We start from the raw sequence: 144,179 nt of genomic DNA, 5'->3' as shown, positions 1-144,179 counted from the left end.
TTTTCCATCCGTCACCCCTACAAGTGTCCTCCTTTAATGCCCTTTCATAGCAAGACATCCGATGTTATATCATTAGAATCGTGTTCAGAAGTCAGTAGGATTGCCTGTGCATAGCGCTAAGTATAGGTATGAACCACATTGCCTCAGTGATCACACCGCTTGGACAGATTCCAAGACTCACTTGCTGCCTACTGAGCAGTCATGGATGTTTGCAGTGACCAAGGATTGGGTTTTACCCAGGACATATGCAACCTCTGACTGCAGGAAACCTCTTGCACTGCTGCTATTATGGACTTCTGAAACAGGTCTCAGTTCATTTGATATTTAACTTTTGATGTATACCTGAAAGAGGAAAGGATTAGCAGGCTTCAACGGATATAGATCTCTGTGTAAAGCTTTGATCCAAGACATAGACGTGAACATAATCTACGATTTGCAGATTCAACACAAAGATATGTTATCTGCCCTTTATGAGTCATTTGGAATGATTTGGACGTTCTCACTGGTACCTCATGTTCGAAGTCACCATTGGTTGGATCTCAGGTATCTCCACTAGAAGTGCACTTGTATACCATCTTAACCAGCAGGGAGGATAGACATGTTTGCAGGATCTCTGCACTAATTACACAAAGCCTGCATGTTGCATGCAGATATCCAGATGTCTTTATCTCCTCTCCATCAGAGCCTGAATGGAGTTATAAAATGCAGAGGAGCCAGTGCGGGGTCAGTGACAGCAAGTGCAGCTGCACATGTGTCATGAAGTTAATGGAGCCGCCACTGTAACAGATTACAGCAGCTCTGTCAGAGGAAGAGGGGAGGCAAGGCCTGCGGCACATCCATCACTGGGCCCTGTCTATGTGCAGCCTCAGTCTCCCTAAGCCGTGTGATAAAGGTGCATGTCAGCTCCCCTCTGCTGCTCAACTGCATCCAATCCCTGCAGAATCCACACAGAGGCTCAACACTGGATAGGCTGGTACTGTACTGTACCTGCAGCCTGCTATGTGCACAACAGGACAGTAACATATAGGCTTGAGCTCTCACCAGTGCTATTTCCTTCTTTCTTTGGTCCTTAGGATACCTCAGACTCAGACCCTCTGTCCAGATTCATTCCTGCATATTACACGGTTCTCACTGTTACCAAAGGCAATTATAAAGGGTTGAGCTTATTGTGTGGCAAATCCCCATTCGGCTTGTCTGCACAGGGGACTCTAGAATTAATCCTGTCTGAGGGAGAGAGGGAGAGTAGAGAGAGAAGAGAGAGAATAGCAATAGTAGAGAGAGTAAAGAGAGTGAGAGAGATAGAAGGCACACCGTGTTTTCATGTCATTAGTGTCATGCTAGCAATGTGTTAAGAATACTTTGTTCAGGTTGTCTCTCTCTGCTCAAGATTACAACATCAAACATTCTTTAGTCCATTAGCGGCACAAGCTTATGTTTCTTTTAGACATGCTTGTGTAGGCCGCTGAGAAGTTGATTCATTTCTCAATCATATCGTTTCATTTTATCGAGGAGGATAGTATGGAGTTGAAAAACACCAACAATACATTTTTGCTAATATTCCTTATGACACTACACTGTCTGGACCCTAATGACAGTCATTACCAGCTCAGATGTATGTTTATAGCACAAATACCAATAATGCTAGGGAATTCCGCTGGTAATATTTCATACCTACTGTAGAGGCTAATGATGATACTCTGTGTTATGTAGATTGGTACAGTGGGCAGGCTTATAGACTCATCTGCACTGAACTCAGATGCCTCTGTAACACACCTCTGTATCACCATTCATTGTAAATGCACCAATGCAATAAGCATTTTGTACAGCTCACAACTCCTAACATTGTAGCAGCTTTTACAGTTCAACACATGATTACCAATACATTCACAATGCATTACAGGTGGTTTCTCTATGCCGTTACTTACCGATGCATTGAAAACACTCTCAAAAACAGATGACTTATTTCTCTCAAACTCTGCTTGTCAGGTATCACTAGTCTTCCTTGACTCCGGGAATACTACATTTATTTTCGCTTGCCTGGCATGGGTTTTTCTGAGAGAGGAGCACATGTTATTTTCTGAAATTCTCAAAGCAAATTGTTTAGTTCAGTGTGTAGGGGCGTAGATGGCACGCACTCTGTTTTAAGGAGTTAAGATCAATCATATTAAAAATCTGGCCTTCAAAAGTTTGTGTTCCTTCCACAATTAACAAAAAATATATATATTTCCTTTTTACATGAAATGGGAGGGACAGCTGGAGCTCTACCAAAGCTGTGTGCTGGGAAACGGACAGCAAACTTCACCAGTTCAATTAGACCTTGTCGCCGCCAATATCTATTGATAATGTGATGTGAACATGTATCACAAGGCATACCTTTGATCATCAGAAATGAAGGAGATAGCACATCTGCCAGTTACCATCAAACACGGCGTATCTTTAAAGAATAAAAGTTCCAACTGGGTCAGAGAGAAGCCTTTAGTATTCAGTAAGCCAACTACTCAGATGTTCGATGTGGACAGAACAAAGATGACAACTGCCAGGGCTGAATGTCAGCTACAAACATAAGAGCAGTCATAGATTTGAGCTTTTGTTGAATGAACTGCACCGACTTTACTGGGAAGCCTGATGGAAATCTCATAATCGGAAATAAACTGTGTTGCACATTCAAAATGGTGGTATTTGTACAGGAGGTTATAATATTGATATCGATCCATGTTTTATGATGGAATAATATTTTTTTTATGATGGTGAAATAGAAGAGGTTGTTTTGATTGACATTACTGTGGACGTGTGTCCAGCGGAGTTATTTATTTTCAGAGGGAATGTCGTACTGGACGTGTATGCATCTCAGTATCAGTCGGTCTGAATTTATATTCCGCGGATGTGTTTTATAAACAGCTTTATTGCGTTAGGAAAAGTGTGGTTATAGGCAACAGATGTATGGTCATAAACAACATGGCGTCTGTATACTTTTTGGTGAATATGGATTTTATGTGGCCTCAACCTTATGGTTTTGTCTCTCTCAATAATCCCCAAATGATACATCTGAAGACTACAGCATTGCCACGAGGATATTAACATCCATCCATCCACTATCACGTACCTTCCCATGTATATTTACCTTCCTGACTGACTTAAAAGCCACAATAATTCAAGAATATGAGATGTACTGCAATTATCCATTTCCCCTGACAATTTGAATTCTATTCTGTTTTGATTAAATACGTAGAACACTAACCAATACAGTCATGATTTTCTGACTAAAAATGTAGTACTCTCAAATCTGAAGCATAATTTCCTCCGAGGTTTACAACAACCCGGGCCTCAATATAATACGAGATGACCAATGTGCTGCAAACCTTTTTCAGATAGCTTTTTAAATGCACCTATTTGTTTTAATCTCCAATCTCTGCCCTACCATTAGGGTTTCCCATTAAGCCCTGAAAGACAGGCAGGAACCTGGCACATCACAGGAGCAAGAGTCCTAAACAAACATCTGTGTGCCACTCAGCCATGCCTTAAATACAGCAAGGCCGTAAATACATGGAATTGAATTAGGTAACATAAAGAATGAAACTTTCCCTCGAATTGGATTAAGTGATGGATGCCCCACTAGCATAGGGACAGATGTATAAGAACATCACTGATTGTTTCCATGGATTTTAGCTGATGATAAGAGGAAGGCTGGGATATGGATTGGCTTTGTCTCATAATGCAACCTGGTCTCAGAGCATTTCTTATTATTCTATAGGTAAATTTGAGATACTCCATTTAGTATGATATCTAATGTTCGTATGATATGTATTCATTTGTGGATGTCCATCACCCGTTTTGTATGATATGTGAAAAATTACAATGCGTATGTGTTACAAATTTACAAATGCACAATATGTTACGAATTTGATAAACTTATGACGTGTACGAATTCTAGCTAAGTGGCTAACGTTAGCTAGGCCAGGGGTTAGGGTTAAGGTTAGGGTTAAGTTTAAATTCAGGAGTTGGGTTAAAGGGTTAAGGTTAGTGTTAGGGGAATGGTTAGTTAAATGGGTTAAGGCTAGGGTTAGAGGAAGGGTTAGCTAACATGCTAAGTAGCTGAAAAGTAGCTAAAAAGTAGTAAGTAGTTGAAAAGTTGCTAAATAGCTAACATGCTCAAGATGTCCATGATGAGATTTGAACTCACAACCTTTGATTTTCGTTCTACAATCCATTTCGCTTCAATTCTTTGTCCTGGATCATCTGACCTTGAGGGTGTGTTAAGGGAAATGTTCCCTCAGAGCACCTAGGTGTTATGAAGTGAACCATGGTCAGGGCCTGGGCTCATTCTGCTAAGGCAGATCCCTCCTGAGCTCAATGACTTCACACAAGGAGGGTGCTCTCGGTAATAACACTGCTAGATGATATCTAATCCAGGTACTTGAAGTCTATCTGCACTCGCAATTGGTGTGTTTTTTTTCTCCATTTCCCATCTCCCAACAACACATGGGTCTACGAACTGCAGTACATATCAATGATAGCAAGGGCAATAGAAACATTATTAATGTGTTCATTTACAGGACAGGCGAGGTGTGCAGGGCTCAGGAGACTGCAGTTTTTGGGACCGAAGGGGATAAAGCTGGAGGAAACAATTTCTATGATGATGGGGATCAAATAGGAAATATGAATTATTAATCACAAGCGTTTTGTCCCTAATGCCCCCGAGGAAAGAGACTGCTGCTAACACAATCCCCCATGCCATTTATTTTTATGGAAAAGTTATTAAAGTATGTACTTGAGATCAAATGGTTAGCACAAGAGGAAACGATGAAAATAATGAATGTCATCGCCCGGGTCCGAACATTTGGAGGCTTTTAACAAGCAATCAGACATTTGCTGCCGTCCAGCAATAAATTATGACCTAGAGAAAACTTAAAACCTACCTAAGTATTTAGCTAAGAGTTCCTTTTCAGAAGACAACGGTTGGCTGCCAAGTGACCGGGACCTCTCTGAGGGATTAGGAGAGTACATACAAAATGATCCAGTCTATTTGGCCCTCATTAAACCAACCTGCCTCAGCTCAGCCATATTTTCCAGATAAACCTGGCCACACCCCGTTCGTCTCAATGTAACCAAATGTACAGTATTACAATATTCTGCTGCAAAGCATACACACCATAATGCATTATTTAAAACTCCCTAGCATAGAATTCCATTACAGAAAAATGATCGCTCTGCAGTGCCAAATGATAATTAACCTGCTTGAGTGCAACTTTGTCGACTCAGGGTTGTGCTTACAATGGTAATCACAGTAATCTTATGTGAAATATTAAGCAGCAGTAGAGAAATTCAATCAGTGTTGCCTATATAGCAAAAAAAAAAAAAGCATGTGTCACATTGCATGGTTCAGAATACATCTCAAATCAAATACAATTTCCTTAATCACATGCGCCAATTACAACTGGTGTAGACTTTACAGTGAAATTGCTTATGAACCTTTCCCAACGATGCAGAGTTTAAACATAATAATACAAATAAAATAGGAACTAAGACAAAATACACGAGAATGGAGCTATACTCCATATAGGGAGTACCAGTACCAGATCAATGTGCGGAGGAGGTATGAGGTACTTGAAGTAGATTTGTACATGAATGCAGGGCAAAGTGACTAGGCATTCAGGTAGATAATAAGAGTCAAATAAAGAATACAGTAGTACCAGCAAATGATGATTGTAAAAGTGTGTGAGTGTGCGTCTGTGTATGTATGTGTGTTTGTCTTGTGTCGATATATGTATGTGCGTATATAGGGCTTGTGAATTTACGAGGGTTTTGTGTCAGTGTAACAGTGTAGTGTGTGTGAGTGAGTGAGTGTGTATAAGGTGTGTATATAAAGTCTAGTGAGTGTGTATATGGTGTGTATATAAATTCTAGTGTGCGTAGGGTCAGTGCAAATAGTTTGTGTACCATTAATTGACTATTTAGCAGTCTGGCTATTTAGCAGTCTTATGGCTTTGGGGACAAAGCTGTCTCGGAGCCTGTTGGTCCAAGAGCTGATGCTCTGGTACCATTTGCCGGACGGTAGCAGAGTGAGCATATTTGAGGGGGGACATTTTTCGGGCCTTCCTCTGACACCGCCTGATATAGAGGTCCTGAATGGAAGGGAGCTTGGCCCCAGTGATATACTGGGCTGTCCACACCACTCTTTGTAACACTTTGCGGTCAAGGGCGGTGCAATTGCCATATGATGCAGCCAGTCAAGTTGCTCTCCATGGTGCAGCTGTAGAACTTTTTGAGGATCTTAGGGCCCATGTCAAATCTTTTCAGCCTCCTGAGGGGGAAGAGGCGCTGCCGTGCCCTCTTCACGACTGCACGGTTGTGTGTGGACCATGTTAAGTCCTTAGTGGGCACCAAGGAACTTGAAGCTCTGGCCCCGTCCAGAACAGCTCCGTCAAGCTACCAGACAAAGTAAGTAACTTTTAGTTAATGTGTCTCTTGTAATTTTTCCCCCTAATTTCATAGCATACACTGAGTGTATGAAACATTAGGAACACCTGCTCTTTCCACAACATAGACTGACCAGGTGAAAGCTTTGATCCCTTATTGATGTCACCCGTTATGTTTTTCTAAAACTTTGTTTAACTAGGCAAGTCAGTTAAGAACATATTCTTATTTTCAATGACGGCCTAGGAACAGTGCCTTGTTCAGGGGCAGAATAACAGATGTTTACCTTGTCAGCTCGGGGATTCGATCTTGCAACCTTTCAGTTACCAGTCCAACGCTCTAACCACTAGGCTACGCTGCCACCCCTGTTAAACCCACTTCAATCAGTGTAGGTTGAAGGAGAGGAGAAAGGTTAAAGAATCATTTTTAAGCCTTGAGGCAATTGATACATGGATTGAATATATCTGTCATCCAGAGGGTGAATGGGCAAAATATTTAAGTGCCTTTGAACGAGGTATGGTAGTAGGTGCAAGGCCCACTGTTACGCACGCCTCTGTGAAGAGGGAACGCAACACCCTGCTGCAACTCAACTCTCCGTGAAAGGAAAGAGGTATGGACTGTAGGTGTGAGTAAGGATGACAAAAGGCAGAATGTGGTACCGTTTACAAGGACTTCATTCCTTTACACGGTAATATGGAAAAAGGGCTGGACGGAACCAAAGCAAAGAAAGTAAATATCAAAGCCCCCTCTCCTATCTTACCTGCCTAACCACTACTTACCTAATTTAGCACCACCTGGTGCCCTAACCAAAATACAGGGGGTTGTCCACCCAGGTCTTACCTAGTGGGCCTAGACAGTGAATATACTACAAGATCGCATAGCAGTTCAGACGTCTTTTGTCCTCGTCTTGTCGTGTCCTGTATATTTATATATTTACAACTTTTTTTCACATACATTTTATTTTTATTTTCCATCAACTCATCTTCAAAACACTCTCCTGCAACCAGCCTCACCAATTTATATTTATAAAAAAGTATTATTTACCTCAGATCTGTAATCCTCCAAGAAGCTAGCCAGAAACTCCAAGAAGCTAGCCAGAAGCTAGCCAGAAGCTAGCCAGGAGCTAGCCCAGAAGCTAATCCAGAAGCTAATCAGAAGCTAGTTAGCTTATTTACTGGCAAATCGTTAGTATTCAGCTAACCACGGTTTGTGGTCATCAGCTATCCTTTAGCTCGAAAATCTATCGAAAATCTATCGCCAGTTTTGTACGGCGCAGCGCGGCTCGGAACGGAACATACCGGACCAATTTTTCTCTCCATGTCCCTGGATTTCAACTGCTCTCTGGACATTCATACCCGGATCTCACAGCTAGCTAGCTGCTATCCGTGTGACAGTCGGCTTTCGTCGATTCCGGAGCAAACATCGATTGTTCCGGTGCTAGCCAGCTCCGTCAATCACTCCGGAGTTCCATCATTCACTCCTGGGCTGCAGTCACCTATCCGGACCCGTTTTACTGCCTACGCGGAGCCCCACCGGGCCTTCACAACTGGACTGCCGACGTTATCTACCTGAAGGAGATCCGGCTGGCTCCTCCGTCGCGACGTTACCTGAACGCCCATCTGCGGCCCGCTAACCGTTAGCTGTCTTACCGGCTGCTATCTGAATAGACAATCGGACAATTTATTTATTTTTATTATTATTATTATGTTTTCTTCTCGGACCTCTATAACTATATCTATTGTTCTTATTTTTGTTGTTGTTGTGTGATTTGGATTAATCCCCTCTACCACACGGAACCCCACTAATCTACTGACCGAACGCAAGAGGTGGCTAACAACAGACCTCCATTCTATGCTAGCTTGCTACCGATGGCCTGGCTAGCTGTCTAAATCGCCGTGACCCTCAACCAACCTCTCCACTCACTGGACCCTTTTGATCACTCGACTAAGCATGCCTCTCCTTAATGTCAATATGTCTTGTCCATTGCTGTTCTGGTTAGTGTTTATTGGCTTATTTCACTATAGAGCCTCTAGTCCTGCTCACTATACCTTATCCAACCTATTCGTTCCACCACCCACACATGCAATGACATCTCCTGGTTTCAATGATGTTTTTAGAGACAATATCTCTCTCTTCATCACTCAATACCTAGGTTTACCTCCACTGTATTCACATCCTACCTTACCTTTGTCTGTACATTATACCTTGATGCTATTTTATCGCCCCCAGAAACCTCCTTTTACTCTCTGTTCCAGACGTTCTAGACGACCAATTCTTATTGCTTTTAGCCGCACCCTTATTCTACTCCTCCTATGTTCCTCTGGCGATGTAGAGGTGAATCCAGGCCCTGCAGTGCCTAGCTCCACTCCTATTCCCCAGGCGCTCTCTTTTGACGACTTCTGTAACCGTAATAGCCTTGGTTTCATGCATGTTAACATTAGAAGCCTCCTCCCTAAGTTTGTTCTATTCACTGCTTTAGCACACTCTGCCAACCCGGATGTTCTAGCTGTGTCTGAATCCTGGCTTAGGAAGACCACCAAAAATTCAGACATTTTAATTCCAAACTACAAAATTTTCAGACAAGATAGAACTGCCAAAGGGGGCGGTGTTGCAATCTACTGCAAAGATAGCCTGCAGAGTTCTGTCTTACCATCCAGGTCTGTACCCAAACAATTTGAACTTCTACTTTTAATAATCCACCTCTCTAAAAACAAGTTTCTCACCGTTGCCGCCTGCTATAGACCACCCTCTGCCCCCAGCTGTGCTCTGGACACCATATGTGAACTGATTGCCCCCCATCTATCTTCAGAGCTCGTGCTGCTAGGCGACCTAAACTGGAACATGCTTAACACCCCAGCCATCCTACAATCTAAACTTGATGCCCTCAATCTCACACAAATTATCAATGAACCTACCAGGTACCTCCCCAAAGCCTTAAACACGGGCACCCTCATAGATATCATACTAACCAACTTCCCCTCTAAATACACCTCTGCTGTCTTCAACCAAGATCTCAGCGATCACTGCCTCATTGCCTGCATCCGTAATGGGTCAGCAGTCAAACGACCTCCTCTCATCACTGTAAAACGCTCCCTGAAACACTTCAGCGAGCAGGCCTTTCTAATCGACCTGGCCGGGGTATCCTGGAAGGATATTGACCTCATCCCGTCAGTAGAGGATGCCTGGATATTTTTTAAAAATGCCTTCCTAACCATCTTAAATAAACATGCCCCATTCAAGAAATTTAGAACCAGGAACAGATATAGCCCTTGGTTCTCCCCAGACCTGACTGCCCTTAACCAACACAAAAACATCCTATGGCGTTCTGCATTAGCATCAAACAGCCCCCGTGATATGCAGCTGTTCAGGGAAGCTAGAAACCATTATACACAGGCAGTTAGAAAAGCCAAGGCTAGCTTTTTCAAGCAGAAATTTGCTTCTTGCAACACTAACTCAAAAAAGTTCTGGGACACTGTAAAGTCCATGGAGAATAAGAACACCTCCTCCCAGCTGCCCACTGCACTGAAGATAGGAAACACTGCCACCACTGATAAATCCACCATAATTGAAAATTTCAATAAGCATTTTTCTACTGCTGGCCATGCTTTCCACCTGGCTACTCCTACCCCTGTCAACAGCACTGCACCCCCAACAGCAACTCGCCCAAGCCTTCCCCATTTCTCCTTCTCCCAAATCCATTCAGCTGATGTTCTGAAAGAGCTGCAAAATCTGGACCCCTACAAATCAGCCGGGCTAGACAATCTGGACCCTTTCTTTCTAAAATTATCTGCCGAAATTGTTGCCACCCCTATTACTAGCCTGTTCAACCTCTCTTTCGTGTCGTCTGAGATTCCCAAAGATTGGAAAGCAGCTGCGGTCATCCCCCTCTTCAAAGGGGGGGACACTCTTGACCCAAACTGCTACAGACCTATATCTATCCTACCATGCCTTTCTAAGGTCTTCGAAAGCCAAGTCAACAAACAGATTACCGACCATTTCGAATCTCACCATACCTTCTCTGCTATGCAATCTGGTTTCAGAGCTGGTCATGGGTGCACCTCAGCCACGCTCAAGGTCCTAAACAATATCTTAACCGCCATCGATAAGAAACATTACTGTGCAGCCGTATTCATTGATCTGGCCAAGGCTTTCGACTCTGTCAATCACCACATCCTCATCGGCAGACTCAACAGCCTTGGTTTCTCAAATGATTGCCTCGCCTGGTTCACCAACTACTTCTCTGATAGAGTTCAGTGTGTCAAATCGGAGGGTCTGTTGTCCGGACCTCTGGCAGTCTCTATGGGGGTGCCACAGGGTTCAATTCTTGGACCGACTCTCTTCTCTGTATACATCAATGAGGTCGCTCTTGCTGCTGGTGAGTCTCTGATCCACCTCTACGCAGACGACACCATTCTGTATACTTCCGGCCCTTCTTTGGACACTGTGTTAACAACCCTCCAGGCAAGCTTCAATGCCATACAACTCTCCTTCCGTGGCCTCCAATTGCTCTTAAATACAAGTAAAACTAAATGCATGCTCTTCAACCGATCGCTACCTGCACCTACCCGCCTGTCCAACATCACTACTCTGGACGGCTCTGACTTAGAATACGTGGACAACTACAAATACTTAGGTGTCTGGTTAGACTGTAAACTCTCCTTCCAGACCATATCAAACATCTCCAATCCAAAGTTAAATCTAGAATTGGCTTCCTATTTCGCAACAAAGCATCCTTCACTCATGCTGCCAAACATACCCTTGTAAAACTGACCATCCTACCAATCCTCGACTTTGGCGATGTCATTTACAAAATAGCCTCCAATACCCTACTCAACAAATTGGATGCAGTCTATCACAGTGCAATCCGTTTTGTCACCAAAGCCCCATATACTACCCACCATTGCGACCTGTACGCTCTCGTTGGCTGGCCCTCGCTTCATACTCGTCGCCAAACCCACTGGCTCCATGTCATCTACAAGACCCTGCTAGGTAAAGTCCCTCCTTATCTCAGCTCGCTGGTCACCATAGCATCTCCCACCTGTAGCACACGCTCCAGCAGGTATATCTCTCTAGTCACCCCCAAAACCAATTCTTTCTTTGGCCGCCTCTCTTTCCAGTTCTCTGCTGCCAATGACTGGAACGAGCTACAAAAATCTCTGAAACTGGAAACACTTATCTCCCTCATTAGCTTTAAGCACCAACTGTCAGAGCAGCTCACAGATTACTGCACCTGTACATAGCCCACCTATAATTTAGCCCAAACAACTACCTCTTTCCCAACTGTATTTAATTAATTAATTTATTTTGCTCCTTTGCACCCCATTATTTTTATTTCTACTTTGCACATTCTTCCATTGCAAAACTACCATTCCAGTGTTTTACTTGCTATATTGTATTTACCTTGCCACCATGGCCTTTTTTGCCTTTACCTCCCTTCTCACCTCATTTGCTCACATTGTATATAGACTTGTTGATACTGTATTATTGACTGTATGTTTGTTTTACTCCATGTGTAACTCTGTGTCGTTGTATCTGTTGAACTGCTTTGCTTTATCTTGGCCAGGTCGCAATTGTAAATGAGAACTTGTTCTCAACTTGCCTACCTGGTTAAATAAAGGTAAAATAAAAAAAATAAAAAATAAATATGTATGCCCGCGGGCCTCTTGCCTAAGCACTCCCTAGGTGCCTTCCCCTTCCCCCCTGGGAACAAATAGTACAGGAGAACAAACAATTTCTCAAACAAACTAAGAAACAAAGGACATCAAATAAGCTATCTGAGCAACAAACTCACACAGAACATACCAACTGCTCCCAGCAACAACTAACACAATACATACCAACGACCAACATGCTATAACCCTCAGCCATCAACCTCCTCTCTCAGCAATGATCTATATCACAATCAATCTCTCCCCTGAACAACAGAACACTGGCTTTTATAGCTTCAGAAGGCATTGGAAATTGGAGACAGCTGCGCCCTGACAAGGGGGAGGGTTCAGCTCTCCAATTAATCGTGGAGTCGGCCAATCAGCAGCTGGGGGATTTCAAGAAGCCATCTCCTGAAACACACTCAAATACACAAACTACAACACGGAAACTGGGGAACGTAACACGCCCACCACAAAATTGCAAACATACAGTTTGTAATAACAAAAACCATATCGCATCCCCAGTTACTAAACTCGTGATAGAGCGTTGGCAACCACATTTGCAGAGCCCTTCACATAGGCTATCTTTACATTATATCCTTGTACAATCAGAGCCCACCGCATAAGGCGGCGGTTCTGGTTGTACATTTGCTTCAAGAACACCAATGGATTATGATCCGTGAAGACCATTACAGGCAAGGCACTGGAGCCCACATATACCTCAAAGAACTGTAAGGCTAGCAATAAAGCCAGCGTCTCTTGTTCAATTGTAGAGTACCTTGACTGACACGAGTTGAACTTACGGGAAACTGACAGACCGATCCACTCTGTCTTCATCTTCCTGTAAGAGAACCGCACCCACCCCCACTATACTAGCATCTACCTCCAACGTAAAAGGCTTGTCAAAGTTGGGGGCGGCAAGCACTGGGGCACTACAAAGTAGCGCTTTAGCGGACTCAAAAGCATAGTTACAGTCCTTGGACCACTTAAATGGTACCTTGGGACTAAGCAGAGATGAAAGGCGAGCTACTACCGTCAAGAAATTCTTACAGAATGTACGATAGTACCCTACCATCCCTAGGACTCTGCGCAACTGGCGGCGAGTCGTGGGAGCAGGAAAAGCAACAATTGCTTCAACTTTGCCAGATACTGGGCGCACTTGACCTTGTCCCACTGGTTTCCCTAAGTAAGTCACAGTAGCCTTCCCAAACTCACACTAGGCCAAATTGAGGGTTAAAGAAGCATTCTCCAACCGCTGAAACACACTTCTCAAAGTGGAGAGATGATCAGACCAAGTAGACGAATGTATAACCACTTCGTCAAGGTAAGCAGTACAATTTGGCACATCTGCCTACACAGTGTATTGTATGAAGTGTGTCAAGAACTGCACCTGATTCCCGTGTGTATCAAGAATGGTCCACCACCCAAAGGACAAAAGAGTCTGACACAAATTGTGCAGAGCAACAGACGGGCTACAGTTAGTCAACTGACAGGTCCAGTACAGCATTAGTGCCCAAAGACCTATAAAAGAATGAACTCGTCGAACCTTGACCTTACAGAGTTCCACTTCTTTCAGGAAGAAACTGCAGTTGCAGTGGGCTAAGGAACGAAAAACACTGGACACTGAAGAATTGGAAAAACATTGCCTGGTCTGGTGAATCCTGGTTCCTGCTGTTTCAAGCTGACAGGAGGACTAGGGTATGGAGAAAACCACATGAGTACATGCATCCATCATGTCACATGTCAACATTGCAGGCTGGTGGTGATGGTGTGATGGTGTGGGGTTTGTTGTCACGACTCACATTGGGCTCCTTGATAAAAGTGGAGCAACGTTTGAATGCCACAGGATATCTGAACATCATTGCCAATCAGGTGCATCCCTTCATGGCAGCAGTGTATCTATCTGTGAATAGATTTTTTCAGCAGGATAAAGCCCCATGCCACAAGGCTAGGATTGTCCAGAATGGTTCCACAAACATTACTGTGAATTCAGCTTACTGCAGTGGCCTGCCTAGTCACCAGATCTCAATCCAATTGAGCATCTGTGGGATGAGATGGAATGAGCTATTTGAAGTAGAGATTCACTACCAGCCAACTTGACAACTGTGAGAAGCATTGGAGTCAACATGGGCCAGCATCCCTGCGGAACACTTTCAACACCTTGTAGAGTCCATGCCCCGACGAATTGAGGCTGTTCTGAGGGGAAAAAGGGGTGCAACTCAATATTAGGAAGGTGTTCCTAATGTTTTGTACACTCAGTGTATATTCATCATACTGCACGAGAACACAGTATTTCTTGAGGCAAAGATCGCTGAAACAAATCAATGTTTATTTGGGTCAGTGGAATCGAATCAATCACGTATAGTACTTTGGGCTGTGTCTGTGTTGACCAGGGTGTGCTCATCTGCAGTACGGATGTGATGTGGAGGACTTCAGCTCTCAGCCTTCCTCTGTGGTTGTCCAGGGGAAGCTAGCTGATGAAGAAGTAGAGAGCCATGGCCACCTGCCAGCAGGGTTTATGACTAGTGTCAACACGCCCGACAGACTTCCCGGTGGATCATTTATACACTCTCACATCGAGCGGCACCTGCCCAGGGGGATGCGGATCGCCTGTGGAGGAACGGCGAATTGTTTCCCATGTTTCCTTCATGCCTAAGGAAGCTTGGCATGTATTATGAATGTGTAGAGAATGATGTTTCTTTCTGAATGTGAAACACATGAAACAACTTTGTACATATATTTTGGACCATGTTACCAGTATCTACTGTTGCTGGATTGTATTTACTGTGCTTTTCACTAAATCTCCATTGAGTTAACTTTCCATCCACCACCAAGGTAAATCTCCCACCAAAATGTGGCTCACCACATATCACAGTGGAGAGGTGAGGAATGATTGCACCAATTGAATTTGGAGATGATTAGATGACCATGAAAATTGGAGGAGCCAGGTTGGGCATTTAGCCAGCACACCAGAGTCAGCACCTTGATTTTTACAATAAGTGCCATGGTATTTTGTCACCACAGAGCCAGAACTGTGGATCAAATGTCCAATCTCATACAATGCCCTAGATCTCAACTCACATGTAATTTAATGGGTTGCCAACTAAACATTGACAGTGGGAATTCCATGGACGTATGAGGATACAGACCACTCTGGCTTAGATAAGGCTTACTTACTTACAATGCATTCGGAAAGTATTATGAGGTATTGTGCGTAGATTGATGAGGATTTATTTGATTGAATCCATGTTAGAATAAGACTGTAACGTAACAAAATGTGGAAAAAGTGAAGGGGTCTGAATACTTTCCGAATGCACAGTACCTACCTACTTACTTACCATGATGATGTCCAAAAATTAACACCGTGCTCTGAGATGGGTCTCTTTGTTTATTCATTAACTTTGCAAACTCACGTATTACCAAGCGTATTGGGGTAGATCTTTGTTTGAAAGTTTGAAGGACAGCACCCTTTTGCAGGGCAGTGTTCCAATCAGTGCCATTGGCCACTATGGCCTCCGATGTATGCTGCTTTCTAATGTATGTTACTTTAGAATGTACACCACTTTTCTTTCCCGATATTGCTGTTAATCATAAAAGGATGGAGGAACACACCTACAGGTCCCTGAGGCTTTGTGACAGAGCAGGATCATTTTCATTCATGAAAGCCATCTTTAATTGAAATCTTCGTTTGTCATTTGGAGTATCTTCCACAGTATAAAACAGTCTCTGACATAAGCAGTGCATTGGAATTATTATATCATTAGGAATTAAATAGGTAAGACACTCTGATCTTGACTCTGGGGACAGTTACATTCTCACATTTCTATCACATTTCTCTTTTGAATGACACATTTTTCTTCTTGCAAAGCACAGATAAGGCTAATTGGACAGTTGAGAGGCTCATGAATTGATGATATGGCTTGTGTTGCTTTCCATTCAGGACGTGGATGGAATGAATGAATGAAAGGTCTTTCTCAGGTTCCTTGAGTTCTGTGTGACCTTGGGGATGTTTGTGGAATATTTCTTAGTTTTTTTTCTTCTCTTTTCCTTTTCTCCTTTTGACAATGACAAAAGGGGCTTTATATGCATACCAATCTGACGCGTGGATGGAATATGGTGACTCTCTGAATGTGAATTCTCTGAACGATTTGAGTCATCGCTAAAGTAGTCATTAGTGGTCAAATCAATGCCAATATAAAGACTGCAGTAAGAGGAAGCAGTACATTGGTCTTTAATAAGTCCCATCCTGTCTCTGCCATAATGATGCTTTCTAAAAGTATCAATCTTTTGTCATCCTTGAAAGCCTTGTCCAGACATGGAATGCAAGTTTTAATACATAGTGGATAAGCATTATGGAGGGTTTATTCTGTCATTAAAGTTGGCTGTTAATAAACTGTGTGTAGAACAGCTTGGCAATGCTGGTTCTATTTATGTTGTTGTGAACCAATGTTTCCATGAATCAATCAGCAGCTCACATTGCCAAAACGCCCAACTTGCTCTCACAGTCTCACGTCTGAATGAGATGTTTATCCATGTTTATCAAATGTCACATTTCTAAGTTGTTGGTTAAGTTTAGGCTTAAAACAAAAATCTCAAAAACAACTTGCATATAACTAGATTCAAACTTGCAACCTTTGGAATCAGAGGCATATGCTGATGCCCATCCACTATCCCAGTACACAATGCCATTGCAAAACCGAAACCTACTTGAAGGTGAAAGCGCTCACTGTTGCCCCTCGTGCCAGTTTCCACGTCATCTCCCAACGTCCTCAGACATGGATGGTCATCTCCCAACGTCCTCAGACATGGATGGTCATCTCCCAACGTCCTCAGACATGGATGGCCATCTCCCAACGTCTTCAGACATGGATGGTCATCTCCCAACGTCTTCAGACATGGATGGTCATCTCCCAACGTCTTCAGACATGGATGGTCATCTCCCAACGTCTTCAGACATGGATGGTCATCTCCCAACGTCCTCAGACATGGATGGTCATCTCCCAACGTCTTCAGACATGGATGGTCATCTCCCAACGTCCTCAGACATGGATGGTCATCTCCCAACGTCTTCAGACATGGATGGTCATCTCCCAACGTCTTCAGACATGGATGGTCATCTCCCAACGTCCTCAGACATGGATGGTCATCTCCCAACGTCCTCAGACATGGATGGTCATCTCCCAACGTCCTCAGACATGGATGGTCATCTCCCAACGTCCTCAGACATGGATGGTCATCTCCCAACGTCTTCAGACATGGATGGTCATCTCCCAACGTCCTCAGACATGGATGGTCATCTCCCAACGTCCTCAGACATGGATGGTCATCTCCCAACGTCCTCAGATATGGATGGTCATCTCCCAACGTCTTCAGACATGGATGGTCATCTCCCAACGTCTTCAGACATGGATGGTCATCTCCCAACGTCCTCAGACATGGATGGTCATCTCCCAACGTCCTCAACCATCTCCCAACGTCCTCAGACATGGATGGTCATCTCCCAACGTCCTCAGACATGGATGGTCATCTCCCAACGTCCTCAGACATGGATGGTCATCTCCCAACGTCCTCAGACATGGATGGTCATCTCCCAACGTCCTCAGACATGGATGGTCATCTCCCAACGTCTTCAGACATGGATGGTCATCTCCCAACGTCCTTAGACATGGATGGTCATCTCCCAACGTCCTCAGACATGGATGGACGTCGAATACTGACTTGTATCACGGGTGACCTGGCTCAAAACGCTATGGTCCAGTATAGTATCACAGTCCCAACACAGTCTCCATTCTTCCATGCCATATCCAATGACCATCAGCAATAGGCTGTAACTCCTAAAGCAGAGCAATCAAAGGGAATCGACAGGCAGTGGAAGCATTATGCCACTTGTTATTGTGTTTCTTCTCAGTAAAGGGATTATGCCTGATGTTGTTGGCTAGAGGGAGGAGTGGGTGTTACCTGAACTGCTCAATAGGAAACTCTAATAATTGCTTATTTTTCAAAACAGAGATGTAGCTTTTTGAGTACTCACAATAGGATCACCAAAAAACATTATTTGAATAATCATAAATATAAAAGGGTTGTTTGGTTCCTGGATGCTGATTGGTAGGCAACAACTCCCACACAATATCATCATGTCCCGCAGCCCAGGCAGGAAATTCATCTCCCTCTGGAAAAAAACATCTACACATGATTTTTCAATGTTAGTATTTGGTTTGCAACAGTTGGGGGTTGTATAAACCTATATGTCTGCCTCTACAACCTGTGCAATAATGTATAAATTGACTAATGCGATCTCTCCCATACCAGCAAAGAAGAGGCAAGCACTGGCTGTCACCAACCAGCTCCAGGACCATGGACAGTTCTTACACTCATGTGCCATCAACGAAAACGTCACTTTTAACATCATGAACTAGCTTGGTTAGCTCTGACTCGCCAACCATTATAGTTGTTGCCTAATTAGGCCGATTAGATATTTATAAAATTATTATTTATTGAGGTTCGTGTCTCTCGTCTTCATTGAATCTCTGCTAGCCAGCGACATAATGATTTGTTTAGCAATGTCGAATGAATAGAAGAATTAAGAATTATAAAAATTAACGACTAGGACAAAAAATGAGAAAGTAGCTAACGGCCAGCCTGTCTGGGTAGCAACATCAGAAGGCAAAAACACATTTACTCATTAAAATCATATTTGTCATTAATATTTGTATAAATATGTTGGCAAGCGTTTTATAAAAGCCCTCAGGCATTATTGCTTAAATAGTCTTTTATCTTTGTGTTTAGAAATAACTGTCTGGTCTTTGGTAAATTGGTTGCTAAAACCGTTTTTTCTTCATCACAAAATGTCACACTTCAACGATAAGAATGCAAAGTATTCTGGGTAGAACTGGAAAAACTAAAGCTTAATCTTTATATATTTTCTCGCAACACAGTGGATAAACTCACCACCTACGTCCATATGTTATCCAACTCCTGTGGGCAAGATCCTATTTCTTAGTTCGCCATCTGAAAATGTGTATCTTCCCACTCGCCTGGTATACAACGGCTCTATATGAAAAGGTACTGTCATGACGTTGGCCGTGGGTAAGGTTTATGACCCCCCCATAAATACCTTTCTCCCTTCCCTCTCTCTCTCTGACTCTACTGAAGGACTCTTGAACATAGAAAGTCTGGGAACATCAAACAAGTGGGGGCAAGGAACCATATTTCGGTAATAGAACCAGTTGAAAATATGCGTTGGTACTTAATGAATATGATGTCAGTTCGGTTGTCATCTGAGACATTATGACTAATGACAGGACGACATAAACTGTATCTGGGAAAGTCTACACATTCTAGTTAACAGATTCACATGGAATTGTTGTGCAATTTAAATGTTTAAATATGTCACTATTTGTGAAAAGATTAAATGTAATTTTAGCTTCCAAATGAGACATTTGGGTTTTCATAAAGTTAGAGCTCTGCTCAATCAGTGGTGCGCCCCTGTGGAAGAGACATGGGTCATATCCCTCCACTATGTATATAAGCCCTTGACGAAAATGTAACCTTCTGTTCCGAGGACGATAGGACGACAGTCCATACATTGAAAAGGACTAACATGTCAACTACAGAACTAAGCCAACCTCAGCGTGAGCTTTGGTTGTGAATGGTATGAACTTTGACCTCTTATTCACTAAATAAGTGAGACATCCTAGCCGTTGAGTTAGCAACAGCAGCTGTAAACGTGGGCTAGGAAAGGACGGACAACGTATTCAGTCTAACACACAAGGACGATACTACAACGTATCCAATTTACCACCAGTGACATTCATCCGAGGATAGGAAGATCTCTGTTGGCCAACATGGCCAGCATCTACGACCAACCTACCAAAGCGACGCTCAGAGTAAATATTTATTGCATTTTCCATTTTCAAATGGGCGGTAATTTGGAATGCATAAGATACTGTATTTACGATAGCAGAGCTTCTCCCTTTGTTTCTCAGTCTTCCCGCTCTTTCACTCAAAACCCCCCCAACCCCCTTTTCTTTGTGTAACCAGCTGTCATATCTGTTCTGTCCCCTAGGGCCGTTTTCCTTTATGACATAATTTGTAATCAAGGTATGATTCATTCTGTGTATATGTAATTATGATAATAATAATTATGTGATTAGTTAGGTATTTAGTAAATAAATAATTAAACCCAATTTTGTATTGCTGATTCAACTTGTTAGCCAGGGTTCGTGAAGATAACCAAGAATTCTACGATGTTCAGATGAGACTGAAATAAGGTGACGATTAATATTGACTGCTATTGATGTAAAATATTACCAGGTCTCTCAGAGTTTATTCGGAAGATAACAGCTCTATAAACACTCTTTCGTGGTGCCCCGACTTTCTAGTTAATTACATTTGCATGATTAGCTCAATCAGGTAATATTAATTACAGAGAAAGGATTTTATAGAATAGCATGTCATATCACTTAATCCGGGCAACCAAAGACACAACAGTACTTTATCTCTGAATGCTTAGTGTTTGATGAAAAGCCCCCTGTACATCACATGTCTTATCCATACTAAATACTTCAACAGGGACCACAATGTTCTGTTTCCCTGGAAGTCAAAGAGAATTACGCTCATGGAATTCTGTAGCATATGATACGTAATGCACTAAATCTGCGCCTGAACGCATCTGCTCTACTGAAGAAATAAAGCGCTCCATGTCTCGTTGTCATCGGGACCCTGCTGATCCCTTTAAGGTCTCAGAGATCATTCGCCTGTAAAAAAAATGGCTTAACACCGACTGCAAATGATCACTGCTAGAGAATGATAAAGCTGATGATCTCTGGTGTCGATTCTCTGGGTGGTTCAGGATGATAAATCTTCCTCACCAAGAACAACTTTTTCACCTTGTAGTTCTAAGATAACATGAGAAATTATAAAAAGGCCAGGTGGAACTCACCATTTTATAGGACTCTTAGCCTGGGGTCCTGAAAGGGCCACAGATGCCCAATGAATCATACAGCTCCATACATTCTGCAGCCCACTACTCCCCCTCTAAAAGAATGCTGTGGCCTACTGAGGCTGTGTAAATGACATAGACTGGAGAACCACATTGGACATGGCTCAGTGCTCCCTATCTGAGGGGAGAAACGAGACTGGCATCGTGTTTCTGATAAATAAGACACATTCAGAGAGGATGGTAGTTGTCAGAGGCCATGCTCTGGAAGTTCAAAGTGAAGCGCTTCATGGAGTTCTGCAAAGGGTCTGTTGGGAATATCGCCCGCAAAAAAAGATATTTCTCAGTGCCCTTATACCACACATACAGTGATGCATAGATATAAAGCATAGCCTCCAGACACTGGTGAATCTTTCAACTTCACACATACAAGCAGTACAAGTTCTGTAACATATGTAAATATGAAATTCTAGACACATGCTGCTCAGTTGCTATTTTTCCTCCTGCTACAAAGAGTCTTTGTAATAACATCACATGCATGAGATGTATACTACACGCATGTGATGGAAGATCATCTTTTTGGTGTATAGCTAATTGTAACAGCCAATTATCCCATGTTGTCATTATACTGGCTCGACAATTTGAGGGTCATATTCCGATTTTCCTGCTGCGTATGGAGAGAGCAAACAAGCTGTGATTTTTTGTTGTTGTGCAGTAGCATGCCAAGTTTTTGATGTGCGTATTTGTTTATGTCTTGGGGAAATATTGTGAGTATGTATATTTTTAATTGGTAGTGGGGGTGGTGGGAGGCAGGCAGGCAGGCAGGGGAAGCTGGTTTTATTCAGTTTTTCTGCTGTATGCTTGTTGTGTGTGGCTGCTGCTTTTCACTCCAGCTTGCTGTATGTTCACCCTGATATGCACCCTCAGGCAGTGTGCCTTTCATTATTTTTTTTGAAACTTTCATCTGAATTCTCAGAGGGATTAGCCCTCTTGATTCCTGACACAGTCAATGAAAAACAAGCCTCGTTCACTGGGAGGCTTACAGCCGGCAAAGCCGTGCTCAACCCTCCCTCCTTGCCTTCCCTGTGCTGTGTGTGTTGGAGCTGGGATGATTCACACAACGAGTGGATGCTCTTTTTCTCTGCTGTTTTGTTTCACGTCAAAACTGGGGTCATCTTCAGATTTCACTGAAATTCGTCAAAGCTTCAGAGCTAGAGGTCAATTCAGTGGAAAATATGAGCCATTTTCCATTTCATATGAAATAATAATCATTTGTACAAATCAGGATTTGTTGCAATAGCAGGTCCAACCCTCACCCTATGTTGTTGGTATATGAATCAACTCTCAATATGAAAATAATGAGGGGTGTTTGAAAGGATGGAATTGATGACGTTGAAGAAATAGATTTGGTGGCACTCACACCAAAATGTGACTAAATTAATGTAAGCCGATTGAATTGATCTTGAGTGAGAATTGAATGCAAGTAATTATCTGGGGGATTTGAATGTGAGTTGTCGGAATCGACCCTTACTTATCCCTCGTGATTAGTATTCAATTCGCATGTAGCTCTGAGCAACACTGTGCAATTGGTCTTTTGAGCACTGCCATGCTCCATTCTTCTTTAATGAGGGGTACCCATACAGGCTGCAGAGCACCTTGGAGATCTGTATGTGAGATACACTGTTCACTTCATGTCTGAGAATAATAATTAGCCTGTCTTACCTCCGGTGCTCCCAAACCAAGCATGTTCATTAAGAATAGACAGGGCGCTATGATCACCTTCTGCGCCTGCAAGAATAATGTTAAGCCTGTTTATGTGATATTCCTGGGAAAATGTTGCAGTCCAGATTCCTACTGCTGTATGGAGAGTCGGTGGATTATTAAATAGTGTCTCTGAATTCTTTGGGGTTTTAAATGTTGTGTGTTGTTGACACCCTCCCTCCTCCAAGTTCTCCTTTGTAACTCATCTTTGTCAGCAGTTTTATTACTTTGCAATGCGCTACTAAGCAGGTGGAGTTAATCTATCTTGTTTGCCCTTCAGTTATGGTTTACTGTCCGGGGGACTGGACACAAGTGTCTCCAATAATCCCTTAATTAGGCGATGATGGACTGTTCATTTAGTATGCAAAGCTGAAGATCTGCCTCTCCACTGATCGGGGAGTGCCTCTGCAGTGGTACGGCAGGCCAGCGCTAATGACCTCAGCAAGTGGCAGCAATCCATTGCAGCGCTGCAGCGAGGACACATTAATCTTGCAGGTGATCTGGTTGATGAATGACCCCGGCCCAGAAGCCCTGGCAGATCCCACCTTAATTATGCTGAGGGAGCCACATCTGGGAGGCACCGGGTCGCACAGCACCGTGGGGACGTCATGCAGATTCAGGGATGGCTGACTGGCTGGGACTCAGGAGGAGTGGAGCCATCGCAGCACCTTACAGGTTGTTCTCGTCTCACCACAGCATAATGCTGGACGAGGAAGTAGAAGCTCCAAAGCGCCCTGGAAGAGATGAGTGTTTCCTGATGCCACCACTCCAGGGAGGAGATGATGTGTGGGACATGATCCCCAGGTGGAACTTAGCGGAAAGGGCAAATAGAAAGTCATCAATCCCAGACGTCACAATGATAGGTCATTAGGAGCAAAGTGATTTCATGGGGTCTTCTCTCTGAATGTGAGACTCTTTGAAGGAGCTTTTTTTTTCTTGTGATGTGGCTTCGAACGGTGTGGTGAGTTTTCATCTGAACATTTCCAGATGAACCTTATTCCTCTGAAAATAATGTCAAGTGACACATGAAGTGGATCAACAGACCAAATGAGTCTAAAGATCTCTGGCCCATTGTCTCTTTCAACATTCTTCTTGATCCTCTCCTGCTGTTTTACCAATGTGCCAGACCCTTAATACTGTAAAGGTATGCTTGTGTTTAGGGATGGTATTATGCTTATGTCTCTCAAAGACAGATTGACCATACAGAATGTATTGCAAATTGCCATGAAGTCTGTCAGGCAGAAACAATATGATAAAGTACAACCCATAGCATAGTCCTTAATGAAGCAAGAGCTGGGATAAAAGTTCTGACCCCCAAGGACCTGCTGATGTTGGCCCTATGGTGATCCAGTGGGAGAGGCCTAATACAGGTAACTGCCAAAATAAAGGAAACACTTGAGGGATACAAAGTATATTGAAAGCAAATGCTTCACACAGGCGTGGTTCCTGAGTTAATTAAGCAATTAAAATCCCATCATGCTTAGGGTCATGTATAAAAAGGCTGGACATTATTTTGGCTACCATTGCTATGCCCCCATAGGATGACATGTATAAAATGACCCAGTTGCCCATTAGTTTGGCTACCACGGCTAGAAGAAGTATTAGGCGGAGTGAAACAGGGGAACCCAAGAGCAGACTTGGATGAAACAGGGATGAATGAACCAAAATATTTATTGTTACACAGGGAGATATGGAGAGCAGATCCGGGGAAACTCGGATGAGTTGCAGAAAAAACTAATGTGGAGACTGAGGTTGGAGTTAGCTGAGTAGAACAGGGTAAACAGGTCCTGAGGGGAATCCAAGGTAGTGGTGGTAAAATCTAGAGCAAGGTAGTTGGGTGATGAGATGTGGAACAGGAGCCAGAGACCGAGTGGTAACTGCAATGAGAGGATAAACGGTGTCAGGCAGAGTAACAGGATCTTGAATAATAATAAATGGCTAGAATCATGAACTGACTGAGCAGAGATTACGATCTGGCATAGTGGAAGTGGCAGGACTGAGTATTTGTAGAGGTCTTGATTATGGAACGAGTTGCAGCTGGTAGGGATCTGCTCCGACTCCAGCACACCTGTCTCCAACCACACAATCACACAGAGAGGGAAAGAGAGAGAGTGTACAGAGGGAGTAACAGCAGGTCAGGAAGACACAGGATGAACACCAGAGGGCGTAGCAGGAGCAGATGTGACAAGAAGAGATCTCAATGACTTTGAAAGAGGGTTCTCAAAGTGTGTGTGTGTGTGTGTGTGTGTGTGTGTGTGTGCGCGCGTGTGTCTCAGTCACCAGATCTCAACTCAATTTAACACTTATGAGAGATTCTGGACACTTGTAGAATCTATACCAAGGTGCATTGAAGCTAGTTCTGGCTCTATTAAGACACTTTATGTTGGTGTTTCCTTTATTTTGGCAGTTACATGTACATCTCAACTCTGGTGCTTCGTGAGTATCAGACCGCCTCCGTCCTCCCTCTTGGTCTCTTGGTCTTCACTGGTTGCTATATCGAACATACAGTATGACCCATTCTGAGGTTATTGGATTATTTTGCCCAACAAACCCCACTGTGGATAATTTGTCCCTTTTCTTGCGGTCCTAGACGGTGACTTTTTTATCAGGGCAAATTTGTGAAACCTCATTATCTTGTGCGTTTGGAATGAGGATCAATAGAGATTTATCCTTTGTTGTATTTATTACAGTGGAATAGAGGAAAATACCCATTGTCCATTTTCCAACTGCTTTCCATGTAGGATGTTGCCTTATATTTACACATTTAATTGTTCTGCTGTCTTCCGTGGGCTTTTCAAGCACAGAGAGGCCACTCTTATCCGGCCACAACCTTGGAGCCAACTGCTGCATTGCAAACATCCAACAAATTGATTTAATTGCATTCACATACAATAAAGTGGGGATTTAAAAGGTCAGCAAGAAATGATGATCCAAAGCCCAAAGGAGGTTGTTTTAATGGGCCAGCTGAATTTAATTCACATCCATCACTTTTTATCATCTAATTAGTTCACAGAATGGCAGGCTGGTCAACATTATCGATCACATAAAGGCCTGATATCTATCACTTCACCTTCGCATTGACAGACTCCAGCCATTTCCTAACCATGGGAGTCTTATGTGGCTTCAGCAAAGTGTTCTGAGCATCTCACTGAAGTGGCGCTTAGCCAGACAGCATGTCTCTACATGCGGACATCCTCTTGTGATAGTTTACAATAAATACTGTGTTTACTGACATTAGCTAATTACTTATATCATCGATTGATTTCAATCAAAGAATGACCTTTGGTCTTGGACATGGCTGCTGTCATTGCATTTCTTTTGCATACTGCATCTGTGACTGTGTGACTATGTGGTGCTTTTGTGGTGCAACACATCAGCTCATTATGTCAGTGTGAGGCTAAAACATGCAGGGAGTTAATTAATGTAAACCACCTGTATCGATGGGAAATGATATAAATTCCAGTAAGCTCATAATGACTTCAAATAAGGATTTGCCACATCGATGAGTTGAGGTTACGACCCTGTACAGCAAGTATTTTTCTCTAATGAATGCATAGATACAATTTGGTAAGACAGGAACTAAAAATGAACTGTTCATTTTGAAATATGGACTCCATTTTATGCCAATTTTGAAGAATGCAATCCAAATGGATTTACTGTAAAAAAATCTCTCCCTAATCTTAAAACACAGACATTCTGAGACAGACTGTCTTCCTCCAGAAAAATAAAAAAACACCCAGGAGACAATGAGTCCTGGATATAGTGATCCCCTTAGGCCAGCTCCAACTACCTCCACATTCCACAACCCACACTGTAACCAAAGAACTTTGGAACGTTTCATGCACATCTCCTGTTGATGCCAATACATGCATTATGCAAAATGGATTATTTCAAGTTAGGTGTTATCAACCAGTTGTTATATATAATGTTGACTTACATTACCAATCAATAATTATTATGTCAACAGTTATTAGAACTTCTAGACAACCAAATGTCTCGTATGTGTGGACTGCAGTATCCCTGATACAGTACTTTAATGGCAGTGGATATACAGATGACAAAATAAAATAAACACCATCAACAGCGTCTCAATAGGGTGTTGGGACACCACAAGCCAGCACCCCTCCTATCTCAGCCTCCAGTATTTATGCTGCAATAGTTTGTGTCGGGGGACTAGGGTTAGTCTGTTATATCTGGAGTATTCCTCCTGTCTTATCCGGTGTCCTGTGTGAATTTAAGTATTCTCTCTCTCTCTCTCTCTCTCTCTCTCTCTCTCTCTCTCTCTCACATTGTGCTTTCCATTTATTACAGTTTTTCTCATTCGCTTTGGTGCATTTCTTAGATCAAAAGTGCAATTCTTGATACTACTTGTACAAATTCCAAATCATCTAGTCACTTGTGCACATCAATAAAGCAATTTCTTATTCCTTTGAACAAATTGCAATTGATAATGTACAAGTGTCAGCTTTTTTCCACATTATCAATTGCTCATGTCATGTTGATCAAAATATAGTAGATGGTTCTCTGTTGAATAGTCTTACCCCTCAAAACATCTAGGCATTAGTTCCTTGCATAAGCCATTACATGCAAAAATGTTGCACTATTTGTCATAAACTGTCAAGCATAGTTTTACACATTTCTATTAGACCTTTTGTACAAAAACGTGAATTGATGAATCGTGCAGGTGAAATTGACCCTCACTCATGATGGAATGTAAAGTGTTAATCAACCAGTTGTCTAAATTGCTCAAAGGTGCATCTCATGAAGAATCAATTGGCAAGCATATATAGACAGACCACAACACAGAGTTGCAATTTTCCAATAATGGATGTACCAGGAAACGAACAGGGTCAACAGCCAAGAGGAGGAAGAAGAGGAGCAAGGATGCGTGGTGGAAGGCAAAACAGAGGAAGAGGCAGAAGAGGACATAGGCGCATATCTGATGACATAAGGGCCACTATTGTAGACCATGTTGTCAATCATGGCCTTACAATGGCTGAGGCGGGTCGAAGGGTGCAGCCGAATATTGGGAGATCAACCGTGTCCTCAATAGTTCAAACGTTTCGAAGAGAGAACAGGTATGTCCACCAATGTACAGTGCACTGTTACTGTATATAAGCAGTATACTGTATACTTCCTACAATGCTTCATATTACAGTAGTCCACTTGTATTTCACAGCATACAGAAATATACTCTATGCACATACATACTGCATCTTACATGCACCCACCTGTATGTTTTACAGTAAAATGTGTGTTCGCATAGTTTTTGTCTATGTGAAAGTGTGCGATGCATCACTGCATTTTTCCACACATAGGACTGCAAGATTACCTCAAACCGGTGGCAGAGGACGCCTTTTCACACCTCAACAGGAGGAGGCTATTTGCACCATGGTCCGAGCAAACAATGCCATGAGACTCAGGGAAATACAAAGGACCATTATAGAAGACAACGATGTCTTTGAAAACATCCATACGGTTAGCATCTCAACCATCGACAGGGTGCTGCATAGAAACCAGATGAGTATGAAACAGCTGTACCGTGTACCATTCCAAAGGAATGAGGACAGAGTTAAGGAGCTACGGTACCCGTATGTACAGGTAAAACATATATCTATGTAACTACTTCACAGCAACATTTTATAGTGATACATAGGACAGTAAGCATAAACTGCACACATTTCCATTGCTGTGGAAGGAACATGCAATATATGTACATTTTATGTCACTCTTCCTTACCAAAACAAATTCAACTGTCTGTTCTGGGATATAGCGTATAATGGAGTTGGAATCAAGTGAACCCTCTCGCAACTTTGTATACGTGGATGAGGCTGGCTTCAACCTGACCAAATGCAGAAGGCGGGGTCGGAATATCATCGTTCACAGCTACTGTGGATTTGCCAGGCCAACGGGGAGGAAATATCACCATGTGTGCTGCTATTTCGGAGCATGGTGTCCTAACCCATATCCCCCTTATAGGGCCATACAACACCCAGCATCTACTCAACTTTTTAGAGACTCTCTACAGGGCTCTCATCCCTGATGATGAGAGGGGTCTGTTTAGAGATAATTTGCCAAAGTATGTGGTCATTTGTGATAATGTGAGTTTCCATCGATCAAACATCATAAGGCAATGGTTTGTGACCCACCCGAGGATGCTCATAGAATTCCTCCCACCTTATTCACCATTCCTTAACCCAATTGAGGAGTTATTTTCAGCATGGAGGTGGAAGGTGTACGATCATCAGCCACACACACAGATGACCCTGCTGGCTGCAATGGATGCAGCATGTGAGGACATCACAGTAGACGCCTGCAGAGGATGGATAAGGCATTCCAAAATATTCTTTCCACGTTGCATTGGAAGGGAAAATATCCGGTGTGATGTGGATGAGAATATGTGGGCCGACAGAAAGGAACGTCTGAATGTGTAGAGACAGCACAACAGTGCTGCGGGCAAAGTTGTGCCTTAGGGGTGGTTTCCTGTGTTTTTTTCTAATTTTTTTTTTTTTCCTTTGTGCCCCTTGGGTTGTCCAGTCTCTTTCAATCAATAACCCACATACAGTAATATGTAAATAGTACTGTTGAAATTGATATATGCCATAGAAGTGCAGCCTTGTGCATTTTCAATACAGTAACTGTCATCCAAACTGCAGCCTAAGTTTACATCAGGTAATACTGTCAAAGTACACAGTTACATTGACAACATGCCTAAACATTTTGAAGACCTTGTTCGTGAACAATGACTCAATGACTTATCATTCTGATGACACTGACATGATCATTGGCATGAATATTCACTTTTGAGAGATGTACTAAGGATTTTTAGTGACTGACTAGCTTTAGAAACATATCTATTGTATATTGCAGTTTGTACAAATTGTTCTGAGAAATGCACTTATTATTTTGCACATGTTAGGGATGATGTGAAAAGTGCACCAAAGCGACTGAGAAAAACTGTAACAGTACTGACTGCTCAATAGATTTTGACTGGTTGCAGGTTCATATCGACAAAGAACAAGAATTACAGTATCACAGAGACAAAGGACAAGTTTGTGAGATGCAGGGTACAGTACTGTAAAAATAGGGGTACAAGGAGGAGGAAAAACAAAACACAAAATTGCAAAGAGCAAAACAGAGTAGTAATTTCTGATAGACTTTGAGCTACTAGGATAGAACATGTTTTCATTCATCAAAGACAATTCCGGAAAAAAATGAATATTTTTTTAGATAAAAAATGTACTTGTCCCTGAGAATTGTATGTTTTGAACAATGTGTTTTCTATTTTACGGTGTATTGTTTACTGACTGCTTGAAAGTGTATATCATTTTGATCACTTTGTTTATGATTTGAGAGCAGTGTTTGACTTTCAACACAGGTAAAGCTGTTTTGAGGCGAATGTTTCATTTTGCGAGAGGAGTCAGAGGTTATGTAAATAGTGCTTGAAGATTAGGTTTTGTGTTGAATGTTTTCAGGAAATGGAGCAATTTTCAGAAATTGTGTTTTAGCAATTGAGAAAAACTGTATTATCTGACCCTGCTGGTCATCTATGAACATTTGAACATCTTGGTCATGTTCTGTTATAATCTCCACCCGGCACAGCCAGAAGAGGACTGGCCACCCCTCATAGCCTGGTTCCTCTCTAGGTTTCCTCCTACGTTTTGACCTTTCTAGGGAGTTTTTCCCTAGCCACCGTGCTTCTAAACCTGCATTGCTTGCTGTTTGGGGTTTATGCTGGGTTTCTGTACAGCACTTTGTGACATCAGCTGATGTAAGAAGGGCTTTATAAATGAATTTGATTGATTGAATGAGAACAGTTTTAATGCTGCACCTTGGCATAGATTTTACATGTTTCTGGAACTTTATTGGAGGGACACCATTCTCTCACAATAAATTCCATAATTTGGTGTTTTGTTGAAAACAGTTTGAAAACGCTGTCCAAGGTGCTGCTCATACTCATCAAACCATTCAGTGGCCACTCGTACCCTGTGGATGGGGGCATTGTCATCCTATGGGGGCATAGCAATGGTAGCCAAAATAATGGCCAGTCCAGCGTTTTTATACATGACCCTAAGCATGATGGGATGTTAATTGCTTAATTAACTCAGGAACCACACCTGTGTGGAAGCACCTGCTTTCAATAGACTTTGTATCCCTCGTTTACTCAAGTGTTTCCATTATTTTTGGCAGTTACCTTTACATAACGATACTATAACAAAACATACTTGTATGCTGAAGTGGCTGTACAGTATGTACTACAGCTGCTAAGAAAAAAAAGGAAGGGTGTGATTTATCTGCCTTTCTCTGTGTAAGAGATGTCCTATTGGATTGTTCAGCATTTCCTGTCCTGTGGGAGGCCATGGGTCTAACACAAAAGAGCCGTACTTTGATTTTTTTGTTCACTACTCCAGGATTATTGCGTTTTTGGCAATAAAATATCTTTAGTCTAACCATTTTTCCTCCTTGCTCAGTAATTTCAGCCACTGTTTGATTTGCCAAACTGCTGGTTACACGATCTTAGAGATGTGATGGGAAGAGAAAATTGGCCAAATAAGCATATTCTCTCATACTTCCAGATGCTGTAAAATGACCCCTGCCATTCTGCTTTGAGAGCGATGAGCCCTCCATTTATTGTTGTCCAGGCATTGCTGTGGTGCAGATATTTCTGGTGTGTTTGAGGAGTATGATGAATGAGACTCTCTAATAAAAGGAGACATATCTCAGTGGCTCACAATCTAGAATCTCTTACTTTACCTCCCAAAGGGGCATAAGTCAAATGTGTCAACATTTTTCAATTCAGAGAACAATACTGACTGTCACCTTGTGTAATAAATGTGGTATAGATATGTTCTCCCTACATAAGTATCTTCAATGCAAAATACCTCAGTAAGGCTACACAGCCTAGTGTCCATTCCAGCTCACTTACATTGCACTCTCTAGCACTGTCATCTAACCCTCCTTTGTATCAGGCCAGCATGCATGAGAAGCAACAACCTCTTTGATGTGAATTGGTGGAGTGAAAGGACGATTTTTATCACACATAATTTCCATCGAAAAAAATATTGATCTATTCTTCAACCACCCCTCCTACCTTCTTGTGTAAAATCTCCCAAGATCACGGTTACAATTATTGCAATGTTCCAGAGAACACCAGTAGGGAGCAGCCATGAGCTGCTTGAAGAATACTTATTTAGTAGTAGTTGTAGTAGTAGTAGTAGTCGTAGAATAATAATAATAATTATTATTATTATTATGACGCATTTTATTCAGTAAATCATTTGAGGCAAGTCAGATGTAGCCTACATTAGTTGGGCAAATTATCTTTAAGATGTATTCTTAAGTGCATACAGGGCACTACTTTTCCCTACTCACCCTTACATTCATCCAGCAATATCTTTGCTAATCATAAAGCATAGAAAAAGGAGGAGGAGGAATAGTCATCCCGCCTTCCCAATGCCATCTCAGTGCTATCTGGCTGTCGTATCTGACGTCTCATTGGGTTTCCTACACTCTGGCACCGATTGCGAAAAGTGGGTGTTCACTTATTGAGCTTGTGGTGCTCCTACTAATACAATAGTGCTTCGGTGCGGGAGAGCTCACACAGTTGATGCGCACATCGTATCTACCAATCAACAGAAGGCATTAGGACAGCAAACAACATTCCTGGCCACTGAGAGAGCGCAGTCAATTAATATTTATGCAAAGGTTGTTCACTTTCTACTTCACAAAGTTAGCAGTGAGAGGTCCAATGTGTGGCAGTTTTTTCACCCTTGTTGGGAAGATCCACCGGATTTGTAATTGGCCGTCAGTGTGTCGGGATGAAGACGTGCTTTGCACACTACTTCAAACACTTTGGCGTTCCCTTTTTTCTTACCAAGACTTCGTCCATCACACTGCCCATTTCAAACCAGGCTGCTGGTTTCAAACCAGGCTGCTCATTTGGAAGGACGCCAGACCGCAGGCTTTCTAATCTGCAAATTCAGTCCAATAAACGGTGACATTGGCTGTCAGCGTTGGAATAAGAAATCAATAGGCTACTCAAAAAAGGGACGCGATATTCTTTCGGAATTTTAACGATCTATTTCCTGTATCCTTATAACCATGCGAATTGGGGGTATGCTGGAGTGGTTCAACTACTCACATTTTCAAATGGAGCAATGCTGATAGTGACAGATTATTGTTGTTGAGTGTCCATGCAAGTATTGGAGTGGAAACATGTCTGGCCACTTCTTTGAGAGGATCACTGCTATCAGAGATGGCATTTTGGTCCAGCACTTCGGTTTTTACCTCTAAAGTGCCCAGGAAAATTTTATTCATGTTCACCCTCTCCCTTTCTGTCACCTACTTGTTCTATAGCTTGATGAGCTGTTACAACTCGTTACAGTTCCCCTTGCAAGAGAACTACGTGTACCAAGGGAGGCTGGTCACGGAGGAGACAACTTTCGTAACATTAAGGGAGAAACTTTATTCCACCTCACCCCAGGGCTATTTGGATGAGGAGCTGATAGAGGTTACTGCCGCCGCCGCCGAGCAAACGGTTGCAATTTCCACTGTCAAAGATAATGTGGAGACCGAGCAAAGAACATTGGATTGGGTTAGGAATCAGGCGGCTCCGACTAAAACTGCCGCGGTGTATCAATCTCCCGCTCTGGAGAGGGAGCACCAGGAATTCAGCACCACGGACAACGAACTCAGGGTGAACTGCACCTCGGATTATGGGGTGAAAAAATTACCCCAAGCCATTATAATTGGGGTGAAGAAAGGAGGCACCAGGGCTCTGCTCGAAGCTTTGAGGGTCCATCCCGATATCAGAGCCGTTGGGAATGAGCCGCATTTCTTCGACAGGAACTACGAGAAAGGGCTGGATTGGTACAGGTGCGCGCATCCACTCTCACTTAATAACCCTATCTGGTTCAGAGGTCTCATTACCCCACATAACATAAACCATGTGTTGGTAGATAGTCTAGATTTGTTCATATTTCAAATCCATTAGATTACCACTAATAATAATACGTCGGCCTATACCACTATCAATGTCATTATTCATTATAATCATAATAATCCTAATCATAATAAAAAAACAACTGCTTAAAAAATTGCCTACCTATTAGATTGGATATCTGCCAAGTAATTCGGCTTAAAAAATGTTTCTAGTCTAGTAAAATATCCCCACTTGTTTTACATCCAACAATAAAAACAGTTGATCAGTGCTTCTGAAGTACGGTGAACCTAGTTTTACAATAATATACAATGTTTTATCACAGTATGCATGTATATGAACATAGCATGCAGCAATAGGCAAACTATTCAGTCGACCAGGTGTTCATGCGAGTGCATTCGTTGGAACAATACTCAGATCCCACCTACAGTTGTGGTATTACCTTTCTATAGTGTTCAGAACTGCCCCTGTGCAACAGGCCTGGTACTTTAGCAGTGTACTCTGGGTTTGGGATGTGATGTCGAGTTAGTATTCATACTGTACCACATGTTCTGATAGTGTCACAAATATAGACAATCTTGTCTCATTTAGACAAAATGTATTTCCAAGTGTATTTCCATCTGATAATCGCTAGTTCCCAACTATGTAATATTGAGTTTATTTAGCAAATGCTTTGTAATATCCACCATTTCCCCCCCCCCACCATTGCAGAAAAAAAGTCCCGTAGCTTGATAACAAAATGAAAACATTCTGCGCTCACCAAGATCCATATCTGATTCAGAATATATTGGAGGAATTGTGAAAAAGAAGTCATTTTAAAGCTATTTAATCTGACACAGAGCTGAAACCAAATGCATGTAGCTAAAGGCCTATTTAAGTCTATCTATCTAAAAGCCATATTGCCAGGCGTTTGCTCTATGACTGCATGGGGGTAGAGAGATCATCATTTTGATCAACTAATCCAGATGTTTTTCTACTGATCCTGAGTGTTGTGCCATCCATGTCTTCTCACATGCAATACATTCAAGGTAAAGATTCCCCCAGTCAGGTTCATCACCCAGTCAGGTTCATCACCCAGTCAGGTTCATCACCCAGTCAGGTTCATCACCCAGTCAGGTTCATCACCCAGTCAGGTTCATCACCCAGTCAGGTTTTTTTCTATTTGTTATCCGACACTGCACATCTCACGGCATCCATTGTGATTTTTTTCTTCCTGTTTTTAAAAGATAAACAATCATGGCATTAAACCACAGTCTGTTTGAGGGTTCGTCCGTCCCTCCGTTTGACAGTGGCACTCGCTCAATAAAGTGCCAGCATCTAGCAAGATGATGGTCTGACCAACCAGGGGGATGCTGGATTTCAAATGGACTCGGTGAGCAGATAATGAAAAGGAAGCCAACCAGTAGTACACAGAGTCCCTGACTCCATGCTTGTGCCCAGAGGGATGAGGTGCTGTGCCGCCTGTGAACCCAGTCTAGTACAGTGGCTTGGGGCTTTGGGTATACAGGGGACCATCTGCCTCAACTCATTGCAGTGTGGATGGGAGCTATGCTCTCCTCTGTCCTCGGCTGTTGGCTGTTCATTTAGCCCGTGTTAATGTGAGACGTTTCATTACGCTTTCGGTGTCAGGCTCATTAGACGACAAGATGACAGGCTTACATAAATAACACCAAAGTGTGCTTGTGTGTTTTAGTGCCCCTGAGCCAACCAAATCCCTTAAGCGCTCTTAACATTTATTTCCGCGTTTCATCCTCTGAGTAATGTTAACCTCAGGATGACGTATGCAGAAATGTAAGTATCGGGTAGCAGTGTTTTTTACACCCATGGGGACGATATAGAAATGTGTCTATTCTGTCTGCCAAATTTGAACAGTGTTGTAGTGTGACAAGGGAGAAAAAAAGTTACACTCAGAGCTATGTGATCTGCCCACGTCCTGATGCTACAGACAAAGCATGTCATTTTTGTGGATTTTTTTCTGTGTGCAGGCCTACTGTGTAGGCTGTGTGCAGGCCTACTGTGTAGGCTGTGTGCCTAATCCTATGACTGAAATCATGATCACAACCATTTAACGTTGGCTTCCGAGGTTGAGTCTGATAATGTCATCACATGCGCTGAATCAATTTGGTTGTGCAGCGGTGGCCAGTTTCATACTTTGTGATGGCTTGAAGAGTTAGACACTGGCAGAGGATGAATGTGGTACCGTTGTAAAAGACTTAAAAGAATCCAGTACAAATGCACAGCCTGAAGAGGTGTGCACTGAGAGAGCTATTCTGTGCTTGCCACAGTTATACGGTGCTCCAGAATCCCGGTACGCATACAGAATTCATCTGGTAGAAAATATCAAGTGAAAACATATTTTTTATACCCCATCCGCTGGGCATATATTTCACAGGGAGTAAGTTCATCTTCTTGTTCATGAAATATGATGCAGCACCTCGGTGACATCTGTTTTTACCTGGGTTACACATCTGGTTACACAATGTTTAAAAGGCTTGCCGGTGGAGGACCTTATGCCTTGTTAAACTCCTTACCGCTTGTGAAGGGAAGCTATAGTCTTTAACCAGCAGGTCATTCTTTCTGTGTGTCGGGTCATAATAGCTATACCATCATTAGAAGAATCACGCCGTTGCCTGGAAGCCTATCTCGGGTTTAAATGGGTGCTGCAAAACAGCAGACGATTCATTGAGCTGGTATTTAGGAACAACTCTATTGCTTGTGATGCAATTGATTTCCCCAGGAAGATTATCTGGGTTGTACTACTATGCTGATCATATTGTGTGAGTTGTCAATGAGATGCATAGCTCTGAAGCGGCTCTGAGGTCTCCGAGCACTTTATCATTGTGTCGGGAGAATGATACTTGGACCTTGTAAGCGATAAAAGCTGAGGCAATGGGACTGTAAATCTTTTCAGCTGTTTTGTACCTTTGCAAGGATATGGCCCTGTGTTGCACAAGATGACAAACAATAATGTGAAATTACAGGGGTGCTTATAACGTGCAGAATGGTGTTTTGAATGTGCTCTCCTTCCCCAAGCTATTTCACCTCAGGCGGAGGTCTTGGTTGCTGCCTGCTGGCTTTTATATGAGGTGGCCTTTAAAAAAGATGCCAAAGAATCAGCCTTGCCATCACCAAGGACTTTCTCTCTTTGTGTGAGTTGTAATGCATTCTGATCAATAGGGACCTACACAGCTCAGAAGCCCACACAGTGCAGGCTCTACGCTCTGCCAAGGCCTTGCAATGAAGTGCTCTCATTCTTTTATCTACTTTTTCATCGAGGCTCTGTTTCCCAATGAATGGTGGACAAAGCTTAACGAAAGAATTTCCAGTTTGCTGCTTCTTCTTTTTCAGTAAATACAAAATGCTAGTAGTGTAGAGACCATGTCAGAGCACCATGTCTTTGCACTGCTGCAGGCCCGGGGGGACTCTGAGGAGAATAGCATGAATTCCAGCCCCAGCTTTATCCGCACCCTTCAGTGTAGTAAGACAGGACCCTCTGACAGGAAGTGTGTGTCGGAGACAGCGATCTACTGCTGAGAGTAGCATCAGAGAGTCTAAATCCTGTGTTTATCCCTTGTTTACCCCTCCGCTCCCACCTCAGCATGCCGCTCCACGGCTCAGCTCCCTGAGTCTTGCCACCAGACTAGGGGCCCGTGACTCCAGTCAGCGGGGAGATGGGATGGAGGGAGGTGGGCCTGATCCCTGAGCAGCAGGCTGGATGCCATCCCTCCATCTTCCAGCTGGGCCTGTGTTGCTGCTCCTGCAGCGCCTTCACGTCCTCCGCTCCTCCCCGGCAAGCCGGAATCTGTCTATGCCTGATAAGATGGCGCCAAGGCTCGCAAGGACGCACCTCTGGGTACTTGGATGCCAACGCGGCAGTCGTGGAATTAAACTTTTTAATTAATAGCATGCCCCAGTGCCTGTCAAGAGAGTGGACCGCTGCAGTCAGGTTGGTCTCAACATCCCCCCTCCCCTTTTCCACTTGATTAAACTCCCAAGCACCACAGAGCGCAGAGATTCCACCAGTGTCCTCAACAGAAACATATTTATTTCCCATTCCAATAACTTTGACTGGATGCAGACATGGCACAGCGCTATGACACAGACGGTACCTTCCCGCCAGAAAGCCTTTGTGTCATCTCTGTCTGGCTGTTAAACATGAGTTTATGAAGGAGAATAATCAGAACCTTCAGATTGCTGCACCACCAATTACTGTCAGTCTGTATAAATATGGATACTGGATGACACTTAAAAAGCCAAATGTAACTCACTCTGTAGCAAGTTCCTACAACTGTGAATGGCAGGTTTGTGTAGCCATTTACTCGTGTATAATCACATGCACGATACAGTTGAAGTCGGAAGTTTACATACACTCATTAAAAGTCATTTTTCAACCACGCCAAAACTATAGTTTGTTAACAAGAAATTTGTGGAAAGTCGGTTAGGACATCTACATCATTTTTCAAAAATGTTTTACAGACAGATTATTTCACTTATAATTAATTCACTGTATCACAATTCCAATGGGCCAGAAGTTTACATACACTAATTTCATTGTGCCTTTAAACAGTTTGGAAAATTCCAGAAAATGATGTCATGGCTTTAGAAGCTTCTAATAGGCTCATTGACATCATTTGAGTCAATTGGAGGTGTACCTGTGGATGTATTTCAAGGCCTACCTTCAAACTCAGTGATCTTTGCTTAACATCATGGGAAAATCAAAAGAAATCAGCCAAGATCTCAGAAAAAAAATGTAGACTTCCACAAGTCTGGTTCATCCTTGGGAACAATTTCCAAACGACTGAAGGTACCACATCTGTAGTACGCAAGTATAAACACCATGGGACCACGCAGCCGTCATACCGCTCAGGAAGGAGACGCATTCTGTCTCCTAGAGATGAACGTACTTTGGTGAGAAAAGTGCTAAATCAATCCCAGAACAATAGCAAAGGACCTTGTGAAGATGCTGGAGGAAACAAGTACAAAAGTATCTATATCCACAGTAAAATGAGTCCTATATCGACATAACCTGAAAGGCTGCTCAGCAAGGAAGAAGCCACTGCTCCAAAACCACCATGAAAAAGCCAGACTAGGGTTAGTAACTGCACATGGGGACAAAGATTGTACTTTTTGGAGAAATATCCTCTGGTGTGATGAAACAAAAATAGAACTGTTCGGCCATAATGACCATCGTTATGTTTGGAGGAGAATGGGGGAGGCTTGCAAGCCGAAGAACACCATCCCAACCTTGAAGCACGGGGTGGCAGCATCATGTTGTGGGGGTGCTTTGCCGCAGGAGGGACTGGTGCACTTCACAAAATAGATGGCATCATGAGGTAGGAAAATTATGTGGATAAATTGAAGCAACATCTCAAGACATCAGTCAGGAAGTTAAAGCCTGGTCACAAAGGGGTCTTCCAAATAGACAATGACCCAAAGCATACTTCCAAAGTTGTGGCAAAATGGCTTAAGGACAGCAAAGACCTCAATCCTATTGAAAATGTGTGGGCAGAACTGAAAAAGCCTGTGTGAGCAAGGAGGCCTACAAACCTGACTCAGTTACACCAGCTCTGTCAGGAGGAATGGGACAAAATTCACCCAACTTATTGTGGGAAGCTTGTGGAAGGCTACACAAAACGTTTGACCAAATTTAAACAATTTAAAGGCAATGCTACCAAGTACTATTTGAATGTATGCAAACTTCTGACCCACTGGGAATGTGATGAAAGAAATAAAAGCTGAAATAAATAATTCTCTCAACTATTATTCTGACATTTCACATTCTTAAAATAAAATGGTGATCCTAACTAACCTAAGACAGGGCATTTTTACTAGGATTAAATGTCAGGAATTGTGAAAAACTGAGTTTAAATGTATTTGGCTAAGGTGTATGTAAACTTCCGACTTCAACTGTACCTGAGGTGTGAGCTAGGTAGCTAGCTAGCTAAATGTCTACTAGCTAGATATTTAGGTGTGTATAGCTATCTTATGTGTATGTCTTTACAGCGGAACTGTGGGAACAATTCACAACACTTTATCTTTCCAGTTAAACAATATCAGCAGGTATTATCAAAATAAGTTTAGTCATGAACTCCATCCACACAGTATTGCACTGCCTGGGATTTTTTATTCTGCAATGGAATCAGTGTTTTCTGTTGGGAGAATGTGGATTAAATTTGTTTTGTGTTACTCTAGGGTCAGCCTTGGGGGGTTATCTGGGTCTATTTCTATTGTGACACTATAATTATGAAAGAAGTAATACTGCTGCATCCTTTGTGGCTTAGAGAGAGGACAAATCACTCTGGCAGTGGGTTGGTGCAGACATTTTCATTCTACCCCAGCTTCTTCTTGCTATTCACATGCAATACCTTACCCTCTCTCTTTGACATTCATTTCCTATTCCGTGTCATGGACAAAGCTACAACCAAACACCTAAAGTGATCATTCTCCAATTCCAGTAAAGTTGACTTTACTTGAGCTTAGAATTTAATTTGCTGATTCAATTTGCCAACACAATGAATTGGCATTGGGGCATGGTTGCCATCAAGGCTCAGCCTCCCTTTAGGTTTGTGTCTGTCAAAACAGAACTGGATGGAATTCTTCCTTGCGTTTTTTTCCATTCCATCGCCAATGGGAAAACAGGGAATTCTTAGACCCCTATTTCAGTTCCATGTCATAGATGGATTGCCTGAAAATGACAGCCCCAGTCTCGCCTGTTAAATGATTTATTTTGGACCAAAAATAAAGTATAAGCACAAATCATTTTAAGCTTGAAAGGATTCCTATCTCCCAGGGATTATTTACTTGCCGCAGAATTGCCGTGATGTGCTTCTAGTCAGAAGGAACAATGATTCCATTCGGCAAGAATGCTGCTTTACAGCCGTCTTTAAATCTCTCTGAATAAGACTTCCTTTTGGGACAAATAAGCATGTCAATCATACTGGTCAAGATTCCAATTTTCCTTTCGCCTCTCCTGGAGCACTTGGTGCTGTGCATACATGCCCCTTATCGGTTGTGAGTGATGCAGTCTCATGACACAAACCCAAAAGCAAGCTGATGCATTGGTTCAGTCAGAGCAGGGTTCTCTCTGACAGGGCTGGCCATGGAGCCAAGACGTCACGCAAGGGCTGTTGGGAGCATGTTTCAAATATGTGGCCGTGACCTGACATGTACTCCAGGAGTGTGTTAAGCTGAGGGATGTGGGGAGAGTGGAAATCATAACTTCTCCCTCCATGCTCCACCAGTAGCATTATTCCGCCTGCATGCCCATGACATGTTACACACAGAGCTTATTCATCGGAAATACAGCAGCTTGGCCGTATCAAGATGTAGGAATTACCTTTGAGATATAGTCTGGGATGACATGGAAAGCAATTGTCATTTTTTTTTCAAGGACTTGCTAAAGAACAGAGCAGAATGAAAAGGCAGTTCTAGCTATAGAAATATACAGGTGTCCTGTGAGCCCACGTGCACCTCGCGCCACTGACGCCATCCACAGCTCACAACAATCTTGACAGGCTTAATTCAATTATGGCAGTGCGATGTGCTGAGACTCCGGAGGTGTGAGCTAATTCCTCTGTTTACACCCCTGAGTCACTGTCACAAACAAAGACAAACACATTCATTGGCTTCCAGGAGCTTGTTTGCTGCGATTGCCCCATTGCCTTTGAAGTTTCTCATCGCTTTATGTTGTTTATTTATTCATGCTCTTTCTTTGCCTGAAATCACCATGGGGTATTCCGCTAGAATATTTTAGCACAGTGTGAAACAATGAAGGAGCTGAGTATTAGACGTGTAAACTACGCACAACACAGTCCTTACATTGAGATGGTATTCTGATTCAGAGGGGATGGGTTAAATGGGGAAGACACATTTCAGTTGAATGCATTCAGTTGTACAACTGACTAGATATCCCCCTTTCCCTTTCCATGTTGATTGGGACTTTCAAGTAGGACATCTTCATTGGGAGTTGTGTTTATAGAAACCCTTTTATAAGTATTTAGGTTTTTCGAGTTTCAACCATCTGTATCAAGAAGACTTTATCAAGCAGACCTCCACCATGAGAATGCTGTCCTCTATTCTCTGTATAGGCTGGTGGAAGTGATTTTAATATAGAGGCTGTGGCATTGTGCCAAGCTCCTTTGAGACTTGGTCTAAGCCGATGAAATGCAAAAGGCTGCTTTTAGGGATTATGCTAATTACTAATTGGTGTATCAGAAGGTGATTGTTTTTCCTGGATAATTTGGATTATTGGGATTAGAGATTTAGTTGCAAGTTAACGTGCTCTTCCTGTTTTAATGGGGCAATTAGCTCCTCCCAACCATGTGAAGCCAACTCTTAGCTAATGTGGCTGAGAGTTTTTCTTTATGCCTGTAACATGCTCAGCCACACACGTGTGCAGGGCAACACACAAGGAAATGTGTTTCAGTGAAATCACGTTTGAAGATGCTTGTGTGTTTAAAAGAAAACGTATCCCATAATCCTTTATGTATGGGGGGTACAAAGGGGTACACAGTCAGATATCACAGGTACAATTACATTTCCCCATGGCCTTGTTTGTCTGTTGAATGTCAGGATTTAGCTTTGTATTTAGCTTTGTATCGTTCCAAAAAAAGATAGATGCCAAACTGTAGTTACAGTATATATTTTTTTTTAAATTTTAATTTCACTTTTATTTAACCAGGTAGGCTAGTTGAGAACAAGTTCTCATTTGCAACTGCGACCTGGCCAAGATAAAGCATAGCAGTGTGAACAGACAACACAGAGTTACACATGGAGTAAACAATTAACAAGTCAATAACACAGTAGAAAAAAAAGAGAGTATATATACATTGTGTGCAAAAGGCATGAGGAGGTAGGCGAATAATTACAATTTTGCAGATTAACACTGGAGTGATAAATGATCAGATGGTCATGTACAGGTAGAGATATTGGTGTGCAAAAGAGCAGAAAAGTAAATAAACAAAAACAGTATGGGGATGAGGTAGGTAAAATTGGGTGGGCTATTTACCGATAGACTATGCACAGCTGCAGCGATCGGTTAGCTATTCACAAGATATGTTTCAGAGCAGGAAGAAAAGATAGGAGTGAAAACATGCCTACCCAGGGCTATAGCAGGATTATACTCTCTTTTTGTCTGAGGTTTATCTTTGGATATGTGAGCTACACTTGGTTATTCATCCCGATCATTTTCAGTATGCCTGGGATGACTCTACTCACGGTCTCCTTCCACTCCCATCGACCTCCAGTTTGTTTCACATCTGCATGACTCGAGGAGGGAGAATGTTAAGTATGAATTGATTTTTAAATAAGCATACATTTACCTTCATATTGGTCTCGTCCTGTATTGCAAAACAGGCTATTTTAATTGATCTTTGTGATGAACATTGAGGACAGACCACCCTGTCTTTGCAGTCAAGGTGACTTTGGCATCACAATCCTATACCGAGTCCCTTGTTTTTTTTCATGATGGGACAACTTACCATGAAAGCGCATCTGGGCAGAGGTGAGAAGGTAACAGTGCTGTAACTAATGGGTTTATTTTATTTAATTTACTGGCTGTGGCCCCCAGGTCATTGGAGGCATGCTGGCCACAGTGAGATTTGAGGTTCCAGTGGGAAAGAAAGAAAGATTAACCCTCTTTTCAAAAGGGCAAATTTCACTCATGTCATGCTGGATTTTCTTGCCGAGATAGCAGGCCAGTATAAATCTGCAGAACTAAATGAATACAGGTTTGCGGTGAAATGGGCCTCTCAAGCTTATTTCGTACAAGCCACCTAATCAACGTCACGCTGGGGCCATGCTCGCTGGGCTGGGGAATCGGTCATAAATGAAAGCTTTGTCAACATGTCCTCAGATGGATGCAAGGGTGCATTTGCAATAACAATTGCTTCTTAATTCGAAACGTTGACGTGCCAACGGAAGGTTAATTGGGCATATCTAACCCGACTGAAGTTTATTTGGGGGGATACTTGTGAGGGCTAGTATTTTCCTAATGATTAAAGGTATATAATTCTGTAGAACAGCATGGTAGGGTTGTTGCTGTCATCACTAACACCGGCTTTTAGCTAAATATTATCTTTGATGCCATTGTTGTAGTCACATGTCTCTCCGTATCTATTTCTGGCCACATTGTCTCCAATTAACAGTCTCACAATTTTCTGATGCAATCAGTGGAATATAAATGAAGCAATCCCAGCAGCCTCTGGCTCTGCGTCGTCTCAGCCTCACGCTGAATCACTCGCTGTTAGATCTGTGCTGTAATAAACCCACTTTTTACAGGGCTAAACACGTACTCACTGCACCTTGGGTAAACTCAACAAACGCTTCAGGGTTTCAAAGTTAATGTTGCATAATAATTAGTTAACCAACAGTGCGATGCAAGAGGAAGGAATTTACACCTTGTGTTTAATAACAGATAGTTAAATTTGTCTTGCTACTAATGTTGCATGTGTTTCTTCATGCTATTTAATAGTTGGGACTCACTTAGCTGGCTCCTTCCCTCCACACAGATGGATCGACACAAACACACCCATTTGATGTTTTTCCTTTCAGTAGATTTTTGGTTTGTGGTGGCAAGACAGTGTAAAACACTGAAAACTGCCTACAAACCACTGATGGTTGCTCATGGCAGAATCCGATCAAAACAAAGACGCTGTGTTTGGTTAGTTCACTCAGCCAGCCATTGGCTGCTTGATGGGTCGATCTGCATTCTAGCGGATGTTATTGAAGTACATTTTTTAGAACTGAGGCATTTTCTCTTATAGGCTACTCCAGGTGTAATATGATCACTCTCCTTCTCGCCTGTCTGTTGGGCTAACCCAATTCTAAAGCTGCGAGAGGGGTGTGTGTTGTTGTGCGTTCGAGACGAGTGAATGTCCAAAGTCAAACTAAAAAGGCGATAGACATCCCACGGTACCACCCATAGATGAAGAGACTAACACTCTTAAAAGCCTAGTGCAGTCAAAAGTGTGATTTTACAGTGTTTTATATACACTGCTCAAAAAAATAAAGGGAACACTTAAACAACACAATGTAACTCCAAGTCAATCACACTTCTGTGGAATCAAACTGTCCACTTAGGAAGCAACACTGATTGACAATAAATTTCACATGCAAATGGAATAGACAACAGGTGGAAATTAGCAAGACACCCCCAATAAAGGAGTGGTTCTGCAGGTGGTAACCACAGGCCACTTCTCAGTTCCTATGCTTCCTGGCTGATGTTTTGGTCACTTTTGAATGCTGGCGGTGCTTTCACTCTAGTGGTAGCATGAGACGGAGTCTACAACCCACACAAGTGGCTCAGGTAGTGCAGCTCATCCAGGATGGCACATCAATGCGAGCTGTGACAAGAAGGTTTGCTGTGTCTGTCAGCATAGTGTCCAGAGCATGGAGACGCTACCAGGAGACAGGCCAGTACATCTGGAGACGTGGAGGAGGCCGTAGGAGGGCAACAACCCAGCAGCAAGACCGCTACCTCCGCCTTTGTGCAAGGAGGAGCAGGAGGAGCACTGCCAGAGCCCTGCAAAATGACCTCCAGCAGGCCACAAATGTGCATGTGTCTGCTCAAACGGTCAGAAACAGACTCCATGAGGGTGGTACGAGGGCCCGACATCCACAGGTGGGGGTTGTGCTTACAGCCCAACACCGTGCAGGACGTTTGGCATTTGCCAGAGAACACCAAGATTGGCAAATTTGCCACTGGCGCCTTGTGCTCTTCACAGATGAAAGCAGGTTCACACTGAGCACATGTGACAGACGTGACAGAGTCTGGAGACGCCGTGGAGAACGTTCTGCTGCCTGCAACATCCTCCAGCATGACTGGTTTGGCGGTGGGTCAGTCATGGTGTGGGGTGGCATTTCTTTGGGGGGGCCGCACAGCCCTCCCTGTGCTCGCCAGAGGTAGCTTGACTGCCATTAGGTGCCGAGATGAGATCCTCAGACCCCTTGTGAGACCATATGCTGGTGCGGTTGGCCCTGGGCTCGCTCCATCCACCAACGCCACGTTACACCACAGACTGTCCAGCAGTTGGCGGATGCTTTAGTCCAGGTCTGGGGGAGATCCCTCAGGAGACCACCCGCCACCTCATCAGGAGCATGCCCAGGCGTTGTAGGGAGGTCATACAGGCACATGGAGGCCACACACACTACTGAGCCTCATTTTGACTTGTTTTAAGGACATTACATCAAAGTTGGATCAGCCTGTAGTGTGGTTTTCCACTTTAATTTTGAGTGTCACTCCAAATCCAAACCTCCATGGGTTGATACATTTGATTTCCATTGATAATTTTTGTGTGATTTTGTTGTCAGCACATTCAACTATGTAAAGAAAAAAGTATTTAATAAGAATATTTCATTCAGATCTAGGATGTGTTATTTTAGTGTTCCCTTTATTTTTTTGAGCAGTGTATATTACCACACTATGAGTGACTTTAAAAAAATTATAACTAATTATTTTCCCTTTCATGCGATATAGACAGTGGTTTGCATCATCTCTTGTTTTGTAGCTTTTTTTGTGCGCTTTCCTATAAATATTGTGAAGCGGAAAATGTCTTTGTAGATCTCATTAAATGTTCCATGAATTTTCCATACAGTATGGCATTTGGTTAAACTTGAATGATAACTGCATTTGTTCCCCAATTGTCTTCATTCTACTACGTTCTAGTTATCCGTATTCAAGTGTTTCATCGTCAGTGCATGATGGGAATTTTTTCGTTTGTAGTTTTAACGTAACTGCTCCGTTGGACTACAGCTCTCACCGGGAGCCTTCACACTCAGATTAGCCGCACCGTGTTTCTAAATTGTTGTGACAGGTGATTTGCCCATAGTCTTTTGATGAGTTGTTCACATTCTGCTATAGCAAAGTTTCTGTGCATAAAAATTCCACCGTAAATGCGATTCACAATTGAATCATAGATGTCTTTCCTTGACTGAGTGCACCAGTTTATTTGTAAATGTCTCAAATGTTGGTATAATCACCTTAGGTGTGGTTGAAATACTGGATGCTGCTTCTTGCTCCCAAACCAGTTCACTCAGGCCACCGTCAGACTGCAGCTGAAGTGTAGGTTGAGTTTAGGTTATTGTAGTGTAAGTCAAAATGATCTGTCCGCCGTATCCTCACGAGTTTGAACAGGAAAAGAGAAGGTAGGTTAATGTAACGTTTTCATATTGCGACAGCGTCTTTAGAAAGGCAAAATTCAAAAACTAGCCCTAGTAATACAGGAGTATGGTAATGAATATCAGTGAAAAACAGTATAGTGTTCAGACAAACCTTGACATTGAAAGGGCATGCCCCCCCCCCCCCCCCCCCCCCCCCCCCACTCAAATAAATGGTGCCCCACAGAGCCAGACATGGCCCTGGCATTTCCCGATTTTAGTTCCTTTTGTTTCACGAGTCAAGGGCCTTTTTCTATCAGACTTGTCCATTATCTGAGTCTGAAAGACACAGCAAAATCCACCACATGGTCTGTCAATGTGTGAACCTCACCAGAGCAGTCCTGGTGTGATAATGAATGTAATTTCTTTTCTCCTATGGCACAGACCCAATTATTTAAAATGCAGTCAGGCCTGTGGACCTGTGCATGTGGGGAAGTGTAAGATACACCAAATAGTCGTCTTCGCCCACTCCTAGATGAAAATAATTGTCAATGATAATATATTTCTTTATTATAAGGAAAGTTAATGTTTTAATACAGAAACACGTTCCAATAGGGCTTCAATAGGGACAGGAATATTTCCTAATAATGTCACGTGGCTAGGAAAACTCCTGGCCCCAGCATCAACCATGCATTTCTTAACATTCTACAATGCTGCCCGCTGTGCTGGTTCATCTATTTGGCTTGCACCCGAACAGAACTGACAACCCACTGGATTGACTGACTGTCACCAAGGCACCCCCTATAAAACCGTATCAGCCCAACCTGAGGTTGTGATCCCAGCCTCGTGTTGTGTCTGGCTAGGGCATGTTTGTTTTGGAGAGAGCACTCTGCCTTCCTTGGCTGTCCTCTTTATTGCAGCGGCCCCTAATAGCTTGATTTAATGCACTCTCAGAGGTCAGATATTGCGCTGGCAGCCACAGACCACTTCCTTCCTCACTGCCCCATTAATAGCAGCAAACAAATCAGAGATGCACTGTAAATTCTCTCCCTGGCATATTGGAGCTGTTTGGATGGGAGACGTGGACAGATTTATTATGGGGAAGAAGGATATCTCTAGAAAAGACTAGCCAGGTTTTTTCCCCCCCTCTCTCTCCAAAACATGGGCTGTGTGAACACTAATTAAATGTATTATTCCCAGTAGGATAGCTTAGCTAGTGTTCTGTCACATATCCTCTGATCCTTATGGTATGTCTGTGCAAGATGCGTACTGTATGTAGAGTCATGTGCAGGGTCACACATCAACTTCTTCAGTGACCTCATGAAGACTTGTAGTAAAGCCTGTTTAACCTGACCTGCTTTTCACAGGACTACTTCCCCCAAAGAAGAAGCTCGCTCTCAAGTGCTTTCGTTCGTCAGTGAGGTTCGATAATTGTGCCTTGTAAAAAGACCAGATGTGACAGTCAGAAGCATATCAGTCCAGAATCTTTGACATTGTGCATCTTGGCTTTGTAAAGTCATGTGTTGTGTTTTCATGGACTATCACCTAAATATTCACTACCGGTCAAAAGTTTTAGAACACCTACTCATTCAAGGGTTTTTCTTTATTTATACTATTTTCTACATTGTGGAATAACAGTGAAGACATCAAAACTATGAATTAACACATATGGAATCATGTAAACTGCCCCTTTTTCAGGACCATGTCTTTCAAAAGTAATTCGTAAAAATCTAAATAACTTCACAGATCTTCATTGTAAAGGGTTTAAACCCTTTTTTCCATGCTTGTTCAATTAACCATAAAAAATTAATGAACATGCACCTGTGGAACGGTCTTTAAGTAGGCAATTGTCACAGTTATGAAAACTTAGGACACTAAAGAGGCCTTTCTACTGACTCTGAAAAACACAAAAAGAAAGATGCCCGGGGTCCCTGCACATCTGCGTGAACCTGCCCCAGGCATGCTGCAAGGAAGCATGAGGACTGCAGATGTGGCCAGGACAATAAATTGCAATGTCCGTACCGTGAGACGCCTAAGACAGCGCTACAGGGAGACAGGACAGACAGCTGATCGTCCTCACAGTGACAGACCATGTGTAACAACACCTGCACAGGATCGGTACATCCGAACATCACACCTGTGGGATAGGTACAGGATGGCAACAACAACTGCCAGGAACGCACAATCCCTCCATAAGTGCTCAGACTGTCCGCAATAGGCTGAGAGAGGCTGGACTGAGGGCTTATAGGCCTGTTGTAAGGCAGGTCCTCACCAGACATCACCGGTACAACGTCGCCTATGGGCACAAACCCACCGTCGCTGGACCAGACAGGACTGGAAAAAAGTGCTCCTCACTGATGAGTCACAGTTTTGTCTCACCGGGGGTGATTGTCGGATTTGCGTTTATCGTCGAAGGAATGAGTATTACACCGAGGCCTGTATTCTGGAGCGGGATCGATTTGGAGGTGGAGGGTCCGTCATGGTCTGGGGCGGTGTGTCACAGCGTCATTGGACTGAGCTTGTTGTCATTGCAGGCAATCTCAATGCTGTGCATTACTGGGGAGACACCCTCCTCCCTCATGTGGTACCCTTCCTGCAGGCTCATCCTGACATAACTCTCCAGCATGACAATGCCACCAGCCATACTGCTTGTTCTGGGCGGGATTTCCTGCAAGACAGGAATGTCAATGTTCTGCCATGGCCAGCGAAGAGCCCGGATCTCAATCCCATTGAGCACGTCTGGAACCTGTTGGATTGGAGGGTGAGGGCTAGGGCCATTCTCCCCAGAAATGGCTGGGAACTTGCAGGTGCCTTGGTGGAAGAGTGGGGTAACATCTAACAGCCTGAACTGACAAATCTGGTGCAGTCCATGAGGAGGAGATGCACTGCAGTACTTAATGCAGCTGGTGGCCACACCAGATACTGACTGTTGTTTTTGATTTTGATCCACCCTTTGTTCAGGGACACATTATTCCATTTCTACTAGTCACATGTCTGTGGAAATCGTTCAGTTTATGTCTCAGTTGTTGTTGAATCTGGTTATGTTCATACAAATATTTACACGTCAAGTTTGCTGAAAATAAACGCAGTTGACAGTGTGAGAACGTTTCTTTTTTTGCTGAGTTTAGTAGCCAAAAAATTATTAAACAAATCAAAATATATTTGAGATTTGAGATAATTCAAATAACCACCCTTTGCCTTGATGACACCTTTGCACACTATTGGCATTCTCTTAACCAGCATTATGAGGTAGTCACCTGGAATGCATTTAAATTAACAGGTGTGCCTTCTTAAGTTAAGTTGTGCGTTTGAACCAGTCAGTTGTTGTGACAAGGTAGGGGTGGTATACAGACGATAGCCCTATTTGGTAAAAGACCAAGTCCATATTAGGCAAGATTAGCTCAAATAAGCAAAGAGAAACGACAGTCCATCTTTACTTTAAGACATGAAGGTCAGTCAAGAACTTTGAAAGTTTCTTTAAGTGCAGTCACAAAAACCATCAACCGCTATGGTGAAACTGGCTCTCATGAGGACCGCCACAGGAATGGAAGACCAACAGTTACCTCTGCAGCAGAGGATAAGTTCATTAGAGTTGCCAGCCCAAATAAATACTTCACAGAGTTCAATTATCAGACACATCTCAACATCAACTGTTCAGAGGAGTCTGTGTGAATCAGGCCTTCATGGTCAAATTGCTGCAAAGACACCACTACTAAAGGACACCAATAAGAAGAAGAGACTTGCTTGGCCCATTAAACATGAGCAATGGACAATATACCAGTGGAAAGCCCAAATTAGACATTTTTGGTTCCAACCGCTGTGTCTTTGTGAGATGTGGTGTGGATGAATGGATGATCTCTGCATGTATATTTCGCACCGGAAAGCATGGAGGAGGAGGTGTGATGGTGTGGGGGTGTTTTGCTAGTGACATTCAGTGATTTATTTAGAATTTAAAGCACACTTAACCAGCATGGCTACCACAAAATTCTGCAGCAATACGCTATCCCATCTGGTTTGCCCTTAGTGGGACTATCATTTGTTTTTCAACAGGACCCAACACACCTCCAGGCTGTGTAAAAGCTATTTTCCGTAGAAGGAGAGTGATGGAGTGCTGCATCAGATGACCTGGCCTCCACAATACTCCGACCTCAACCAAATTGAGATGGTTTGGAATGAGTCGGACCGCAGAGGGAATGAAAAGCAGCCAACAAGTGCTCAGCATATGTGGGAACTCCTTCAAAACTGTTGTAAAAGCATTCCAGGTGAAGCTGGTTGAGAGAATGCCAAGAGTGTGCAAAGCTGTCATCAAGGCAAAGGGTGGCTACTTTGAAGAATCTAAAATATATTTTGATTTGTTTAACACTTTTTTTGTTACTACATGATTCCGTATGTGTTATTTCATTGTTTTGATGTCATCGCTATTAATCTACAATGTATAAAATAGTAAAAATAAAGAAAAACCCTCGAATGCGTAGGTGTTCTGAAACTTTATACCGGTAGTGTATACCCGATATGAAGACATAAATTGGAAATAACCTATTCTCAGACAGCCCTTTCCTTCCAATCACATCTCGGCTTTGTAGCGGTATGATGAAATATTTCCTTTCATCAAATGATGCATATTTGGTCAGACAGGATAATTATTATTCTTGTCAGCATGTGTTTATCTTGATGTAGCCCTCAATAATCAACTAGATCCAACAAGCACATTTCATTCAGGTGCCACTGGAGTCAAAGCCCTTGCATTTCTAAGGAGCACTGCACAACATCATTTTCAACAATAGTTGTAAAATGAGTTCCTTACACAATGTTAAACATTTTACTTATATTTCACGCGTAAATATAGCACACGGGTGTATACAGTGGGGCAAAAAAGTATTTAGTCAGCCACCAATTGTGCAAGTTCTCCCACTTAAAAAGATGAGAGAGGCCTGTAATTTTCATCATAGGTACACTTCAACTATGACAGACAAAAGGATAAAAAAAATTATCCAGAAAATCACATTGTAGGATTTTTAATGAATGTATTTGCAAATTATGGTGGAAAATAAGTATTTGGTCAATAACAAAAGTTTATCTCAATACTTTGTTATATACCCTTTGTTGGCAATGACAGAAGTCAAACGTTTTCTGTAAGTCTTCACAAGGTTTTCACACACTGTTGCTGGTATTTTGGCCCATTCCTCCATGCAGATCTCCTCTAGGGCAGTGATGTTTTGGGGCTGTTGCTGGGCAACACAGACTTTCAACTCCCTCCAAAGATTTTCTATGGGGTTGAGATCTGGAGACTGGCTAGGCCACTCCAGGACCTTGAAATGCTTCTTACGAAGCCACTCCTTCGTTGCCCGGGCGGTGTGTTTGGGATCATTGTCATGCTGAAAGACCCAGCCACGTTTCATCTTCAATGCCCTTGCTGATGGAAGAAGGTTTTCACCCAAAATCTCACGATACAATTCATTCTTTCCTTTACACAGAGCAGTCGTCCTGGTCCCTTTGCAGACAAACAGCCCCAAAGCATTATGTTTCTACCCCCATGCTTCACAGTAGGTATGGTGTTCTTTAGATGCAACTCAGCATTCTTTGTCCTCCAAACACGACGAGTTGAGTTTTTACCAAAAAGTTATATTTTGGTTTCATCTGACCATATGACATTCTCCCAATCTTCTTCTGGATCATCCAAATGCTGTCTAGCAAACTTCAGATGGGCCTGGACATGTACTGGCTTAAGCAGGGGGACACGTCTGGCACTGCGGGATTTGAGTGCCTGGCGGCGTAGTGTGTTACTGATGGTATATTCACTAGTTATTCTAGGTTATTCACTAGTTCCCCCCGTGTGGTTCTGGGATTTTTGCTCACCGTTCTTGTGATCATATTGACCCCACGGGGTGAGATCTTGCGTGGAGCCCCAGATCGAGGGAGATTATCAGTGGTCTTGTATGTCTTCCATTGCCTAATAATTGCTCCCACAGTTGATTTCTTCAAACCAAGCTGCTTACCTATTGCAAATTCAGTCATCCCAGCCTGGTGCAGGTCTACAATTGTGTTTCTGGTGTCCTTTGGTCTTGGCCATAGTGGAGTTTGGAGTGTGACTGTTTGAGGTTGTGGACAGGTGTCTTTTATACTGATAACAAGTTCAAACAGGTGCCATTAATACAGGTAACGAGTGGAGGACAGAGGAGCCTCTTAAAGAAGAAGTTACAGGTCTGTGAGAGCCAGAAATCTTGCTTGAAAATTACAGGCCTCTCTCATCTTTTTAAGTGGGAGAACTTGCACAATTGGTGGCTGACTAAATACTTTTTTGCCCCACTGTATATCAGAGCCTTCATTGTTCAATATTTTTATTGTCATGACTACATTTGAGAATCATCAACTATGTTTCCTAGGATAAATGGAACAAAGTCAAACATGTGGTTTCCATATATTTGATGTATTTAATACCGTTCCATTTATTCCATTCCAGTCATTTTTTAAATGTATTCATTATTTTACCAGGTAAGTTGACTGAGAACACGTTCTCATTTGCAGCAACAACCTGGGGAATAGTTACAGGGGAGAGGAGGGGGATGAATGAGCCAATTGTAAACTGGGGATTATTAGGTGACCGTGATGGTTTGAGGGCCAGATTGCAAATTTAGCCAGGACACCAGGGTTAACACCCCTACGATAAGTGCCATGGGATCTCTAATGACCTCAGAGAGTCAGGACACCCGTTTAACGTCCCATCCGAAAGACGGCACCCTACACAGGGCAGTGTCCCCAATCACTGCCCTTGGGTATTGGGATATTTTTTTAGACCAGAGGAAAGAGTGACTCCTACTGGCCCTCCAACACCATCTGGTCTCCCATCCAGGAACTGACCAGTACCAACCCTGTTTAGCTTCAGAAGCAAGCCAGCAGTGGTATGCAGGGTGGTATGCTGCTGGCATACAATGAGCCCGTCCCCCTATAGCTCCTCCATCCAGCTTTCTCTGATCCCAGGGTGCCTTTACTGTAAAGGCATGACTGTATTTGAAGCGTTTCTCAGAAGCCTTTCATAACCAACCTTCCCTGTAGATGTGACACGAGCACAGCTGCTTTGAAAAAATTACCCAGAAACCCTTTTTTTAATAAAATTATTGGGAATTGGCCACTACACTTGTCAACAATCGCTTAGAGAGACATGGAAAAGCTACATAACTGTCAACCCTTCTGTAGCTTATCTTTAAAGGCCTTCATTATGGGTTAGAGCCATATACTTAGGGTTTTATAAAATGTATGAAACCAACTGGCCGGTGATCGTAAATGAATCATGTTGTGGTGTATAAACCCGGGACGGTAGTGATTTTTAGGCAGAAAGAGCTCCAGTAATGCTGAATCACTGAGGCAGATGTCTGTATTTAGACAGGACAGGTAGCATATTTGAGCAACAGATACTCTAGGGAGTAAAAAACCTTTCAGCAAGCTCTCTGTTTGAGCTTGTGATTTACAGTGTTTCTGACAATTACAAAACTTGCCTTGGAAACGCACAGTCCACTTCTTATACTCTTCTCCATATTGTTCCTACACCAATCTCCCACTGCATTCTCACCTTCGCTTTCCTTATGAAGCATAAACTGCCTTGGGGCTACTCTCATGCAACAATGGTTCACACTGTCCATAACACAGAAAAGCATTCACCTTACTCACAGGAGACCATGACTATTTCAACAGTGTGGACCTCTTGTCGCAGAAGAGCAGGAGCGAGGGAGGACGGTATTGTATGCGATTGAAAAGTAGAGATTTTGCCCGTCCCTGTATCACTTGATTATGTTGTGGAGAAAGAAAACTTCACAAGGAGTGGAATATCAATTTTCTCTCCTGTTCTAAAAATGGCAGTAATCAAAGACTTGGTATTAATTACACACATAAACAAAGGAGCCTTTTTAATGGTGATCAACATCAAAGGTAGTGGCGGACTCAACAAAAAATAGTCCTTGGAGAATTGTGTGTGTGTGCGTGTGTGTGTGTGCGTGTGTGTGTGTGCACGCGTGCACGTGCGTGTGCATGCGCGCGTGCGTGTGTGTGTGTGTGTGCATGCATTATGTTTTGTGTCAGCCTGTCAGTCTGTCTGTGTGTTTTTGTTTGTGCTGAATGAGAATATTTTCAATTTGGAAAGTCTATGATGATTCATACTTTACTCAAGGAAAAAGGCAACATGTTGGTCTGCCCCACTAAATAACTAACATCATTATGAATTCTATTTCTCTCCCCTCGCTATTAAAAATGAACAGGCCCGCTATGGCTGCAAAACTTGGCAGCAGGGACTTGGTCTTGATTTGCGGGGGAACCAATAAAACGGCTTGGCGGGGGCGGCCATTCTCAGATGTTAAGACATATGAATTATGCAGAAACCAGCTGTTCCAATATTTATCACTATGTGTGAATATTCTTTAATGCATATGGGGGAAGCCAAAGTCATTATATCTGTTACATATTTAGGCATACATTTGGTTGATGGATGCTAAAGGATGAAATATGAGGGTATTAAGAATTGCACTTCATGCAAATCCTTAAATACGGTTTGCAGTGTTCGGTATTGTGCTAGCATAACAATATCCCAAATAAAATGTCCTCAGCTGCTCAATGGTAAGTGATCTCATTATTTAGAATTGGGCTTTATAGTCAACAGCAAGGAATTTTGAGGCAACCAGGAGAGTGAAAGGATCTCATGTTTCCTTTCTTTTTTTTTAACACCCTATCTAAATTATGCACCATAGCATTGTTTATGCGTCAAACCAGGCCTCGTTCCAGAATCCTCACAAAGAAGCTCAGTATTAATTGGCAACAACAGAATGGAGACACAGCAAACAGACACCTTTCTCACTCGGTCCACGATGCAAATCATATTCAGTATGGGAAAAGCAGAGCCAGCTGTCTTTTAAGTTTCATCCCCTCAGTTCTAATGCCAAATTCAGTTGAGTTGTGCAGTGTTTAACCTCTCCACCTCCGGATCCCCAAGTCTCCGAAAGGAATATCCTGACCAAAATGAATTCAGGGGTAGACGGCGATTGGAGAGGTGAATGAGGGATTGTGAATGACGCTGAGATAATTGGGGTCTGCTGCAGCTCTCTATCCCCCTCTCAGATCCAGGGACAGCCAATGGAAGGGGAGACAGGGGGGAGAAGAGGTCAAAAAGACTTACTCAGCAGTGGAACACATTTGAGGTGGGCATGCACACACCCTCTAATTCCTTGTACTCTCATAGTGGCCCCTTTAGTACACAGGGAGTGAGTTAGGTAGATAGATTGCGTGCATCTCATCTATATTGAGAGTTACTCCTCAGCGGTGCTATCAGCGGCCCCGGTGAAGAGTGCTGACCACGCTTGAGGGGGAATTGGGGGAGTGGCTAAGTGGTGCACCTTGGCGAGGGCTGGGTGTACCCGCGAGACACTCGCAACACTGACACATGCTTTCACTTTTGCTGATAAATCATTGAAGGTCTGATGTGCACCGATGGGGATGCAGTGTCAGTTTTGATACTTGATTAGCATTTCTGTCACTTCGCTTTATGCTTAACATAACTCCAGCTGTGCAACCAATTCCCACTGCCCATCGGCATGACAATGGCGAGCCATTCCTCAAAGTGACAGGCCGTCATGACAACATGTCCACTAAAGGGGAATTGCACTGAACGTCCAGAACACACCTGCAAAAAAAAAATGTTTTTCTTAGAGACGTTACACGTCTCAAGTGTCACAGTATTAGACTGTGTTGGTATCTGTGTGTAGAACACTGCCAATGGATTGGGGAGTCATGATAACTGCACAACATGAATACAGATTTATGGTTTACTAGGTCCTTTACTGTAGTTTAGTTCTATACTGTGAATGCTCACTCACACTCCTTCCTATTGGACGGAGAAGCTGATGCCGCGTCACACACAACTCACCAGCACTAAAATCTCTGACTACCGGTGGAAAACATGGATATAAACTTTATATGAGTGTGACTTATTAATTTATCAGTCCCAGTTGTAAAGCCTACTCTACTGGAAACTTCTCCGCTCAGGGATGGATCTGCAGAGCACAGGCCAAGTAGCATGTCATCCTTGTTTGATTGCTACCGTTTTAATGGTGATCATGACTCTGCTCATTAAAAAATGTCATTGTCTAATATTATCTCATTAGATTGATTTAGATTCAGTGTGGAAGATCAGGCTTTGACTCTGACCTTGGGCACCCACCTTGCTCTGGTCTGTGGCAGTTGCTTAGTCTAGGTCTTAACACACACTCTTAGTATGGTAATGAGCGATGTTAATATTCCCTGCCTGACTTCCTGGTTCACCATTGGTATGTTGAAATCTGTCAGTCGGCTGCATCATTTCTGATAGCACCCAGTCAATCTGCTCTGACCGTTCCCTGTCAACTAGGAGATAGTTGCGTTGCTCTTTAAAACCGCGCTGGCTAGAAATAGATGATTATACTTAAATGTATTACTGTGGACTTTACAGGACAATGTTACATTTAAATTAATCAAGCTCTTTTGATTTTATGGTTCACTGCTGTATTGGGGATATAATTCAACTTGAAACAATAAAAAGATTGCTGTGCCTTATTGTTTAACAATAAATTGCATTTCTCTTGGAATTGTTAAAAACCCTTCTACTACACAGTAAATAAAAATGAAACAATAACTGAAGCGTCATTTTCCATCTCTGCACAGATGAGTAGCGTCAAAAAATAGAAATACTCTGAAAGATAGTTGTTACATAACAGCCTAATGTAATTGTGACTTTTTAAATGGTTTTGTTTGTTTTATTACTGCGCGTCTTTAACAATATATAACAAGGCCAAGCTGTTCTCTGTGGGTTTGGTGGGTACTCTCTGATTCTCTTCCAGAGCATGACCATAGTATCTATCCACTGTGGGGCCTGACCCTTGCTTGAAGGCGCATGGCCTACATCGTACTGAATATAGTAAGTCCTCTTTGTCTTCTCCTCAGAGGGCCTCTGATTCAAGAACATAAAGGGCTAAAGAAACACATGGTTTAGAGAAAGAAAATACACTCTAGGGTATTTTGCTATTCTTGGGCTGGTTTTGCCTGTCCATTATGATTCAATTTTACCATGTCTTTATGCTGTGGAAATGTAAATAGCTAGCTACAAAGTATTACGCGTTATGCTATTAACATTCAGCTCTGTGCATATCTTGGGAAAAGCAGTGTTCCACTTTCAGATAAGATATTGGAGATAGCTTGACAGTACGATACTTAGCTTTCAGAAGTCATTTCGCCCTTCAAATGACAACAGACCTGAAGTCATTACATTCTTCCTGTATCCTCTATCCACTATGAAGGTCTGGACTGGAGAGCAGATCATGGTTAGCATCAGCAACAGAACGATGATGAAAGCCTTTCTAAAACTTGTGTGACCTGACTAACCTGCACAATGACTTTGACTAATTAGATGTCATGGAGCGTAGTGCGCTGGTTCAGAATGCTAAGCCTGCAAATTAATATTCCATCATGTTGTGCTTAACAAGATAATTAAATGCTAATATACGCTAACAAGCAACTCTGTTTGTATAATTGGTGCTGGTGGCATTGTGCTGTATGTGAAAATGATTTGGATGGAGGGTGAAGATTGTAGGATTTAAAACATGAAATAATTCTAAGGAAAGTCAAGTTTAATACGTATCAAAGCATTTGTTGTGACAAGAAACCTGTTCAGATTATGGTCTGTCTTTAGACTAATTGATAAACAATAGATATAGATTCAACCAATTGTTTGGCTTGATAAGTAAGGGGGTGTTTTTGTTTTCTACTTCCAGACAAGATGAGCGTAAGTACAGTAAATTATTGAATCTAATTCTAGTTTTGTTTGACATGGATTGCAGTATATCATTATGCATCGTTTCTGTCGCTGTATATTTTCCCATCACATCTTGGCTGTCACTCTGGGTGCATCCCTGCCTCTCACTCCATCATATTTGTTGCTGTACATATTTGAGTTTCACAGTAGCACCAGTAATAGCCTTTTAGTGCTGGCAGCTGTACATCTGCAGTGCTATTACACGTCCTGACAGCTTTAGTGGCACAGCTGCATTAACCCAACACTAAGGGAAAGAACTGAGAGTCTACCATGCCAGTCCCTCCTGATCTCACCCGATGCCATTTATCCGAGTTGAGCTCACACCTGCCGAAACGCCACACATTAATCTGTCAGAAGTGAGTTCCGTCATAAGTCTTGTCTGCAAATGCGTGACAATGGAATAGTTTTTTCCGCCACACGGTAGGTTAAGTTAGGAACGTACATGTTGCTTTCAACTGGTCCAACTGACTAAGGAAATGTTTTCTGGTTGGCATGTTTCTAGGTTGTTGAATTTGTTCATTGCATGGGAGCTATGATTTTTCCTCCCTGAATGGTTTCATTGGAGTCATTAATGTTTGGATGAAAACCAAATTGTTCCTTTAGAATCATTAGTCAAGGTTAAAGACAAATATTTTGTGTTTGCCTTGGATGTTGGCCCATGTTTTCAATATTAATTGGCACGGCAGCCTTGGTTCTGGCCAAAGACTGTTATTCGGGAGTCAAATCAGAATCAATTTAGACATCTATGCACCGAAAGTAATGGTGGGTCTAGAATGTTACTAGTGATTTAAAATATGCAAATTCTCTGCCCTTTAATGCACCATACCAATATTACTACAATTGGCAATGTACTGATTGTTTGCTTTAGACTAGAGTACACTAAATACACATGGTGATTAAAGTACACTGTAAGAGCGCATTCCCACAGAGACATGCCGATGCAGTCAGTGACACCCGGTCAAGCACTCATAGCCTGTTCTATTTAACCTTAGACGCCTTGCCAAGACATGATTTTTAGCTCCAAATGAACAGGTTTGCTGGCAATTCCGAACTGAACTTTTCTAAATTGAAAAAGTCCTTATTCTTCATTGTTAATCTCAGCTGTAGCCGTATCTTACTATGCTCTATATACAGTTGAAGTCGAAACAATAGTACGCAAGTATAAACACCATGTGACCACGCAGCCGTCATACCGCTCAGGAAGGTCTCCTAGAGATTAACATACTTTGGTGCGAAAAGTGCAAATCAATCCCAGAACAACAGCAAAGGACCTTGTGAAGAAGCTGGAGGAAACAGGTACAAAAGTATCTATATCTATAAAACGAGCCTAATATCGATATAACCTGAAATGCTGCTCAGCAAGGAAGAAGCCACTGCTCTAAAACCGCCATAAAAAAAGCCAGACAATGGTTTGCAACTGCACATAGGGACAAAGATTGTACTTTTTGGAGAAATATCCTCTGGTCTGATGAAACAAAAATAGAACTGTTCGGTCATAATGACCATTGTTATGTTTGGAGGAGAAAGGGGGAGGCTTGCAAGCCGAAGAGCACCATCCCAACCTTGAAGCACCGGGGTGGCAGGATCATGTTGTGGGGGTGCTTTACTGCAGGAGGGACTGGTGCACTTCACAAAATAGATGGCATCATGAGGTAGGAAAATGATGTGGATAAATTGAAGCAACATCTCAAGACATCAGTCAAGAAGTTAAAGCTTGGTCGCAAATGGGTCTTCCAAATGGACAATGACCCCAAGCATACTTCCAAAGTTGTGGCAAAATGGCTTAAGGACAACAAAGTCAAGGTATTGGAGTGGCTATCACAAAACCTCAATCCTATAGACAATTTGTGGGCAGAACTGAAAAAGCGTGTGCGAGCAAGGAGGCCTACAAACCTGACTCAGTTACACCAGCTGTGTCAGGAGGAATGGGCCAAAATTCACCCAGCTTATGTGGGAAGCTTGTTGAAGGTTACCAGAAACGTTTGACCCAAGTTAAACAATTTAAAAGCAATGCTACCAAATACTAATTGAGTGTATGTAAACGTCTGACCCACTGGGAATGTGATGAAAGAAATAAAAGCTGAAATAAATAATTCTCTACTATTATTCTGATATTTCATTCTTAAAATAAAGTAGTGACCCTAACTGACCTAAGAAAGGGAATTTTTACCAGGATTAAATGCCAGGAATTGTGAAATACTGAGTTTAAATATATTTAGCTAAGGTGTATGTATACTTCAGTCTTCAACTGTAGTTTGATATAACACGATTGTTTTCTGTTAATGGGTTTCACACCTGTCATTAAAACAGAAGGTCAACTATTAGAAATGAGTGTTATTCAAATCCTCTGTAATTGAATAGTTGAATGGCCAATTAAAATCCCTGTTGTAGGGTGAGATAAGGGAAATTAGCCTTCCTTTATGCACCTGCTCTGAATATGCCTCTCCTTTTCCCTTTCCATTCCTTTCTATGTCGCAATAGAACGATTCCTTTTCCTGGTCTGTCACGCTGGTTTAATAAAAGATAGCCTGGAATTAGATGAAGACAATACCCAGTGTTTGCACCCCACCCCCCCGAAGTAATGGCCTGGGGAGCCTGATTAAATACCACAAGAACCTCTAGCCAACCAGCTCGCTCCGCTCCATCCCATAAACTTCTATATGTGGGTGAAGCATCACCATTCCGTAGTGTTCACACCCGCCCATAGAAAAGAATGAAATTAGCCACACATCCCACATATTCCAGGAAAAACTCCTCCTGCACGCTTTATCTTTAGATCCCGAAGTCTCTTTTCTTTCTATCCTTCTGTTTTTTTCTATCGCAAGCAATCAAGTCATCGAATGTATTTTGTCTTTTGTCTTAACGCTGCATGTTGGAGTATTTATAGAAGTGCAGTTAACAGTAGCACAGAGTTGGGGGGTGAAAAAAACCTCTGAATGCGTCAGCTTCTGCAGCTCGTATCAGCTCTGTGAATCCAGTCCCCTTGTGGGATCCATGGAAAGACGGGGGAAATTTGCGCATCTGAAAATAATTTTGCTTGCTGTGAAACTAAACAGATTTTCAACTCCCACTAGTCCCGACTGAGGTCTCACTCAAGTTGCAGGAATCGTGATGACAGTAATGTGTCTTTATTCATTTGATGTGTGCCAACCTAAGACATCTCAGTGACTAACGATTAAGCATACATCCATTTAGCCATGAAGAAAGGCAAAGTAAACTGATGTTATAATGGCATGGTTACCATGATTGATTGATTCATTGGCCACTACTTGCCATTGGATTTATTGGGCAACCTCCCTTTTTACACGGTCAATGAGAAGGCAGCAGTAATTCAGGATGATTTAAAGAGAACAATGCTTACAGCACACACATGTAGCAGATGATGCAATTCCTTTTGGTAAGATCTCAGCTAGATTTCACACTGGGAGAGCTGTTTAGCCAACTTCCAATTATTGCCAATGGATGATATTCAAATGATAAGATCAAAGTGGGCCATAATCTGTAGCACTGCGGAGCATAAAATGGCAGCCTCAAAGTGAGAGGAGTTCAAACACACAATGTCATACGTTCCCTCACTTTCATATACAACCGCATACATCTACCCTACAGTCAGTTGAGCTTCATTTTATGGAATGCAATCCTGGTGAATATTGTGTCATATGCACTGTATAAAAACAGGGATTAGCCTTGGACTAGTCAGTAAAAAAAAAATAGCATTTCAGAGATCACTGTTTGATGTGTGTCCCAGTACTCTGGTACTGATGTACCATTCCAACGTGTGCCCGTGCTGTGGAAACTGCCAGAAAGCTCCGGTTGATTCTCTCTCATTTCAGTGCACTCAGCACGTTGGGCCCATAATGCCTTGAGTGCTTGCCTGAGCCACATGACATCACTCTGTGTAGCCACTCTCTCCGATTCTAGTTTGTCCTCCATTATCCAGGGTAACAAGAGCAGAGATAGGGTGGGGGGTGGGGGGGGGGGGTTGGGTTCCCGACAGAGTCCCAGAGCAGCCTCTCATGCAGAAGGCAAAAAGCTCGCCCGGGGCATGATACACCAGAGAGCTGTCTGGCTGCACGCTAATCTCGCCAGCCACCAACCAGCTCTGACCCGTGTTTCCAGTGTCAGTAGCAGACTTCAGGATAAGCCCACCCCTCCATCACTGTCAGAGCCAGGCCTAAAGAGTGCCAGGGGGCACAGGGTCAATGACTAAGCTGATTTGCCTACTGATACGCCGTCACCAGGAGACACAGCAGTAAGGAGCAGGAAAAGGAGACTTCTCTGCTGTGTCTAGGCTTGGTTTCTCGCGTTACAATGGGTCATGTGGTTTCCCATTACCTGGGCTGGCGGTGGATGTCTACACTGATCATCCAACTCCCCCTCACAATATACGCATGACCTACTGCAGAAAATCTCAGGGACACCTGGAACAGACTGTGAGAATCCAATGCTAGTGCTAAGAGCACAATATATATAAATGAGGATGAGCACAAAGGGGGATTAACTCAAAGAATACCCCTTATAACATCCATTGCAGAGTTTGTAATAAATGTCAGATATTTCCTTCTCAACCTCAAAAGAGCCACATTTTGTCTTCCAGGCTGCATGATACATTAATGACTTAACACTTTTATGTCTACCTGATCTGTTGTTATTCTTAATGCTGCAATAAGTGATGTGAGACTGAAACTTCTCCTCTGTGATTTTAAGAATGCCATTCAAATATGTCCGCGATTATATCCTCCGAGCTAATTTACATGTGATTATGCAGCTGTTTCTGTGGAAGAAAAAAAAGACTGGATGGCTGTAATTGTCTAACTTTTAGCATGTAATTATACAGCAATTTGCCCACTGTAGTCTTAGATGCTATGGTAAATGCCGTGTGGCAGAATTAATTGCAGAAAATGGATGCATGTTGTCTCAATTTACACTTTCCTTTTTGTTCACTTTTCATTGTCCCTCATATTCAGTTTTTAATAACGATCACCTGGCCCTACTTTCTCTGTGGAAAAGTTCCTTTGTGTGGTAGAGACACAGGCTGTATGAACTCTGTTTCATTTCTTGAAGTATACGCAAGTATCAGGCTCCTACACTGTGTGTAAACCCACATCTAACATAGCAGAGGACAAAAAGTGATGAACAATTATCCCCATACCTTCTCCTCCTTGTGTTGCATGGATAGCTCCTTATCAGCCGGTCACTTTGCCAGCTTATCTCCCATCTCCCTTTTAACTTCACTGAAAGCGCCATTGAGCTGCTGATTACTTGAATCTATTGGAAATGAGGCCTATATTTAACAGTGGAGCTCAGAGCATATGACATTTCAGGCTACCAGGGCTTATCCTCTGTCAGTCAGCGGTTGGATCCATCTGCTGGCCATGCCTCTCTGTCTGGGGGAGGTAGGCTTGGTAATTCTAGATACACACTTGATGCCTTTATTTTGGCATGGCCTTCCACGTCTGACTCTTGATAGGGAGTATTGGCAGTTCTGAGGAAGACTGGCAGCAGGCGTAATCAATCGGGCCATCCTGTGTCAGGGGGAGACAGCTGAGCCTAGAGGCTGGCTATCCATCAGGGAGAGCAGGCAGAGCCGGCCTCCACGAGTACCTGTATCTCCACCGGACTTGTAAAAGTTCAACAGCCGTGTGCATAAATAAAAAGGTTGTTTTAATTAGGTAGTGCACTGTTGAAGTTTATTCAATCCTCTGTGCCTCCTAAGTGCCATTAAGATGTGGTTAAATAATGCATCAGGTAGAACCGTGAAAGGTAGATTTTTCACCTTCTCCACTCCGTGGATTTGAAAAACATTGTTACTCTCTGAGACGTCAGGGGAGTGATTTGGCCTCTTAGCCGCCCCCACTAGAGGCTTGAGTTGTGCGCGTGGGAGTTGATGCTCCGAGGACAGGTACAGCAGTTCTCTTAGCTGCTGGAGACGAAGGACTCAAGAATGGTGTAGAACTGACCACTGACCTTCAGTTCTACACAATTCTGTGGATATTCAAACTGAACTTTACAGTGTGAGGGTGAAAGAGTTCAGTTGGAGGTTCTCTCTATGTCTTACTTGGTCTGAGTAAGACACCGATATATAGCGGGCAAAGTTTGGTGAGATTGATTTCTGCTTCCACTTTTGTATTCTATCTATTTGTTAAGTACTTGCCTGCAGTGGGCATGGTATTTGTTTGTCCACCTTCCCACGGTGTGAGTCACTCTCCACTAGTAGAGCCATAGGGGCTCGGGCACAGTGTCTGCTGCCCCACAGAGTGTGCCCCTGCCTGGCCTGACTCTGACTGTTGTATGGCCGGAGGGGGCAGAGTGCCAGGCTCAGGCAGCTTACTGAGGTGACATTTGTAGTAAGTGATCCGGCACCACAGTAGAGGGACATTAGCAGAGTATCAGTCAGCGTCAGCCTTCCCTCTAACCCTTGCATCCTGCCCCCTGCTATGACCATGATACAGGCAGGTACACTGACATCAGTGAATCATAGGACATGACCCCAGTGCTCCCAAGTGCATAGGTCAGATCAACCCACCCTTTTGTACTGCGTGGGAAGTCATGTGGAAAATTGTTTATCATTAAAAAAGGACACATTTTCATGATGAAGATCGAAGCAACGATTCCATCCGCCATAAACATTAAACAACAACAGACCCTGCCAAATAACCATTATCATCATCGCCCCCACCAAACAACACTCATTAAGAACAGAGCTTTCAGTGACACTCTAACCCTGTGACTAATGCGCTCCTACTGTGTGAGAGCCATAATGGTGAATTAAGGCTCTGGTTGCACAAACTGTACATTGTGAACGCCAGCCGCTGTGAGTTCAGTAATCAGTGTTTGCATTTTTGTGTGCGAGGCTTAAACATTGATGCAATGTTTACTCAGGACCCACTGTGCTCATCCCTGACAGCTGATGAGGTTTATTAATACAGGGACATGTAATTACAGGGTAAAATTAGACTGGATAAAGTCATTTGAATGGATGCAGTACATTCTTTGAACAACAACAAAAGAGAGATACCAGTACCACTGTCTCCCCCACTGTTCTTCAAAGCATGGAACTGATGCTATTAGCATCTATGAAGTATGATTTTCTCGAGTCATAGCAAGAAACATGTTTAATGCCCTTAAAATAATGTGTATTTTTTTTCCCCCTGCTGCATAATAGGGATGCAACTGCAAGTGCTTTCATGTTCTTCCCCGTGGCCAAATGTGTCAGCGTCACTTCTAATATGCTTTATTTAGATCAGTCATTTCAATTATGTCATGCAATACATCCTGGAAAGAAAGTCATGATAGAACTTATGACGGAAGCAAGCGTTATCTCTCTACGTGTGTAAATAAATACCACCCTCCTCTATTCATGCAGGCTAATAAAAGCTGTGTTGAGTATAATCCTGCCAAAAGGTCCAGCAATACTAATTACCTGCTGTTTACTGGGCTCTATACAGTCCACCTTTCTCGGGACAATCGATGACTACACACAAAGGCCGGAGGAATCAAATCATCGCTGATAACCATTAGAATGAAATTGGATGTTGGAAGTTCATTAGTGATTCCTAGGGCATACTCTGGTCTGCAATATTGGAGAGACAACCCTCCCCTCCTATCCTTTGGTCTTTTGTTCTCGCCCTGTGTGGAAAGCATACAAGTCGGGACTTCTAAGACAATTAATTAAACTCGCAGACGATAGGCAACCTCATGCACTGCCTGCCTCACAGCAATCTGCAGGAAGATTAGCTGAATTTGATTCTCAATGTTTTTCCTGCTGTTTGGTTATTTGCACACGCTGTCTCCAGTGTTTGTCATCTGGCATGACTGCACTGATGTTGCCGTCCCATCGCTGTGTGTGTTGTTCAGCAGCGTCTTCATGGGTTGGTCTAGAACAGCCTCCTCTCTGTCAAGGCGCAGTCTTAAGTCCCTCGCCCACCATGGCACAAGCAGCACGTTGGGTTGAAATCGCTGCCAGAGATGTTTAAAGAGAGCAGATTTTTTTTGTCAACAATGTGGCACCATGATGTGTTTTGGTCTAATTATTATTTATACATTTTTTGTGAAGTGTGTTGCATAATCTGGTAATTGCTAGGTTCGATCCATTCTTTGGCGACTCTGTTATCAGAGGAAAAATAACATGATGTGTTACTCTCAGACGATCACAATAGCTTTGGGATTATGAAAGATGCCATCTGGCCAAAATGTCAGACTTGTATCATCAATTAAGCATCAGTAGAGTTTGCACGCAGATAGTGTCTAGCAAGTGTAAAAGTGTTTTAGTACGTTTAGTACGTTTAAGCTGGGAGAAACAAAGTTTGCTCTACTGTGAAGTCTTGAATTCCTCTAAAAGTACTTCTGCAACCTGCACACAGTGAGGTCACTGCAAGGTTTACAGATAATCTTTTCCAACCTTTACCAAAGCAGAGATTGTGCGGTTGGTTGGTTGCACTGATGCTTTTTATGATCAGATGTATGTGCTGCTTATAGTTCACAGTTCTGCTGTATAGTACACTGCACTGTATAATACTGTACATCCCTGGCATATCCAAATAATTACCTTATATTTACTGTGGAGGGCTATTTGCATGTGCTGAATATTTATAATGAATGGTAATGTATTAAAATCCTGTGATTTTAGTTTTTTACTAATTTAAGTAATTATATGCGCAAGCTACTTATTAAACCATGTCAACTGCAAGGCATGACAGAAACACAATTAAGAGACAATCTGTGTACCTTTGAATCGGTTCTCTTACAGTGCCTATTTTCACTTGAAATGGGTGGAGAAATTAGACTGCACTCTTAACTACACCAGCACAGAACACAAACCGTAATACTCTCAATTACACTGCATCATTTTGAGCAATGACCATGTGTTATGACTTGTGCATTATACACTACTTCATTCTGCCTCTCCTTCATCTCACTATTGCATTTGGAACAAGTAGCTGTACGAGGTAGATTAGTGTAATCCACACAATACTCTGGCTTCCATGATTTTAAGACAATTCATTTCTCCATTGGACCCTCAGATTAGATGAGTTGTATTGGATAGAGTGGCCCCTAACCTATGGCTTTTGCCTTCATCACAAAATGTATTAACTCACATGGCCTATCTAATTAAGCATGCGACAGAGCATCGAGCCAACAAGAGTGAAGCGGGAACAATAGATTGGGGCAATATCAGCTAGGGATACGCTGTGGATGTTTATTGTATAAAAGCCCTCTACAGCTCTCACTGGTCTTTCGAGCCAGATAGGAACGATTGTCCTGGAACATTAATTTGGTCTTTCTGTTTAGATGTTGACTCATTTGTATTTTCACATGGAAGGCCTATTGTACTGAAGTCCACCTTTACCAAGATGGAAAGGAGCATTGTGGGTATCTGTATGCTCTAACCCAGGCTCCCTACACCTCAAATATTCAAGAGGTGTCCGGAGGCCATTCTTAGCAGGTTTAGTCCAAGTGCATCACCTGTCAAACTGTATCGATTCAGCCTCTGACTCAGCTGAAATAAAAACAGAGACACATGTGTACCTAAGCACTGCTACTTTCCACGTACACGTGCTCACTACTCCAGGAAGGGAGCATTACGCGATGTGGCCAAGCCATTTGCTCTGCCTATAAAATGCTTGGCTGGTTTTCTCTTTCTCTCCCCTTTTACTTTGGTGAACGTATTGGAAACCACAGTCCGTATAAACTGTTAAATGCAAGGAGTGTGGAGCATGTCAGGGAGAAGATAGGGCAAACTTTATTTATCACAGGAAAGGCCTTCTCACCTCTGAATACTCACTTTGAAACCATTGTGTGTATTGATTTTAGCAGTCATCGAAGGTCTCGTGCAGTATCTCCTTTTTTATATACAACTTTTTAAAACCAATACTCAATTCATCATCAATAATGCAGGTAGTGGTTAGAGCGTGTTGGGCCAGTAACTGAAAGGTCACTGGTTTGAATCCCTGAGCCGACAAGAAAAATCTGTCAACGTGCCCTTGAGCAAGGCACTTAACCCTAATTGCTCTAGGGTTGCCGTTGATAATGGCTGACCCTGGCGGTGACCGCACTCTTCGTGGGAGTGGGATATGTGGAGAAAAAAAACACATTTCCAATTCACACATGAAGATTGTGGAGAAATGTAAGCAACTCACCTAATAATGGTTGTTAACAGTTGAAGTCGGAAGTTGACATACACTTAGGTTGGAGTCATCAAAACTCATTTTTCAACCACTCCATAAATTTATTGTTAGCAAACTATAGTCGATTAGGACATCTACTTTGTGCATGACACAAGTAATTTTTCCAAAAATTGTTTACAGACAGATTATTTCACTTATAATTCACTGTATCACAATTCCAGTGGGTCAGAAGTTTACTTACACTAAGTTGACTGTGCCTTTCAATAGCTTGGAAAATTCCAGAAAATTATGTCATGGCTTTAGAAGCTTCTGATGGGCTAATTGACATCATTTGAGTCAATTGGAGGTGTACCTGTGGATGTATTTCAAAGCCTACCTTCAAACACAGTGCCTCTTTGCTTGACATCATAGGAAAATCAAAAGAAACCAGCCAAGACCTCAGAGAAAAAATTGTAGACCTCCACAAGTCTGGTTCATCCTTGGGAGAAATTTCAAATGCCTGAAGGTACCACCTTCATCTGTACAAACAGTAGTATGCAAGTATAAACACCATGTGACCACGTAGCCGTCATACCGCTCAGGAAGGTCTCCTAGAGATGAATGTACTTTAGTGCGAAAAGTGCAAATCAATCCCAGAACAACAGAACAACCTTGTGAAGAAGCTGGAGGAAACAGGTACAAAAGTATCTATATCCACAGTAAAACGAGTCCTATATCGACATAACCTGAAAGGCTGCTCAGCAAGGAAGAAGCCACTGCTCAAAAAACGTCATAAAAAATCCAGAATACAGTTTGCAACTGCACATGGAGACAGATTGTACTTTTTGGAGAAATATCCTCTGGTCTGATGAAACAAAAATAGAACTGTTCGGCCATAATGACCATTGTTATGTTAGGAGGAGAAAGGGGGAGGCTTGCAAGCCGAAGAACACCATCCCAACCGTGAAGCACAGGGATGGCAGGATCATGTTGTGGGGGTGCTTTGCTGCAGGAGGGACTGGTGCACTTCACAAAATAGATGGCATCATGAAGTAGGAAAATGATGTGGATAAATTGAAGCAACATCTCAAGACATCAGTCAGGAAGTTATTAATTAAAGCTTGGTCACAAATGGGTCTTCCAAATGGACAATGACCCCAAGCATACAATGGCAAAATGGCTTAAGGACAACAAAGTCAAGGTATTGGAGTGGCCATCACAAAACCATACCTCAAGCCTATAGACAATTTGTGAGCAGAACTGAAAAAGCGTGTGTGAGCAAGGAGGCCTACAAACCTGACTCCGTTACACCAGCTCTGTCAGGAGGAATGGGCCAAAATTCACCCAACTTATAAGCTTGTGGAAGGTTAACCGACACGTTTGACCCAAATTAAACAATTTAAAGGCAATGCTACCAAATACTAATTGAGTGTATGTAAACTTCTGACCCACTGGGAATGTGATGAAAGAAATAAAATATGAAATAAATGATTCTCTACTATTATTCTGACATGTCACATTCTTAAAATAAAGTGGTGATCCTAACTGACCTAAGACAGGGAATTTTTACTTGAATTAAATGTCAGGAATTGTGAAACTGAATTTTAACATATTTGGCGGTGTATGTATGTAAACTTCCGACCTCAACTGTATTTACAAATTGAGAATCTCTTTTATATTTTTTTTACATTCGTAGTACTAAAATGTATGTATGTTAATGGAAATATGTCTGAAGTGCAGGTTTGAAGGCCATCATATGGGCTGTTATTGACATATAAACACTCAATGTTCGTATCCCTTCTCAGCTTCTCTCACCACAGGTTTCTTTTAACTGTGTTATGTGTCACAGATGTCCAACTTGCCCCCCAAAGGGGATTTTGGTGGTTCTAGTTCTACGTATCTTTTTCAGTAAGAAGGATTATTTACTGTGTGCCGGGGGAAACCTTACTTCACTCTTGTAAATGTACATCTTTCAAGTTTCTTCTCTGCAGTCGGTGCTCTAAATCAAATGAGCACAGACCTCTTTTTTCCTCCCCCATCTCCTGAGAGATATTTTGTTTCAGGGTTCAGAAAATAAAACAGTTTAGTCAGGGTTTGAGGGCATTGTTTACTGCATTAGCAACACTCCTTGGAAAGAATTCTGACATCTTATGATTTGAAACAGAAGGCGGTTTGTTTTGTTGCCTCTTGTCTCTTGTACATTTACTGCCATGTCACCCTGCTGTGTCTCTCTGTGTACAAAGTGTTTGCTAGGGGAGTTATCTTTGATAGAGATCTGTGAAGACCACTGATAACCTTTTAACATGCTTGTCCATGTCTGGTTGGGTGCTTGATGAAAAGAGAAGAGTGTCTCAAACAGAGGATAGACGAAAGTGCTGCCTATGCCCTTCCAGTGACATTATCTCAAGTGCGACACTACTGGGGAGCGAGTGGACTGGAGTGCAGGGAACGTCTCAGAAAAAACTAAAGATGACATTGATCAAGGAGACAAATAGGATGCCTCCACAGAGCCATTCATCATTAGCTTTCGCTAATACTAGAACCCCTGTACGTTTCAAAAACATGCTAGTCAGATACAGTAGAAATAGAACGCATGAACTAAGAAGTGCACACTACAGATTGCAGCTCAAAATAGTGGAATACAACAACCCTCTTTCATGAGATAAGAAGCTAGCGATGAAACTGTGGACTTTAAAGCTGCATCGATCAGGTCAGGATGGATGGAATACTGGTCGTCTGGAAAGGGATAAAGAGAGTTTGTGACCTTGTTAATAATTCCTTCCCAAACCACTGGAGACCCTCCACCATTACCAACACAAACACCCTAAAGAAACAACGGCCATAGCCTTACTTGTTTCCATGCCATTAGGTATATACTGGTGCAGGCATTAGCTTTGAGCAAACCTTAGCTTATTGCCTTTTCACCCAGGGCATATTGCTTACATGGCGGAACACAGTATTTCCATAAGAAATGCCCAGGCTTATTCATCGGAGTGTTTCAGGCCATTATGAGAAGTGCCCTGTGTGAAGATGTTTCCTGTCCTCTAACAACTAAAACAGCACAAGGAATAAGTCAAAACCGTATGTCTGGTATATCCCCGGCCTGCAGTGAAATCACTGGTAGTTTCACTTCTAAGGAAAAGACAAGTGTATGAACATCCCTCTTGCTTCTGGGGTGGGGGTGTTTGCTTTAGGACATACTGAAGCCCCAGCTAAAATGTTTTTCTCAATTCCATCCACTGTTTATCCATCAGGCTTTTCCCTCCCACTCGGATTAGTTAGAGATCCATGCGCCAGTTTAGAGGGGTTAGCCTACTTGACGGCAATTGCCATCAATGAATCTGGAGGGTATATCCGTACTGTTTGGCTTGCAGTTCTTTCAGGTAATTAAGAGGGGAAGCCAACCGCCTCCCCAATGTCTAACGGATTTCACTATCAGCTTTGCAAAGAGCTAAAATGAAATTAGTAGGCTACCGGCGGTTAAGTCTAGTCTATCTCCTTCTTCAGACACTGTCCTGCATTGCATTTTTAGACAGGGGGTGCTGTCCCGTGTCGGGGACGCGATCATTAGAAGGTCAGCGGCACACAAAAGAGGACAGCTTGCACAGCCACCTCTCAACGGGACTCATCTAATCTCGTTTACAGCACAGTGGGTTCTCCGCTCTGCTCACAGGGCGCTATGCTAGCTAAGGAATGTGACGTGGCTAATACTGACAACTACTGGAAACTAAATACATAAATAAATAAATAAAACACCTCCAGACGAACGACAGAGTGGCCTGCCTGTGTTTTGAGATGCAAATGTGTCATTAAGGATGAGCTTGTCACCTTGCGCTCCTTGTACCGTTGTCACATGGCCGACTGCTGCTGTCTGAACATTCAGTTTAATGATACCACCGGTAATGAGGCAGCTTTTGATGAGAAGCTATTGCGCCGATGTTGATGTCCACTGGATGTAAACGGGGTTACATCTACCTTGAGTAATGTAATCAATGCTGTGCTTCTATACCACTTAGCCTGCTTTGAGGGCTCGGAAAGTTGTCATGAACGAGATACGCTATGTCGCTACCTGTGCTGTTGTGCTGCAATGGAACGGTTCATTAAAATGGGGTTGAGCTTTGTGCTGCATGCTATGTTGGCTATGTCATGTCACTGACCCCCAACTGATTCCAATGATTCAAGGTTATTATGTTTCACACTAACGCTAACACCTCGACTTACTGTCTTGCACAAGTTATAACAGGATCATACATGTAATTCCTTTATATTATCGGTAAACTAATATAGTTGACCTTTTTAATAAGCTTTTGCTCATTGTAAATCTAAGCTTAAACGATTTTTCCAATTGTCTTAAATTAGTTTTCCAAGCTCCATAGTACCATTGGTGTGTTGTTGCCTGCTGGACATGAATACAGAGCCCATTGTGATCACTATATGTGTGTACAGTAATGTGTGTGCCTCACAGGCAGCTCTTAACTGATGGCTGTGATTGACATGACAGCTGCCACAGGGCTCTGGATCTCAATTATGACTCACGCCCCATCCCTATGTGAAGCACACACACCCACAGACTCTCCTCTCTGAAGCACACACACAAACCCCCGACACACACACACTCACACCCTACGTAAAGAAAACGCATCCACAGTGTCTCTCCCCCGTGAAGCACACATATCCACAGCCTTCTGTCATACACTGTGTCTGACTGCACATCAAATAGCAGGGTAGTCTCCAAAATGTTGCTAATTCTAACTCACTAAAACGCTAGCAATACATTCTTCATCCACAGCTTTGGGGAGCATATTTAGTGACCGAGTATTTAATTACAGCAGTTGTACACTGGAAGGCAGTTAGTTATTCACAGTGCTGCTTGTCAGTTTTAGCGCAATGTCCAGGCTATGAAGAGACACTTTTTATGGTGCTTTTTGTTCGGGGCACTAAGGGCAAGCATTCTGGGAATGTCTATGTTCTTTTAGCCATCCATTTTTCATACTTTCATACTTTTAGCTTTTAACTGGAGAGAGAGGAAGTTGCCTACTGATTTGCTAGATTTATACAACGCAAAATGTGTAAAATGTATGACCTACTTTATATTTCTGGAATAAGATGGGTGGGAAAAATTAATTGAAACAATTTGACCACCCTCATCTCCTCCTTTTCGAGTGCTTAATTTTTCCCTCTTCCTCTCTCTCTCCCACTATATTACCTTCTTGCGTTCTCTCTTTTTCTTCTTCTAGCTTTGTATGTACACCTTGCTTTTTCACTCCCCCTCTTGTTCAGCTTTTAAACATTGATAATACCTGCAGAGAACATGGAGGCCCATGTAGGGAGAGTGTTGGTGACCTCAGGTGTTGCGGAACACCTGCCTCTGAGGAGATGTGTGAGGAACAGCTATGCTTCTCTCCTTTGCACTCCGAAAGGACTCGTACAGACCCTCTTTTTCTGACTGATGATAGAGTTCTCTTTCCTGGTTGCCAGTCCCAGATGTGCCTTTGATCGCTGTGTCTATTTTTAGAGCCTTTCATTGTCGCCAAGGAGTGAAATTTATAGAACAAATATATCGTTAGAACAAATACAGCATTGTGCAGCATTCAAAATATGTATTTTTTTTGTATTTTTCGTACCCGAAGACACATCTCAGATGTTTGACAGCAGGCGCTAAATTAGCGACACATGTGTTTTCATTACTGGATCTTCCTTGTGATTGGTTGTGGCTCTAGCTGTTTGAAGTTGAACACCAGGCACAGCATCCATAGTAATGAAGAGGATGGGCCTACACAACTCGCACCTAATTTACAATTCCTATTTTAGCACCACATGTTTAAGCATCATAGATTTTTTTCCCCTGGCACCCAGTTTTGCACTGATTTCTGTGTTTATGGAACTGACACGGAGCAGCATGTCCCTGTATATTATCGGATGTGGTGTGCAATGTCATGCCTCTCTTTGCTTGCCCTAGTAAATGGAGCTTTCTATTTCCAAGGAGACGTTTAGTCATAGCTCATTTGGTTTGAGGATACTCATCACGCTCAATTAGTTAAGTGTATGCTTTTGCTGTCACCCCTTTTAATAATAATTATTGTCTGTTTTTATGGTCAAATCAAATCATGACTGCTCGCTGTAGAGAGCTAGCCTCGCTGTAGAACTAGCCTCTCTGTGGAGCTAGCCTCTCTGTGGAGCTAGCCCCTCTGTGGAGCTAGCCTCTCTGTGGAGCTAGCCTCTCTGTGGAGCTAGCCCCTCTGTGGAGCTAGCCCCTCTGTGGAGCTAGCTTCTCTGTGGAGCTAGCCCCTCTGTGGAGCTAGCCCCTCTGTGGAGCTAGCCCCTCTGTGGAGCTAGCCTCTCTGTGGAGCTAGCCTCTCTGTGAAGCTAGCCCCTCTGTGGAGCTAGCCTCTACACTAATGTTTAGACAAAATATTACGCCTGTATAGAGAGAGGTCTCTAGTGAATTAACTGGTGTAGTTGCACAATGTCAACGAGTACAGATTTAACCACACATCACCTGCTGGTCTGCATTGATCTATGGAACTGGGATTTACTGTAGATGCTAAGAGCACTGTTGGACCATAATGCTTTGTAAAAGCAGAAATATACAGACAAATAGTGGATGAAAGTGGTCGTGCTTGGCGATTATTGTCCTAAATTCCCTGAAATGTGTGGATTTTAGAGGATTAATAGAATAGAGCTGTTGTGCGCAACCATTTCCAGATGTTGCAGCTGTAATGATTGATGCTTACTGCCTCCTAGTCAGTGGGTGGTTTTAACTTTTTATTTCACTTTATCTATGGAAATGTTCTTTCCTAGGGAGTTGAATTGGAAGCTCGTCAATGTCCATGACGGTACATCACCGCCAAACTGCTTTGATAATGCACTAAAAAGGGATGTCTGTCTTACCTGGGACTTGTGACGACTTGTCTTGAGATAAAACAATTTCCCAAGCTGACAATCTGGCAATGACTGAGAAACGTCCTATTCTAATTGTTAGTGCCATGTAAATGTTTTTGTCTTTATCCTATTATCTTTACACCCCGCTTAATGGAAGAACCTACAGTGACTTTAAGGGTCAAATAAAATAATGTCCACATGAAAATCACATTGAATATAAAAATTGCATATCCTGTACATACACAAAACATATAAATATATACACATACTGAGATGCTTCACATACACGATATACACACATATATAAACATATATAAGCATATATAAATAAAATAAATGCCCCTTTTTCAGGACCCATTCTTTCAAAGAAAATTCTTAAAAATCCAAATTACTTCACAGATCTTCATTGTAAAGGGTTTAAACACTGTTTCCCATTCTTGTTCAATGAACCATAAACAATTAATGAACATGCACCTGTGGAACGGTCGTTAAGACACTAACAGCTTACAGACGGAAGGCAATTAAGGTCACAGTTATGAAAACTTAGGACACTAAAGAGGCCTTTTTACTGACTCTGAAAAACACAAAAAGAAGGATGCCCAGCGTCCCTGCTCATCTTCGTGAATGTGCCTTAGGCATGCTGCAAGGAAGCATGAGGACTGCAGATGTGGCCAGGGCAATAAATTGCAATGTCCGTACTGTGAGACACCTAAGACAGCGCTACAGGGAGACAGGATGGACAGCTGATCGTCCTCGTAGTGGCAGACCACTTGTAACAACACCTGCACAGGATCGGTACATCCGAAAATCACACCTGCGGGACAGGTAAAGGATGGCAACAACAACTGCCCGAGTTACACCAGGAATGCACAATCCTTCCATTGGTGCTCAGACTGTCCACAATAAGCTGAGAGAGGCTGGACTGAGGGCTTGTAGGCCTGTTGTAAGGCAGGTCCTCACCAGACATCACCGGCAACAACGTCGCCTATGGTCACAACCCCACTGTCGCTGGACCAGACAGGACTGGAAAAATGTGTTCTTCACTGACGAGTCACGGTTTTGCCTTACAAGGGGTGATGGTCAGATTCGCGTTTATCGTCGAAGGAATGAGCGTTACATCGAGGCCTGTATTCTGGAGCAGGATCGATTTGGAGGTTCAGGGTCCGTCATGGTCTGGGGCGGTGTGTCACAGCATCATCGGACTGAGCTTGTCATTGCAGGCAATCTCAATGCTGTGCGTTACAGGGAAGACATCCACCTCCTTCATGTGGTACCCTTCCTGCAGGCTCATCCTGACATGACCCTCCAGCATGATAATGCCACCAGCCATACTGCTCGTTCTGTGCGTGATTTCTTGCAAGACAGGAATCCCGAATCTCAATCCCATTGAGCACATCTGGGACCTGTTGGATCGGAGGGTGAGGGCTAGGGCCATTCCCACCAGAAATGTCAGGGAACTTGGAGGTGTCTTGGTGGAGTGGGGTAACATCTCACAGCAAGAACTGGCAAACCTGGTGCAGTCCATGAGGAGGAGGTGCACTGCAGTACTTAATGCAGCTGGTGGCCACACCAGAGACTGACTGTTACTTTTCATTTTGATCCCCCCCCCCTTTGTTCAGGGACACATTATTTAATTTCTGTTAGTCACACGTCTGTGATACTTGTTCAGTTTATGTCCCAGTTGTTGAATCTTGTTATATTCGTACAAATATTTACACTTTAAGTTTGTTGAACATAGACGCAGTTGACAGTGAGAGGACGTTTCTTTTTTTGCTGAGTTTAGTATGAACATCAGTACTCATATCTTAGACAGTCAGTGAGTATGGTTACATGCACACAATAACACGATTATTGTGAATAGTCAGATACATTTTATAGTTTGATTTACATGTTTACATGCTTTGCAAGAAGGACAATTTCCCTAATAATCCTGTTGACATGGGCACATCTGAAATCAGGCTTCCCTAATGGACTTTGAGAAATGCAGAAAAACAATCGAAATAAACATTCTACCACAGCGACTATGTTATCTTTGGGAAGCCTAGTTCGGACATATAACGTTTGTATGTGAAAACTATTTCTAAGATGCATACTTTTTTTTCCAAACTTGACATAAGAGGGAGGTTGCTGGTGGCACATGCGCAGGACAAACACACTGCTGGAACTCTGAACTGTTTTACATGTCTTAATAATATGAAAGATTGCTCAGAAAACCAGGCGTTTTAATCTGTGTTTCGATGATGACCTTATGCTGTTAAGCTAAGCAGAGCAAGGTGTTTACATGACTAATGCTGTGTTGGGCCTACTGCCCAAATCAGTTTAATAGTGAATGATTAGTGTGCATGTAAACATACTAGTTTATTATGTATACTTATGATGTGTACGGTATGAGGGTAACTCGTCAGCTGAATGCCAGCTGAATGACATGTGTTCGTTGCTTTAAACCTCCCAAACATGCAAGTGGAAAAGGATTACAGCCATTTCAGTTGGATTTAGGAGAAAATATGAGCTATAACAAATCTTGCGCTATGCCCTGCCTAGTCCTTGACATAGAATCTGATAAGATGTACCACATGCAATCCTTTATATTCTATTGGCTGTACAGTAAAATCATTAACTACTGGAGGTGAAATTGATTAACACTAATCTAATCCCCATTGGTGCCAGAAGAAATGGCAGCAGTTTTACGGGCGCCTAACCAATTGTGCTATTATGTGTTTTTTCTCACGTTATTTGTAACTTATTTTGTACATAATGTTTCTGTCACTGTATCTTATGGCAAAAAAAGAGCTTCTGGATATCAGGACAGCGATCACTCACCTTGGATTAGACAGGATGTACTTCGAACACCCGACAAAGCCAACATCTTCGTCATTGGCAAGAGAAAGAGATGCAGGGACAGACGACACACAGCGTTGTGCCTCGTAAGGGTCTGCAGACGGCGAGTGGGAAAGCTGCCGTTACCGTCAGTATTACTTGCCAACTGACAATCATTGGGCAATAAATTAGACGAGGTACTATCACGAATATCCTACCAACCGGACATCAGAAACTGGATATTCAGCTAGTGGGATATACGCTGCACCAGCTAGATAGAACAGCACACTGGTAAGACGAGGGGGGGGGGGGGGGGGGTCTGTGCATATTTGTAAACAACAACTGGTGCACGAAAGCTAAGGAAGTCTCTAGATTTTGCTCGCCTGAAGTAGAGTGTCTTATTATTAGCATCTATACTTTTCGTGGCTGTTTATTTACCACTACAGAGAGATGCTGGCACTAAGACCGCTTTCAGTCAGCTGTAAAAGGAAATAAGCAAACAGAAAACCACTCACCCAGAGGCGACGCTCCTAGTGGCCGGGGACTTTAATGCAGGGAAACTTAAATCAGTTTTACCTAATTTCTCTCAACATGTTAAATGTGCAACCAGAGGGAAAAAAATTATAGATCACCTGTATTCCACACACAGAGACGCATACAAGCTCTCCCTCGCCCTCCATTTGGGTAAATCTGACCACAACGCTACACTCCTGATTCCTGCTTACAAACAAAAATTAAAGCAGGAAGCACCAGTGACTCGGTCTATAAAAAAAAGTGGTCAGATGAAGCAGATGCTAAACTACAGGACTGTTTTGCTAGCACAGACTGGAACACGTTGTGGGATTCTTCTGATGGAATTGAGGAGTACACATCAGTCGCTGGCTTTATCAATAAGTGCATCGAGGATGTCGTCCCCACAGTGACTGTACGTACAAAGGTTGCAAAGGTTTTCACCCCTCTTGACATTTTTCCTATTTTGTTGCCTTACAACCTGGAATTAAAATGGATTTTGGGGGGGTATGTATCATTTGATTTACATAACATGCCTACCACTTTGAAGATGCAGAATATTTTTATTGTGAAACAAACAAGAAATAAGACAACAACAAAAAACTTGAATGTGCATAACTTTTCACCCCCCTCCAAAGTCAATACTTTGGGGTATGTCTCTATAAGCTAGCCACTGGGATTTTTGCCCATTCTTCAAGACAAAACTGCTCCAGCTCCTTCAAGTTGGATGGGTTCCGCTGGTGTTCAGCAATCTTTAAGTCATACCACAGATTCTCAATTGGATTGAAGTTTGGGCTTTGACTAGGCCATTCCAAGACATTTAAATGTTTCCCCTTAAACCACTCGAGTGTTGCTTTAGCAGTATGCTTAGGGTCATTGTCCTGCTGGAAAGTGAACCTCCGCCCCAGTCTCAAGTCTCTGGAAGACTGAAACAGGTTTCCCTCAAGAATGTCCCTGTATTTAGCGCCATCCGTCATTCCTTCAATTCTGACCAGTTTCCCAGTCCCTGCTGATGGAAAACATCTCCACAGCATGATGCTGCCACCACCATGCTTCACTGTGGGTACGGTGTTCTCGGAGTGATGAGAGATGTTGGGTTTGCGCCAGACATAGCGTTTTTTTTAGTCTCATCTGACCAGAGTACCTTCTTCCATATTTTTGGGGAGTCTTCCACATGCCTTTTGGCGACACCAAACATGTTTGCTTATTTTTTTCTAGCCACTCTTCCGTAAAGCCCAGCTCTGTGGAGTGTATGGCTTAAACTGGGCCTATGGACAGATACTCCAAGTTTGGAAAGCTCCTTGGTCTTCATGGTGCCGCTTGCTTGGTGGTGCCCCTTGCTTAGTGGTGTTTCATACTCTGGGGCCTTTCAGAACAGGTGTATATATACTGAGATCATGTGACAGATCATGTGACATTTAGATTGCACACAGGTGGACTTTATTTAACTAGTACTGTCGTGTCTTTGGCTATGCCGGATTAAGTGATATGACATGCTATTCTATATAATCCTTTCTCTTTTAATTAACTAGAAAGTCGGGGCACCACAAAATAATATTTATAGAGCTGTTATCTTCCGTGTAAACTCTTAAAGACCGGGTAATATTTTACATCAATAGCATTTATTATTAATCATCACCTTATTTCAGTCTCATCTGAAAGTTGTAAATTCTTCACGAACCCTGGCTAACGAGTTGAATCAGCAATACAAAATTGGGTTGAATCATTTATTGACTAAATACTTAACTAGTCACACAGAATGACATGTACACAGAACTAATCATACCTTGATTACAAATGATGTCATAAAGGAAAACGTCCCTAGCGGACGGAACAGCTATGACAACTGGTTACACAAAGAAAGTGGGTTGGGTTTGAGTGAAAGAGCGGGAAGACTGAGGAATAAAGGGAGAAGCTGTGCTATCGTAAATACAATATCCTATGCATTCTAAATTACCGCCCATTTGGAAAAGGAAAATGCAATAACTATTTACTCTGAGCTGTGCTTCAATAGGTTGGTGGTAGATGGAACTTAGTCCTTTGAAGAGTGTATCTGGTGGTGAACGGGATGCGTTGTAGTGCCAAGTCTAGGACAAAAAGGCTTCTCAACAGCTTTTACCCCCAAGCCATAAGATTCCTGAACAGGTAATCAAATGGCTACCCGGACTATTCGCATTGTGTACCCCCCCCCCCCCCCCCCCTCCTCCCCCCCAAGCCCTCTTTTACGCTGCTGCTACTCTCTGTTTATCAAATATGCATAGTCACGTTAACCATACCTACATGTACATACTACCTCAATTGGCCCGACTAACTGGTGCCTGTACATAGCATATAGCCTCGTCACTGTTATAGCCTTTCTACGATTATAGCCTCATTACTGTTATATCTTCGCTACTGTATATAACCTTGCTACTGTTATAGCCATGAACTGTTATAGCCTCGCTACTGTATATAGCCTTGCTACTGTTTATTTTTCACTGTCTTTTTACTGTTGTTTTTATTTCTTATCTATTGTTCACCTAATACCTATTTTTTTACTTAAAAATTGCACTGCTGGTTATGGGCTGTAAGTAAGCATTTCACTGTAAGGTGAATACCTTTTGTATTCGGCCCACGTGACAAATCAACTTGGAATGTTTCAAATCAAATCAGACTGTATATGGTTTGTTTTATTAACGGCTGAAACAGTTTTCTTTGTACATACTCAGAATGCATGCTGAAGAATAGCTACTGTATTCCAGGAGATATGAATCACTTGTTTTGACCAGTTGAAATCTTCTTGAGAGTTAAGAGTCTCTTCATTTTGAGTTGTGGTCCTCGGTAACTCAAAGCATATGACATGTCTGCCGTGGAGACAGTTTTATTTAAATAACTCGAGTGCATGAATTAAAAGGGATCTGATGTGTTCAGCGAGCTAACTTTTAATTAGCGTCAGCTGTACAAGTTGAGCCGAACAAACCCCTGCTATACTGAGCTTAATTAGACGCTGACTTGTTTTTTATTTATTTACAAAGCCTCGCATAGACACTCAACTCCCCTGCTGACGACTCATTGTGACCAACGGGAACTCACTCACTCAGTGCTTTGCCTGCTGGGGGGGCCTGGGGGTCGGCATTCTCATCCTCATATCAGCCATGCGTGGAAACAGCAGAACTCATGCCTGAAAGAGCTTTTTCCATTCCTCTAAGCGTTTTGCCTTTTGACACATTAGTCATTTGGTTTGTGGGGTCCAGATTAAGTCAGCACACTATCATCCAAATGAGGCAGGAGAGATAAGTAATCTAATTTACATTTGTTGTTCTGCTTTAAGCATAAACAGCCAGATGCTCTATTTATGAGACTGTCACAATTAGCAAATAAACATTTTCACATTAAACCTGATTCAAATTCATAGTAGGACATTGGATATTCAATCAAATGTAAGGTGAGGAGCCTCCCGGGTGGCGCAGTGGTTAAGGGCGCTGTACTGCAACGCCAGCTGTGCCCCCAGAGACTCTGGGTTCGCGCCCAGGCTCTGTCGTAACCGGCCGTGACCGGTTGGCCTAGCGTTGTCTGGGTTAGGAAGAGTTTGGCCGGTAGGGATATCCTTGTGACTCACTCCTGTGTCGCACTCCTGTGTCGTGCTGGGTGCAGTACACGCTAACCAAGGTTGCCAGGTGCACGGTGTTTCCTCTGACACATTGGTGCGGCTGGCTTCCGGGTTGGATGCGCGCTGTGTTAAGAAGCAGTGCAGCTTGGTTGGGTTGTGTATCGGAGGACGCATGACTTTCAACCTTCGTCTCTCCCGAGCCCGTACGGGAGTTGTAGCGATGAGACAAGATAGTAGCTACTAACAATTGGATACCATAAAATTGGGGAGAAAAAAAAGTAAGAGGCACTTAGCTGTAGCCCGATACGGTGTCTTTTCCTAAGGCATTCTATTCAAATTTTAGGAATAACCTGTTCATTCTAGTACTCTATCTGTAATCAATAGTGGCAAAGAATGGCAAAGAAAGCACACTTACATAACCCACAAACCCGTCTATGGTCATTGTAAGCCACGTTGCTTCAAACTGAAACTAAAATAACTTATAGGAAGCATTGTTTCTGGATGACGTAAACTTATTTTAGTTTCAGTTTGAAGCAACGTGGCTTACAATGACCATAGACGGGTTTGTGGGTTATGTAAGTGTGCTTTCTTTGCCATCAACCCTATTGATTACAGATAGAGTACTAGAATTTAAGAGCCAGTCCATGTGACCTGTTGATAAAAGCTCAAGATGTGACCAGTACAGTCTGATTATATGTTAGTGAAATTGATTGAAATACTGTACTTCAAACACTGCTAAAAAAAAATGTTATTCTAATTATTATGAGCTTGAGTAGCGTTGGTGCAATGCCAGAAATGGTATATAATTTGCACAGCTCTCAGATCCCTCCATTTAGAATGTTCAGGACTATGCGTCATTGCAGATATGTCTGTTAGTTGGTAATATTCATAGGATGACATTGTAGTCGCCCACCTTTTTCTAATACATTTCATTTTCTACAGATTACAATAGTTAGAAACCTTCTACAGTTCATACATTCTACAGTTCATACATGGTACAGTATGTACATTCTACAGTTCATACATGGTACAGTATGTACATGCTACAGTTCATACATGGTACAGTATGTACATTCTACAGTTCATACATGGTACAGTATGTACATGCTACAGTTCATACATGGTACAGTATGTACATTCTACAGTTTATACATGGTACAGTATGTACATTCTACAGTTCATACATGGTACAGTATGTACATGCTACAGTTCATACATGGTACAGTATGTACATGCTACAGTTCATATATGGTACAGTATGTACATTCTACAGTTCATACATGGTACAGTATGTACATTCTACAGTTCATACATGGTACAGTATGTACATTCTACAGTTCATACATGGTACAGTATGTACATTCTACAGTTCATACATGGTACAGTATGTACATTCTACAGTTCATACATGGTACAGTATGTACATTCTACAGTTCATATATGGTACAGTATGTACATTCTACAGTTCATATATGGTACAGTATGTACATTCTACAGTTCATACATGGTACAGTATGTACATTCTACAGTTTATACATGGTACAGTATGTACATTCTACAGTTCATACATGGTACAGTATGTACATGCTACAGTTCATACATGGTACAGTATGTACATGCTACAGTTCATATATGGTACAGTATGTACATTCTACAGTTCATATATGGTACAGTATGTACATTCTACAGTTCATACATGGTACAGTATGTACATTCTACAGTTCATACATGGTACAGTATGTACATTCTACAGTTCATACATGGTACAGTATGTACATTCTACAGTTCATACATGGTACAGTATGTACATACTGACAGCATGTTTGCACAACTGGCCTATGCTTCCCTTTTCAATACAGATTTGATACTTCTATTGAATCTAATTCACCCACACACCACCCGACTTTAACCACAGTATTCAGAAAAACACATTCAAAACCACGATTATTGCGTGGTCATTGTCCTACCATTTCGTATTTAATTGATTCCTCACATTTCACATTTGCTTTCCCCATGGTTTGGTGATTACTTTTGAGTCCACTTTATTAAGTTCTTCCAATATCCCGGTCAATTTTTTTGTGTGACGTGAGCCTCTCCTTGTCGTTACCATGGTAACCACTCTGAGCAGATGAAAGTTTGCCGTAAACATGCCCCCCACAATAGCTCTGTGTCTCCCATTAGAGATGAGGCTTTAAATACGGGGAAAAAAACGAGTATACTGTATATTGTTCATTTTTAAACATTAGCTGACTCCAAGGCCACACTTGTCAAGGGAAATGTCAGTGTGCTCCTCAGCCTTTTATCATGCTCGCCGCTGCTGTCATAATGAAGCGCCATTTCATTTCTCTTCCCCCAGATGAAGTGATAAGAGTTGAAAAGTGGTTTTGACATGTAGATGATGGAGGAGAGAAGTAAATAAGTCCCACAGCTCTGTGGAGCTCTGCTCTGTACACTTCAGACAGTGTCTGGAAGCAGGATTGCACAAGGGTTATGTTTCCTCCGGAGATGAAAGAAAGCAGGCTTGATTTTGTCTGGGAAACACGTTATATAAAAGCCATATAGCGTGCAACTGCAAAATGTTGATCAAGAAATAAGGAGACAAAACTAATTGAGACAAGGTTGTTTTCTGTCAAGCTTGTTAAAGATGACATGAAGAGGAAGAATATTTTTAACTGCAGTTGATGGGAAAACACAACAAGCATGTCTCATTATTATACATCAAATTGGAGAACACAGAAGACGGCCGAAGTAGCTACTACTGGATGGTAGCTACTAACTCCTATGGGATGATAGTGAGGTTTAGTTCTATGTACTATCATTAATAATGATGAAGGTGATGATGATGATGATGACAATTATGATTCGTAACGGCTGACAAATCTAGCATTAATGGATATGAGATATTGTTGGCTATACATACTCAATAAATACGCACTAAATAAACAATCCTCTTCAAACAAAAGCCTGTGCTGCCCACTGACATTAAAGGATGTGCATAGTGCTCAGCAACTCTTGTGCCAGTGAGGAGGAAGGCCACGACAGTTAGCTACGGCATTATGTAGAGAGGATTAAATTGCAAAGCAACTGTAATTGATTAACCATTCAAGAGTTGACTGCCTTCAAAGCAGGAAAATTGAATTCTGACCTCAATGATGTAGCATTTCAAATGACCTGGCTTATAGAAGTGGCTTTGAATGTGTGCTGTGCGAATTGCGTCGGAGAGGCCCAGTTTTGTGCCTGTGGTTTGTGCACAGAATCTCAGATTAGTTCTCAGAAATGTAGACTTGATAAAACTGCATAGCTAATATTCCAGGTGAATTCTTTTGACATTACATTTCCCCAGACTAAATGAAGCCCACTGACTAAAAGGTCTTCTCATTTCATGTTTTCATCAACCGTTTCCATTTTTTGTTTTTTACTTTCTGATACACTGTAAAAGTATGCCTGTGTTGTAGTAAAGGCTTAAAATGCATTTGTAGCTCTCCTTCAGTCGCAACTCTCCCAGGGCTTGTGTATTCCTTCCCTGTGCATTGTTTCTCTTTAATAGCCCTGTCTCTATGTCTCTCTGGATTACCATGTAAAGGAACCATTTACTTGGTCAAATACTGTATGTTAGAAGAAAAGACAATCATGCATTTTTAATGATATTGTTTGTTTCTGTCTCTCCTTTTTCTCCCGAGTGCCATCCACCCTGAGCCAGGGTAGTTCTGGCGTCAGTTCATCCAACATCAAGTGCATTTTTCATGGGGCAATCTGTGTGATTCTTTTCATGTGAGCAATTCCTGCCCCCCCCCCCCCCCCCCCCCCCCCCCCCCCCCCCCCCCACCAGCCTGCTTCTCTGTGCCTAAGCAATGTGGCATATGAAAGGGACTCATCAGAAAGGAATTGTTTTGTGTGCAGGAGAAAAGAGGTGAGAGGAATAACAGTGTCTGCAGGTCAATTTAGATGTCCATGGCAAGGCCTCAGAAAGGTCATCTGTGGCATTTCTTTATTTTGCCAGTTTATAAAGGGCATGTGTTGTAGGGCATGAAGGGAAGCAATGAGCAAGGGGGATCGTGACTGGCAGATTGGCACATTGGTTCAACCCCTACCCATGACATGTGCTCACTACAATTATATTAAGGACTCTGTCAGAACAACCCAGCAATATTGGAGGTAGCAAAGGTCATGGACATTGATTCCAACTAACTGATTTCATGTTACAGGTCTGTGGAACTCTTCACATGAAGCTGAACTGCTCAGCAGTCGGAGAAGCTCCCAGTCTTCTGCAAACTAATTGCTGTAAAATGGAAGTGCCCTGAACCGGATGGCCCTCATATCAATCCATGGCATATTTATCTTTAATTGGGCGCAAGAAAGTTTTAGGGCCCTGATCCATGCCATTTTTCAGATGACATTTAACTGCTTTTGACTGCCATTTTATTCACAATTTTACCAAGACACCCATCAAAACACTTCTGCCTACAGTATGTGGGTAATAGTTTTTTTCCCCCTGGCAGTAGTCTTTTTTGTGCAAGTTTTAGAAATGGCTGTACAATAATTTGCAACAGACAGTAGGCAAAGATAACATGGTATTGAGAGTAGAATGATCAAATCAAAGTTTATTTGTCATGTGCGCCGAACAAGTGTAGACCTTACAGTGAAATGCTTACTTACAGGCTCTAACCAATAGGGCAAAAAAGGTATTAGGTGAACAATAGGTAGGTAAAGAAATAAAGCAACAGTAAAAAGACAGGCTATATACAGTAGCAAGGCTATAAAAGTAGCGAGGCTCCATAAAGACACCGGTTAGTCAGGCTGATTGAGGTAGTATGCTCATGTAGATATGGTTAAAGTGACTATGCATATATGATGAACAGAGAGTAGCAGTAGCGTAAAAGAGGGATTGGCGGGTGGTGGGTGGGACACAATGCAGATAGCCCGGTTAGCCAATGTGCGGGAGCACTGGTTGGTCGGCCCAATTGAGGTAGTATGTACATGAATGTATAGTTTCAAGTGACTATGCATATATGATAAACAGAGAGTAGCAGCAACGTAAAAAGAGGTGTTGAGGGGGGTACACAATGCAAATAGTCCGGGTAGCCATTTGATTACCTCTTCAGGAGTCTTATGGCTTGGGGGTAAAAACTGTTGAGAAGCCTTTTTGTCCTAGACTTGGCACTCCGGTACCGCTTGCCATGCAGTAGTAGAGAGAACAGTCCATGACTGGGGTGGCTGGGGTCTTTGACAATTTTTAGAGCCTTCCTCAGATACTGCCTGGTGTAGAGCTCCTGGATGGCAGGCAGCTTAAGCCCAGTGATGTACTGGGCCGTACACATTACCCTCTGTAGTGCCTTGCAGTCAGAGGCCGAGCAATTGCCGTACCAGGAAGTGATGCAACCAGTCAGAATGCTCTCAATGTTGCAGCTGTAGAACCTTTTGAGGATCTGAGGACCCATGCCAAATCTTTTTAGTTTCCTGAGGGGGAATAGGTTTTGTTGTGCCTTCTTCACAACTGTCTTGGTGTGTTTGGACCATTTAGTTTGTTGTTGATGTGGACACCAAGGAACTTGAAGCTCTCAATCTGCTCCACTACAGCCCCATCGATGAGAATGGGGGCATGCTCGGTCCTCCTTTTCCTGTAGTCCACAACCATCTCCTTAGTCTTGGTTGCGTTGAGGGATAGGTTGTTATTCTGGCACTACCCGGCCAGGTCTCTGATGATGGTGTTGGAGTCGTGCCGGGCCATGCAGTCGTGGGTGAACAGTAGTCCAAATAGTCCAGGCGACATGTGCCAAATTGAACTTTTTCATAAAAGCATGAAACTTGTACAGTTTGGGGCGGCCATTTTCCATTCCACCATAACCAAATTATGTATTTTGTGTTATACCGTAGCTACTGAACCAAACATAATAACCCTGAAAAGGTGATGTCTAGAGGTGTTACTTCCGGCGCCGACAGAGATGGCCGCCTCGCTTCGCATTCCTAGGAAACTATGCAGTATTTTGTTTTTTTATGTGTTATATCTTACATTATTAGCCCAGGAAATATTAGGTTTTATTACATACAGTCGGGAGGAACTATTGGATATAAGAGCAACATCAACTCACCAACATTACGACCAGGAATACGACTTTCCCGAAGCGGATCCTCTGTTTGGTCCGCCACCCAGGACAATGGATCGGATCCCAGCCGGCAACCCAAAACAACGGCGCCGCAGAAGGGGCAGACGGAGCAGTCTTCTGGTCAGGGTTGGTCACCACCTCTTCTGGTCACCTGACCTAGAATTCCTTACAATCAAATGCCGACCACATTATCTACCAAGAGAATTCTCTTCAATCATAATCACAGTCGTGTATATCCCGCCCCAATCAGACACATTGATGACCTTGAAAGAACTTAATTTGACTCTATGTAAACTGGAAACCACATATCCTGAGGCTGCATTGATTGTAGTTGGGAATTTTAACAAGGCTAATCTGAAAACAAGGCTCCCTAAATTCTATCAGCATATCGAATGTGCGACCCGGGCTTGCAAAACCCTGGATCATCGTTATTCTAACTTCCGCAACACAAATAAAGCCCTCCCCCGCCCTCCTTTTGGAAAATCTGACCACGACTCCATTTTGTTGCTCCCAGCCTATAAACAGAAACTAAAACAGGAAGCGCCCGTGCTCAGCTCTGTTCAACGCTGGTCCGACCAATCCGATTCCACGCTTCAAGATTGCTTCGATCACGTGGACAGGGATATGTTCCGCATAGAGTCGGACAATAACATTGATGAATACGCTGATTCGGTGAGCGAGTTTATTAGCAAGTGCATCGGTGATGTTGTACCCACAGCGTCTATTAAAACATTCCCCAACCAGAAACTGTGGATTGATGGCAGCATTCGCGCAAAACTAAAAGCGCGAATCACTACTTTTAGTCAGGGCAAGGTGACCGGAAACTTGACCAAATACAAACAGTGTAGCTATTCCCTCCGCAAGGCAATCAAACAAGTTAAGCGTCAGTATAGAGAGAAAGTAGAGTAGTAATTCAATGGCTCAGACACGAGAGGTATGTGGCAGGGTCTACAGTCAGTCACGGACTACAAAAGAAAAACCAGCACCGTCGCGGACTACGATGTCTTGTTCCCAGACAAACTAAACAACTTCTTTGCTCACTTTGAGGACAAAACAGTGCCACTGACACGGCCCGCTACCAAAACCTGCGGCCTCTCCTTCGAGACCCTGGGTCTCGACCCCGCCCTGTGCAACTGGGTCCTGGACTTCCGGATGGGCCTCCCCCCAGCTGGTGAGGGTAGGTAACAACTTCTCCATTCCGCTGATCCTCAACACTGCGGCCCCACAATCCACAGTTTCTGGTTGGGGAATGTTTTAATAGACGCTGCGGCCCCACAAGGGTGCGTTCTCAGCCCTCTCCTGTACTCCCTGTTCACCTATGACTGCGTGGCCTCCAACTCAATCATCAAGTTTGCAGACGACACTACAGTGGTAGGCTTGATTACCAACAACGATGAGACGGCCTACAGGGAGGAGGTGAGGGACCTCGGAGTGTGGTGTCAGGAAAATAACCTCACACTCAATGTCAATGAAACAAAGGAGATGATCGTGGACTTCAGGAAACAGCAGAGGGAGCAGCCCCCTATCCACATCGACGGGACAGCAGTGGAGAAGGTGGAAAGTATTAAGTTCCTCGGTGTACACTTCACGGACAAACTGAAATGGTCCACCCACACAGACAGTGTGGTGAAGAAGGCGTAGCAGCGCCTCTTCAACCTCAGGAGGCTGAAGAAATTTGGCTTGTCACCAAAAGCACTCACAAACTTTTACTGATGCACAATTGAGAGCATCCTGTCGGGCTGTATCACTGCCTGGTACGGCAACTGCTTCGCCCACAACCGTAAGGCTCTCCAGAGGGTAGTGAGGTTTGCACAACGCATCACCTGGGGCAAACTACCTGCCCTCCAGGACACCTACACCACCCGATGTCACAGGACGGACATTAAGATCATCAAGGACAACAACCACCGAGCCACTGCCTGTTCACCCCACTATCATCCAGAAGGCGAGGTCAGTACAGGTGCATCAAAGCAGGGATCGAGAGACTTATTTTTTTTTTTATATCTCAAGGCCATCAGACTGTTAAACAGCCATCACTAACATTGAGTGGCTGCTGCCAACACACTGACTCATCTCTAGCTACTTTAATAATGAAAAATTGATGTAATAAATGAATCACTAGCTACTTTAAACAATGCCACTTTATAAAATGTTTACATACCCTATATTACTCATCTCATATGTATAGACTATACTTTATACCATCTACTGCATCTTGCCCATGCCGTCGGCCATCGCTCATTCATATATTTTTATGTACATATTCTTATTCATTCCTTTACACTTGTGTGTATAAGGTAGTTGTTGTGAAATTGTAAGGTTAGATTACTTGTTAGATACTACTGCATGGTCGGAACTAGAAGCACAAGCATTTAGCTACACTCGCACTAACATCTGCTAACCATGTGTATGTGACCAAAAAAATTTGATTTGATTTGTCTATATGTTTCGATGGTCAAGGATTACAATGATGCCATGCACAACATCAAAAAAGACTCCAGACAGCCGTGGCGGACATTTTGCTATTCAGCCATAAACGTACAATGTATTTTTCGTCATATCTGTAGAACCAACCATGATAACATAGAAAAGCTGATGTTTATACCTCTGCTTTGATGGTCAATGATTACAACAGTGACATGTGCAACATCACAAGCAGGTTAGATGATTATATAATGGTGGCCTGCCAAGTTAAGCCATGGGATGAAATTCAATAAAATAGTTGTTTCTGACAGCGTGCCCTATTGAATATTATTTATGTGGCACACAGAGCCACACAGTTGTCTACTGCTGTCGTCTTGTCCCTGGTTGTGAATGTGGATACTGTGTGACACTGTGTAAATTCATGGAACACAAGGGAGGTTTTAGAAATGGTCTGGACCCAGGTATTTGGTGATTTCATGGGCACATATGTACCTCAAGTGCTTGTCGGTCCCAAGTGCGGCCCACCACTCCTCAAGTAATATTTTGAAGAGAACATTTCCATTTTTGAGCACTTCACAATTGTCCTTTTACGCACACGCCATAACCGGACAATGTATTTTCCATCATATCTGCTGAACTAAACATGACAACAAAAATATGATGTCTACCCCCATGTTTTGATGGTAAGATATTAAAATGGTACCATGTACAACACCATAAACAGTTCTGATTATTATATGGCAAGAAATCCAATGAAATCGGCGTTTCTGACAACCTACCAAATATAATATTATTTCTGATGTTGATTAGAAAGTTGTATTACATTATTTTTTTTACATAATGCTTGAAAGTGAAGCTCAAGGGGAATACCACAGAGGCTTCAAACCCAGAGTTACAAGTGGCCAATACTACTGGGAACGTCTCAAGAAGCAGACTCAACAGACCAGACGGGTTTGGGGAGTCTATGGGAGAAGTGAAAATGTCTTCCTTACTAGTTACTTTTCTTTGAAGGCACAACCTAGATTCAAGCCAATGTCTCAAATAGCTGAACATGTAATTACTACAACCTCATAAAAGTGACAAACTGACACGTTTGAATTTGAGTCAAAAACAACTTTTTTTCAAAGGAGTGCCTTTGATTTGATGGCCTGCACATACGTAGACCGGCGGGACACTGACCTGATTATGTGTTTCTGTGCATGAGCTTAGTTAGCCAATGTCACGATGACATTGCCCACAAGCGTGATGAAGGATTTCTATTAGAGAAGCAGTTTCTGGACCTCTTTATGTATATTCTCTTTGGCAGTACCCTCTAAGTGATTCCCTGTACAGTCTGAAGTAAGACAGGCCCGGGGTCACTCATCTCTCCTATCCTCTTTCTTATTAACATTGACTCGATCATGACCAAAACCAATCTTATAAACCCAGTGGTATTGAGTGTTCTCCCAGCTGGAAGATCTCTAGACAACAATCTCTCATTGAGCATTTTCCAAACTCGTCCCATTTGAATTTCTTAGCAGAACAGCCTCAAAACAAATATCCATCTAGAATAGAACAGCTCTGTCAAATCTGTTCTGTTGTATGGTTTGGAGTGTTGCCGTGTTGTCAAGAACATGAGAAGGGTGGAGTCTTTTAGCAGTGGTTGTCTCGAGAATCTGCTGCGTCTTCTGGACGAATAAAATGCACTACAGTAAGCTATACAAGACCAGTTGCCAAAATGTCACAGCATGACTCTGATGGCTTGACCACATTCTCAGAATGCCCAGATATAGACTCATTATGGACTTATGTCCCAATGGGGATGAAGTGGATTGAGCGGATTGAGGCCTATTTAGGATATGAGATGTTTGTCGGCCTATGTGGACAACTCTCTGGTTAAAGTGTCTTGTACACTCTGATCTACTATGGTCATTCATTCATGGCGTGAATATTGCGTAAATGAACAACTGGTTAATGGTCACATACTTTACATGTACTCTGTCTAAATTGACAATTTGTCTGGCCTAGATGGTCATATGCACTCTAACCTTTGCTGCTGCGTGCTCTTTGTTCGTCTAGACCAGGTTGTTGTAAAACACTCTGTGACAGTCGTTGTGAAAAGGACTATACAAATAACTTTTGTATTCATCGATTTTAATGTGCTGCACCAAAGTATAATTTGAGGGAAGATCTGCACATTTTCTCATCCTTTCTTCATGAACATCGCAAAATTAGCTTTAATAGTAGAGAGACTTATTTCAGCTTTTATTTCTTTCATTACATTCCCAGTGGGTCAGATGTGTACATACACTCAATTAGTATTGCCTTTAAATCCTCAGTTTTCACCTATCAAAGCCATTAAACTCTAACAGTTTTAGTCACAAATGGCATCATGTTGAAATCCCTGAGCTGTTTCCTTCCTCTCCGGCAACTGAGTTAGGAAGGACGCCTCTATCTTTGTTGTGACTGCATGTATTAATAATCCATCCAAAGTGTAATTAATAACTTCACCAAGCCCAAATGGATATTCAATGTCTGCTTTTTTTTATTTTTATCTACCAATAGGTGCACTTTTTTGCTAGCCATTGGAAAACCTCCTTGATCTTTTCGGTTGAATTTGTGTTTGACCTTACAGATAATTGTATGTGTGGGGTACAGAGATGAGGTAGTCATTCAAAAATCATGTTAAACACTATTATTGCACAGAGAGCCCATGCAACTTATTACGTGACTTGTTAAGCAAAATATTTTAACTAACTTATTTAGGCTGTAATAGTACATGCAGTCACAACAAAGATAGAGGCGTCCTTCCTAACTCAGTTGCCGGAGAGGAAGGAAACAGCTCAGGGATTTCAACATGATGCCATTTATGACTTTAAATCAGTTACAGTTCCTCCTATTCGTCTGAAGAGGAGGTGTAGCAGGGATCGGACCAAAACGCAGCATGGTAAGTGTCCATATAATTTATTATAAAACATAAACTGAACACTAAGAACTACAAAACAATAAATGTGAACATGAACGAAAACCAAACCGAACAGTCCCGTGTGGTGACAGATACGGAAACAAACACCCACAAACCAACAGTGAAACCCAGGCTACCTAAGTATGATTCTCAATCAGAGACAACTAACGACACCTGCCTCTGATTGAGAACCATACTAGGCCGAAACAGAAGCCTAAACATAGAAACACAGAACCTAGACTGCCCACCCCAACTCACGCCCTGACCATACTAAATAAAGACAAAACAAAGGAAAATAAGTCAGAACGTGACATACAGAGATTCAATGGCTTTGATAGGTGAAAACTGAGGATTTAAAGGCAATGCAACAAAAAATTGAATCTAGTTGATGATCCCTGCTTTACATACAGCTAGTTAAGTCTAGGGTCGTTAAAATTGCTAGAGTGTACAACACACAGCTTGGCATAGCTTGACAGGTATTCAGAAACTCCCCATACCTCTTTTTTAGACAGCCAGGAGTTGCTCCCAGGGCCTTCCAACATAGCTCATCCCACATGAGATGGACTGTCACAGTCTGAGGCAGCAGAATCAGTGCAGGGGAAATGTGTGAGCTGCCTGCAGCCTTATGCCTCTCTGTCATCGTCAGGGCCAGTGACAGCCAGGCAGGCAGACAGGAGCTAGGGGTTTCTGAGACTCAGCTTTCAGTGTCAGGATCAGGAACCCAAAGGGCTCTGTGCTGTGTTATCTCATATGGGAGTGGGAAGACAGGGAGGAGGGAGGAGAGGGAGGGTGAGATGGGGAGCTTTGGTCAATGATGAGCAAACTGCCCATGGCTAGTTTATGCAATATGCATGCAAGCTGTCAGATCAGAAATGTCACTGTGAGTGAAGCTGTTGAATGAGAATATTATTTAAGTGATAAAATGTTGGGGAAATTGAAAGTGGGGCTGTTTTTTTTTCCTTTTTATTATTATTTTTTTTTTAGCAGAACATGTGTTTTGTGATTTAGAATGAGTACGAAATCAGTTCTATGTAGGCTACAGATCTTAATTTGAGCCAGTTTGCTACAGCAGGACGATAATCCTGTAGCAACAGGAAATGTGAATTATTATGTGGATTATAATTAATTGATATTTTTGTAGGGGTAGATACATTTGGGGGTGGGGGTGCTGCAAAAATAGGTTTGTCCGCGCTACAGATGGCTATATCGGTTCACTAATACTAGTAAAGGCCCAGGGCAATACTTTTGTGATGTAGATATATGTATATATATGTAATTTTTTGTAACATATTGTTGTATTGTTCAGATTTTTCAGGGGGTGCTGCATCACCCTCAGCACCCCTGTTTCCCACGGCAATGTAAAATACACTACAAGTTTAAAATGTCCTGTATTGCAGGAAAATTCTTCTGCAACAGGGTGATACAATGAAGATCCAACATCTGTACAGGATATTTTTGTCAGTCCTGCTCTTGAGTCTGGACTGACTGGTAAATGGAATGTTTAGGCTAAACAGGTGCTTGAAGAAAATAGAAGGTGTCCCAAAATTGTTTCTTTCAATCAGTTTCTCTCTTTTTGGATCTCATCTCAAGCAGCAATTTCAAGTCCATTGTATTCACTATAAAGGAGAAACTAAATACCCAAGTCACTGACTTTCTCTCTGAAGCAAGTTCCACCTAACAAATGATTCCAATGTCTGGTTCAGAGCACTTAAGCAGCATGAATAATTACACTCTGTGGTAGGATGGGGCGACAACAGCTTGTATGTGTGCATGCTGTAGGGATGACCAGGGATGACCAGTAGGGATGAGTAGGGATGACCAGTAGGGATGACCAGGGATGTTTTCTTGGTAAGTCTGTATTGGACCATTTTCTTGTCCTGCTAGGCATTCACAATAAGGAGTACTTTTGGTTGTCAGAGAAAATGTATGGAGTAAAAAGTACAACATTTTCTTTAGGAATGTAGTGAAGTAAAAGTAAAAGTTGTCAAAAATATAAATAGTAAAGTAAAGTACAGTGCCCGGTTGCATAAAACATTGAAAGTGTTTCCCTTAAGGGTTTACCTTAATAAATAATGTTCCCTTACCTAAGGGAATTGTTTAAGGGCGTTGCATAGAGCCCCTCAAATATTTCCTTAGTTAAGGGCATACTTAAGGGGTTTTACGGTAGTTTGAAGGCATGTATGGCAGAAAGAGTATCTGGCTACCATGGAGATGGACTGATTCACTGACTAAACGTCTCCTCAAAGAGATCCCTTTCGTTTTGTGAGATTGGAAAAAAAATAACGTCTACAATCAAGACAGGACAACCAAATTGCTTCAGAAGATAGTAAACCATGTTTCATGCCACTTTTTTTTTAAACCAACTTGTTTATATTACTTTCTAGTACGTCAAGCTAGCTTACAGAGTAGCTACAGTATAGCTAACCTATAGGCAACCTTAACTTTTCCCTTCATTTAAGGGGGAAATTCACCTTAAAGTGTTTTATGCAACGGGGCCCTGATACCCACAGAAACTACTTAAGTAGTACTTTAAAGTATTTTTAACTTAAGTACATTACACCACTGTGTGTGTGAAAACAGCATCACTAGTGAGTGTGTGAGGTCTGACTGTGTGTGACTGTCACCAGCTGCACATTAGGGCAATGTGATTTCAGCACTGTCCAACTGGGGCTGTTGTCACATCAATAATGAAAGGCAGATTCAGACCTCCCATTGAGCTTGTACCGTGCTGCTCTAGTAATGTCTTTAAGGCCATCGAACCCGCATTGCAGTATTCTTGTTGTAATGGTCAAAGAGAATCACAGAATGGCTTTGGGTACCGTACAAACAAGAGGAGGCTAGTGGGAGGCGCTATAGGAGGACAGGCTCATTGTAATGGCTGGAATGGAATAAATAGAACCGAGTTAAACATGGTTTCCATATGTTTGATGTGTTTGATAACGTACCATTAATACCTTTCCAGCCATTACAATGAGCCTGTCCTGATATAGCTCCTCTCACTAGACCTCCTCTGGTACAAACGTACTAAGAAGACCAGGGCCGGCTCCAGGCATAAGCCAAAAACCTACCGTTGAGAGAGAATAATCGAATTACAGGGGGGACCAAGGTGCAAGTTCGATATTTGGCTGTGCATCAGCAATTTTTTACATTTTTTGGTTAGTCATTCGCACTGATATCATTAGCATGGCATAAATCATGGCTACATTTTTTATAAAATTCTAATAAAAGTTTCTCTGGCCTGTGTAGAATAGGTAGAATTACAGGGGGGACCAACCAAATCTCGGTTAGGGCCCCCAAAAGGCTAGAGCCGGCCCTGAATAAGACACCTGAATAAACATTGCTGTGAATCCGAACTCCTCCTCAATACAACCACAGATTCAGACACTATATTGGTGTAGATTGCAGCACTGATGCACTGAGAGATAATCCTTCCAAGGAAAGTAATGTGTTGCTGAGTGTGAAACTGACGTCAGTGTGCTGATAACAGTTTAGCTTCCTCCACTGTCCCTGTCCACATACTGCACTCAAACCAGTGTTGCTGTGCTCGCAGACACACGTGACTGCCCTCCTCGACAACGTACCAACTTTTTGAGCTATCGAATTATATCAAATATCTAATTCGATAGCTCCTTCGGTGACATTTCAAGCTATCCGTGGAGTGAGCTTAACTCCGTTACACATGGTCATTGGGTATAATGGTGTGAAAGAATTCCAAGCTGCGTGATGCTAATTTCAATCCTAACCATGCTGTGGACATGCGAGGAGGCAGGACACTTGGGAGGACTGTGAGATGCCGGCGTCCTTTGCTCAAGGAAATAATGAACAGTTAAAGGGATAAAATAAGCTCGTAATAGCTCACTGCCTGTGTGAGGCAAGAATTAATGTAGAAACCATTTATAATGAGTCCATCAGGAGCTTGGACCTCATCATAATACCCTTCTGCTCATTTGGTGGACAGCAAAGCAATTTACTCACAAACCTTGCATGGACGTGTCATGCCCCTACCCTCTGAACTGAATTGTTCACCATAGTTTTGGATAGTCAATATACACATTATTCAAGCTTATAGTGCTCTGTGTATGTTGATTCCACCTTGAACGGTGCAAACAACATACCACTCGTATACAGCACATGATATTTCTGCCTGTAGTTTTGAATCTGCTCATTTGAGACGTGATCATGTGAAATAAGCAAGCAGGGAATTAATTGCCTGGAAAATTCCTTCGACAAGCTTTTAACTGCTGTGCTCAAATATAAAAACGGTCTATTAAAAACAATAATAACTCCAATGTTATTCATCAGTAGATGTGAATGCTTGAGATCTGTTTTCAATGCAAGATGAGTCAAGACAGAATTAATGAAGCCAATGTTGAAGAAAAATGTACACACTTTCACTTTGATTACATGGAAAGTGAATATGCATGCAGGTGTGTCACAATTGCTAAATGGTTGTGAAACTAACTGTACACAACCATAGCTAGCTAGCTAACCATCTTAGCTAACTGTGGGGTTGAATAATTCACTTGTGTGTGTGTGTGTGCACTTATTTGCTGTTAGCTGCACACCACTCTTTGCTAGCAAACAAAAGCAGTCTAGTCAATCAATATACAAAGTTGTGTGCTATGCAGATGTCCTTTAACTTTCTTGTTGGTCCACCTTTTCAGTTGCTTCTGTGAGGCATTATGGATCGATGGCCCTAACCAAATTATTCAAAGCAACTACTCATTCCTCTCCTAGCAGGAATTCATCCAACACACCACCTGTGTCAGATGCAGCCTTCAGTAGGAGTTCAAGGGCCGGTCATCTTACCGCTGATGGCTGTTGCTTTTAGATGATAGTTTCTACTAGATGATAAATCAGTAAAAAGCCCAGCAGTTAATGACGTATACAGATGGACCACTTACTGTAGTGTTGATGAAGACATGGGGCATTGTTGTAGTGAATGTGTTTCATTTTCAGCCACATAGACATTGAAGCCATTTTCACGGGGAGTTTCGGGATTAGTAGCTCTGTTTCAGGTAGAGTAGCTCTATCCATGTGTCTTATAGATTTAAAAGCAACCAGACAAATGTATACCCAGTCATGCTGACAGTCTAGACCAGAATCCAAATGTATTCTGAACTAAAGTCTGCAAGTTCTCAGACAGGTGAAAATAAAAAAACATGTATCCTCAATATAGGTTGACTCCACTCCCTCCTTCCTCCCTCATTATAAAGAGTCTTCTCTTTGAAATAACATCTGTTTCGGATTCCTCGCAGCAGGGGAGACGCCAAAAAGCCGCAATGCAGTTTGCTGTGTCAAATCATCAGATCACAGTACTTAATTGAATGTTGTTCAAGAACCAGGCAGCAAGGAATAGCCAGCCGGCTAAATTCAAAGTAATTCAAATATACAGTTCAGTTCATAGCAAATTATTTTGATCAATTTACTCTTTAAACCTCTGTACCGCTGCGTATAAGCACTTTGTGACAGCTGCTGATGTAAAAAAGGGCTTTATGAAATAAATGTGATTGATAGATAGATGGTAGATTCTGTGGTCTCAGAAACAGGGGCTTATTATAACAATAGTGTAGATGGGGAACATGTTCCTGATGAGTGGAGTACCCTCCACTTAAGTGCTCTCCGGTAACCAAGCTGGAGCACGGGTAGCAGTCCCCATGAGCTTTCCAGGGCTTTACTGGGATGTTTTATCCTTTTGTACCCTGTCTCACTCAACTTAATGGGGCCCAGGGACAGTCTCTGGCACTGGGGTGACTGAGGTTATAGGAAGTTCTCAGGTATCAAGTGTAAGGTATAAAGCTGCTAGTGAACCTTCCTTGCTCCCCATGATTCAGAAGTGCTTTGGAAGGGGTTTATCTGATCAGCAGAATGATTCCTGCCAAGGCGGTATTATGTGATTATACATATTCAGTACCACAAGTAGACAATGTAATGAACAAGAAAAAAAGTCCGCAATTCCTGGATAGGTTTTTTAAAAACTTGTAAAGTCGTGAAATTCTCTGTAATGTTTGATCACATTAAACAATCTTTGGTCAGATATGAGATCTGTTATTATATTCAGTGATTCTGACACTCGGGTTAATTGACAGGCAGTGGATCGTCCTTAAACAAAAGAGACTCTCACAGCAGTTGAGGAAAACTAAAGTGGGTCATGAGGGAGTTGTTTGAGGGTCGAGTGTTAAAATGAGGCTGATGGAACTACAATGGTGCATAAGAGGGAGGCTGTACTATTACATGGAATATATCTGCATGTATTATAGGAGGGGAAATCAGCCTCAGTGGAAATGATGCCAAAGGCCATCATTTCATTACCACACAAGTAAGATGACTTTCCCCTCCTAATATGTCTTCATTCATTTAAAAGGATGTCTTATTTTGCCAAATATTTGCAGGGTTTGGTTGCTAAACTGTTATCTTGTTCCGTATATATCAGGAGAAGACATGGACTGACACTCTACAGATGATAAGTACAGACATTCAGTTGCATCATGAAATCGGTGAAACACATTTACTCAAACAGTTTATAAGGTAACAAAAAATCAAATCTGCAGAAGCGGAATATAGGCCAATAAAATAGAAATTGTGTAATGTACTGTAGCTAGCTGAGGAAAATAAACAAAACACCAAATTCATACTCGTTTGTAGAAAAAACGGGTGCCTCTCTTTTATACCATCCCTAGATGAATCCAGCCTTTCAAGGAGCTAACTGTCATGGAAAATTGTAAATTGTACCATTTCACTTCTCTTCAAAGTATTTTTATTTTTTTATTCTCCTGAGCTACTGTAGAAAATATAGTCTAACTGAAGCAGTATATGGATAAAAGTGGGGACAGTAAACTCTCCAAGAGGTTATTCATCGGCCAGACACCTTTTAGTCCACATCCTTGCCATTTCTGAAGTGGAGCCTGCCTTCTTTGTGGCAAGCTTCAAAGGCTCTGACTGTGCTGCATACCGTCCCAGGTCAATCACTCCATCACACAGGCACAGAGCCAGAGATATACCCTGCTTTAACTGATCAGGACCATCACCGCCCACAAAGTCATGCAATCATAACAGTTCGCATTTAGTATTGGACATTTGTAATTTTGTATTTGTGTGTATTTCTGCAACTTCTTTGGGATGAAAGATAACAAACTGAGTAAGTACAGAAGGCCACCTGAAGTTTCTGTTTCACTGCAGTGCTCCACCCAGTAAAATGTATTTTGTTGACATTTTTGAGGGGATGTAAGCTGTTGTTTAGCAGTAAAATGTTTTATATCGCCCTGCCTGCTAAATGACATTTTTTTCAAGGTTGGCTGTGCAGCTGGGGATCGAAGGACAGGATCCTCCATCAGTGTCTGAAGATGTATCTTATTTCCAGTTAGGAAATGCTCACTGATACTGGAACACTCTTTCATCCTGCAAAATCCTCTTGGCTGGGTTATCTTCACTCACTTCACTTGCTTGAAACGCCAATATTTGGTGAAAAAGGCACATTTAGGCACAACTCAAATCCATAAAAAGGCCTTTAGAATAATAGTCCGACATCTCAGACTGTAAAACTGCTGCTGATGATGGTGAATAAGTCAGTTTAACCTCGGCAGTGTGAGCCAGCCCACTGACATTCTGGAAAAGATTTACCCTAGCACTCATTTTTCTCCATATAACCTTGGTGAATAGTACTGTTAAATAGTTTATTTCAGCTGTGGTCAGAGAAACACCGCTTATACTTAGCGCTGTTATAACCCCGGAATCACAGTCATTTGTCACCATGGACACTGTTGGTAAAGTCAGTAAAGTTCTTCAACTATTCATTTTTAACCCTCTTGTTCAGCAAAGGGAGATTCTCAGTTCTCTTGAGAGGGAGAAGATTTGTCAGTGATCTTGCAGATACTCCTAGAAGAGAAAAACATTTCAGATTAGAGCAACAAGAGAAAAAAAAGCCCCCGGAGCTGAGATGAGGGTTTAATATTTGGGTTTTATTTTGTCCATAAACGTTTGATACGTTCCTTTTTAAGCTCCCCCTTTGGCAGCGAGGATTACACGACTTAATCTGTATATCTGTAAAACACTATCCTGCATTTGCAATGTGTGTTTATGGCAGATTCACTCACAGTGTCAGACTACCTCTGCTGAGGAGATTAAGGATGTGTACAGTGGTTTATTGGAAGTGCTGCTCATTGGCTCAAAGCTGGCCTCAGAGGGATGCACTGAGATCTATTCCAGGATAACAAACCTATCGCCCCCCATCTTTAGCATTGCAAGCCAGTGAGTCTGCTCAATGACTTGGGATGGCCATTTCACAACTGACATGTTCCCTGTCCCTTTTCCCAAAGATAAAGAAGGACTTTATATTGAGTTGGCTCAGCATACTGTTGAGGAGACATAATGCTAAACTTCAACAATCAATCTGTACTGAGTGGTCTACCAATGTGGAATATTGTCTAAGATTCTCTTTATAACATGGTTGCAAGTGGGGTACTTGGGCACAGTTCAATTGGACTGCAGGTGCTAGGCTTTGAGAATCATAAAATATACAGTGCCTAGTGAAAGTCTACACACCCCTTGTAGATTCGTCACATTTTACTGACTTAAAATTAAATCTAAAAAAGGATTACATTGAGGGTTTTAATATAGAGCTACAAAACCTACTCCACATTTTCAAAGTATAAATTATGATTATGTATTTCAATTATGATGTCTTGATTGTGTATGTCTTCACACCTAATAATACAGTGCATTGGGAAAGTATTCAGACCCCTTGACTTTTTCCACATTTTGTTACGTTACAGCCTTATTCTAAAATGGATTATATCATTTTTCCCCCTCATCAATCTACACACAATACCCCATAATGAAAAGGTTTTTAGACATTTCTGCAAATGTATAAATAAATAACAACTGAAAACAGACCGTTTACTCACTACTTTGTTGAAGCCATGGCAGCGATTACAGCCTCGAGTCTTCTTGGGTATGACGCTGCAAGCTTAGCACACCTGTATTTGGGGAGTTTCTCCCATTCTTCTCTGCATATCCTCTCAAGCTCTGTCAGGTTGGATGGGGCTGCACAGCTATTTCAGTTCTCTCCAGAGATGTTTGATTGGCTTCAAGTCCGTGCTCTGGCTGGGCCACTCAAGGACATTCATAGACTTGTCCCAAAGCCACTCCTACGTTGTGTTGGCTGTGTGCTTAGGGTCGTTGTTCTGTTGGAAGGTGAACCTTCACCCCAGTCTGAGTTCCTGAGCGCTCTGGAGCAGGTTTCCATCAAGGATCTTGCTGTACTTTGCTCTGTTCATCTTTCACTCGATCCTGACTACTATCCCATTCCCTGCTGCTGAAAAACATCTCCACAACATGATGCTGCCACTACCATTCTTCACTATAGGGATTGCGCCAGGTTTCCTCCAGATGTGACGCTTGGGATTCAGGCCAAAGAGTTCATTCTTGGTTTCATCAGACCAGAGAATATTGTTTCTCATGGTCTGAGAGTCCTTTAGGCACCTTTTGGCAAACTCCAAGGGGGCTGTCATGTGTATTTTACTGAGGAGTTGCTACCGCCTGGCCACTGTACCATAAATGACTAATTGGTGGAGTGCTGCAGAGATGGTTGTCCTTCTGGAAGGTTCTCCCATCTCCACAGGGGAACTCTGGAGCTCTGTCAGAGTAACCATTGGGTTCTTGGTAACCGCGCAGACCAAGGCCCTTCTCCCCGATTGCTCAGTTTGGCCAAGCGGCCAGCTCTAGGAAGGGTCTTGGTGGTTCCAAACTTCTTCCATTTAAGAATGATGGAGGTCACTGTGTTCTTGGGGACCTTCAATGCTGCAGACATTTCTTGGTACCCTTCCCCAGATCTGTGCCTCGACACAATCCTGTCTCAGAGCTCTATGGACAATTCCTTCGAACTCATGGCTTGGTTTTTGCTTTGACATGCACTGTCAACTGTGGGACCTTATATAGACAGGTGTGTGCCTTTCTAAATCATATCTAATCAGTTGAATTTAGCACAGATTTTCTCCAATCAAGTTGGAGAAACATCTCAAGGATGATCAATGGAAACAGGATGCACTTGAGCTAAATATCGAGTCTCATATCAAAGGGTCTGAATACTTATGTAAGTAAGGTATTAGTTAAAAAAATTAATTTAAAAAAAAATCCAACAATTTCTAAAAACCTGTTTTTGCTTTGTCATTATGGGGTATTGTGTGTAGATTGATGAGGAAAAATAATATTTAATCAATTTTAGAATAAGGCTGTAACGTAGCAAAATGTTGAAAACGTCAAGGGGTCTGAATACTTCCCGAATGCACTATAATTACTTGGTCGAAGCACCTTTGGATGCCATTACAGCTATGAATCATTTTGAATAAGGTTCTACCAACTTTGCACAGCTGTTAGGGAAACATATATCAATCGTTTTTGTCAAAATTGCTCAAGCTCAGTAAATTCTGTTTGGAGTCATTGATAGACAGCAATATCGTCTCTGATTTTCAAGAAAATTTAAGTCAGGACTGAGACAAGACCACTCAGGAACCCTCAACACCTCTTGGAAAGCTATTCTGGTGTCTTTGGCATTAAAATGTGTGTATTTGTCCCGCTGAAAAATAAAACTCTATCCCAGGGTAATGTTTTCCAAAGACTGGTATGGATTTTCCTCTCTTTTTACCTAGGCTTTGCTCCTTTCATATTTATTTTGATCCTGATCAACTCCCCAGTCTCTGCCAGTGACAAGCATACCCATAACATTATGTCAAAATGTGAAGACCTTCACTAGGCACTGTACATGAAAATATAACCTAGAATGAAAAAAAGGCTCTGTGTTACGTGAACCCTGTCCAGCGCAGAGAGCGACATTAAATCGAGTGGTCTGGCCATAGCATTTTTTTTCTCTTGAGTTGTTTATTTTGACAGTGTTGTTAACCCTCTTGCCCTTATGTTGTCGAACAAGGGTCCCTCCCTTAGAGATTCTGGATCAGAAACAGGGCACACTATGGGGATTCCTTTAGAAGCAATCTTTTTAGATTAAGTTGTTCTCTGGTGTTTTTGTGAGATCAGATTGCAATTAATTATATTATATCAACAGCAAATTCAAGTAGCCAGTGGCATGTTCACTCAAATGTACTCAAACTGAACACTGCATCAACCCATCCATAAAGAGCCAGGCTTGCATAAACCAACCCACATAGAGTAATGGTAATAAGACTATTCCCTGAAGACAGGCCAGAACTCAGTACAACAACACATCTGCCCATACATATTGAATGATTTTAAACCCATTTCAAACCATTTTGTCAGACATTACCAGGGAAAACAATCCCTGCACTAACCAGATGTAAGTAAACATAGTTGTCATTCTTATATAAGCATGCATTTCCTGTCCTTCACCTACTCTACTATCGTGCCTGTGAAAAGGTCTGTCGCTCAATACATCCATGTGTGATGTAACTATACCACAGCTGTGGAAGAACTATGAAATGTCCAAATGATAGCATGCTAAAATTTCATAGATACAGTCAAATCCCAAATTATTGACACCCTTGATAAAGATGAGCAATAAATAATACAAATACTAAATTCTATTATTTTATACTAATACAGTTCAGAAACACACATTTTGTTTAACAAGTAATACTTTTTTCTCACTGTTTTTGTCTCCTTGTTTCTCTATAGAACTTTCAGATCTTGTTATGATGAGAAATCAGGTCTGTGCGCACGGTAGAAAAATGAACTCTGTAGCTGATTGGCCGATTTATGGGCAATTGAGAAATAGATGCACTTCCTCAATCAAGAAAGCTAAATCAGGCTACTTTCTAAGTTCTATCTCAGACTCTCCTGGTGATCCGTCAACATTTTGTAAAACAGTTAAGGCACTGAAGCATGGACATTCCTCTCTTTCCCTGCCTAAGCGAGTTGTGTCAGACTTGGGCATCATTACTGAGAAAAACTTGATAAGTGATGCTTGTAATCAACATTTGATATCGGCAGGCTTTTTATTTGAAAGAAATGGTGGTTTAATTTACCCTGGTCAGACAATCGACTGACTGCCCTTCTCTCAGCCTCTAGCTGGCTCGATGTAAGTTTTGTTAAACTTCTAGTGAATCTTTGTTTTCATTTCAATACTTGATACTTCTTTTCCAAATCACTTTGTATGGTGCCCTCATTGATTGTGTCCCCGCATATACTGTAAATACCTGGGAATCCGGATTCAAGAAAAGCTATCTAATGCAGGCGCTGGGAGTCAGGAAGCAAGTACAGGGGGTGAATTTAATAATACAAAAAACATGGCGCAAAACAAGAGTAGTGTCTGGACATGAGAAACATAACTAATACTGCCTGGGGAAAGAACCAAGGGGTGTGACAGTTATAGGGGAGGTAATCACAGAAGCGATGGAGGCCAGGTGAGACTCATGGGGCGCAGGTGCGGGTAGTAATTAGTAAACTAGCGACAATGAGTGCCAAAGAGGGGGAGCGGGAGTAGACATGACACTGTCTTTCAATGAAGCAGATTGATGACTTAGTTAAGAAATTAAGAATTAAAATATAGGAATTCCTATAGAATTATTCTATAGGAACAGGTTATGTCTTTCGTGAAATAGCTGAAAACAAATCATTCAGTCGACATTCATTCCCATTATTGACTATGGCGATATTGTCTATGTGAATGCGGCTGCCACTGTATTGAAAACATTTGAACGCATTTTATAATAGAGCATTGCATCCTTATTTCGACGCCAATCCCCACTACTGATGTGCGTGGCCTAAGAGCTTTATTTTCATGTCATCCAACAAATGTAAATGCCTGGAGTTTGCTAAATGCCATTGGTACTTGGATTGGAACCGGTGTTATGTTCAGATGACATGAAAATAGAGCTCTTTGGCCACGCACACCAGTGTTGGGTTTGGCATCAAAATAAGGATGCTTAAGCAGAAAGGAACCCCATACTTACTGTAAAATAAGTTGGTGTATCTTTGATGTTGTGGGGCTATTTTGCTTCCACTGGTCCTGGGGCCCTTGTCACCGGCTTCATTAACTTTATCCAGTACAAGAACATTTTAGCCCAAAATCTGGTTGCCTCTACCAGGAGGTTGACACTTGTGCACAAGTGGATCTTCCAGCAAGACAATGACCCCAAACACACATCAAAATCCACTAAGAAATGGTTAATTGACCACAAAATCAATATTTTGCAATAGGCTTGGCCAGTATTCAGATTTTCATAACATCACACCGTTCTTCTGCCATCCCGGGATTTACGGTATTACCGCTGGACACCACACAAGGTGGCGCAAAGAAAACACAAAAAAAAGCCCATTGAGGGTCTACTATTAACCACAATGCTAACAAAATCAGCACAAGTAATAGCGAAATCACATAGACGCTGTTAGCTAAATGCTAACGTGCGAAAGCGAACATAAACTAATTGCAAAGACAGGTGAATCCAGTTCATAAGGTTATACAAGCATAGCTAGGCACTACCGGATGTCATTTTCGATGAGTGTCGACATTTACAAGCGAAGGTGTACGAGAGAAATTGTGCAAATGAAGAAAACATGCTGTTTCTGAAGGAAGAGCCTCGTGTGTACACGGAGCAGAGGGGGGAAGAACAGAGGAGAAAAACGCACAGGGGGAAAAATGGCAGCTGTACAGATAATTCACCTAAACTTCTCACGGCAGAAAGCCGTTATAAGATAGCTTATGGCAAACATGTAGCAGTGAATTGCATACAAGTGTAGCTTCATGAACTCATATGTGCAGCACAACAGAGACTCGCCGGTACATACTGTATAGAACGCTATGGACTCACTAGCTCCTGCTTTCTCCAGCTGTTCTATTTACAAACAAACACGCGACCCGGTATATGGTTCAGTATACCGTCCAAGCCTATTTTGCAATGGCCATCTCAGTCTCCGGACTTGAAACCGATTTGAAAACCTGTTGTTTGAATTGAAGAGAGGAGTCCATAAGCGCATACGAAGTATATCAGTGCAATGTGTTCTTCAATCTCATAAAACATTTTTTATTTTATTTTTTTACCCCCTTTTTCAAGGTATCCAATTGTTAGTAGCTACTATCTTGTCTCATCGCTACAACTCCCATACAACTCCCCCGGGAGAGACAAAGGTTGAAAGTCATGCTTCCTCCGATATACATCCCAACCAAGCCACACTGCTTCTTAACACAGCGCGCATCTAACCCGGAAGCCAGCCGCACCAATGTGTCGGAAGAAACACCATGCACCTGGCAACCTTGGTTAGCATGCACTGCACCCAGCCCGCCACAGGAGTCGCTGGTGCGCAATGAGACAAGGATATCCCTACCGGCCAAGCCCTCCCTAACCCAGACGACACTAGGCCAATTGTGCATTGCCCCACAGACCTCCCTGTCACAGCCAGTTATGACAGAGCCTGGGTGCGAACCCAGAGTCTCTGGTGGCACAGCTAGCACTGCAGTACAGCACCCTTAACCACTGCGGCACCCGGGAGGCCTCATAAAACATTTTAGGAAAAGGCTCAGTGCCGTTATCCTCGCAAGGTGAGGTATTGAAAACAGGGGTGGCAATAATTTATATAGAAAAAAATATTGCTTCTAATTAGTATAATTAGTATTAGTATAAAATCATTTTCAATTTGTTTAGCATACAACATAACTCAGTATTTGTATTATTTGTGGCAGTCTTTTTGCTCATCTTTAAAAGGGTGCCAATAATTCTGAAAATGACTATAGATATCATCAAATGAACATTTGTATGTCAAAAGAAAAAAGACTGCCCTTTGTGTACAGAGATAATCGAAAGGATAACTATTTGCATAAATGGCTATAGCCGTTCACGAACCTGGTCCACCATTTCAGAGTATTTTCAGCTCACTGGTTGAATTGAGCAATCTGTGCCAGCTAGAGCACAATTTGGATTAGCAAAGGTTCCACTGATAGGTCAGCTTAGTCCTTAATGGAGCGGCTTAGGCCTTCTGTACATGATTATAACGTTCTTAGAGCCTATTTTCTTGTAGCCAGATGTTCCGGAATAAACACCAGGGTGTAATCATGTTGCTTTTCCCCTTAAACCCAGACCTGGTGTGCTCTTTTTTTGTGACAGGGAAACTAAGCCGTGCATACAGATGTCTAAGTAACTTTCTTAATACAAATAATATAGGAAGAATCTACTGAAATAGGTGGGCAGGTTAAGCACAGACATTGCGATTTAGCTACTGAACAGTGCTGACATGTTTTGACACTGCAACAGAAGTGCATTATAAAAACTCATTATCTTCTGACCAAGGTTCACCCCTCTTCCTCTCAGGACTGCTTAAGAAACAAATACCTTCCATTCATATATTTAATTTAGTCAAACGTATATTTTTGAAGCGCCTCCTGCATATGAAGAGCTTCTGTGAGTGGCATAGGATTTTGAAATATTATTCTGATTCCTTAATGAATGTGGACACATACTGACATCTTCAGATTGCAGCAAATAGCTTTCATTCTAAGTGACCACCTACTACTGCATGTTTAAAGGCTTTCTGGCAGCCCTTTGCTGAGTAACTTTATAAATAGTTGCAGAAAAGAGCTCAAGATTTTGAAGGGAAGGCTATAGCCTACCACACTTAGAAATGATGTATACAAAACTCAGGGATTTCAATTTTTTTTATGACATGCTATAATAGAGTAAAGAGACAGCTAGTGTCGTTCTGAGCTCTATTGAACTGATCATGCTGGTTTAATGGAGCAGATTGATAGGTGAGTGAATTATCTCCACATTCTTTGCACAGGTATTTACTCTACGTGATCTTTTTGTGTCTACAAACCTCCGTGTGGTTTCACCCAGACACCAAAAAGGGAAGAGTATTGTGAACTCTCCCATGTGCGTGATTCCATTAATGACTCCATATCCTGGGGGTAATTAATAAACCGACAACAGAAAGAGACCAGAGGCGAACTGGAGGTTCAATATCATGATTGGAGTGTGATTGTACAATTTGAGTCAGATTAGGGGTAAACCAGGTTAAACTGACAAAAATTAGGTGAAATTCTGACCCCCAATTAAATTGATCTCGAATGAAAGGAATCTACAGTAGCTTCTCTAACTTGACGTGTCCTGATTTCACAACTTCAACGTCAAAATCATGCCTCAGCAACACGGTAAATGTCTGAGGGTTCCTGCAGGCCAGTTCTTTTCTCACAGATGAAGAAAGTACATTGAATCATGAGCTCATTTGAAGACTGGGGGAACAATTGACAAGTCAGAAATACATTTAATGGAGATTCATTGGTGGGTTTATTCACAGCAATGCAACCTCTATATTGTAAGCACTCATCAACACCCACTACAACACAATACAAAAGGAGGGAAGAAAAACAGTACAGTATATTGGAGGCCGATGATTAAGGCCGATGATTAAGGCAATTCCAAAACGTATAACTATAGAATTATCTGCAACTTGGAGCAGATGCTGTCAGGGATATCATCAGCATTATTTGTATTAAATCCATACACTATGAACAGTAAACAAGTGTTTAATATTAAGTTTGTGGGCGAGAGGATATATCACATCAGTCATATTACACCAACAAATTGACAGTCACAGAACGTGAGTTGAATCTTGGCCAACTCCAAATTCTAGTTTGGACAAAGCAGTGCTGTGGACAATTATAGTTCTGGCGAGGATTGCTGACTCAAACCAATAGCGGTTTCCATGGAGTAGTGGGGGATATCGTGGGTTTGGCATCTCAACCTTCCTGAGAGAATTGCACAAGCTATTAGGGGCTCCCGAGTGGCGCAGTGGTTTAAGGCATTGTATTTAAGTTCTAGAGGCACCACTACAGACCCTGGTTCAATTCTAGGCTGTATCACAACCAGCTGTAATTGGGAGTCCCACAGGGCAGTGCACAATTGGCTCAGTGTAAGAATTTGTTCTTAACTGACTTGCCTAGTTAAATAAAAATCTATACATAAAATATTCTTATATTCTACAATCTAAAAGACATTCAGCCTTTGCTTTTCGGGAGCCACTACAGACCCTGGTTCAATTCTAGGCTGACTTTTTCCTACTGGCACTGACTTTGCTGATGGATACTTTATTGATGAAAAAATACTTACTATGACTGAGATGTGGTTGTCCCACCTAGGGCTGTTACGGTGACCTCAGTACCGCCACACCGGCGGTCACGAGTCATGATGGCAGTCAAATTCCATGTGACCATTTAGTCAAGGTAATTAGGCTTCTCCAAGCTCTGGTGCAGCTGATGGTCATTAGTAGCCTACCAAACGTGCTAACTGCCTGGTACTCCGCACTCTATTGTCCCTGTAATCACTCTGAGATCAATGCAAATGTAGTCGAAAATTTAATCAAACACTTCATGAGAGCACAAGAGCTCATGTTGCCTACTATATTTATTTCTCAACTGTCCTAATATTAAGCACATCACTTCTCTTTGATACAGGAGTATAACCTACCTGGCTGGCATGAAAATTAACCAAGGGAAAAGCGTCCTCATTCGCTATTTAAGTGCATAGATGGGGCGGCATGGTAGCCTAGTGGTTAGAGTGTTGGACTAGTAACCGGAAGGTTGCGAGTTCAAACCCCTGAGCTGACAAGGTACAAATCTGTTGTTCTGCCCCTGAACAGGCAGTTAACCCACTGTTCCCAGGCTGTCATTGAAAATAAGAATTTGTTCTTAACTGACTTGCCTGGTTAAATAAAGGTAAAAAAAAAAATAGATTACATGTATTTTTTTCACACTATCCCTGTTTCGAGAAAGCTGCATGATAATGGTCCATTCTAAATCAAAACAAATTTCTCACACATATTATTTAGTATATGTAAAGACAAGATGAAATCAAGAATAGTGTGATGGGTGACAATATTAGCCTATCACTTGTAAATTATGTATTGCCACTTGTGAATGATGCCCAGCTAAAGGCAAACAACACATTCTTTTTTTTGCAGCTTTTTCAAATCATAGTCGCACACCTCATGTAGCCTATCCCATAGGCCTATATGTTTTGATAAGGTTTGTAATCACAACTAAATTGGCCAAATAACTTCTTAAAAGGAAACACATTTAGAGCCTATCTGGCGTGAGTTTCAAATTTGGGGAAGACAATTTTCACCATAAAAATGCACATTTATAATAAAAGCATGACATGAATAATCGCATTTGTGGTCACTTTTAAGAATCGTGACTTTCTGCTAATGGAACATTTGCGCTTATAGCCTACTACCATGTGCGCAATAGCCTAATAGTTTATCAACATTTTAAGCTAAACGTTCTCATCTGTTGTGTCAGGTTCATTGCTTAAAACAGGTTTTTTGATACTAGTGGTTGTATTAACTGTTCCGGACTATGTTTGGAATATTTATTTCTCGCACAGAATAGAATAGGTCAACTTTTGTGCTAAGGGGGATAGTAGATTGACATAGGCTAGTGCTTTTGCTGCTCGTTAGGCCTACTTATCTTGTTGGCTGACGAAAAGTAAATGTGAACGTTCTTTCAATATGTGTCTCGGAATTAGATAAGGACGCGCGCAGTTGCGTCCCCGAATGTGTCTGTCTTCACTTGTAGCCTGTGAGAAAGACCTGATCACGTGACTGAGTACCATGTGAGTGAGAGGTGGTTCAGAACACAGCGGGGAGAAGGGAATTTTAATGATTATATCCAGCCCAAGGGCACAACGGCCACTGGCCGCATAAGGCATGGTTTTGGGGGGAGTATGGCCACACAAAGGGGATTCAGCCGGGAAATTTGAGGCATCAAGTGCTTGTTAAATTGTGAACAAGTGACTGATGAAGTGTGTACAGCCTGTTCAAAAAAACAAAGCGGAGCTCATGCCTTTCATGCAACTTTAAAAATAATCATCATTAGAGTCGCATCATGCAGCCTTAGAATGTATTAAAAAACAAAACATACAGCCCAACATTTGTATCACAACTAAATATCTCTAAATGAAGCATATAGGAGTACCTGTTTCTTTGTTAACTGCTCAACACAGAATAGCCACATGTGCGCACTCCCTCAAATCGTTTGGAGAAAATGTCCTTTCTATTTTATTCAGCTATGTTCAATTGTATTCTTCATACTATAAAATAACAGAAAATGATGCCACGGAATTCTAAGCAAATCTTGTCTGCTAAATGAACTAGTGTAGCCCACAGCCATATGGCACAGCCAGATCAGGGCCTAACATAAGGACAGCTCAGAGTATGCTATTCTGTTCTTCTGAAATATACTACATTCTCTTCATATCATGATTCTTTAGACCTGTCTAAAATAAATAATGGATGTATTAAGATGGTGTAGGCTATATTACATGGATTTATTAGACTTGTTCAAATGTAGATGTTCCAAACGTCTGCATCAGTGTCGTGTAGGCTATGCGTGGAAGCCAGGAGATGCTAAATGTGTTTATGTTAATTACAGTTAATTACCGTGAGACTGGCAGTTATTACCTTGACGATCACCCGGCTGACAAAATTTCATGACCGCTACAGCCCTAGTCCCACCTGGCTACAGTATTTTAAGATTAATGCACAAACTGTAAAATCACAAAAATGTCCAATTCAGAATCTAAAGCCATTTGAGTTATTAAGTCAAACATATATTTTAGTTTTTTTGCTTTTTGGATTCCATGATTTCTGGATCAAGAATTCAACTTAAAACTTCCTGTAGTTAAACATGTATAGTACAATGACAGTATGCACTGTACTGTCTAACAGCACTCTGGGTTGATGACAATGTCTTACAAAATGGGTAAACCATATTGAACGTCATCCATGGATGGTTTTATGTCACTTTATTCGGACGGTGGTGTGAGCCGTATGGGGCTTTCTCTGATGTGAAGTGGTTTTCTATATTTTACGCTCACATGCTTATCCACGCACTAATAGATGTCCTTCACTCATCACTCATGCAAAGGCCATAGTATGAGAGAGATGTGTGGAGTTTCTTACATCCATGATCAGCTGCAGCCGAATCTCCTAAGTGGCCAGATGAGTGTTCCTAGCTGTTATTCCAATGCAGGATAGGAAATCTATCAAGTTCAATCTGTCATATTGTTAATTGGATCTGCATAACTGAACCAGATCTGCAAAAATGCCCTGAATACACATTTTACTCTTTGCTTCTGGTATACTCAGGTGTGACCAGCAATTACTGTCTGGGCTTTTATTTTATTCCAATATATTCTTGACTGTGTTTGGGTAAGGTAAATAAATGACATTGAGAGACAATGAGGGTGACTGATAATTTGTACTTGTCTATTCACTGCGGTGCTCTGAAGCAGAATTACAGGCCATCACATCTGCTTGTTGTTGTAATTGCAACACCAATCGTATAATATAGAGGGCTATTGTGAGCAAATTGTATGTGTGTAGCCTGAAGCACTCTCATCAGTTCATCCAAATGCACATAAACAAACACAAGCGAGGAACATTTAGAAGTAACAGCATATATATTCAAATGAGTGGCATGTTCCTAGTATTGTAGACCTGTGCATTTGAGTGCTGATAAAAACAGTAATGTTTGAAAATATTTTTTTCTTAGGGATGGATCTGCAGAGTACAGTTTCGGTTCTGATCTAAGCCACTGAACTTAAAAGAGTGACACAGAAAATGAACTTGAAAGCTGCCGATAATATCTTTAGAATCCTTGAAATGCGATTGCTCCTATTCTCCTCCTCTGGCTTTAATGTGAAAAATAGGCAAATTTACTGGCCAATGTATAATAATAATGACCTAATCATGCAGTTTATTATGATATTCCAAGGGTCTATAAAGTTTTTTTCCCCCCTTGCCTTTGTTCTATTTCACGATGTTCTATGTCCAAAGAGAATGTGAACATTGCTTCAGATCTCAGCGCGCCAGTCTGCTGTTGTGGGTAGAGAAAGTGCCTGGCTCCCCCACTGTTGGAAGTGGAATGGTCTTCAGGGGATCTCAAGAAGAGAGCGGGAAAAAGGTTTTGATCAGGACCAGCTGTCAGTTCTCTCCTTAACTGTTCCATTGAAGCACACAGTTCATCTGCAGTATAATGGGCTTATTTACAGCGGGGAGGCTGTGTCATGTTTTAATTCAACTCACCTCTCCCTCTTTTCGCACTAGCAAATTGTACACCAATGTTGTGCTCATTACACATACCAAGTAACATGGCAAAGCTGGGAGATGGAAGTGTGCCAGCACACAGCTGCTACAAGTGTTTTGCAACATAACCCGCTTTTCTTCTCAAAATAATGCCTTCATCCACTAACAAAGACTGAATAAGTCCATTTACAGTATTCCTCATGACAAAAAAACAAATGTTGTTTTCTCGCTGGATAGGACCCACTGTGTGTGGACTGCTCAAGGATTGTACAAATGCCATTGATATGATATGGCTTTGTGAGTTCGATTCAGTACCAGTGCCACGATGAAGCCAAATGAGAGATTGGAGCAGCTTTTATTACTGTGCCAGTGTTTTATTAGAAATGACCAAGTCTCTCAGCAGCAATGTTTTCTATGCTCCAAGAAACAGCTTGGCCTTATTAGTGTCTGGGATGCAAATGAATATTTTCCCCAACTCGTCATGCCTCAACATTTTCTTCTTTAATGGTTTTGACAGGGCGTAATGAAACATATTCATTGAGGGAAATGCATGGGCATGTTCCAGAGCCCACTCATAGTGAGTGTAGCAGAAGACTTCCTCAGTAGGCGTTTAAGAGATGGTCATGAAATGGCACTGTTGGTAGTCTGCGTGTTGAAAGAAAATATGCATTTCCTGAATCTTTTGTAACCACTCCAGACGTGTGAATTTAGCATTCATTTTTGTCTCTATGTGAAATGGTTCAAAGCTGTGATGGTCGGTGGAGTGAACCTATACCCAGTTCACAGTGCACAGATAGTGGCACCCAATCTGGCGGAGCAACTATATTATAATAGGTGTTTGTCTGAGTCTGGGCCAACATCTGTAGCTATCCATTGGTTGGAGGATTCAAAGGACATTCCATTTGCATGAGTTTGAAACACCTGGCAGAAATGATCAGTGCTGTCATCCTCCTCTTTTTTCCTCTGTATATTAGAAATCATGAAGAGAAGGAATTGCAATTGCTTTTAACTTCAAAGCAGCAAATGAAAATGCATTTTAAAGATCACTTTTTCCTGTTTACATTGTACTACTTCAGAAAAGCATGCTTGCAGAAAAGCATGTACTTATTGAAATTACCTTTTCTACCCTCTCATGTTGAGAACTGCAGCTTTGTCGTCATACTATGTAGTAGTCACACAGTTTTTTCTCCTGTCTCTAAGTTGGTACAAGCACGACCACCATGTACTCTGTCGTACAACCACTGCATCCCCATATGCTTCAGGAGCAGGACGTGAGTGACTCACTTGTCTTCCAGGAAACGGGAAGTCCTTACACTTATGTTAGATAGGACTGGATTCAATCCGTACTGCCGAAGTTCCGCGTTGTAGCCCTATTGTCATGGAGCGGAGACTGCATTAAACGGTAAACGCTGCATATGTTGGCTCAATCAGATGTTACATTTACATTTCAAGCGAGCTTATCGCTGAACGACAGCGATAGGGATTGAATCCAGCCCTTAGTGTATACATTAGAGGGTCTGCTGTTATGGTACAAGAGCTAAATGTTAAGAGATGTGTTATGTGGTCTGACTGAGTAAACAGCAGATGGTTCGCCGGGCCTCTTTAGCGTTCTGTGTTTTATTTACTTACCCACCTGAATGACCCACGTTGAGCTCAACAGCTGATGGGTAGAGATATGAGAGTTAACTCTTTGCTGTTGTTTACTTCAGTTTCGCCAGAGTGCAAGGCCAGAGGAGCAATCTGCCTGGCGCATGCAGGACAATTAGCTTGTTTATCAGCATTGTGATTTCTGTTCCGCCTCCCTGTTCCACTGACATTTTCGATGTACACGATCCATGACGGATTCCTTCTCAATCAAAATGAGTTCGACCTCTATCAGAGATGAAGGTATCGCGCGCTTGTTCAACCTCTATTTTTTTTAATGAAGCCTGATGAGGACAATAGCTTATGATGTGGCTGACGTAAATAGAAGAGGTCACCTTGAGAATCATTTATCTGTCCTGTCAATGGGATGTTTGCGTCAAAGAGGCATGACTCATTACTGTTGAGACATGCTATTTTGTGCTTATGGTTCTATACAGGATGTGCAGTACATAGGTTGTTTCAAGGCGATTCATTGTGGTGTGTTTTATTGAGTTTCCTCTCTCTGTGCTTTAGTTCTCATACACAGTGATGGCACACCCTCGCTACCATCTAACATGCTTTAGACTTGACTTTAAATAGCCATCAGCTGAAGACCTTGAAGGGAGAAAAAAATCTTTAGCCATTCATTACCCCACTGAGGAAGTGTGGAACATTGATGGAATGTAATGAAAACTAATACTCCTTCCAGTCACTATGCAATCTGTAGGTATGTTTTAAATCCAATTACAGCCTAAGAAATAGCCACAGCCTCTATAGTATCTTGAGCCAAACAGAATCCAGGGGGAAATTACCCATCAGGAGTGCAATATTGTTACAGAAATGACATCACCAGGCCACTTGTGTGTCTTGAGGGCCAGTGTCCATGTGTGTGTTTATGTGGTGTGAGGGGGGGGGGGGGTCAATATGTATGTACATAACACTTGATTTGTTTCTCCCAGTAAATTGGATTCTTTGCAAAGAGAACAGTCCCTATAGAATGTGTCCAGGATGCAAACGATTGATGTGGCTACATTGTGCCATCTTTAAGTCTATGCTGATGACAATCTAAATTGAGAAAACATTGTACTCTCTGTATCTGTGAAAGTGGAATCATTTGTTTTGAAGGAATGGAGTAGTTACGAGATGTGGATTTCACAAATATTCAAAGAAAATATAGCATGACTAAAAATAGAATGACTTTTATACAGCAAGGAGATTGTAAAACATGATCAAAGCAGTAGCATTTATTACAGTGTTCATACATTTGTATTGTATTTCATGTTTCTATTTGGTGTAAGTACATAAAGGCTACACCATTCACAGCTTTTAATGTGGCCAATTTAGACTGTTTTTCATTGCAATCCATGTTTAGACATGATTACAATGTAAGCATTTAATATCGATTTGCTTGAGGTACACATAATGCTTCATTATCCATAGAGGAAAACAGAGAAACTGTAGGAACTAATCTCTCTTTCGTATGTATGAATTACATTTGCTTCCACATTGATTTATCCCCCAACTTAGTCCCAGAGACAAAGTTGAACATAATATTTGCGGCACTGGCAAATGGTTTCCTGTTATCCCTGAGATAAATCTCTCAAGGCAGGGGCATTTCTGGTCTACTACAAATGATCACAAGGAATCGTATAATGAATCACTATTCCCTTCAATGAACAGCCTCTAACCTTAAGAAAGAAAAGGAATGAGTGTGTTGCACACAACGCAGAAGTGGGAGTGAATGCTAAGGAATGGAACTCAAGGCAGGCACACAGTGTGGAGCACACAAAATAAATGTATGACAAAACAATACCCCAGGCACCAGCAGTATTAATGATATGCAGTGAACTCATTATTAAAGTTCCAAAACAGCTCCTGGAGTAACACAGATGGAGCCAATTAGGCAATGAGCATGCTTGCTCACTTGCCGTTACATCTTCCGTTTCTTTTATCTTGCCCATATTACTCCACGGATGAAATAAGCTGTATGTTTCTCCCCGCTACATAATATCCAGTGATAATAACAGTTATTTTCACTTGTAATTTCAAATAATTTATTGCTCCATAAATACCAAATGTTCTTTTACCCTTTCCTTGAGTACCTCATTTGTGTTGCAGTAGGTGCAGAGAGTTCAGTATTAACAGAGCTGAGCTAACTGCTGCTTTGTGTTCACAGAGACCTGATGCCTTCGACGCTGGAGGGACAAATCACCATGGAGAAGACACCCAGCTACTTTGTGACTAGCCACGCCCCCAAACGCATCCACACGATGGCCAGGGACATCAAGTTAATCATTGTGGTTCGCAACCCTGTCACCAGGGCTATTTCAGACTACACACAGACTCTGTCCAAGAAACCTGAGATCCCAACCTTTGAGGTTTTGGCCTTTAAGAACCGGACGCTGGGCCTAATAGATGCGTCGTGGAGTGCTCTACGTATAGGGATCTACGCGCTCCACTTGGAGACGTGGATGCAGTACTTCCCTCTCGCCCAGATGCACTTTGTCAGTGGAGAGAGGCTTATTGTTGATCCCGCTGGCGAGATGGGCAAGGTACAGGACTTTCTTGGGCTCAAGCGGATCGTCACGGATAAACACTTTTACTTCAACAAAACGAAGGGATTTCCTTGTCTCAAGAAGCCAGAGGACAGCAGCACCCCGAGATGTCTCGGCAAATCTAAGGGGAGAACTCACCCTAAAATTGACCCGGACGTTATCCGCCGACTGCACAAGTTCTTCAAACCCTTTAACATGATGTTCTACCAAATGACTGGCCAGAACTTTGAGTGGGAGCTGGAGGAGGGCAGTGACTCTCGGGGCTCTCAGAACTAACAGACTGTTGCCCCACGTCACAGCCACAGCTACACCACCAGCCTTTCTCAATAACACATCCACTGTCTGTCCCTACCGCTTCATCCTCTGAGAGAGTGCTTGAGTACGTCAATCAATCATGGCTGTCTTTGAGAAGTTGTCTGTATCCATAGGGAAAAAAGAGTTTACCGATATGCTTCTATTCTCGCCCTCAAAACTAAAACATTATTGTACATACTATACATAAAATTATATTTATATTTGTGAAGAGGAGATGATTTTATTCCTTTTGTTTTAAAAACATAGAGCTGATACATGAATCATGTCGACTATGACGATGCATGCGATAAGTTAAGTGTCCTTACCTCCTGAGCCCTAAGGGTGTATTCTGCCTGCTTCTTCTCCTTTTACTTTCCGTGCAGTTTGTTGCCCTTTCACCCACACCCACCAGCGTACAGTACAAAACAGTTATACTACTCAGATGACTGAGGCCATGAAGTATTCTGGATGATTTATTTCAACACTCTGTAGAGAGATAAAAAAATAAAAAATAAATGAATCTTACAGTACAATTATCCCTTGACGTGACCCTCATGTCGTATTTGAGGTTGTCCGTATATGTATTATAAATGGAGACAATCCCTTCTTTGTCAATCCAAGTTTACCAAAGCAGAGCTTTCATTTCGTCAGAGTCAATATTTTTGTTGACCTGCACTCGTAGGTAACATGTTTTAAACAAATGTACAGTACATATATTTCTAATTGTTTTTGTATATCATCCTTTGTGAGGCTGGAATTGGCATATGGTGTATCAACTAGAATGTATTTCTCACACACATCAAGGGGATTACTGTAAATGTCACACCCATGCAAAGTATCCTATGCCCAGTAATCTGAAGTAACAGTATTTGAGGTGTGCACAAAGTATATTATAAATGGAGGAAAACTATTCTAAAAACTATTTTATATAGAGCTATTATATGATAAATGTGACAGAACTACTGCGAAAACAAAATTTGCAGTGAGATTTGCGAGCCAATGGGGTTCTCCTGTTATTGTTAAGGCGATGAGGTGAAGAACAACAGAGGAGGACCCAACAGAAGGGAGTTAACAAACATCTGGTGCCACGCAGTCTTCTGTCATGAAGAGATACATGGGTTAATTAAGTAAGCCTGGAACATCATTGTCAATGTCAAATTGAGGATTTGCTTCAGACAAAATGTTAATATGCACAGGTTTACCCAGTAAATCTCCCACATTGGTTTGACAGTATCATGTATCTGACTGGAATATGTCTACTTGTTGAGGAAACATAATGTTCATCATCGCATTGCAACCCACTTGTGCTCATCTTCATCCAGGTTTGTATACATGGCACGGATTATAATAACAAGAGTTTTACAGTCCTTTTCTGCTTTTCTATAAATGTTACTTTATGTTTCACTCCATGAAATAAGAACCGTCATCCTTTTTGCATAGCTTGCTGTGCTTCTGTCTGCTGTCTTACTACTGTCTCTGGACTTTTCATCAATTGAGACAATCAATACAGTCAATGAGTCAATAAATGCAGTCTTCTACACATCAATGGTCGCCCACAGCTATGATGCATTACACTGTTCATCTTCCCTGTTTTCTGGTCGGCCATGACAGGCTGGATTGGTTCACTCTCTGCCGGCCTCCCTGTCACCCAGGGGAGGCTGGGTGCAGCAGCTCGTTACACAGAGCAATTGATTCAATCAAGGTAAGAACTCTACTACCCGTTCGAGCACTGAGCATGAACACTTACCTCAGAGCCTCAGTTTCCCAGTCACACCTTCCACTGAGGCTTCCCTGTGCCGATATCCCCTGGTGTCTTCCTCTGAACCTCTGTCTCTCTCTCCGTCCCCGGAGCACACTCTCTCATTCCTCACATGATTCTCTCTGTCTAGCACTACTCTCTTTGTTCAGTTTAGAACAGAGATGCAGGGACATAAATAAGATTGTTTATAGTTTGACTACTTTGGGGAAAATGGTAGGTCGCATCAAATCATCAAATTTGAATGGGATTCTGCTGCCTGTTTTAATAGTGTGTTTGTTTTACTCCGATGAAGAAGCTGCATTGAATGCATATGCTTAGAGGTGGAGAAATGGGATTTCTTGCAAAAAGAATACTTTCCATTTGCCAAATAAACACAAACAAAATATTCTAGCTAGCGAATCACTATATTGCACACAAAAGCTATTCTTTTTCTGGCAACTCATTTAAACATTTTCCATTCTAAATATGTAGCAAACCTTCAGATATTGCTTGCAGAAGTTCTTCCCTTTTAATTAGGGTCCATGCTATTAAGTTTTTTTTTAAATTCTGCTGAGTCAGTGTGCTTGAGAAACTAAGGCTGCACAACTAAGAGATTAAACAAGAGGTTTGAAAGGAAAAACATAATATCAATCCTACTTTTAGGGAACAGCTACTTGGTTTCTCAGTAAAACCAAATCTAATAAAAAGATGTAAACACTGGATTTGACAAAGTGGCAACAACAACTTTGGTATATGTAGAAGTACATACAGATGTAGGATCCTCATTTCAGCCAGTTTCTACAGAAGGATAACAATCCTGCCGCAACAGTGACATTTTTTGTAGGGAAGTTTTAAATGTCCTGATTTTCAAGGAAGTTATCATGCAACAGGGTGATCAAAGATCGATCCAACATTTGTGTGCCTCAAATTCCCCTCAAACATTGTTCAGAGATGCCACATGGAAGGACAAAGGTACCTAAAGTGTCATGAAAACAGATATAAATGTTAACAAAGCATGTAAGTATCTTCTCTTTGTGCACCAAAGTACAGTCCACAGTCGGTGGAGTAGTGTAGTGCTTTGAGACGCCTTGCGAGAGTTCCATTGTATGGAAGGCATGCAAAGCTGTCCTCCACATGATTCTCCCTATGGGGGTCGTGGGGTGTTTTTGGCTCGGCACGGCGGTGGTGTGAGGAGATAGAGGAGAGAGGAGCTCTACTTAGACAATGGGAGGAGCCTCGCCCACTCATCACAACCACTATTGTTACGCTGTCATCATGCTCCCCGAATGTACAAATGAAAATGAATGTCTGTCACTCAATACCTGTAAGGAGATAAAAGAGACCATGTATAATTTCCTCGCAAGTGGCATCCGCAGTACTTCACAGTAGCCTACTGTCCAATGAAAAAAGCTCTTTATACATATAGCCTAGCTCGCAGAATGACGGAGAAGAACATTAAGGCATGAACGTAAACAACAATGATGCAAATCTACCCTTGGAAAAACAATAAACTAAGGGCTGGATATCAAATCAAATCAAATGTATTTATATAGCCCTTCTTACATCAGCTGATATCTCAAAGTGCTGTACAGAAACCCAGCCTAAAACCCCAAACAGCAAGCGATGCAGTTGTAGGAGCACGTAGATACAATCCGGAGAGTGGAAGATCCGAGTTATAGTGAAATTGAAATGTAAAGGTAATTTCTGACAACATTCTGTATGCAGTTTTTCGAAGACGTACTCTGTTTGTATATATTTTGAATCATGCATCGATGCAAGCTTTAACAGAAAGTGTGCAAAGACATATGCCGCAGCCACTTAAAAAAATTACCAAAATGTTATTGAAATCAATGGCGGCCATTATTTGAGTTGAAGAGAGAAAATACACTCTGACTTTGAAATGTTGCCTATTCACATCTCATATGTTGCCTGACTACAATATTTTATCTTGATGCGTTAATGAATACATGCTGTGTTCAGTTTAGATGTTTACCTGCCTTCGTACCGTAGATCGCAAGCCCATAATAAGTCAATAGGGCTAACTGGCGAGCTACTACTGTTACAATAGCTAGCCATGGGTCTAAATAGGTAAACTGTTGTTGTAGAGGAGGGGAAGGGGTGAGCTTGTTTTTCATCCTCGTCTCCGAGTATCAATTACAACACCATTTATAGTGCATGAAGGCCTGTATTGTCTGGGATCACCCTTCTGATGCCAGCAGGACAGCAGGACAAAGTGTTGTCTATATAAAAAGCATTATTTATCCAATCAATATCTCTCTGCATCCAATATGCTCCTCGTCCTAAAGGAGACTAATTTCTTGATCCATCATTGGTAATGGGCTCATTAATACACTGTTGATTCTGAGTGGATATTAACCTTTTGCCAGCAATCATTAATTATGTTTGTCAGAGGTGTGGTCAGTATGTATTGTGAATTAGATTCTTGGAGGCCACATAAACAAACCTGTTAAAGAGCGACTGAACACATTGATTCTGCATGTGTTTCTCTGTTGCTCATTAAGAAAAAAAGGGATTTCATTTTTGGGGATGTGGTTCGATGTGGCTGTTACTGATTTTTGTCCCCAATGAGACAGTATTACTTCCTCAAAATAGTCAGCATAAATCTAATATAACTCAAGAAATCTGTAATGAATTTTGATGTGTTTTGCCAAGGGTTTAGTCGTACAATTTTATGTCTAGCTAAGATGTTTATTGCAATATTTGTTATGTATTTTTTTTTGCAATTAATCGTTTTATGTAAACAAAGTCAGATCCAATATCCTGATGGGCAGGTCTGTCTCACTGTCTGTGTGTTCTGAGGAAGGAATGGAGAGAGTGCAATCATTTCAGCTGTGTATAGTGCTAAGCCTGTCGCATGCTTCCCAGTCAAAACAGTTCGCACATATATTATGCCAACATTTTGTGACATTTTTGTTGGTTTTGGTGTGTGGCAGGTTTTTTTCTGTCTGTTCGAGCACATTTTTTTTTTTTCTTAAGGCAACTCGAAGTTCGGTAGCCGAAGTCTACGCCCCTTCATCGATGATTGGTCAGCAGTACTACTCCTAGTAGGAGTGGGAACTATGGATGGGATTCTTCAATGATGTGTTTGTTGTCATTCAGTGAGAGATGACTAGTTTTCATGCAAAAAAAATCACCTGAGAAATACTGCACCAAATATTTTAGTTCGATGTAAAATTGCGCGTCTAAGACCTCTGCAAAGTCCAAATGAATTACAGATTTCTTGATTTATTAATTATGACTATTTTGAGGAAGTTGTTTGGCTATGTTGTTGCTACGCCATCTCAACGGTCATTTTGTTGCTTTTTTTTCTCGTTTTTCAAGCGAAGGTTTTTTAATGGAGTATGCAAGGCACAGATGTTCGTTTCGCCTAGCTTAATTCTGCTGGGAGCAAACCGAATCTAGTATGCCGTGCCTTTAAGGGCAAGTGAGCATTGTCGGAATCAAAACCCAACCCTCAAGTAAGTCATGAAGAACTCACTTACAAAACTGTTTTGGATGAGACTAACTTTATGAACGATATTATCCTTTACACTTTGTAGTCAATAAATGTTTCTGACTAATATCGATGCCACAGGCCGTTTTCTATCCGATAAGTTGAGCTTCAGTTGCGCTTTAAAATGGAAATATTACAGTTCACTGCATTTACTGTCTGTTGATTTCAGTTGCCATACCGATAGTCTCGCTACTCTCTCCCTGTTCATGTTCTGTTTTCCTTTGTACACAATCATGTAAGTTTGCCCTGAAAGTGGCAACAGTGGTCCCTCACGTTGCTTTGTTCAGTGATGCATGCCTTCGGGGGCAATTATTATGCTCTGAAAAATCTAAAACTCGTGGTACAGTAGGTGATCTAAATGCCTGGCCCGATGCATCTGATAACTGCTTCATGTAAGGGGATAGGGTAATGTTAGGTTTAGACATGCTAGCGATTGGTCAATGTAAGGGTTTGAGGAAGCCTGGGGTGTTAAAACTCTGCAACTGGAATGTAAACCACTTAAGTTCTCAAAATAACTTTTCACCAATTATACGCTCACTAGATATCACATACGATGCTGCACTTCTTTATTTTCTTAATTAGGCTTAGTGCCCATCCATCAATAACTCCTATTCTCCTATGAGGGTTTGGTCTCCCCTCTCATTTGTCAGCAAAGTAAAAGATTCTCAGCCTAATTAGAAGGTATGTTTTTCATGAGAGTATTGAGGGTAACAATTATCAATGTTTGTTGATTTTTAAAGAAAGACATCTTGCTCGCTACAAGACACTCACTCCGACGTCATTGCAATGACATGGAAGGCCACAGTTGGGTGAGTTGTACAAGGTTGTTCATCTTTTATCAGATGTGTTATATGAATGACTTAATTATTGCATCTGAGCTCCTAGAGTATGCGGCTCTCCTTTTGTTTTTCATGTGAATGACCTAAAACTGATTCACTATTCCGACAGCATTATTTCAATGAGTTTATGATCCATTTGTGCCATGGGGGAATGTCGCTAATGAGAGACCTACTTCACGTTGTTCCTTGAATCATCTATTTTCTATGAAAAATAAAATTGTATTTTTATATGTTGTTTGACTATACACCTCTGACTGTAACCTAAGTGATACATTTATTCATGTATTTTTTCACCAATCTATAATGTATACATTTGCGTTGTGATTACTATCAAAAGCTTGCAATTCCCTCTCTATTTTTCTCTTGCATGCAATGAAAGGAAAAGACATCTCTGGAGAATTGTCTACAATACATAATCTTCATATTCTGTGAGGTACGGCAATTTTGCATGAACAATAAGAGGAGATGAATTAGTCCTGTGTAAGAGAGGAATTGTAATGTAGTCTGTGTGTAGCTGGTGTAGAGGAGTCAGGCGCAGGACAGCAGATATGAGTAAATAAACGTATTTTACTCAAAATAGCCAAATACAATACAAAATATGTGAGCCCACAATAAACAGACCGTTTACATTAAAACAATCACTCACAAACAAACATGGGGGAACAGAGGGTTAAATAATGAACAAGTAATTGGGGGATTGAAACCAGGTGTGTAAGACAAAGACAAAACAAATGGAAAAAGAAAAGTGGATCGGCGATGGCTAGAAGGCCGGTGACGTCGACCGCTGAACGCCGCCCGAACAAGGAGAGGGACCGAATTCGGCGGAAGTCGTGACGGGAATCTAAGTAGGAGATGAATCTGTTCCCACTAGGCCAAGTCAACCTGTCTCACTTGGAGGTAACTGTACAGTACCAGCTTCCTTCAAGTCACATGTAAAGACCAGCTTTCATTAGATTTGTCTAATCTCCCAACAGTTTCATTTACATGTAATCAGCTAACATCATTCACAAAAAAGTCTGAGGAATTAACTTTTGATAAAGGTTGGACAATTTCCATGTATCAGGTATGCATATTGTTTTGTATAGCCTTTTAATTTGAATGCTTATTGGGTTCGGGATTGCTGGTGTGTGGTTTGTAACATAAACATATAGCACACAGTCAAGTATGCACAGTAGAATGGATTTTGTGTATTGGGAGGAGTTATCTGCCAGAATGTAACTATGGTCTGCTTTATGTAGTTAGTCATCCAAGCTCCCCCTCTTAGTGCAGATCATGCATTAAATTATTTGGAAAGCCTCCATTATTAAACAGCCTCCTGTCCTATTTCTGAAAGTGTTACTTGAAATGAACAATGGTAATGGAAACGCTTACCCTCATGGTTAACATTTATTTAGAATTGCCCCAGGTATTATTTGAATAATTGATCAAACTTTTCTGGGGGGTTTTATGCAGTTGTTAATCATAACACATACATATTTGCTCAACATTGTTATGATTCTCCATTACCAGTGATACAACATGTGTTGATTTAGCTAGTTACTTACATTTTAAGACAATTCAATGCACAGGATTTACCACGATCATTGGGTTAGAAATCTCTGGTTGGCATTTCAGCGCATTTGCAGAAAAGGCATGTCACTCTGGATGTTTCCAATGCATATGTATTCCACGTGTTTTGCAAGTGACAGAGTGAGAAGTCTTCAAGAACCTCATTTCGAAAGCCTACAGGCAATACAAGAGCTGACACGAGCTGAGGTGCACAGGCAAAGTTTAAACGTATTAGAGCTCTAGTCAATCTGTTAAACTGACACAAAAGCTGAGGTACACAGGCAAAGTTTAAATGTATTAGGGCTCTATACAATCTGTTAAGCTGACACAAACTGAGGTACACAGGCAAAGTTTAAACGTATTAAGGCTCTAGTCAATCTGTAAAGCTGAAGCATTACAGATTCCGCGATAGAAATTTCAAAGGTAATTTCAGATTGAGCCAACATATGCAGAGTTTACTGTGAATGCAGTCTCCACTAAAGCGGGAACATTGACTTTAAATTTCAATCACGCTGTAAAGCTGAACTTCCACGATGCGGATTGAATGGAGAGATAACCTGACAGAAGGCATGATGCCAAAAGGTGCACCAGGTTTTCTCATGTTTGGACATTGGACTGTTGTTCTGTTCCACCCTAACTCTGACACTACATAAATGATGCAAAAATAAAGTAATGTCAGTTCTCTGAGGGAAGTGTGCATAATGCATGCATACTTGACAATCCCCACACACCTGGCACAAACAAACAAGGTAAGAAGTGTTGTCAGTGAACAACAGAATCTGTGACTGCGTCTTACCATCTCAACATTGGTGGCTGTCATCTATGTTTGTTGATCCACATTTTACCAGTCATTATTATATTTTCCTTGTTAGCTCAACAGCTTTGAAGATTTACATGCAAACTGTCATACATTTGTATGAATGGCATAACAGGAAAACCTTGAGACCGTGAGTGGCATGGGCAAATGTGTGGCTGAAGGACCCTTCAGCACCATGGACAGGGCCACAAGCTTTTCTTCCTGGAGTCCGACACATAACGAACAATACATTACAGACAAAAATACTTTACAATTTACATACTTGTATTACATTAGCAAAGACACTACAGACTTATATATATTAAAAACTAAAGACACAAACACACACACAAAATAATAATAATGTGTGGATGTGTGTGTGCATCCATCAGTTACACATACACTACATGACCAAAGGTCATGCTCATCAAACATCTCATTCCAAAATCATGGGCATTAATATGGCGTTGGTCTGCTATTGGCTGCTATTGGCTGCTATTCTAGGAAGGCTTTCCAATAAAGGTTGTAACATTGCTGCGTGGACTTGCTTCTATTCAGCCACAAGAACATTAGTGAGGTCGGGCACTGATGTTGGGCGATTCGGCCTAGCTCGCAGTCGGCATTCCAAATCATCCCAAAGGTGTTTGATGGGGTTGAGGTCAGGGCTCTGTGCAGGCCATTCAAGTTCTTCCACACCAATCTCGACAAACCATTTCTGTATGGACCTTGCTTTGTTCACGGGGGCATTGTCATTGTCACAAAGTTGGAAGCACATAATCATCTAGAATGCCATTGTATGCTGTAGCGTTAAGATGTACCTTCACTGGAACTAAGGGGCCTAGCACGAACCATGTAAGACAGCCACAGACCATTATTCCTCCTCCACCAAACTTTACAGTGAGCACTATGCATTCGGGCAGGTTGCATTCTCCTGGCATCTGCCAAACCCAGATCTGTCCGTCGGACTGTCAGAAGATGAAGCGTGATTCATCACTCCAGAGAACGCATTTCCACTGTTCCAGAGTCCAATAGCGACTCAAGCTGACGCTTGGCATTGTGCATGGTGATCTTGGGCTTGTGTGCGGCTGCTCGGCCATGGAAACCCATTTCATGACGCTCCCGATTAACAGTTTTTGCACTGACGTTGCTTACAGAGGCAGTTTGGAACTCGGTAGTGAGTGTTGCAACCCAGGACAGACGATTTTACACACCACGCACTTCAGCACTCGGCGGTTCCATTCTGAGAGCTTGTGTGGCCTACCACTTTGCGGATGGTCCGTTGTTGCTCCTCAACATTTTTCACTTCAAAATAACAGCACTCACAGTTGACCGGGGCAAACTGAGTTGTTGGAAATGTCAGTACATACACACAACAAATGTGTTCGTTTTTTGCTGTTCACTTGCGCTATATGAGATTGAAGGGAATTCCATGCAATGATGGCTCTATATAATACTGTACATTTTCTTGAATTTGTTCTGGACCTGGGGACTGTGAAGAAACTCCCGGTGGCATGTATAGTGGGGTAAGTATGTTAGAGCTGTTAGAGTGGGGTAAGTTGATTATACAAACAATTTAGAATTTTCAACACATTAATATTTCTCACAAAAACAAGAATTGAGCCAAGAGAGACTGACATGCATACTGTTGGCACCAGCCTTCTGTGTATAATGAAGGGCAATATGTGCTGCTCTGTCCTGGGCCAGCTGCAGCTTTTCTAGGTCCTTCTTTGCAGCACTTGACCATATCACAGGACGATAGTAAAGATTAGATAAAACTGGGGCATGCAGCACATGTTTGGTCAACTGTGTTTGGTCTGTCTGTGCATCTATCACAGACAGACCTCTCCCCATCTTTACAACAATTAAATCAATATGCCTTGACCATGACAGTTTACAGTCCAAGGTGACACCAAGAGGTTTAGTCTCCTCAACTTGCTCAACAGTCATTCATTACCAAATTCAGCTGAGGTCTAGAACTTAGGGAATGATTTGTACCAAATACAATACTTTTAGTTTTAGATATGTTCAGGACTAGTTTATTACTAGCTACCTATTCCAAAACTGACTGCAACTTGTTGTTGAGGGTTGCAGGGATTTCGCTAGCTGTGGTTGCTGACGTGTATAATGTCGAATCATCAACGTACATAGACACACAGGCGTTTGTTTAATGCTAGCGGTCGATCATTAGTAAACATATAGAACAATATAGAACAGTATATAGAACAGAATATAGAAAAGTATGGGCCAAGAGATATACCCAGCACCATGGACAAAGCCACCAACCCCAGAACAGGAGACAGATGCGCTCACTTCAGCACTGCAGCATTCAGTTTAGCACTGTGGAAAGCTGCACTCCTTTCAGCACCAGGCCAACCGAAGACAGCACCACAGCTCTGCTCACCCAACACAGGATTACTAATCAGCACACCTGCAAGGCATTCCCTAATCAACTGACTGGCACAAGAGTGCAGGCTGGATCTCACTCAATTGGAGCAGTTAGGAAGACAGCCACAGCATGCCTACTCTCCCACTTGAAGGGCCTCTCAGAGGAAATTGCTGCCACTGTTTTGATGCAATTTCCCGTCCTAGGGAGGAAATGTATGTTTAGGTTTCACCTCAGAAGAATGACAAAGGCTACGTATACATATTCACAAATTAGGTGTGGCAATTTCCACTTGGAGTTGATAAACATCAACAAATAGGGCACTGACAGCTGTCAGTGTAGCTTAGCTAGCTAGCTTGTAATCTAATGTTATCTGATGTTGCTCTTTTCTTCTTTTTTCTTTACTACACCGTATTAAAAATATTGGCCGGTTTTGGAACTGGATTTGTCATAAGCATTGATTTAGGGTAAACTTTGCCTCAGATGGAAGTCACTGGCCTATCTTTGACTTTGCCATCTATTGTTATTGCCAATTTTTTTGGGCACCTTCCATAAATTTCAGTTGCAAATCAGCCATAGAAACAGTTTGAAAGAATAAGATGAAGCTCGGGTAAGATAGCTTGAAAGAAAACTGACATTTTTCTACATTGTAATGGACACGGTGCGACCTTTAGTATGTAGGCTGCTGGCAGGATTCGGCTGCAGATCAGTAAAGCCAGTAAAACCTTGCTCATGGTTCTCACAGGGGAAGTGAAATGATAGAGCATGCCGCACAATCTAGCTAACGTTACAACTATCAAAGTATTGGAGCATGTAGTGAAGCAAAACTTTTGTGGTCAAAACCATTCATCTGGGGGTGACGGGGGAAGCAGGTTTGCAAAATGCTACCATATCACTCAATCATATATTAATAAAGTGTATATTTTTATAATTTTTACCAGCTAAAACAATAAGTGAAAATTGACAAATTATTCAATGGATTATGACATTTTTCTGGTAAAAAGTGGAGGTGCAAAAACACAAGTTTGAACCCTCTATTTTAATTTGCTCCGTGGCTCAGGCTGTTTTTCTTATCTCAATTGCGAAGAGGAAGAACTTTGCAGCTGTTTCTGATTGATAAACTATTCCATGCTGTTGGATGGTAACATTAATTTAAAACCCAGCCCTGAAACGAAACGTAGGCTGAAAATAAATTGTATGTCAGGAAAAGACTGCATTAACATGGATTTGCATGAAGTGGGCAGTTTGGGTTTCTCACTTGATACACAAATGTATCATACTTTGGCAAAAATAATTACTTATTGACTAAAATTCGTTGTGCAATGATCATGGGTAAGCTCTGGCCATCATCTTTCAGCTCGAAAAAGTGGATTTCTACTGGTGTGGGCGCTAAAGCCTGTTGCCTGCTTCCCAGTTGAAACAGTTTGTGCATATTATGAGGAAATGTTGTGACATTTTTTGTGTTCGGCAGGGTTTTTTCCGGACAACAAAACTACTCCTAGTAGGATGGGGAACTACTGTATGGATGGTATTCATTAATTAAGTGTTTGTCATTCAACAAGAGATGGCTAAGTTTTAATGCACATTTTTTAACCTCAGAAATACTGTACCAAACCTCCTCTGCGTAAACGAGGAGCTCTTCTTGATTTATCTTTGATTCATTTACGCTATTTTGAGGAAGTGTACACTGGCTACATGTTGTTGCTATGGCGTCTCAAGAGGGACAAACAGTAATATTGCTTTTTTCACATCAAAAACTATAAGGGGTTTTAAAGGAGTATGCGAGGCACAGGTGTTTGCTTCGCCTAGCCGAATTCTGCTAGGAGCAAACCGAACCTACTAGTATGCGGGCGCCTTTACACTTACACTGTCTCTCCTTCTATAGACTCCTCAAAAGGAGAGTTGCAAGACACTACAGATGGCCGATGCAAGAGACTACAGATGGCTGTCATCTTTAACCACACTCTTGCTTTGTGCACTAAGTCTCCAGAGACACTGAAGAGCTTAGCAATTGAAAGCTGTAAGAGTAAAAGCTCAAGTTAAAGCATCTGGAACTTGAACTCTTTTCTTGTGTGTTTACTCATTGTCGCTTGCGTATAGTGCCACACGCGCCACTCTTCTCGACATTTAATGGGGCAGTTAATGCTGGGCAATTGAGTAAACAATAACTTTTTGTCCCTCTTTCTTTTTGTGCAATGGTGAAACCATGTCTAACCCTGGAGGAGGAAACTTGGGAGAGGCTGGGACAACTCATAATCCTTCATGTTGTCAGCCAGCGGACCTCCAACACCATGGTGGAAGGAGGTGAGAAAGTTACACTGGTATACATATCATACCAGCCCAACAAATGCTAAGCGCCACTGTTATTATAATGATAACCATCTCTTGGGGGTACGATATTTGTGCATCTGTAACTTTCTCACTCATCATTATTCATGATTCATTATTCTATTCTATTCTTATTCATTATTCTATTCTTATTTACAATAAAAGTGACTCCAAAATGACACAATACATTATTTACCATTCATTTCTCTTGGGCACAAAATAATCTGAAACACAAGTAAAACAAACATTCAACAAGTGTGTAGAGTCACAAGATTGATGTAGTCATTGCATGCTAAGAATACGGGACAAAATACTACAGAATACAAAATACTACAGTATAGATTTGACAACTTTACTTTGTTCCCCTAAAATGGGGGGGAGGTTATGTACAAAAAGTGCTGTAATTTCTAAACATTCACCCGATATGGTTGAAAATATGTTGGATTTAAAATCCAAATCCTTTTGGAGTATAGAGACAACATTTGTTTTCAATACAAAACTTTCTGTTTAAAATACAGAAATACATCCAGTATGATGCAAAAGAAAACTTCTACATTTAAGACAGGAGAAACAAATTCATTTAAAAGATAATTAAACACATTTCTTTTAGTTACCTTTTTCTCAACTTGTTTCTATTACTTTCTTACTTTCTAGCATGCCAAGATAACTTACAGAGTAGGTAGATAGCTAGCCAGCTATCTTTGTAACCATGGCTTGTGCACCTTCCATTGTTTAGCTAAGTAGCTTGCTAGCTATGCACCTAGCCAGCAGGGCTAGGGCTAGCGCACAATGGTTCAGTACCTGGAAATACCAAGCTGGCCAGGCACCCCGGGTGCAATCATACCACCTAAGGTGGCTTGGGAAAAATTGTCTGAAGCCACAAGTCAACTCTGTGGATGAGGTGATTGACAAAGTTGTCCTGGACCGGTTCATGAGACCCCTTTCCTACAATCTGCACAAAGCAGCCACCCAACAATTCCCTCAGACTCATCAGGACATAATTCAGCTGGTGGAAAAGTTGGAGGCCACAAAAGATGCACTTAAGTCAAACAAACAGGAACGACCTCCACTTCTGAAGAAACAAGCCGACGCACAAGCTTTTTCCTCAAGAAAATATGAGCCTGCCAAAACAGCCGCGTATTTCCAAGCCAGAGAGGAATGACGTAATGTATTTTGGTGCGGAAAATGTGGGGCCAAGGGACACCCTACTCACAAGTGTCGATTAACAGACGAGCCAATGCCTACAGAGCCAGGGGTGGTTGGTCAACCCTTCATTGCCACCTGTCAGACCTGAGCGATGACGGAAGTGAGGTACCCGCTTGCAAGTATCCAGTGCAGGTGGGCTCCCATAATCTACTCTGGACTCTGGTAGTGCCATGATTCGAATACGGACAGAATAGATTCCTGCATCCATAGGGACATCAGGCACGACCCGACAGCCTGCATCCGGCTCAACACTGATTGTGGGGCATGGACTGTCATTGCAGGGGGGATGCCAGAATTGATGGCCCCTCTACTCCTGGGTCAAAACTGCCCCTGATTTTACTGTTTTTAAGGCTGCTGGGGTAAGCAAAAATCCCTCTTGCACTATTGCTGGTGTTCACATAAACACAAGCCTTTGCTGCCTGTTGAGAAGGGGAAACATACTAACACTCATTCTTGCCAGTAGAGGTCAATGGAGGTGCTGCAGGGTGATGCCCCACAACCAGACCAGCCTGACCACAACAAAGATCTCATCGATGTTGAAGGTGAGCCCCCCTACCTATCAATGACTTCTCCATTTGGTTGCAGGGCCATTTCGGCACTGCCCAACTGAGAGAACAAAACCTCACCAAGTGCCCTAGAATGGTCCAGGAGGTGGATGGTAAAGCCCTGGGAGACCGGCCTTTGGTGACTCCTTACTTTGCCCTTTGTCAGGGGCTACTCTATCGGGTTAAAGAAGTAGGTGAAAGTCTTACATCACAGCTCCTAGTGCTCAAAGTGTATGTTGCAGTTCTTCTCCAGCTGGCCCACTGTCATGTCTTGGGTGCTCATCTGGGCAAGGAAAAGACAAGGCAACAAATTGTACAGAGGTTTTACTGTCCCGGAATCTACACGGCTGTCACACACTACTGTCAGAGGTGTCCCACCCGTCAGTGGACTGCACCAGTAGGGTGTACCCAAGCTCCTCTCATTCATTGAGACCCCATTTGTTGGACCCCTCACAAATTCTGTGTGAAGATACTGAGATATCCTGGTGGTGGTAGACTATGCCACCAGGTAATCTGAGATGATTCCCCTGCCATAGCTTAGGAGTTGGTACATTTCCCCCATTCAAGCTATTCTACGCTCACCGCCCAAGAGTACTCCTCAATGTTGCCATGGAAGCCTGGGAAGACCCAGCGTCTGCCCTAGTAGAACATGTGGTTGGGATGTAGACCAGGATCACCTGGGTGATGCCCATTGTGCACTAGCATGAGCAAGAGTCACAAAGAGCAGAGGACTTACAGCTGCCCTGCAAAAGCACATGAGTTCAATCCTGGTGACTGTGTGTTCATCCTTCTCCCCACCACATAAAGTAAGTTCCTCACCCGGTGGCAGGGTCCCTGCGAAGTTATGGACCAGCAATATACTAGTAAAACCAACCAGATTGCCGTAAACAGGAGAAAGTGTATCACATCAACCTTTTGAAGAAGTGGGAGGAGGATGATGTTACTGTGTCCTTTGACCCCACAGAGCTTCCCAAGAAATACCCTTAGATATCGTAAACATGGCGCAAGACTTTACTCCCCAATAAGAGGTGACACTTTGTTTATCAGTACACGGGTGTATTTTCCTCTTTCCCTAGAGGACAGATGTGGTAGAGCATGATGGGCGTACTCCACCTGGGAAGACTGTACACGTGAAGCCGTACAGGGTCCCTGAAGCTCATCACAAAGCCATCCGTGCTGAGGTCAAAAGGATGTGGGAGTTGGATGCCATATAGGAATCAAAATGTCCATGGGCCAACCCCATCATCCTGGTATCAAAGCCAGATGGTACACTGCGCTTTTGCAATGACTACCGATGGCTAAATGAGGTGTCCGAGTTCGACTCCTAGCCCATGCCAAGGTCTGATGAGCTCATAGAGTGGCCTGGATGAGCTTACTACATCACCACACTAGACCTTACCAAACTGCCTTCTCCAAAACTGATGGGCTCCTTTTGGCCTTCACGTGGCCCCGGCCAACGTCCATCCGCTGATGGACAATGTCCTACGGCCACATCGGGACTTTGATCTGTTTGGAGACCTTGGAAGATTACTTGGAGAAGTTAGGCTGTGTCTTGGGTTCTCTCTGACAGACAGGCAGGCCTGTCCGGCAACCCAAAGAAGTGCTACATTTCACAGAGTGAGATGCAATATTTTGGATACACCATTGGTCGAGGACTCATCAAACCACAGGAGAAGAATGTTGAGACAATCCACAACTTATCCAACCACCAAGACTCAGGTGAGAGCCTTCATGAGGCTGGCCAGTTACTACCAGCGGTTTATTCTGTAGTTTTCTGCTTGGGTGTCTACCCTGAAAGACATGACACGAAAGGCCAAGCCAGAGAAGGTTAACCCTTTGACGTGTATGAACACACGTGTGATCATTTTACAGTGGTCCCTGCAGTGTACGCTCAAACCGGTATGATCAGAAGACTTCATTAGAACGTCTAGTTACAATTGACGCAACAGTCAGCGTTTGAGTTTGCAACACTGTTATTTCACAGAAACATTTTTGCACAACCACAGTCTTTACAACTTTGTCCTCAATGTGAGCAGTTTATTTTTGGATGCAATGTTCAGAAATTTGCAGATGTAGCAACAGCATAACACAATTCTCATCCAAATCGGAAAATGTCGGCTACATTAGTCCTAGCGCTAGTCATATTTATCCAACTCTCAGCTGATAGGAACCATCAAATGAATGAGCTAATAGTAATTACTACTTACAATTCATCACATCACGGGTGAGCTCACCAGTGAACGAGATAATTAAGTAAAACACTTTCTAAAAGTCAAAAGAAATCCCAAGATGGGTAGAGTTTGTATGCGCTGCCATGTTTGTTTTTTTCTGTGTCAACCAAAGATAAGAAGAGGTGACAAGATGAGTTGGGTCTCTTTACACTGTGCATGTTGAAGGTGAAGGGAGTGTGTCATCCACCATCTTTCACATCCGAAAGTTTACTCGAAAGACGAGTGAATCATCCCTTAACCTTGTTTTGCTATAACAACTTTGGTCTGACAAACGTTTACGTGACACCCAGAATGCATTGAATGATGTCAACAAACATGGCTACACACATAGCTGGAAAATAAGTTAGCATTAGCTCATTATAATCAGTACAACATCCAAAAAAGTATTTTACACACATATGTGTTCATTACAATATTTGCCAGAATCAGAATGCATGATTTTATCACTAGTACTTGAAAACGTGAATAAATAAGTACCACATAAACCATTTTCTGATATTTATTGATACATGTGGCCTGTGTTATGATACATATCATTTGTCGCCACAGATGGTTTGTTTACGTTTCTACCGTTGTGCTAGATGGAGTAGATAGCATACAACATACCTATCTAGTGGTTGTGTTGGGGACAACAGTTGTTGACAACTGTAGCATTGTAGCTAACCTTTTACCTTTTACTAACCTTAACCTCATTCTCTTAACCTCCTATGTTAATTCACTTAACCTGCTGCATTAGTTCTAACAAGCCACATGAATTATCCTAACCTGCTATGTAAACAAACCATCTGTGGAGACAAATCATCAGTATCACCACACCTGCAGCAATCACGTCATCCCTGACACTCACTTGAAGCCATTCAGTGTTGTTGTTTATGCACTGTATGTAGCTAGTGGGCTTAGCAATGCCTTTCAAAATGAGATGACTCACAAATGTGGAAATTCTGGAGATATTTGTAAAATTCTGACAATGATTCTGAGTATGACAGTAAAGAGTCAGATTCTGACAGTGAGGAGCTGCTCCTTGCCCACCGAAGAAGTCCCAGGTCCCTCTGAAGATGCTGGTGGTGATGGAGGCAGACCGACAGTGGATGAAGTGTGGGAGGTCTGCGGTAGCTGGAAGGCCTCCAGCCATTTCACCCCTCCTGGCCCTGCAGTTGGCTTTGATGAGTCCCAGTCTGGAGTGCAAAGCCCCTTGCCATCTCCCTCTGAGGCAGAGGGCTTCAAACTGTTTCTGACAGAAGAGCTGTTGGAAGACATAGTGGACACGACCTGGGAGCTACAGGAGAAGAAAGAGGCACAGGGAAGGTGGACCACCTGACGGGAGAGAAAGATCAAACAAGACTGTGTGCTTGACTATAATCGCAAAATGGTGGCAGTGGATAAGTCAGACATGATAAACAGTTTTGTGGCATGCGCTGGGAAAGCCACCAAGTGGTTTAAGAATATATTTTTTTACATCTGATCGACACTGCTGTCCTCTAAGCCACATAGTTGACCTCCAGCTAACAAGTGAGATGATTACTGAAAAGTTTTTTGGGGTAATTGGACATACAGTGCACATGCAAATTAAATACAGTTCCATTATGCAATTACATTGACAATATCTCACCCACTTCCCCACTCCCTCATCCTCCCAACTCCCTCTCCAAATAGTATGTTGCTAGAATACAAAAGCGGTCCTCAATATTCGGCACAAAAGATGTCCACTTCCAGTTCTGATGTTTGCAAGTCATGTCCAATACTGTGCATGTGTCATTTCTGAAATTAAAAAATAAAGAGGAATTATTAGTAATTAGAATAAAACGTCAGGATAGCAATAAAACAATATTACAAGTAACATAATAACTGAAGTGCTCCACAAGGGCTTGACAACAGGGCAGGTCAGGGCAGAGCTATGCAGGCCAAATGAATACACAGGCCAATGCAATGGCCATGATAAGCCCTTGGCTAGAAGGGATCCAGCTGTCAAATTAATGTCAGATTTGACATTTCGTAGCAGGTTAGGAGAACTTATGCAGAAGGTTAGGAGAATTCATGTAGCAGGTTAGGAGAATTAGGTTAAGGTTAGGAAAAGAGTTAGGGTTAGCTTAAATGCAAAAAGAAATCTACTTTCGACGTTCATTTGACTAAAGCAGCATCCCTTCTAACCATGACCAGAGCAGCTTCAAAGGATACAACACAAGATAATACTTCTTTGACGCCATTAGAATTAGCGTTGTTTTTTCTCATGTTATTCAACTGTTACCACGCACCTGCAACAAAGATAGCTCTGATGTACAAGTGCCTTTTGAATTTTGAATCACAGAACTATCACAAATGTAACTACATAAGCACAATTGAGTATAACACCATAAAGTTTGTGAAATAAACGTATCCGCAGTTATAAAGGAATACACATTATACATTATGCTTCATACACTGAACAAAATAAAAACGCAAGTTGCAACATTTTTTGTTTTCTAAGTTACAGTTAAGTAATCAGTCAATTGAAATAAATTCATTAGGCACTAATCTATGGATTTCACATGACTGGGAATACATATTTGCATCTATTGGTCGTAGATGCCATAAAAAAAGGTGAGGGTATAGATCAGAAAACCAGTCAGTATTTGTTGTGACCACAATTTGCCTCTGCAGTGTGACACATCTCCTTCGCATAGAGTTGATCAGGCTGTGGAACATTGTCCCACTCCTCTTCAATGGCTGTGCGAAGTTGCTGGATATTGGCGGGAACTGGAACACACTGTCATACACTTTGATCCAGAGCATCACAAACATGCTCAATGTCTGGTGAGTATGCAAGTCATGGAAAAACTGGGACATTTTCAGCTTCCAGGAATTGTGTAAAGATCCTTGCGACATGGGGCCGTGAATTGTCAAGCTGAAACACGAGGTGATGGTGGTGGATGAATGGCTCAACAGTGGGCCTCAGGATATCGTCACGTTATCTCTGTGCATTTAAATTGCTATCAATAAAATGCAATTGGGTTCGTTGTCTGCCCATATCATAACCCCACCGCCACCATGGGGCACTGTTTACAACGTTTACATCAGCAAACCGCTCGTCCACATGACATGCCATCTTCCCAGTACAGTTGAAACCGTGATTCATCCATGATGGGCACACTTCTTCAGCATGCCAGTGGCCATCGAAGATGAGCATTTGCCCACTGAAGTGGGTTATGACCCCAAACTGCAGTCAGATTAAGACCCTGGTGTGAATGATGAGAACGCAGATGAGCTTCCCTGGTACATTTTCTGACGGTTTGTACAGACATTTGTCAGTCGTGCAAACCCACAGTTTCATCAGCAATCCGGGTGGCTGGTGTCAGACAATCCTGCAGGTGAAGAAGCCAGATGTGGAGGTCCTGGGCGGGCGTGGTTACACATGTTCTGCAGTTGTGAGGTCGGCTGGACTTACTGACAAATTCTCTAAAACAATGTTGGAGGTGGTTTATGGAAATTAACATTAAATTCTCTGGCAACAGCTCAGGTGGACATTCCTGCAGTCAGCATGCCAACTGCACGCTCCATCACAACTGTGTGACAAAACTGAACATTTCAGAGTGGCCTTTTATTGTCCCCAGCACAAGGTTCACCTTTGTAGTGATCATGCTGTTTAATCAGCTTCTAGATATGCCACACCTGTCAGGTGGATGGATTATATTGGCAAAGGAGAAATGCTTACTAACATGGATGTAAACTAATTTGTGCACAAAATGTGAAATGCACACAGTAACTTTTAGTAAGAAAAACAATAATGAAGGCAAAGCAGGCACCAACCTTAAAATGCTCCAGGGGAAAAAGTTTGGGCAGGCTGGAGATTCACAAATTTGACCTGAGGAAACACTGGTGGAGTCAGTGGCGGATTTAGGCATAGGCAACATGGGCAGCCTCCCAGGGCGGCATCTTGCCAAGTCAGAAGTTTACATACACTTAGGTTGGAGTCATTAAAACTTGTTTTTCAACCACTCCACAAATGTCTTGTTAACAAACTGAAGTTTTGGCAAGTCGGTTAGGACATCTACTTTGTGCATGACACAAGTCATTTTTCCAACATTTGTTTACAGACAGATTATTTCACTTATAATTCACTGTATCACAATTCCAGTGGGTCAGAAGTTTACATACACTAAGTTGACTGTGCCTTTAAACAGCTTGGAAAATTCCAGAAAATGATGTCATGGCTTTAGAAGCATCAGATAGGCTTATTGACATAATTTGAGTCCACTGGAGGTGTACATGTGGATGTATTTCAAGGTATACCTTCAAACTCAGTGCCTCTTTGCATGACATCATGGGGAAATCAAAAGAAATCAGCCAAGACCTCAGAAAAAAATTTGAGACCTCCACAAGTCTGGTTCATCCTTGGGAGCAATTTCCAAACGCCTGAAGGTACCACGTTCATCTGTACAAACAATAGTACGCAGGTATAAACACCATGGGACTGCTCAGCCGTCATTCCACTCAGGAAGGAGATGCGTTCTGTCTCCTAGAGATGAACGTACTTTGGTGCGAAAAGTGCAAATCAATCCCAGAACAACAGCAATGGACCTTGTGAAGATGCTGGAGGAAACATGTACAAATGTATCTATATCCACAGTAAAACAAGTCCTATATCGACATAACCTGAAATGCCGGTCAGCAAGGAAGAAGTCACTGCTCCAAAACGTCATAAAAAAGCCAGACTATGGTTTGGAACTGCCCAAGAGGAAAAATATCGTACTTTTTGGAGAAATGTCCTCTGGTCTGATGAAACAGAAATAGAACTGTTTCGCCATAATGACCATCACTATGTTTGGAGGAAAAAGGGTGAGGCTTGCAAGCTGAAGAACACCATCCCAACCATGAAGCACGGGGTGGCAGCATCATGTTGTGGTGGTGCTTTGCTGCAGGAGGGAAAATAGACAGCATCACAAGGAAGAAAATTATGTAGATATATTGAAGCAACATCTCAAGACATCAGTCAGGAAGTTAAAGCTTGGTCGCAAATGGGTCTTCCAAATGGACAATGACCCCAAGCATACTTCCAAAGTTGTGGCAAAATGGCTTAAGGACAACAAAGTCAAGGTATTGGAGTGGTCATCACAAAGCCCTGACCTCAATCCTATAGAAAATCTGTGGGCAGAACTGAAAAAGCGTGTGCGAGCAAGGAGGCCTACAAACCTGACTCAGTTACACCAGCTCTATCAGGAGGAATGGGCCAAAATTCACTCAACTTATTGTGGGAAGCTTGTGGAAGGCTTCCCAAAACATTTGACCCAAGTTAAACAGTTTAAAGGCAATGCTACCAAATACTAATTGAGTGTATGTAAAATTCTGACCCACTGGGAATGTGATGAAAGAAATAAGAGCTGAAATAAATAATTCTCTCTGCTATTATTCTGACATTCCACATTCTTAAAATAAAGTGGTGATCCTAACTGACCTAAGACAGGGATTTTTTTTACAATGATTAAATGTCAGGAATTGTGAAATACTGAGTTTAAATGTATTTGGCTAAGGTGTATGTAAACCTCAGACTTCAACTGTATATATACAGTATATTACGAATGGTGACATTTGCACAATTGTGTTTCTTTCGCTCATTTGCACATCATGTCACTGATATCCTGTCACCGTGTGGGACTGTGGGTCAATTAACCTTGTCGGTGTGGGCGCCCTGATTCTAGTTTGTGAGCTAGGCAGGCTACTGCCTTGGAAGGTCTCCCACTCAGAAGTACGAGATGGGGAGGGGTTTGCTGTAGGTTGACCTCAGGTCTCCCCACTGGAAGCCTGAGGTAGGGGGAGCGGGGGAATCTATCAAATAGCACACCTCTAACTTTGTACACTACTAATGAAATTAGTATAGCAATTAGTTTTGCATTTCTTGTTTGAAATGCAATAGTTTAATAATCAGGTGTGTTATTCTATTTGTGTATTTGTGTGATGTAGGATTTGTGCAATTTAGTTTTATTTGTGTGTTTGTTGTTAGCAATTTTGCAATAGTGTCATAATTCAATTCTCTTTTTTTTGTATTTATATACTACAATTTGTTTCTATTTGGCTTTGTTGACTTCTCTTTGATATTGATGAGTCTTATTTTTGTATATATTTTTAATATTTATACCGTTTTAAATGTTAGGATTATTTATTTGTGTTGTTCCAAATGTCTGAATAAAAATGAATGTTAGTGCAGGATGGTGCTTTTTTTTAAGTAGGGGTACTGAATTGGGGGTTCGCTCAGGGAGCCATACAAGCTAGAACCGCCAATGGGTGGAGTACATCAAATGTATTTGTCACATACACATGGTTAGCAGATGTTAATGCGAGTGTAGCGAAATGCTTGTGCTTCTAGTTCCGACAATGCAGTAATAACCAACGAGTAATCTAACTAACAATTCCAAAACTACTACCTTATACACACAAGTGTAAAGGGATAAAGAATATGTACATAAAGATATATGAATGAGTGATGGTACAGAGCGGCATAGGCAAGATGCAGTAGATGGTATCGAGTACAGTATATACATATGAGATGAGTAATGTAGGGTATGTAAACAAAGTGGCATAGTTTAAAGTGGCTAGTGATACATGTATTACATAAAGATGCAGTAGATTATATAGAGTACAGTATATATGTATACATATGAGATGAATAATGTAGGGTATGTAAACATAATATTAAGTAGCATTGTTTAAAGTGGCTAGTGATATATTTTACATCAATTCCCATCAATTCCCATTATTAAAGTGGCTGGAGTTGAGTCAGTGTGTTGGCAGCAGCCACTCAATGTTAGTGGTGGCTGTTTAACAGTCTGATGGCCTTGAGATAGAAGCTGTCTCTCGGTCCCAGCTTTGATGCACCTGTACTGACCTCGCCTTCTGGATGATAGCGGGGTGAACAGGCAGTGGCTCGGGTGGTTGTTGTCCTTGATGATCTTTATGGCCTTCCTGTGACATCGGGTTGTGTAGGTGTCCTGGAGGGCAGGTAGTTTGCCCCCGGTGATGCGTTGTGCAGACCTCACTACCCTCTGGAGAGCCTTACGGTTGAGGGTGGAGCAGTTGCCGTACCAGGCGGTGATACAGCCCGACAGGATGCTCTCGATTGTGCATCTGTAGAAGTTTGTGAGTGCTTTTGGTGACAAGCCAAATTTCTTCAGCCTCCTGAGGTTGAAGAGGCGCTGCTGCGTCTTCTTCACGATGCTGTCTGTGTGGGTGGACCAATTCAGTTTGTCTGTGATGTGTACGCCGAGGAACTTAAAACTTACTACCCTCTCCACTACTGTCCCATCGATGTGGATAGGGGGGTGTTCCCTCTGCTGTTTCCTGAAGTCCACAATCATCTCCTTAGTTTTGTTGACGTTGAGTGTGAGGTTATTTTCCTGACACCACACTCCGAGGGTCCTCACCTCCTCCCTGTAGGCCGTCTCGTCGTTGTTGGTAATCAAGCCTACCACTGTAGTGTCATCCGCAAACTTGATGATTGAGTTGGAGGCGTGCGTGGCCACGCAGTCGTGGGTGAACATGGAGTACAGGAGAGGGCTCAGAACA

The 144,179-nt window shown here is 42.2% G+C and overlaps 1 protein-coding gene across 1 annotated transcript; it reads left to right on the top strand.

Annotated features, from left to right (window-relative positions):
- The first annotated feature begins 32,293 nt into the window (after nucleotides 1–32,293).
- On the top strand, nucleotides 32,294–120,041 carry LOC110486320 (heparan sulfate glucosamine 3-O-sulfotransferase 4). Its single transcript, XM_021557832.3, has 2 exons — nucleotides 32,294–33,636; nucleotides 118,846–120,041. The coding sequence occupies exons 1-2, from the start codon at nucleotides 33,017–33,019 to the stop codon at nucleotides 119,498–119,500; spliced, it is 1,275 nt and encodes a 424-aa protein (XP_021413507.2). The 5' UTR covers nucleotides 32,294–33,016; the 3' UTR covers nucleotides 119,501–120,041.
- Nucleotides 120,042–144,179: the final 24,138 nt, after the last annotated feature.

The sequence above is a fragment of the Oncorhynchus mykiss genome, chromosome 13 (assembly GCF_057628025.1).
Source record: "Oncorhynchus mykiss isolate SJ-2025 chromosome 13, ASM5762802v1, whole genome shotgun sequence".
In the NCBI taxonomy this organism is placed as follows: Eukaryota; Metazoa; Chordata; class Actinopteri; order Salmoniformes; family Salmonidae; genus Oncorhynchus; species Oncorhynchus mykiss.
This window is presented reverse-complemented; position numbering and strand designations above follow the sequence as displayed.

Bases quoted from the DNA above. Each gene is read 5' to 3' on its own strand.
- LOC110486320 (XM_021557832.3), top strand. From the start codon at position 33,017: ATGGCATTTTGGTCCAGCACTTCGGTTTTTACCTCTAAAGTGCCCAGG. The intron at 33,637-118,845 runs GTGCGCGCATCC...TTGTGTTCACAG, and splicing joins AAAGGGCTGGATTGGTACAG to AGACCTGATGCCTTCGACGC.